The following is a 142,791-nucleotide window of genomic DNA, read 5'->3' as shown; positions in this document are numbered from 1 at the left end:
CCAGGATCCAGGATTTTCTTCAAGTTCTTGGAAATTCTTTGCCGTCCCCGTGGCATCGCAGCTTCCAACCGCAAGCCCGCCCTGGCCTGGCTGGGCCGGGGCCCCGGCCACGAGAGGGTTAAGGCGCCGCCAAGATGGCCGCCTTGTTTTGCACTTCGGAGGGGGTCACGCGGGAGGCTGCCCTTTGCCTCTGGGGAGGCGGTCAAGGTCCTGCCCCTGGCGCTCTGCCCTCGGCGGCTTGACGGCATCTCCTCCCCTGCGCGTCCTGCTCTCCGGGACCTCCGAACCTTTCAGGCCCCAGGCGAGCCAAACTCCCAGCCTTCCAGGCAGCAGACCGGGCCTTGGAGAAGCGAGGCAGGGAGGCCCCCTCGGAGATACCGGGCCGGGGATGTGCGCCGGCGGGGTCCCTTCGGCCTCTAAGAACGTCTGGGGCCCGTGAGCCGAGGCCGCAGCCTGGGCCGCGATCCCTTTCTATTTTCTTGTCTCCTGGCTGAAGCCGCCCCAGCTGTCTCCCGGGTAGGCCTCCGAGGGCTGCTGCCGGCAGCAGCCGGTCAGGGGCGCGATGGACGTGGTCGCACTGCCCTCCAGTGGCCAGTCCGCTGAACAGCACGGTGGGCCGGGGTCGGGGTCCCGGTGATGGCGCAATGTCCGCACACTCGGCCGTCCCTCCTTAGAGAAGGGCTTCCTTCCCCTTGCTGCATTTGAAGATGTGGCCTTGCTCATCCCCAGTGCCTTTTATAGGCGGCTCATGTGGCCCTTTGCCACAGTGGACACTGATCCAACAGCAGGGGATTTGCCTCTGCGCCAGTGGTTCTCAAACTTTTGTGTGCACCGGAATCCTGGTGCCTAGTTGGTTCAGACCCAGATTGCTGGGTCCCAAACCCAAAGTCAGAGAATTTGCATTTCCTCTCTAACAAGTTCCCAGGTGCTGCTGCTGGGACTACGTTTATAGAACCACTGGCTCAGTGGCTCATCCTGTCCTGGGGATTCTGTCATCCACCCACTGGGCACTGAGGACCAGAAGTGACCGCCACCAAGATTCCACCCTCATGGGGCCCACTCTAACAGAGAAGAGAGATTTGTTTAAACAGATAATCTCATAAATAAATATAAGATTCCATTTGAAAAAGTTTTCAAATTCCCATGAAAGAAAAGAATAAGGTGCTCAAAGAACATACATACATGGAAAACCATTTCAGATTTGGGATGCCGTGGCAGGTGTTCCCTCTCCGAGGAAACCCTTAAGTTGAGGCGGGAAGGAGAAGGGAAGAGATCCTGGGGAGGCCGGGAGAGGGACTGAGGCTACAGGTAGAGCAGGTGAGAAGCTGTAGACGGTGGATGGAGATGCAGAGACTGGAGGGACAGAGCTGGACTGGGGGAGCGGGTGGGCAGAGGGTCAGAGTCCCCAGGTCTATGCATCTGGTACCCAAAGACCTGCCTCTTCAGAAGGGGCAACATTCAGAGGAACCTGGCTACTGAGCCCTTAGCCACCCTCCTCAGTGCCCAAGAATGGGGTCCCACCTGCGGGAACCTCAGCCAAGTGCCCATGACCCATGAACTTGTTGCTTCCTGAACCAGATCTGCCCAGGCTCCTTCCCAAGGCCTGAGGGAGTGCCGCATTTGATGGATCCAGGTGAGCAATGGTGAGAAGACCTGGTGTACCATCTACGCACCCGTGCACTGGATGTTTCATCTCCTCCCTACTGCAGGTCCAGGATACAGCCGTTTCTCCAGTGAGCATTTTTAAGTACCTACTGTGTGTCTGCTCTGGAGTCACTACAGTGACGCGTGAGGTGTGCTACAAAGGGTGAGGCCTGCCCCCAGACTGTCCTGCGGGGCAGGTAGGTGGAGGACACCATCCCTGACCCCAGTCTCAGTTCCCAGCCAGCTGCCTGAACCTGCATCCCACCCAAATATCCCCGGGGCAGCTCCTGGCAGGGAAAGGGGGAGGGAGCAAGATGGCAAATGGAAGCCAGGAACTCTATTGTGAGGATGCTTGTTACTTGGTATCAATGCCAGTTTGATGGCAGGGGGGTGAGGTGACCACCAGCCACTCCACTGCCTCTATGCCTCATGCTTCGGTGAGGAGGCATCTGCCCATCAGGGCTGTTGCCTTGCACAGTCACATCCCTCCCCAGTTTTCTCATCTGAAAAATGGGGGTGGGGATGAGTTGTATTAGACGATCTCCAAGGGGTTTTGGTCCAAGCCTAGCCTACCAGCGCACTGCCGGAGGGACGGGTGAAAAAAAGGCTCCTGCTCAGTGACCCCACACACAACTCTACAAAGTCAGGCCTGGAGGCTAATCACCTCCAGGTTGGGGGGAGGGAGAGAAGAGCATCTGGAAAACTATTGGAGCTTCAGAGTCAAACCAATCCAGTTCCAATACTGGCTCTGCTCCTGACTCGCTGTGTGATCTCCAGCAAGTGGCTTAACCTTTCTGAGCCTCAGCTTCCTCGTCTGAGAAAATGAGGATAACATTGTACCTTACCTCATAAGGTTGATCTGAAGGCGAATAGTGACAGCTACCGCTTATCAAGCACTTATTCCACGTGAGGGCCCACGCCAAGGGCTTCTCAGGAATTACATGAGGTCATGCATGAAGCACTGGCCCGCTGCCGGCAAGGAGTGAGGTTCGATGATAGGAGCCTTGGTGTTACCATTTCACAATCGCCCCCAGTACTTTGCACAGGTGGGTACATTCAGTAGACAGGAGGGGACTAGCAAGCCCTTGGCATATAGTAAGCACTCAATAAAAGGTAGCTTTTATTATTAAGACAGAAGGGACCCTTGTGAAGAGTTCTTGCAGCAAAGGGAAATGTAAGAGGCGTGCCGTGAGGATGGTACACCCACTTCTCCCCAGAGGGCCAGCCCCGTGCCTAGTTAGCCAGTGCCTGGGCTGGGACGTCAGCTCTTACTCTTCCCAGAGAGCAGCTAATTAGCCTCCTCTCAGCCAGGAGCTCCCCAGATGAAAGGTGCCTAATACAAATGCAAGGCGTGACCCCCATATTTATAACCAAGGTTCCCTTGGGTGAGGAAGGCCCGGGGGGTGGAGAGACAGGCCAGATCAGGGCCTCACCTTCTTTATGACAGAGGTTCTCAGGAAAGGGAGCTGCGCTGGGGTGGTTGTGAGCCTGAGAAAAAGGCTTCAGGGCAGTGGGTGTGGGACACCCAGGTCCTGGGAGTGGGAGGAGCTGGGTGGCTGAGGGGGCAGAACACTCCAGGCCCTAGGCTGCATCTCAGACCAGGAGCTCCGGAGCCAGGAGGCAGCCTAGGGTAGGGTGGGTCCGAGCCACGGCGCTGATGCCAGGCTGCCTGATGGAGATCCCAGCTCCACAGTGGCCCTTCCATGTCCCAGAGCCTCAGTTTCCTCATCTGCAAAGTGGGGATGGTGATAGCTCTGACCTCACAGCACTTAGTACTGTAGGACCTCATGCATTTGTTCCTTCAACAGACATTTATTAAGCACCTACTCTGCGCCAGGCCCTGGATGCTGGAAATACCATCATGGACAAACCAGATCAAGCATTTCCCCCCTGTGAACTTGCATTCTGAGTGGAAGATAGACAATAAACACGAGCACCAAGATATTCCTAATACTCTGCCTGGCAGTGGTCTGCACTGTGAAGAAGACAGGGGTCGAGCGAGGTACAGGGATATGGCAGGGGTGACATCTCAGACACAGCGGTCACATGCACTTTCCAAGGCAGGTAGAGGCAGGTCTGGGCAGATTAAGAAACAGACCGAGGTTGAAGGCCCAGCCCAAAGCCGCCCAGCAAATCCAAGGCTAGAACCTGGGTCTGCAGCACAGGACCCTTGACCCACAGCTGGTGGAGCAGCCACAGAAGTCCCCTTTACCTCTGGCGAAAGGATACGCCAGCCTAAGCCGCCTGCCCTCATCTCCACCTTGGCCTGTGCGCTGGACCGCAGTCTGGATTGGAGGGAGGAAGGGTTGCGGCTGCCAGGGTAACGCAGCTTCCATTCCTGACATCCGCCAGGGCCTCACATCCACCTCACATCTCTCTCAACCCTTCCAACCGCCTAGCAAGGTCAGCAGCAGCCCCATAATTTTCACTGAGGTGAGATTCACGTAACAGAAAACGAACCGTTTTAAAGTGAACAATTCAGTGGCATTTAGCACATGCACAGTGTGCACTCCCACCTGTACATAGCTGCAAATCATTTTCACCAGCCCAGAAGGAAACTCATATCCATTAAGCAGTTGCTCCCCATCCCCCCTCCCCCAGCCCCTGGAAACCACCAGTCTACTTTCCATCTCTGTGGATTTGCATATTCTGGATGCTCCACGTATCCAGACCTTTGTGCCTGGCTTCTGTCACGTAGCCTGTATTCAAGGTTCACCCACATTATAGCATAGATCAGTATTCTGTTTCTTTTTATGGCTGAATACTGTTCCATTGTATGTAAGCATCTCCATTGTACAGATGAGGAAACAGACTCGGGGCAAACAAGCAACACCCAAAGGTCACAGCCTGTCCGTGGCAGAGCAGGATTGGAATCCAGCCTGAGTCCACACCGTGGAAACCTGGCCACGCGGGCCCGCTCCCCAGAGGGCCCCAGCCTAGCCCTGCATCCCAGGGTTGGGGAGGGCTGCCCCTGCGGGCAGATGCGGGCTCCCCCCACCCCCCCCCCCCCGGTGTGGCCCCGCCTCTTCTCAGCACAGGTTCACAAGTGTGGGCGAGATGGCCTCCCACTCACCCTGCTCCAGGCTGGGCCAGAGCGTGGCTGAAGAGGCCACCTCCTCGAGTGGAATTCCAGGTCCCGGCCAACCGCAGGTCAGGGCACTCCTGGGCCCCAAACCCTCCTTCTCAACTGAGTCATGAGGCTGTGAGGCTCCTCAGCCCTGGGGCAGCCTGGTGGGCCGGCCAGGTCAGGAGCACTGTCCCAGCCAGCTGATGGTCCTGGGCAGCAGTGCTGGCCCGCCCAGCAAGTGGATACCTCAATGCACAAACGTTTATTAAGCACCCATTCTATGCCAGGGGCCCCACCTTTAAGGTGCTCCCTCTCTGAGGAAGGCACCAACCCCAGAACAGAAAATGGGTGCTGGGACCAAGGAATGGGACACAGGGAATCCCTGACCTCGGTCAAGAAGGCTGCACATGCCAGGCCTGCCAGCCTCCCTCCCGCCTCAGGGCAGGTGGAGGGCACAGGGCAGCTCATGCACAGGCCGCTGGGATGCCCGCCTGGGATGCCCACCTGGGCTCTTCAGTGCCTAAGCAGGAAGCAGTATTCACTATCCACGTACCCTATCCTGACCGCGTGCCCACCTAGCGTCCATTCATTCATTCATTCATCTCATTCGGTCGGTCAGCACCCATCACCCTACTCGGCAACAAGGATACAAAGGTTTAAAAAAACACAAATAGTCCCTGTCCTTCAAGAGCTTAAAACTGAGCGGGACTATGCAAAACCAGCAATGACCACGTGGCCCGGGGCAAGGAGACCAGAGCCAGGGCCCCAACCCAGCGGGCAGCTGCAGCTGGAGCGTGGGTCCCACACGTCCCACAGCTGCGCCCATCTCTAGACTATAACCCCTCCCCTGACACACACCCCCATTCAGTAAATCAGGCTGAAAACATGGGCCTGAGGGCTTTGTTCTCCTTAGCCGCTACCCCTACCTGCATCCCCATCCAGGATGCAGGATTTTCCCCAGCACGAAATGTCCCCCCAAAGGTCCCCTGAGGACTGGCAGAGGGGAGGAAAGGACACCCAGAGCCCCAAAAGGGCTCTCATCGCTCCTAGAGGCTGCCGTGGGGGTGCTGGGCTGACCAAAATGGCCAGGCTGGGCCCCCGCCCACAACAGCACCCCAGCCGCAGGGCACTTCCTCGGTGCTGGGCACATGCTCAGCACATCACATGCATCTCTTAAACCAGTAAGATTTTTACCAGTGACTTGCCCAAGGCGCCAGGGCAAGTGGAGAATTTGCCTTCTGGTCTGACCCACTCCGAAGTCCACACCCACAGTTCTACACATTTTCCCCCAGACAAGGCTGGCACCCAACACTCCCCCGGGTACCGTGCAGCCTCCTGGATAGACGGTCTGGGGGAGAGGGAAGAGATCCCCCTTAACCCAGAGTCCCACCCCAACCGTGCTCCTGCCCTCTCCCCTTGCCCGCCCCAGCTGATCCTCTAGCTCGACTAGCTTTTCTGAGGTCAGGAAGCACCTTCCGCCCCCAGGGAGCCCCCAGAGCAGCTGGAGGGAACAGTCCCGCTGGGCCTGTGGAAGGAAGGGAATGGGGTGGGGACTGACAGGTCCTGGCCATGTATAGGCCTCAGGTGGGAGGGGAAATGATCCTTCCAGGGGTCAGATGCTCTAGGCCTGTCCCCACCCTCCACAGCTGTCATGGAGACCTTGGCTGCAAAAGGGGAGGGAGCAGGCTGGTTCTCCCAGGTGTCTTGGCTGAACTGATGCAACCCCAGAGTGCCCTGCGGGCCAGAAGGCAGAGGACGGGGTGTGTGGGAAGGCGGTGATTATCGCCCTCCGTTTCAGGGCTAGGTGTGGGGGCCACCTGCCCAGGGAGCATGGCCCGGCCAAGAGGTAGGGATGAGCCCCTACCTGTCCCAGGTGTATCCTGAGGCAGATGGGGCCGTCACGGGGAACAGGCCAAGTGGTGTCCCCACAGCCAGGACATGGCCACTGAGAGGCCCAGTGACTGCAACTCCATTCCCTGGGCTCTGGTTAAAGCACTTTAATTAATCCTGAAGCCAATCTTTACACCCAGGCTGGGAGGAGGAAGGTGCACAGGGTCCCCATTTTACAGATGAGGAGACTGAGGCTCAGAGATTTGAGAAATGTGCCCATTTCCATGTGGCCTGGAAACGGTACAGTCAGGATTCACGTCCAGTCCCTCTGACCCCAAAGGCTTTGCCCTGGATCACTTAGAGCTTCCCTGCTGGCTGTGCCCAGCACCAGGACTGGCAACTGAGCTGTTCAGACACTCGCTGGATGAGGGGGTGAGCAGACAAGGGAGTGGACAAGTGGACAGAGGTAGGGATGAGTGAGGGGAGAAGTGCACCTACTTCCATGGCCGCCGAGCAGTTGAGCGAGTGGACAGGTGGGCAGGTGCACTAGTACACAAACGGTAGGATGGCTAAAGGGCTCAGGAGGCAAAAGTAATTGCGGCTCCGTCACATGGTCTCTGGAAGACAGGAAGGAACATGGCTTATGAGAAGCTGGGTGGCCCATCCGGGTGCTGGCTGACCATAAAGAATACCCCTTGGGTCTCCCTCCCTAGACAGCAAGTCTCCAGAACAAGGGGCCCCAGGGCCTCTGCCCGCCACATGCACGCACACTCCGTGACCAAGTAACTGGCTGGCCTGGTCAGGCATTGACAGGCCATTGAGAGCTTGATTGCTTTAGAGGACCCTGGGCCAGGTGTCGACCTGCCCACCCCTGCTGGGAGGAAAAGAGGATCAAGAGGTCCATTGGCCCTGCCTGAGGGGCAGGTAGGGGATGGTGGCCAAGAGGGCCTTGCTGCTGCCTCGTGCAGGCAGGTAGGCCTGGCCAGGACAGCGGCCCTGCCCACCGGCCACCCGGCCCTGGGGTGAGTGCCCAGGCCTGTTTGCCTAACCGGGTGGGTGCAAGCTGGTGTGGAAGCGACTCACCAAGGGGTCGCTGCTGTGGCCAGGGAGGGCCAAGGGCCCCTGCTTCTGGGGTAAGGCCCCACTTGGGCTCCGGACTCGGGGGTGGGGGGAGCAGGATGGACCCAGGAGTGGAGACGATGTGGCAGAAGGGGGTGAGGAGGAGGCCGTCGTTTTCATGTGGGGCCGTGAACCCTAGTATCTGAGAGCTGGAGGGAGGGGCGCTTAGGGGTCTGTGAGCCCACCCCCGACACCTTCCATGAGGCCCCAGGGGAAAGCAACCGGACCAAGTCAAGGGCAATTCTGTGACCCGGAGGGCTCTCAGAGGAACTCTCCCCCACCATCCCCCCAGCCAGCTCTCTGCGGGGGGGCTGGCAGGTGGAGGCCCAAGTGTCTCTGGAGAGCAAGCGCAGGTACTGCTCACCTTGGGGACAGAGGAAGCCAGGAGACCCGGGGGGCATGCCTGGCCAGGCACCGCCTTCAGCCCTGAGATGCTATGCCTCCCCCCGCCAGGGGCGGGGGTGGGGGGGATGAGGGGGAAGACTTGAAGTCCAGGGAGGTAATGGGCCTGTGAAGGGGCGGGGCCAGGGTGCACAGAAAACTGCTCTACAGCTTGGCTCCCTCCCCTGCGCCCGCAGCCCTGCGTGAGCCCCCTGCCCCAAGGAAGTCTTTAAGGGGACAGAGACCAGCACTGCCCTCCCTGGCCTTTCCACGTCGGGTCCTCGGGCTTGTTAGCCCCCTCTCCCCACATGGGGACCTTCTGGAAACTACACTGCATTGGAAAATGCCGCAGAAGTCAGTTTGGACGTGGGAGCAGAGTGGGGGGCAGGGAACCGACCGGACTCAGCACCGGCCCTGAAGAGGAGGCGAGCGCCCCCTGGTGGCTTCTTGGGGCGCAGGCACGTAGAGCCACACTCCCCCGACAGGACTCCTAGGAGGGCAGCCTGTACGCAGCCTCCTGGAGGCTCCAGGAGCATCTTATAACTCACCCGCAATCTCCTAAGGCAAAAAAAAAAAAGTGACGTGACTTACATCAAAAGGTCATCGTGAGGACTGCACAACATGTGCAGCCCTCTCAGCATGACATTCTGCAAATAATAATAATGATGACACAGTGACCCTGGGGAGGTAGGTGTTTATCATTTCCAGTTTTCATGAAACGGAGGCTTGCACAAAAGCACTCAGATAGAACCCGGATTTGAACCGAGGTGTGATGCCAAGCTTGAACTGTGGTTTAGGCACTATAACCACTCAGATCTTAACAAGAGAGACTGCTTGCAGCCTAGGGGTAGCTTTTTCTCTCCTGTCTCCTGCTCCCGAGAGACTGCTTGCAGCCTAGGGGTAGCTTTTTCTCTCCTGTCTCCTGCTCCCGAGAGACTGCTTGCAGCCTAGGGGTAGCTTTTTCTCTCCTGTCTCCTGCTCCCGAGAGACTGCGCTGCTGGGGAGAAGACAAAGAAATGGATCTTCCTCTTCGCATGGTCAAAGGGTCGGTGTTAAATCTTCGCTTATCTTGTACTTTGCAAAGGACTTTCCCCTGTGTTATCTCATTTGCGCTTCACACCAGGCCTGTGAGGGACATGCAACATGCAACTCCAAAGTCAGTGGTCCACATAACTTCCAGCCTTGCACCCACATAAGCCCCACCTGGTACCAAATCCAATACCCAAGATTTCTGTAAAAATCCACTCACAGAAAATACTTGCAAAACATAACTGACAAGGGACCAGTATCCAGGATACAGAAAGAACACATATAACTCAGTAGTAAAAAGACAAATAACCCGGGCTTCCCTGGTGGCGCAGTGGTTGAGAATCTGCCTGCCAATGCAGGGGACACGGGTTCGAGCCCTGGTCTGGGAAGATCCCACATGCCGCGGAGCAACTAGGCCCGTGAGCCACAACTACTGAGCCTGCGCGTCTGGAGCCTGTGCTCCGCAACAAGAGAGGCCGCGATAGTGAGAGGCCCGCGCACCGCGATGAAGAGTGGTCCCCACTCGCCGCAACTGGAGAAAGCCCTCGCACAGAAACGAAGACCCAACACACCCAAAAATAAATAAATAAATAAATTTAAAAAAAAAAAAAAAAGACAAATAACCCCATTTAAAGACAGACAAAAGATTTGAACAAACACGTCTCAAAAGAAGACATATGAATGGCCAATAGGCACAGAAAAGAAGATAATCAACATCATTAGTCATCATCATTAGTCATCATTAGGAAGTATAAAATAACACCTTATACACCCACCAGAACGGCGGAAATTGAAAAGCCTGACAAAACCAAATGCTAACTAGAATGTTAACGGGAACACTCATACATTGTTGGTAAATGTATAAAATGGTACAACCACTCCGGAAAAAGGTCTAGTGGTTTCTTATAAAACCAAACATACACCTCTTCCATGACCTAGCAATTCCACTTCTTAGGTACTTACCCAAGAGAAATGATGATATACATTCACAAAAAGGCTTGTACGGGAATGTTTCTAGCAGCCTTATTCATAATAAGCAAAAACCCAGAAACAGGCAAGCGCATATACAGACCGTGGCATACCTACGCAACAGAACACTGCTCAGCAATAAACAGGGACAAATTACTGATACACACAACACAGGGGTGTATCGAAATCATTATACTGAGTGAAAAAAGTATTACACAAGATAACCTATCATCTGATTCTATTTATTTGGAGTTCTAAAACTGGCAAACTAACCTGTGGAGGGAAAATAATCAGCATGGCAGTTGCCTCTAGGGGCTGGGGCAGGGATTGATTGCAAAGAGGCATGGGGGAACTTTCCAGTTGCTGGTAATGCTTTATATCTTGATTGGAGTCTGGTTTCATTATTAGATGCATTCGTCGAAAATTCAAAGGGACAGTTATTATGAACATTTCATGTTATATAAGTTTTACCTCAAAGGAAAAAAAAAAAAAAACTATAAACAAATACTGAATCCTAGTTAACAACTTGCATGTGGAAACATTTAGGGGGAAGTAGGTCCCAACCCGTCTCTCCAGTCCTCTATCAACTTGCCCCACCAAACTGGTTACTCCCATGAGTTGGGGCTGAGAGCTGGGCTTCTCCAAAGCCAACAAGCAAACACATTACCAGGAGGCCTTGATAAGATGCTCCTTCTGAGTGAGTAGGCCTGGGCTGGGGCCCAAGTCTGCATCTCTGACCAGCTCCAGGTGATGCTGCTGCTGGTCCTCGGACCACACTTTGAGTAGCAAGGACTTTGAACGTTACCTTCTGACAAAGATAATTCATCTGTCAGGATCCACAACATGGAGGTCGCCCCAGTGGCCTGGCCCACGTCACAAATCTAAACCTAAATCAGGCCCCACTTACTGAAACACCTCACTGTCAAGGAAACCTAACACACACCAATGGCAATCCTCCAACTGAGCTGGAGCTAGCTTACCTGGCCCTAGAAAAGAGGACCCGCTGGCCTTACAAGGAAACCCCTGACCCCTTAGCCAACCATGCCCTGTTTCCTCCTTGCCGCTTCTAATGCTCTGTGAAACTCTAGCCTCAAATCCCTCAGGAAGGGTGCTCCACCCTTTGTGAGGCCCTGTACTCCCCCAACCCATGGATTGTTTTCCCTTGAATAAAGGACATTAAACTCACTACTAAACTGTTCTATTTTTGTCATCCAACACTTCCTGCCTCTTCTCCTTTGCTCCCACTCTTCTCCCCTCCAGCTTGCATTGCCTTGCCCACCCCATGACTGGTCTTCTCAGTGCCCATCCATATCCTACCCTTCCCCACCCCTCCTCTTCCAGCAGATGACAAATAATAATGATGATGATGACAAATGACAGCAACACCAATCATCTGTGATACTTACTAGGTGCTGGTGCTTACTAAGTGCTACATGCTTTACAAGCATTGTTTTGTGTTTAATCCTTCTAACAGCCCTACAAAGTTGATACTAATATTGTTCCCATTTTACAGACCAGGAAACTGAGGTATAGAGAGGTTATGTATTTGCCCAAGGTCACATAGTCTTGGCCATCTGGATGCTTCCTTTGGTTCCAATTACTGACAGCCCTATGGTAACAGCTGTTGTGTCTGCATGTGCACACACTCACACACTTGTCTTCTCTTTCCACTGACATCACACTGTCTTTGAGAGCAGGGACAGGGTACTTCCCCCTCTCTCTGCTCCCTCCCCAGCCCCTCACCCCCCATCAGAGCCTTTGCCAAATCAGGGCTTCTTGTTCAAAACAGGACATGACACAGTGCCCAAGCACAGCCCAGCCTCATCTGTAGTGGGGGCCATAATGCCCCACTCTTCCTCCTACAGGACTCTGGTGTGGGTGCCCCCCAGCTCAGAGCTCCTGGCTCCCCCACTGACCCCTGGTAGCCAGCTCTCTACACTGCTGAGTGGGCCTCCCAGCCCATCCCCTCTGGTTCGGCTCATCTCTGCTCCCCGATACTTCCAATCTTCTCTCCCACCCCAGGGTGTCCAGAGTCTAAACCCGTCAGCCTGGGCCCCCCTCCCCGTCACATCTGGAGGAGACCCCACCAAAGGCTCCTCTGCTCCCATCCCAAACACTATCCCCTGCACCACAGGCTCTGTGAGAGCAGGGACCAGGCCCATCTAGTCACAGCTGTGTCCCCAGTGGCATTTAGTCACAGTAGGTGGATGGGGGAGGGGGTCTCCCCCGCTCGCCTGAGGTCCGAGCAGAGCTCAGGTGGGAGGTCACTACCTCCCCCCACCCCACCAAGTAATCTTGCACTGCTCGGTGTCTCCACCACCCTCCAGCCTATTCCAGAGGCATTTCCCACGCGGAGCCCTAACCGCTGTCCCGCAGTTTCCAGCCCTCCCCCGCACCACCTCCCTCCTCCCGCATGGCCTTTGCTGGTTTTTCTCCTTCCCCCTAAGATCACTTCGGGAGGAGATTTTACTTTCCCAGACAAGCTCGGCGATGCAATTTCTCCTCCTAAGAGGTTAGGCCAATCGCTCTTCCCAGAAGAAAATCCTCCGAGGTTTTCCTTGCAGTGGGGCAGGAGGTTTGAGAATTAAATGTTCAGGGCAACAGCGGGTTACTCTGTTCAGTCCAGTTCACAGCCTGGTGGCCAGTGGGGAGCACAAGCGCCACCTGCTGGCCCAAAGCAGAATTCACGGCAAGGTCCTGGGGAGAGGCCCGCATAGCTACTCCACCGAGGGGCAGCCCAGACCCGGCTCGGCCCTCCCCGATTGTTCTCATTTTAAAAGCCCCATCATAATAGTGATGTCTAATTTATTGTCCCCCACATATATTAATTGTGTGATTTCCAGGGATGGAGAGATTTGAAAAGTACCAGACACAAACACATCAAGTTGTATACATTAAATATCTACAGTTTTTTGTTTATCAACCAGACCTCAATGAAGCAGTTTTTTTTTTTTAAAGTACCAGACACACTATATACATTAGGCAATGAAAAGATTATGTACTTCTATACACACACGTACAAATATACTGAGACATCTAACTGATGATGATCTCTGCCACTTCTTGTACCAAATTAGACTAGGCAGCTTTTATCTTATTAGATTGTCTTAAACTCATCTTCAAACAAATAGGCTCTCTCAAAAACATTAAGGTGGGAACATAAATTAGAAATAATTTTCAGTCTATCAAATGATAAAAGTACATACATCTCAGTGCATCAGAGCAGCAACCCTATTACTGGTAATGAACCCTATATACACATCCACGATCACGGGTGCAAAGAAGAATGCACGGGGATTTCTTCTGCAGCCTCCTTAACACTGGGAACTACCAGGAGGGCACTGGTTAAATAATAAATGATGGTACACCCATGCGATGGAAAGCTATAGAACCATCAAAAAGAATGAGGGAGACCATACCTGCTGATACAGAACTATCTCCCAGATCGTAATGTTGAATGACAAAGCCCCAGGCTGAATATCCGGACTGTGGTGATGGTTGCATGACAACATGCATAGAAAAATTCTGGAAGAATATATAAGAAACTTAATAGTGGTTGCTTCTTGGGCAGGGGAAATTTTTATTATATACCCTTTGTACAATATATGTATTTTTACTATGAGCATGCATGCTCTTTCAGTAAATTATTTGTTAGTTGCATTCATCATGCCATAGTTACCACAGCAGCATCTGACCCAAGAATTTAAATAGAATAAGAAATTATTTCAATTTTTTAATAACTTAAAGAGGGACTTCCCTGGTGGTCCAGTGGTTAAGACTCCGTGCTTCCAAGGCAGGGGGCTTGGATTCGATCCCTGGTCAGGGAACTAAGATCCCACATGCCGTGTGGTGCGGCGGCCAAAAGATTTTTAAAAAAGAAAAAAGATGAATAACTTAAAGAAAAGAGAGAGATTTTTTCCACCAAAGACAGGTTTTATACACAGGCACTTACTTTCTCATAAATAGAATTTGAAGGAAACTCTTTTTTTCCAGTGTGATAAGACCCAGATTAAGCACGTGTACACACACAAACACAAACTCACATAGTCGGGGGGTGGGGGGGGTTCTGAATATTCTGAATTTTCAGAATAATGTCTGTCTATTATAGAAATTTTTGAATAAAGAAAAATATAAAAAGAAGGAAACTCCAATCACCTATAATCCTACCCAATTACAGCAACTGCTAATGTGTTGGTGTATTTTCAGCCTATTCTTAAGTATACATATTTTCTGTTTTACAGTGTCATAAACATACTACAGATCATTTTGTGTCCCATTTTTTCCATCAATTCCCTTATCATGAAAAATTTCCCATGTCCTTAAAAAATTCTTCAAGAACATGCTTTTTATTTATTTATTTTTTAAAGTTTTGCACTTCTTTTTTGGTTCTTTTTTTTTTTTTGTATGTTTGTTTTGTTTCGGTTTTAATTTATTTATTTTATTTATTTATTTATTTTGGCTGCATTGGGTCTTTGTTGCTGCGCGCAGGCTCTCTCTAGCTGCGGTGAGCGGGGCTACTCTTCATTGCGGTGCGCGGGCTTTTCATTGTGGTAGCTTCTCTTGTTGTGGAGCACAGGCTCTAGGCACGCAGGCTTCAGTAGTTGTGGCATGCGGGCTCAGTAGTTGTGGCTCACGGGCTCTAGAGCTCAGGCTCAGTAGTTGTGGCGCACGGGCTTAGTTGCTCCGCGGCATGTGGGATCTTCCTGGACCAGGGCTTGAACCCATGTCCCCTGCATTGGCAGGCAGATTCTTAACCACTGCACCACCAGGGAAGCCCAGAACATGCTTTTTAGTGAGTGTATGATGTTACATCCTATAGGGATTTTCTAATTTGTTTAACCAGTCTCACTTGTTGGACACTTTGACTGCTTCCAGAGTTTGCTTTATAACTAGTACTGCAGTGACCCTCAGGCTGACATATCTTTGCACCCCTCCTGACAACTTCCCTAGGATTGAATCTTAGAGGTGGAATGTCTAGAATATCATAGGACACGTTCATCTCAGCACTCTGGAAACAGGTTGCCAAAGTCCCCTCCACAAAGGTCATACACTTGGGTGAGTGGGGTGGGAGAGGCTTGGCCCCTGGCTGCTTCTCTGGAGGAAGAGCAGCGGTAGCAACATGGATTGGACGGCTGCTATGTACAGAGCACCGCACCAGGCACTTGATACAGATGATTTCACTCAATTTCACAACAAAAGAGGCGTTATTATTGTCTCTGTTTGACCCACTAGGAAACTGAGACTAAGATTCAGACACTAACCCAAGGTCAGTCTCCCAGTCTGCACCAAAGCCAGGCCCGAACATCAGGTCCATCGAAGTCCAAAACCCATGCTCCTCAATTTTTAAAAAGTTTTGGTAAATTTTCAAAGAAAACCATTTTTCTAGGTATCCATGTACCTGGGGCCACAGTTAGGGTTTCAGAGCAAATTGAGTAGGTCCATGAATTGGTCAATAGGTTTTGAAATGCAGATACAAATTCCACGCAGACAAAAAAACAAACCAAAACAAAACCACCAACCATTTAGCCAAGATACTGGAAATGACAACAACAAAAACTTTTGGGAAACAAATTCTTGATTCATAACCGTCAGCCTTACCTTAAGAGTGTGGCAAAGGGAAGTCAAGTCGTGAGTCGTGGATTGAAAAACCTTGGACAGAACAGAATGACGGTAGAGCCAAATCATGGCCTGTGTCTGGGTGAGCAACAGAGCCTCCCAAGTGCCTCAGTCAAGCCCTGGGGTGCAAGTGGTCAGGGCTGCAGCTCAAGCAGGGCTGAGCGAGCCTGTGGCCTGTTTCACTGGGTCCTAAACCCCTGCATGAAGTAGCCAGGAGAAATCAGACAGGCCTGTCAGCCTCCGAAAGATGGGAGAGCCACGTGGGCCAACATCCACGGCCCAGAGGCAGCGGCAGAGCCTGGACACAACATAAGCCACTGTAGACCCTGATTTCCTGGGCCCCTTGGCACAGGGGCCTCTGGGCCGGACACCTGACCCCGAAGGGATATTAGAACCCAGTCAGCAGGCCATTGCTTCACTGTTTAGAGAAGCCCCACAGAGCCTGGGGATGGCGGGGAAGGCAGTTATCTTTGTCTCTCAGGCCAGCGCGGTCCGGTGGAAATATAACACGAGCCACATACATGGCTTTAAAATTTTCCAGTAATAGCATTAAACAAGTAAAAAGAAACAGGTGGAACTAATTTTAACATATTTTATCAAACCCTGTATATCAAAAGTAGTATCATTCCAGCATGTATTCAATATAAAAATTACTAAGATATTTTAATAACTTTATTCATATACTTTACATTCTTTTTTTTTCATATTAAGTCTTTGAAATGCAGCATGTATATTACATGGACAGCACAACTCAATCTGGACTCGTTACATCATTTCAAGCACTCACTGGACACGCAGGCTGGTGGCTGCAAGACGGACAGCTCAGGCCCCACCCCTGGTCCCCTGTAGTCACCACCCCTGATGTGAACAGTCCCACAGTACCATCCTACCCAGCCTGACATCTCTCCACCCCTGCTCTCCTCACAGTGCTTTGCACCCGGGAGCCCCTTACAGAGCCTTTGTAACAAGGGAAAAGAAGCCACTAGGATTGGCCTGGGATCTAATCGGGCGCTTATGAGACAGGTAATGGTATCAAATCACTCCCTAACTCTAGCTCCTCATGGGGAACATGGGGAGCCCAATGGTTTCCCTGCTTCCTTCATGGGCCTGGGGTGGAGAGGATCCAGTCCCAACCCTTGCCAACCTCATGGCAAGGTCAGGGGTGGGCTCATTTGTCCTCATCCACAGTTCACTACACTTTTACCTCCCATCTTCTGAGAACCCTGTGTGCTCAGCTCTGCCCCAGGAACTGCAGAGTGGACCCGAGAGATAGAAAACAGCTTCCCTGGCCTCAGGAGGGCTGCCCAGCCTCCTGGATGCCAAGATGGACATTCAAGGCAGCCAGAAACCACATGCATGCCCCAGACCCCCAAGCACAAGCCCTGGAAGGGCAGCACACGTGCACAGTTTGGAACGGAGAGTGTAGAGGGTCCGAAATGACCTCTCCAGTGGGGGTACTTAGGCGGGGAGAGGTCATAGCACCCTTCTGTTACTCCAGAGGCAGAAAAACTGCCTCTGTTACTCCAGAGGCAGAAAAACCTCAGATGAGAAGCAAAAAAAGAACTACTACATTTCATCAATACTAAGATGTACATTTTTTTTCATATTTTATTACCTCTGAAATCTGAATGTATCTCACAATTGCTGGCAGGTCAATTTATCTGGCAGGTTTTTTCTTTCTCTCTTTCTTTCTTTCCTTGTTTTCTTTCTTTCTTTGATGCCTCTTAGAAATTTTTTATTGAGGTATAATTGACAAATAAATTTATAAGATATTTAAAGTGTACAATATGCACACATACATCATGAAAGGATTCCCCTCGAAAGATGCTTCTTAAAATTGATGGCATGTTAGACTCAATGAAATACATTATTTATTGAGCCCTGAATATGTTGCAGGCACCATGTTGGTCAATTAGCATTCATTATCATACAACTTATTACAGATGAGGAAAGCGACTCAGAGAAGTTAAGTAAATTTCCCAAGGTCACACAGCTAGTAAGCAGCCGAAGCAGGATTCACACTCAGGTTTGCTGGTCCCCAATGCCCCTGTGTTTCCCACCACATTGTCCTAGCCTCCCTCCTTCTAGATGAAATGAGGGGGACAAGGTCAAATCCAGGTTGTTATCTTTGTCTTGGATGTGTATGTCCTGGATGATTCTCCTGGGTAGGTTACTCCGTCAGCTCTACTTGGATCCTTACTATTCAGCTGCAAGCTCAGAAGCTTAGGAAGCCCTAGTTCATGGCTCACAACTCAACTCACCTGGCTCTGACAGACATCCCTGGCCTGTCTCCACCTCCCGTCCTCCCCAGCTCTAATTTTGGGTTTCCTGTTGCCTTCCCAGGCTCACTGGGTGCTTTCCTGGCCAAGCCTACCCCCTGGTCCTCCGCCCACCCCAGATTCTGGGGAAAGAGGCTAAAGGAGCTCCACAAGGCGGCAGTTTGGGGCAAGACACTATTGCTAGTTGTCTCAGCAGACTGAAACTGACAGGATGACCAGGCCAAGGCTCCCACTTTCAAAACAGCCCATGACAGAAGAGGCCACTGGGAAGGCCTGCCTGGGTTCCAGCCCTGGGGGAGCCAGTAGGATTGGAGGTCAAACCAGGGTGAAGCGAGGGGACAAGTCCCAAAGAGTCTGAGGGACCCCTCTCCTTTCTCCTCCTCTATGCTGCAGCCACCCACCCCCCAAGGACCTGACATCACCCCCCAGGCCCACGCCCCACACCTCAGGGCTCCGGCTTTGCCTGTGTGTTCAGTTTCCCCCTGCCAGGCCCTGAAGTTTATGTGGACCCAAAGTCAATGCTTTGGGTCTCAAATCTTTGCTGGAAGACTGCTGCCTCTAGGCAGCCTTCAGCCCTCCCAGGCCCACTGGACCTTCCTCTCTGCCAGAACACACCTCCCTGAGTAGTTCTCACCTGTACCACCATGTGGCCTTGTTACTCTCCTTGGCTTGTGGACAAAAAAAGCTGCCTGCCATTTCAGTAAACAGGCTGCCCGCCCCCAGGCCACCAGCCACTGCAGCTGCCCCCAACAGCTGCACCCTGACGGGAATTCGGGACGGAGAGAAACAGGATACTGGCCCCAGAGAGCTGAGGTGCGTATCAAAGGAATGATTTCAATCAGTCCAGACTCTTGCATCTTCCCCTACAGAGAAAATCTCTAAAATCATTAACTTGAGATGTCTGCTTTTGTGATTAGCAGTAATCTTTACTACATGTTTGTTTGTCTGTTTTTCAGCAAGAACTGTGTATCCTATCTCCTCCCTTACCTGTTTGGAACAGTTCCTCAGAGCGAGCTATCTGAGAGGCTGTATCCCGGCCTATAGTCCTCAGTAGGGTCCCTGAATAAAACATAACTCTCAACTTTTAGTTGGTGCATTTTCTTTTAGTCAGCAGGGTCAACAAGTATTTGTGCCTACAATAGGTGGACACTCTCCTAAGTGCTGAGGGGACAGGACACCACAGAGGGGACGCGGCGTAGAAGCAGACACGGTGGAGGGCTGCAGGCGGCAGCAGCGCTGCCAGGGAGCGGGCTCACACCGCCCGGAGAGCAGCAGCGGGCACCTCCGCTCTACCCTCCGGTCTCAGTGACGTCAGCTTGGTATTGGAACTCAGCCCTGCTGGGAGGATTTACTCCATGGAAATCAGCAAACCAGGACCTGTTTTCCCCCCTAAACAGCAAGTTATTAAAGATGGATTAGCAGGCCACTGTGGGAGGAGAATGACGAGGGCCATGGGCCTAGGGGGAGCCACTGCTTTGGGTTCCCCCTAAAAACACACCCTGAGACAAGGATCTAGGAAGAAGTGGTTTATTTCGAAAGTCATCTCAGGGGACAGCAGCAGTGAGGCAGGAAAGGGAAGGAACTTATTTAAGGGGGTATTACAAGGCATTTCGCCAACATGGGCAACCGGAGCTCAATCCTGGGGACCACAGACAGTGAGGAGCAGAACTCAGTCACCCACCAAGCCCTGAGGAAGCTGGGGCGTTTATTCACCCCTGTGAGTCTTTAGTCGGCACTGACTCCCTGCTCCTTGGACCCAGCCTACTTCTGCCTTCCGGAGACTATAAATCCCCCAGGGCAGAGACTCTGCTACTCTGTCTACTGAGGTTCTTGAGACTCTTTCGGGAAATCCATGAAATCAAAACTATTTCTATAACAACACTACGATGTTAGTATTTTGCCTTCTCGTTCTCTCATGGGTCTACAGTAGAATTTTCCAGAGGCTGCATGACATGTAATATTGCAGTAGATTGAAAGCAGAAGCAAATGTGAGTGTCCAGCTGTTCTTTTAAGCCAGACATTAAAGAGATTTGTAAAATTGTAGAGAAAATACTGATCTTCTCACTACTAGCTTTTTTTGTTTTGGAAGGTAAAATTATTTTTCTTAAAAAGTATTTCATTATAAATATGACAATATTTACATTCTTTGTTATTTTTAATCAATAAATTTTATTTTAAATTTTTCTTAGTTTTCAGTTATAGTATGGTAAACACTGTTAAAAGCAACAGAACAGGGGCTTCCCTGGTGGTGCAGTGGTTAAGAATCCTCCTGCCAATGCAGGGGACATGGGTTCGAGCCCTGGTCCAGGAAGATTCCACATGCCGCGGAGCAACTAAGCCCGTGCGCCACAACTACTGAGCCTGCGCTCTAGAGCCCGTGAGCCACAACTACTGAAGCCCGTGTGCCACAACTATTGAAGCGCACACGCCTAGAGCCTGTGCTCTGCAACAAGAGAAGCCACCGCAATGAGAAGCCTGCGCCCCGCAACAAAGAGCCTGCGCCCCGCTCACTGCAACTAGAGAAAGCCCGCATGCAGCAGCGAAGACCCAATGCAGCCAAAAATTAAATAAATGAATAAATAAATAAATTTAAAAAAAAAAAAGCAACAGAACAGGCCCAAAATGGAGTCACTTATGCTAAGCCCCATGTCACCAAATTAAGACTTAAATACTTAATTACTCTTCCAGAAATGGACTCTTAAACCAGTCAATCAGGAATCACCTCCTCACCACTAGGGAGGTGATGTGCCTGGTAGACCCCTGCCATCCCCTAGAGGAAAGTAACCTTGCTACAACCAATCCACTTTTTGCTAGTATAACTTCTTTGTCCTGCTCCCTTCTGCCTATAAAATGTTTCATCTTGTACAGCTCCTGCTACATGGTCTGTTGCCCAATTCATGAATAATAAGATCTTTAAAGTTTACTCAGTTGAATTTTGTTTAAACAACATTGATAGATATAACCCATACAAACAAATGCGTTTGCGGGTTCACAATTCTTTAAGAGTGTAAAGAAGCCCTGACACCAAAAAGCTTGAGAACTGAGGAGTTACTGTCTAATGGATAAAGTTCCAGTTGGGGGAAGATGAAAAAGTTCTTGGAGATGGATGATGGTGATGGTTGTGCAATAATGCAAATGTACTTAACGCTACAGCTCTTTACGAATACACTTTAGGGCTTCCCTGGTGGCGCAGTGGTTAAGAATCTGCCTACCAACGCAGGGGACACGGGTTCGAGCCCTGGTCCAGGAAGATCCCACATACCGCGGAGCAACTAAGCCCGTGTGCCACAACTACTGAGCCTGTGCTCTAGAGCCTGCGAGCCACAACTACTGAGCCCACGTGCTGCAGCTACTGAAGCCTGCACGCCTAGAGCCCGTGCTCCACAATGAGAGAAGCCACCACAATGAGAAGCCCGTGCACCGCAACAAAGAGTAGCCCCCGCTCACCACAACTAGAGAAAGCCCGCGCTCACCAATAAAGATCCAACACAGCCAAAAATAAATAAAAATAAAAATAAATAAATTTATAAACTTACACTTTAAAATAATTTAAATGGTAAATTTTGTTATGTGTATTTAACCACAATTAAGAGAAAAAAGGGGGGAAAAATGTCTGAGAATCACTGTGGGCTCAGCTCAAGGAACAAACTGCAGATGTGTTGTGGTGACCATGCAGAGAAGGTTCTTTGGGGAGAATTAGGCCTGAAACTTTAAAAACTAGGAACATGCCAGATGATTGCTTCATGTATCATTATCTCCTCTTTCATCAACCCCATTTTACAGATGAGGAAACTGAGGCTCAGAGAGGGGGAAAGATTTGCCCAAGGTTAGTACACTCAGGATTTGAGCCCCGGCAGGATGGTCTGACCCTACTGGACCCTCAGTCCCCCAGGTCACGGTCCACCCAGACCAGGAGCTCAGCTCCAACTGAGCAAGTCTTTGTCATGACAATATGTAACTTAACCCAAGGCAAACAGTCCCTATTTAAAAGGAAATACCCCGTTCCCACTGCAAAGCTGTTTTACAAGATGCTTTGTCATTTTCCCAGATCTCTGAGCCTTATCGCAAGTGCTTAACAAAGTCTCAGCAGGGGACCAGATTGGTTGCAATACAAAAACCCCATCACCAAGTACTGGGGATGGAAGCCAAGCACACAGGTCAACAGAGACACTATGGGGGCAGCTTCTGTTATTGAGTCCAAGCTCACCCTGCTCGCCGCACGACAGACCAGTGAATCGGGAAATGAGGTGTTGAGGCAAGGAATAGCGACTTTATTCAGAAAGCTGGCAGACCAAGAAGATGGCACACTAGTGTCCCCAAAAAACCATCTTCTTGGGGTCTGGATGCCAGTGTCATAAGACAGAGAGGCGGAGGAGGTGAGGAAGTAAAGTAAAAATGCCATTAGTTTTGCCTGGCTTCGCCAGCATAGGGAGGGGATGTGTTAATTTCTTCTTTTCTGCAGCCATTCATAGGCTGGCAGGGTCAGATTGTCTCTCTGTGAGCTGAACAAAGGCACTTTAGTTTAACATTCAGGCACAGGGGCAGGGTTCCCTGAGGCAGGCCATTATGTATGATTATAATAACATAAGCAACAAAACGCAAAGTTTAAAGTCAAAGAAACATCCAACATGGAGTCAGATTTGCTCTTCCCTGTTACATGTGTACCTGCAGCTGTCAGCCCAGAGGAGCAAGCCAGGCTGCTGGGACTGTTAGCTGTTGATTCTACTTTAGAGGCAGCAGAAACTGAGAAAGGTACACTCTCTACTGTAGCCGTGGTGTCTGGTCCATCTCCATTAGAGGAATGTGACCAGGGCCACGGGCCCAGGGAGACCACAGGGCTATGTGGCCAGGCTGGACTTGGTCTTCATCACTGTGCTTGTAGATACTTTGATGAGATTTGAAAGGAAAGTTCATCACACAGTTAAAATCTGAGGCCCGTTATGAGACCATAGAACCTATGGTAATTGAATTAAAATGCTAATTAATCCTGCAGTGATTTTGTGATGCATTCATTTGTTAAATGTAAACGCTTAAAATGTGGGCAATTTTGTAACCCCAGTTTCTTTCAGTCTCCCTCTCTCCATCTCTCTCTCCACATATGTGTGGGGATGTGTTTGTAAACACACACATAAGTATACATGTGTATACACACACATATATGTATATATGTTACACATTTATATATACATCATAGCCTTCAGAATCTAGCTGACCCAAGGGGGTGGTCAGGGGAAGGGACAGTCCCAGGTGGCCCACCACCCCAGCGCCTTCTCCAGGCGGAATCCCAGCTTGCCAGCCTGGAACCTACAGACAGCAGGCCACACAATCTACAAGAGCCTGCTAGAGGCCAGTGTTTCTGGTTTCCACCTAGGATTAGTCCTCTGGGGCTGCAAAGTGGGGTGTAAGCCCCCACTCTGCAGATGGGACCACCTCCCAGCCCAGCATACAGAAACTACCAGGGCCTTTGAGCCCCTGCCTCTGGTCTAATGGAGAAAATTGCAAATAAATAGTGAAAACAGCGCCACGTACAACATTGTTTCACATAGGTTATCTCACTTCATTCCCCCAGGAACTCCACTGAGGTACTGTTGAAACTGTGCAACCCAGATTGGGACTTGAATGCACGGTCTTTTAACTGAGATCACACACCAGGTCTCAGGACTTAATGAAGCTCAGGTTCTTGATGTCTCGTCCCAGAAAGCATTCTGTGAGGGACAAAGTGATAGGTAAGAAGTGGATTAATTTAGAGAGAAACACACTCCACAGACAGAGTGTAGACCATCTCAGAAGGCCTGAGCTGAGTGGCACCAGGGTATGGGGTTGTCAGTTTTTATAGGGGTGGGTAATTTCATAGGCTAATGAGTGGGAGGAGTATTCCAGCTATTTGGGGGAAGGGGCAGGGATTTCCAGAAATTGGGCCACTGCCCACTTTTTGACCTTTATATAGTTGGCCTTGGAACTGTCATGGCGCCTGTGGGTGTGTCATTTAGCTTGTTGATGTGTTACAATGAAGGTATACTGAGACTCAAGGTCTATTGGTAGTTGACGCATCCTCCATCTTGGACTTACTTGGTTCTAATGGGTTTATGTCATTTTTTTCAAGGTTGTGCTCTGCCCCCTTCCCTCCTGTTTCACTGTTACACCCACTTTAGAGAAGAGATCAGGAAATGGAAAATTGAGAGAAAGTGTCAGAGCTGGGATTTGAGTGCAGGCCGGACTCTAAAACCCTCACCCTTACCTCTGAACCCAGCTGCCGGGTGAAGAACTGGACAAGTGACCCCTATTTAGGTGGCCTGCAATATTTTCTATTTCTTTCTGTGGAAAAGGCAATTGATTTTTTTCAGTTATTATTTTTTTTTTTAAACTGAAATGAATTTTAATACAGAAAATGAAGACAGCGTTTTGCAAATTTATCACTCACAGGGGTATCTCTATTTGAGGAAATCAGCACGTTACACTTTGAGAGATGAAATGTCACAGCTTGTACACCAAAATCAAAACATGAAATTAAATTAAAAAATGAAATGGTTACCAAGGTAATGCAGGTCAGGGGATCAAAGGTGAAGGGTCACACATTATTAAAAAGAAATCCAAAGGACGGCTGCATCATGAGCCCTCACTAGTGTTCCAACGGAGCTTCTCTTTGGGAAAACTTGAACATTTCGGCAGACATTCAAGCAGCTTTTTCGGTAAAAAGAGTTTTACATGACTACTATTGCTGTTCCCATGGTCATTTTCTATAGGTGGCACGGTGTTGAGGACACAGTGGGTACTAGTTCCGCAGAATACACTTTGGGAAGCGCTCTTCCGGCTTGTTTCCGGCAGCCGTTTCCCCTCCACCCGCCACATCCTCCTCCTCTTCGCGACCGGGACCCCGAGCGCACGGGTACCGCCGCAGCTGCCAGCCCGCCGACCCTGTTGCCGCCGCGCACCCGCTCAGTTATTATTTTAAAAGGAACCTTTTCTAATGGAGAAGTTGGAAAAGTATAAATAGTTACAGTCAGCATGATACCAAAACCGAGCAGGACCCTAGGGGCCCCTCCCAGATACAAAAGCCTTTCTGGGCCCCCCTTTCTCATTTGCAGAAAAAGGCTTTGGTTTCCTAGACCTTACCTGAGTTCCAAAGAGCAGAATCAACCAGTACTAATTAGGGAAGTGAGGGCATGGAGAAACCAAGGAAAAGCAGGCAAGAAACAATAGTGCAGAGATAAAATACAGTCCTAGTTCCTCCTCAAGGGATGTACATAACAATCTGATACATATCTTTGAGTTGTTCTGCAGGAACTAAGGCCCCCACCCAGGAGGAGGATGGTAACTACAGGCTGAGACCCCAGACTGGCTGGAACCAGAAGGCTGATGATTGAGATTCCTGGAACACTGCCCTGTTACCTCACCACCAACCAATCAGAAGAAAGTCACACACCTGCAGCCCTCACCCCAAATGTTGCCTTTAAAAACTCTTCCCTGGGGGAGGGGGGGATGAATTGGGAGATTGGGATTGACATATATACACTATTGATACTATGTATAAAATAGATAACTAATGAGAACCTACTGTATAGCACAGGGAACTCTACTCAGTGCTCTGTGGTGACCTAAATGAGAAGGAAATCCAAAAAAAGAGGGGATGTATGTATACGTATAGCTGATTCACTTTGCTGTACAGTATAAACTAACACAATATTATAAAGCAACTATACTCCAATAAAAATTTTAAAAAAAAAACAAAAATCTCCTCCCTGAAAACCCTCAGGGAGTTTAGGTCTTTTGAGCACAAGCCTCCCATTCTCCTTGCTTGGCCCTTGCAATAAACCTTTCTCTGCTCCAAACTCCGATGTTTTGGTTTGTTTGGCCCCAGTGTGTGTGTCGGGCACACAAACTTGAGTTCGACAACAATACCACCACTCAGAAATAAACACTGAACATTTGGGGTATGTTTCCTGTGTACAGTCATTCACTGATGTATAAGCTCAATATTGGGATAGAATGTATTTGCTCCTGTTAAAAAATAGACTGAAGCTATTACAAATTTTATGAGTTTATTTGAGGAAAAATTGATTCAAACTGGGCAGCATCTCATCTAGCAGAGAGAACGGAGCTCCGAGGAGCTGTACAAAGTGAGACTTCTATAGGCAGAAGGGAGCAGGGACAAGGAAGTTAAACCAGACAAAAAATTAGATTGGCTATTGCAAGGCCACTTTCCTTTAGGGGATGGCAGGGGTCTACCAGGCACATCACCTCCCTAGTGCTGATCAGGTGATTCCTGATTGACTGGTTTAAGATTCCATCTCTGGGAGAGGCCAAAACTATAATTAAGTCTCAGTTTGGTGACATGGGGCTTTGAAACAGGAGAGAAGGGGGCAGGGCACAACATTTAAAAGAATGACATAGCCATAGGACATGACAAAAACTGGTTAGAACTAACTAGATCCAAGATGGCGGAAGATTTGACTTCCAGTGAACCTTGAGCCTCATTATACACTCACTGTAATACATTAGCTAAATGACACACCCGCCAGCGCCATGACAGTTCTGAGGCCGACCATCAAAGATCAAAAAGTGGGCAGTGGCCCAATTCCTGGATATCTCTGCCCCCTTCCCCAAAATACTTGGAATAATCCTCCCCCTCATTAGCCTACAAAATTACCCAGCCCATAAAACCTAACCACGCCATATTTCAGGGCCTCTCACCTTCTGAGATGGCCCACACTCTGTCTGTGGAGAGTGTTTCCCTCTAAATAAATGCACTTCTTACCTATCACTTTGTCTCCCACTGAATTCTTTCTGCGACGAGACATCAAGAACCTGAGCTTCATTAAGTCCTGAGACCAGGTGTGTGATCTCAGTTAAAAGACCGTGAGTTCAAGTCCCAATCTGAGTTGCACCGTTTCAGCTTTGCGTCAGTGACTCCACTTTGGGCCTGTTGTCTTGCTTTTAACAAACCCCATGAGGAAACGGAGGTTAAGAGAATTAATTAAGTTGCCCAAAGTCACACAGACAGGAAGGGACAGAGCCTGGGAGTTGAACATAAGCAGCTAGGCTCTGGAGCCTGTGCTTTCAAATGACAGGGTTCAGGACACACTACCCTTAAATACGGCACCTGGCATATTGAACATGCCAAGCTGAAGGATTTGAGAAATTGTACATGCAGGAAGGAACTTCTGACCTTCCCCTGAAGCACGTTTAAAAAAACATGTGAGAGTTGCCCTCCCTATGCCCAGAGGAAAAGAGCATCCTTATCTTTGAAGATGAAGGGACAGAGAGAGGAATCTGAAGGAACAGGCCTGGCTAAGTTTACCCCAGTTTACTACACTTCCCTCATGCTTTCTGTCCTTTCATATTTCTCCACAACTTTCCATTCTTCATCAAACCTAATATAAAAGTGCTCAGGTTTAACCATTTCTTTAGGTCTTCATTTTCCTTACGAAGTCTCTCAGGTCACATAAAATGTATATTAAATAAATGCATATACTTTTCTCTGGTTAGTCTGTCTTTTGTTACATGGCCCCCAGCTCAGAGTCCAGAATTTAGACGGGTAGAAGGAAAGATATCTTTCCTCCCCTACATGACTCTACAATTTCCTTTATATCCTACTTTGGGCTTAAATCTTGGGCATTCTTCCATGCCATCATGCATTCTTCTCCTACATTTGTGTAATACTTTGTATTTCTTAGTGAGCAAGGTTTAACCACACCACCAAAAAAAACAAAAACAAACCAAAAAACAAAAAAAACCTCTCAGCAACAGCCTGACACCTGACTTTAGCCTTTCTCAGATCAGGGTCCTTAGACCTTCCCAAGTTCAGGAATCAAAAATCCTATGAGTATTTTTAAGTTTTGTGTTCATGATAATAAATAATCTTAAGATTTTTTTTACAAGTTTTAAAGGTGAGGTTTTTATATCGATATTTCACAAGTGAAAGACACTTAAAGTTGAATTAGCCCTTAAATTTTCAAGTCAGGGGGTTTCCCTGGTGTCGCAGTGGTTGAGAATCTGCCTGCTAATGCAGGGGACACGGGTTTGAGCCCTGGTCTGGGAAGATCCCACATGCCGCGGAGCAACTGGGCCCGTGAGCCACAACTACTGAGCCTGCGCGTCTGGAGCCTGTGCTCCGCAACAAGAGAGGCCGCGACAGTGAGAGGCCCCCGCACCACAATGAAGAGTGGCCCCCGCTTGCCGCAACTGGAGAAAGCCCTCGCACAGAAATGAAGACCCAACACAGCCAAAAATAAATAAATAAATAAATTTTTTTTAAAAAACAAAAAAAACAACACTTCGTCAAAAAAAAAAAAAAAAAAAAATTTCAAGTCAGAATTTCTCAAACTGGGTTCTGGGAGGTTTTCTTAAAAATCTGTGAGGACGTGTTCCTTTTAAATGAAATTATTGCTCCCAGTGAACTAGCCTGTTTTCCTGAGGATTGCCCAATATGTGCTTTCCCCCAAATGAAAAGTATTTTAATATATGTAATTGTAAAAATAACACTCGCTTCATGTAAAAAAAAACAAAATCAGGTAATACAAATGGTATAAAGAGGAGGTCATGAGGAGGGCACACCCTAAAGAAAGGAGAGCTATGGCGGGTGAGGGGGAGTGAGGGGGGAGCCCGAGGGGTCCTGGGGGTGGCGAGGAAGTCCTCCTGGGTAGGAAAGCGAAGGCGGGGGTGAGGATCCTCTTGCAGGCAAGGCTCCTACTTAGGGACCCAGTGCCTGGGCAGGAAGAGCCGGTGTGGCCACCACCCCCAGCCTCTGGTACACCAGGGCCAGGCGGCCCCAGAATTCTCCCTCGGCTGCCAGTGTTACCGAACCAAAATTGGGTCCCACGTAAATCACATACACATTCTGGCAACTGCCAGAGGCTGTGCATCAGGTGAAGCAGAAGCTGAGACTCTAGTGCCCCTGCCCCCAGCTCTCTCCTTCCACAGGCCTCCCCTCCCGGCTGGCACAGCTCACAGAAACTCCCGGGCCCTCTCTGGCTGGAGGGCCTGGACCCCTGGGGCACAGAGGACGGGTGGGCGCACATTGCCCCCTCGGCCCCTCAGGGCCCAGCCACGGAGGCAGCCCCTTCCCTACTCAGCCCTTCTCCACAGAGCCGGGTCAGAGGACTCACAGGCTCTGTCTTCTGCCCAAAGAACTGAAGGTCAAGGCAGGGACCCCAAGACCCTTGAGGCCTTGAGCCTGCGTGAACATCAGGCCTGTGGCCACAGCCCCAGCGGGCTTTCCCAACTCCCTTGGGTGCCCTTCCTCGGCTGTTAGGCTGGCCGGGGGCCTCAACTAGGGGGAGCACAGCAACAGCAGTGGCAGCGGGGCCCAGATTGAAAAGCTGGCCTCCCTCCTCCCAACCTGCCTCAGAGTTTTCCTGCCGCTCCTGTGCAAGCCCTGGGTTTACCTGGTGGGAGCTCTTCACTGCAGAGGGTGTGTCCTGATTGGATGGCACTTGTGGGCTCCCCTGAAAAGCAGCCCCACAGCGACCGGGACTTGGCTCCCAGAAGGCTTGTTACAGCACCTCATCTTCCCCTGTGAGGCCTTTCCCAGGAACTAGCCGCTTCAGATCCCAGGATTGATGCCACCCTAGTGACACCTGGGGCGGCTGCTCGGCAGGCCCACCAAACCCTCACTCAAGCCTGCTGGCGGCAGGTGGGGCGAGTCAGCTCAACAATATTGAAACCCAGTCTCCCAAACCCGAGTTCCTCTGCTGAGTTTATGATTAATCTCTCTATGCAAAACTTTATTCCCTTTCTTGTCCCAACCCTGTACCCTCAGGATTGAGGAGTATCAAAGAAAAGGGGGACTGAAACTGAGCAGGATCCTGTGAGGCCCTCCCAGGTACAAAAACCTCCATTTCTCATTTGCAGAAAAAGGCTTTAGTCTCCTAGACCGTCCCTGAGTTCCAAAGAGCAGATTCAGCCACTTACTAATTAGGGAAGTGAGGGGATGCAGAAACCAAGGAAAAGCAGGCAAGAACCAATAGTGCAGAGATAAAAGAGTCCTAGTTCCTCCTCAAGGGATGTACATAACAATCTGATATATATCTATGAGTTGTTCTGTGGGAACTAAGGCCCCTACCCATGTGGAGGATGGTACCTACATGCTGAGACCTCGACTGGCTGGAACCAGAAGGCTGATGATTAAGATTCCTGGAACACCGCCCTGTCACCTCACCACCAGCCAATCAGAGGAAAGTCACACACCTGCAGCCCTCGCCCCAAATGTCACCTTTAAAAATGCTTCCCTAAAAAAATAAAAAAAAATAAAAATGCTTCCCTGAAAACCCTCAGAGAGTTTGGGTCTTTCGAGCACAAGCTGCCCATTCACCTTGCTTGGTCCTTGCAATAGACCTTTTTCTGCTCCAAACTCCGGCACTTTGGTTTGTTTGGCCTCACTGTGTATCGGGCACACAAACTTGGGTTCAACAAGGATGCCATCCTGTGCTTTCTCCGTGCCTCCTGCCAGACAACACAAAGGTCCCCAACAATGCCAAGTTGCTTGATTTCCATGGGGGTGCAGGGGAGGGGAAAAAATCTTTTTTTCCTCTACCCTTCTTAGGTTCATTGTACAGGGGCCCTGTATATTATACTAACAAAGGACAGATTAACCAGAGAAAAATAAACAGAAGTTTAACATGTGCACCCCACTTGCACATGGAAGCTCTCAGAGTTGAGTAACTCGAAAGAGTGGTTAGAACTTGGGCTTGCGTAGCATCTTAACAAAAGAACAATACATTTTTAGAGAAGTGACATGCAGCTCGATATCAAAAAAACAAACAACGCAATCCAAAATGGACAGAAGACCTAAACAGACATTTCTCCAAAGAAGATATACAGATTGCCAAGAAACACATGAAAGGATGCTCAACATCACTAATCATTAGAGAAATGCAAATCAAAATCACAATGAGGTATCACCTCACACCAGTCAGAATAGCCATCATCAAAAAATCTACAAACGATAAATGCTGGAGAGGGTGTGGAGAAAAGGGAACCCTCTTGCACTGTTGGTGGGAATGTAAATTGATACAGTCACTATGGAGAACAGTATGGAGGTTCCCTAAAAAATTAAAAATAGACCTACCATATGACCCAGCAATCCCACTACTGGGAATATACCATGAGAAAACCATAATTCAAAAAAAGTCATGTACCACAATGTTCATCGTAGCACTATTTACAATAGCCAGGACATGGAAGCAACCTAAGTGTCCATCGACAGATGAATGGATAAAGAAGATGTGGCACATATGTACAATGGAATATCACTCAGCCATAAAAAGAAGCAAAATTGAGTTATTTGTAGTGAGGTGGATGGACCTAGAGTCTGTCATACAGAGTGAAGTAAGTCAGAAAGAGAAAAACTAATATCATATGCTAACACATATATATGGAATCTAAAAAAAAAAAAAAAAATGGTTCTGATGAACCTAGGGGCAGGACAGGAATAAAGATGCAGACATAGAGAATGGACTTGAGGACATGGGGAGGGGGAAGGGTAAGCTGGGACAAAGTGAGAGAGTTGCACTGACATATATACACTACCGAATGTAAAATAGATAGCTAGTGGGAAGCAGCCGCATAGCACAGGGAGATCAGCTCCGTGCTTTGTGACCACCTAGAGGGGTGGGATAGGGAGGGTGGGAGGGAGACATAAGAGGGAGGGTATATGGGGATATATGTATACGTATAGCTGATTCACTTTGTTATACAGCAGAAACTACACAACATTTTAAAGCAATTATACTCCAATAAAGATGTTAGGGGGCTTCCCTGGTGGCGCAGTGGTTAAGAATCCGCCTGCCAATGCAGGGGACACGGGTTTGAGCCCTGGGCTGGGAAGATCCCACATGCCGCGGAGCAACTAAGCCCGTGCGCCACAACTACTGAGCCTGTGCTCTAGAGCCCATGAGCCACAGCTACTAAAGCCCGCGTGCCTAGAGCCCATGCTCCGCAACAAGAGAAGCCACCGCAATGAGAAGCCCACGCACCGCAACAAAGAGTAGCCCCCGCTCTCCGCAGCTAGGGGAAGCCCGAGCGCAGCAACAAAGACCCGGCGCAGCCAAAAATAAATAAATAAATAAATTTATAAAAAAAAGATGTTAAAAAAATTTTTTTTTAGCGAAGTGATAAGACACAGGAAAAGGACTGAGTTTCTAGGGTGGAAAATTGTGGGAAGGCAAAAATATGGGGAAGCCAATGGTAGCTAGTTTTAGCAAGGTTTGTGTGTAGATTCCTCTGATGCTGTCTCTGGGTTGCTGAGGGTCTAGAGTTGCAGCCAGTGATTAACTTCTGGACTTCCTGGTAGAGAGCAAGATTTACAAATGATACATACATTTACAAATTTATGTCCTGCTTTTAGGCAAATAGGAGAAGGGAAGAGAGCTTTTCTTGTATCTTCTTCTTCTCAATTGCCTGCAGTTCAAGATAATCCTTACGTCGAAGTGGCATATTTTGGAGTGGCATCAGGGGCTACGCACCATGATGGAGTGCCAATGAAAGGAGCCTCAAAATAGAAGAAAGGAGAGGAGGGATTTCTTCTCCCTTGGAGGTTCACACCCTGGCATCCTCATCTGCAAATTGGGGCCATCAACCTCCAAGAGTCACCAAGGACGGGAAATGAGATTGCGTCTGTGAGCACCTACCAAAATGGCATGTAGACATTAGTTTGAATCAGAATATATGACTATTATAAAGTTCTTTCTTATGTCCTGACAAATTATCCCTCCTGTTAATGATGAGATCTTAATCTAATGCTTCCCAAAGTGTGGCCCGTGACCCTGCTTGGACTACTTACTAGATTCTACCCATAATGTCCCAGGGACAGATTCCCAGTTGTCTTTGCTCCTCTTAGACCCACTCAATCACAATCTTAGGGGACAGAGCCCTGGATTCTGCATCTTTGACAAACTCCCTAAACAATTCTTGGGCATAGCAAAGTTTGAGTACCACTAGTAAAGTGAATGAAACATTGCTTCTGGAGATTACAGAGACCTGGGTTCAAATCTCAGCTTGGTCACTAACTTAAGGTTTCTATGCCTTGGTTTCCTGGTTTTTAAAATGGGGTAATAATAGTATGTGTGACGATTAAATGCAGAGAAATCGCTTAAGACTTGGGCCAGCACAAAGTAAGTGTCAACAAGTGTTGTCATTGTTTTTCTCCTGCTAAATGTTGCTTCTGCTGTCCCTCTGTGGCACAGACCATGGCCCCCAACATCCCAGGAACAGCCCAGCTGGGACCCGTTGGGAGCAGTGCAAAAGCAAGCAAGGAGGATGTGAGGGCTCGGGCTCGGGTCTTGCACCCTGCTCCTCTCAAACTGGGAAACGCTGTAAGGACACATCTGGCCACTGGAGGGCAGCATCCACCTAGCTAGTTTTAAGAACAGCTTTCTCAAAAACCAGCCTTCTGGTAGCAGAGTGGGGAAGGTGGAAGCCTTAAATGGGGGCTTACTGGACACCGGATTAGTTGCTTCATTCTAGGATTTCATTTACGTCCACCCTACTCTAGGCAACCCTCAGTGAATAGATGTGTTCTAAAATATAACCTAAAAAGAGAAGTTTTACATAAAGAACCCTATTTTCCCATTGCCTTGAACTATAAAATGAGAATTTTTATCCTAACTCTGGGCTCTCCCACAGGTGCCCAGTGACAGTTTTCTGAGCGCCCACATGCCTGATCACCAGGACTCCCCACACCTCCCCGAGGCATGCAGGAATCTCCCTGTTTCCAATCCTGCCAGCTGCTGGCTGCACACGAAGAAACACGTAGGCAGCCCAGAGAGAGGTGGCAGCCCCCTTCCCACACCTTTGGTGTTCCCTTCTCAACGCAGCAGCAAGGACAGTTTCTGCAGCTGGCAGGTCCAAGTGTTCTAGTACTGTGTGAGGACAAGTCATGGGGCCCCTGGGCGCCCATCTCGAGAGTCTCAGGTGAAGTCACTCTCCCAAGCATGTCCCCAAGAGTGGTCTGTGTCTTAGTTTGGGTTACTTACCCCCAAGGAAAGCTCTAGACGATGGTGTGCTGTGGACTCACTGGACTGAAGCAGGACAGCATGTTTGAGAATGAAGTCCATCCAGAGAAACCAGGTCCTGCTGGAAGCATGTAAGCCCCTGCCTCAGGCATTACCTCTGGACACTTCAGTTATCCAGGCCAGTAAATCACCCTCTGGCCTTACCAGCTTCGGTTGGGTTTTGTGGCTCTTGGTCTAGAAGGGTCCTAACCAAATACACAAGCTAATAGTTACTGAGCATCATGCTCAAATGACGCTGGGTTGAGTACATGCATGAGGTATTACATCTAATCATCTCAGGCTGATTGTGTATGAAACCAAAATACCCTTTTCTCTCTCTCCATCCCCCCTTTCTCCTCCCACCCACCTTGGCTCCAAGCTTGGCTGTTCTGGACAGAGCAGGAAAAGGAAAATGTGTCACGAGGTACCAGGATCCAGTTCATCTCACTAATAGGCTTGAGCTGACATGGGGCTAGGTCTCTCCCCCACTGCAGCATTGCTTCATTTTGTCTGTTAAAGACCAGCTTTCCATGCTTCTCCTGCAATTGGCAGATAATGTGAGCACAAGCGTCTTCTGAGTTTCCAAGCTATTGGTCCAGCCCAAGATCAAATTAGCTCTCTGAAGCTGCTTCTCCACACTGTTCACTCGTATTAAGTTGAGGATCTTCTTGGTCTCCTTTCCAGGGCATCTCCCACATCCTGTTTTTTTTAGATCCACTTTCAGGGTTTTACATGCATCCCCATGAAACGTAACCTTATAAGATTACTCCCATCATTATTGCCTGTTGAGATCTTTTGAGATCCTAATTCTCTCATTTACCTTATAGGCTTCATAGCACCTGTGGGTTTGATGAGTCCAAGTCAGTAGGACTTAAACAAAACAGAACCAACAATCGGTCCTTACGGCCTATAGCAACCTCTCAGAAGTCATCAGATTCATAAGGCAGCACACTCTGGGCACGCTTTTTGTTTACACAGCCACTTAGCACTGCAGTGGGGCTCTCCATAGTCCCCACCAGGAACAGAGGAGACGCTGCTTGTCTGAATTTCAGCAAGGACTGAGACATCTTTATATTGCTCTTTCTGAAGAGCCCAGTACCAACCCCAAAAGAAGACAATGTTAGTCAAGCAGCGCCTGCTCTTCGTGGAACCGGGCTGCCCCCAGGGATGACTGCATCCTTTTACAAGTGTTCTCAAACCCTCTTTCAGATAGCTTGCTTTCAGAAGCCATCTTCCCAGGTATTAAGAGTTTGCAAAATCTCTCTTGCACTTTCTGTTGGAAAAGTAGGATTCAAGGAGATGTCTAAGAAAAAAAAAAGGATAATTAGAAATGGAAGATGCTAGAGAGGGGCCACTAGAGACCATACGTTAAAGTAATCTGTGATAAGAATGGATGTTTTACATTGCCTGAGGATCTCTTAGCTTGCCGAATTACATAGAGTAGGTTTAGGATGAATCTTTCTTTTGTTCTCTCATCAAACATAGAATCCAGAAGGTTGGGGAGTTGCCAGGGAATCTGTTCCGTGGACCATATTTCATTGAATCTAAAATACGGTCAGACTTAGAAGTTGCTACATTATTTTACGAACCACCAAGAAAGAAAATGTGTAACCAACTAAACTGTCATACAGTGCTTTCTGACCATTCTTTTATTTTGTACTTATGTGCATTATGTACTTATTGAAAGAGCTCTTTTAGACTTTAAACGTTTTTATCATCTGTCACTCCTGTGCAGAGATAAAAAAGGAAGTATGAGCAAAACAAATTTGCTAAAACTTCCTCAAACGCAGAGTCCAACTCTTCTGAATTCCTTGTCAGAGTCTTTAAGCGCATTATCCACACGCCATTTCGATCCATAGCATTAATAATGCAGCTTTTCATAAGAGAGAGCGCCACTGTGACCTCCAGATTGTCGTTCTGTATACCCCTTCTGCAGGCTTTGATCCTGGTGCCTGATCTTACTAGAAGGTGTTAATGGAAGTATGAGACAAAACCAGGACTCACTTTCCTACTTCAAAAGGGCAGGTAATGACTCTAGGTCATGACTGCCACCTTGCCGACAGCAATGGTAGGATACCGTTCATTCTAATGTGAGATTGGTCATAAGCTACATCCCAATCTCAGAGATGTGAAAATTGATAATGAACTGAGGTAGCTCTTATAAGGCCGCCTTTTGAGTTATCTGTCGCACCCAGCTCCTGACCGATGGCCCCAGCCTCATCCACTGGTAGGAATCACCGAGTCAGACCAGGCCAGGCTGGGCCAAGTGGGTCCTGCCATCTTGGAATTGCGACTAGCTTCTTGTGTAGAGGAAAACACTGGGGTACGTGGGGTCAGCCTCTCCCACCACAGGGGTCATGACCAGAGAGGGCTGGGCCCGAGAGAGGAGCGAAGCTCCCACACAGAGAGGGGCCGAGATGAGATGGAGAGACGGCAGGCTCCTGGCTTCCCGAGGGCTTTCTGGGGGCTGTGGCCAGTCCCTACCTGAAGCTGGGCTGCCGCCTAGGCCCTGGGTTCTGGACACACCCTGAAGCCTATTTCCCCTTTGTCTCTAAGCCGGCGAGGTGGTCCAATCACTAGCAAAGGGTCCCACTGCAGCACCTTAGCTGTGCTTGCTCAGACAGGGGCTCCCCCACCACTCTTGGGGCTCTGAAAGCCTCCACGGTCACAGAGTGGCTTCTAGAGCTGTAGTTGAGCTGAAGGACCCTATCCCACCATGTCTGAGTGTCCTGTTATCTCTGGGCCCTCCCTGCCTCGACGTAGGCTTCCAGCTCTGATGTCCAGGTTTGCCCGGTGCTGGGTGTGAGAGGGGTGTCTGTCCAGTGCCATCCTCCAGGGCACTGCATGTAGACAAGGTTCTTCAATGGTTTCAGCGGCAGTGCTGCTGTTTAGTTACCTCTCTTCTGTCCCCCTAGGTTTGGCCTGGTCTGGGGGTGAAGGAGCAGCCCATGACCTGGGGGCAGACTTGTCCGTGTGAGGTCATCCATCCCATCAGGGGTTAAGCCCACAGCCTTCAGCCCCTCAGCCAGTGCCACTAACCAGGTGAGCTAATCAGCCTACCCACCTCCTGCTGGGCCTAGTCATTCTGGCCCTTTTGGGGTTTCGGAGCTTTGAAGCTTCCATCTCCCTCCTCTGCAGACTGGCGATTTTAGGGCTAGGAGTTCTGGTCCAGTAGCTGTGACAGCCTCCCAGGGCTGACGTTGCAAGTTCAGGCCTTTGAAGTGGGGGTGGTTTCTCCAAAGCCTCAAGCCGGTAACGTGGGTCACTGGCGTCAGGGAGGCAGCCAGGCTTCCCAGAGGCCTGGATAATGGAGCAAGTATTAGTGTCCTATTGTTGCTGTAACAAATTACCACAAATGTAGTGACTTAAAATATGAATTTATTATTTTACAGTTCAGAAACCCAAAATGGGTCAGCAGGAGGCTGACCCCTGGAGACTCTAGGGGAGAGTCCTTCTCCTTCCCTCTGGAGGCTCTAGGGGAGAGTCCACCTCCTTGACTCCTACCAGCTTCTAGAGGACAGTGCATTCCTTGGCTTGTGGCCTCATGTCATTCCAACCTCCACCTCCATCATCACATCTTCTCTCTGACACTGCTGCCTGGCTCCCTCTTAGTAAGAGCCCACCCAGATAATCCAGAATAACCTCCCCATTAAGTACCTTAACTCAATTACCCTCTGCGAAGTCCCATTTGCCATGTAAAGTAACACGGTCACAGGTTCCAGGGATTAGGACATGGACATCTTGTGGGGACCGTTATTCAGCCCACCACAGAGTTCAAAGACTAGAAGAGGACTCCTCTTAATGGTATTTTCCTAGATGTACATTATATGTTATCACCTGAACCTTTGACCCCAAAAGCCAGCAATGAGTAGGAAAGGGACTTGAAATCGCCTATTTAGAAATAAGTAAACAGATGAAGTAAATCAAACTCTTAGTACTAATACTTTGGTGGTGTTCAGCAGTTTTGTAAGCATCATGACAACCAGTGGGTTAATTTAAGGTGACTGAACACGTCAGAGAACCTGGCATATATTAGCTTTGTGGTTTTTCATCTGAAATGTACAACTGAAATGAGACGTGATTTTAATTCTGGACGTGCAAGAGAATTGTTAGTAAACAGCTTTGAACTGCTCCAGAGAACGTGATTTACTACATTTATAATATTTCAATTGCTTTGTGCTGAGTGAAACTTTGCCACTTGGATTTGAATCTTCCTGGGTTGGGAGTCTGATGTCCCGGAAAGAATTATTAAAACTTATAAATACATTTAAAATATTTAAAGGAATTTAATAAAATTTGCAAGTGGGGTTGTTTGGGGGTATTAAATCTGTTAAATGTATGAATGATTAGGACAAGGAAGAGTGTTTTTATTTTTACGGAAAAATTACATTATCAATAAAACAAGATGTCCATGATGACCTTAAAAGCTTAAGAAATCAATTCTTAAGATTTTACCTCTTTAACAGATTGAAAATTAATTTAATTATAGTCATTTGCACACATACAAGCACCCTTGAACACTGAGAAACTCAAACACTTGAAGGCTGTGGAATAACTCTGTAAACACACTTCGTTCAAATGACTCACACATTCTTTTAAAAATTGATCATATCTCTGGAAATTGAGGCTTTTTTTAAAAAATATTTTGGCCACACCGCATGGCATGTCGGATTGAACCCACATCCCCTGCAGTGGGAGCATGGAGTCTTAGCCACTGGACCACCAGGAAGTCCCTGGAAATTGAAGCTTATTAAAGCACTTATACCCTGAGTTTAGGAAACTTTCTGGTTGGAACAGTTTCCCTCTCCTCAACTCCTATACCACCAGACCCTTGGGTAGACTTGCATGTAAATAGCTAAAACAATGTATCTTGCTTATCTGCCTCTCTCAAAAGACCTTGGGGGCAGGCTCTGGCCTTTTCCCACAGTTTTCCCCACAGAGCTGCAGTCAGAGCAGACCCACCTTGAGCATTTACTGGCTTTTTACCAGCCAGTGGTAAAACCTATAGGAATGTTTCCCAAAGCAAAAGCCAACCTCTCTCCCCATGTCTTTTCTCCTGAGCAGCCTTGCCTCTTTCCCAGGGCAGGGGTGTTCCAGAAACTCATAGAACTAATTCCTAAACAAGAGGGACTCACACTGAAGAACTTGTTATCTTTGGCCCCAGTTCAATAAGTTCTGATTTAGGCTTAGTCCTCTTATATGAGGGGACGCATCATGTTGAGGGTTCTCTTTTTAAGAGATCCTTCAAGCGAATCCCTTGAAACTTAAAATAAGATTGACCACAGCTAACATTTACATGCACTAATATTTTAGAAGCTCTGTGTACTATAGCATCAACTTTCCAACAGCACTATTATTCCCTGTTAGGATATGGGAACTGTAGTGCACAGTTACCCGTTTTGTAAATGGCAGTCATGAATTTGCACACTGGCAGTCAGACTCCACAGACGCAACCCCCTGTAACCACGACACCAAACTGTTTTACTCCTAGACACAGCCAGAACTGGAACACAGACCTTTAGCTTCCGTTGCTAAGTTACATTTCTGTAAATCACTGCACTGTTACTATTACTGATATCATTATTGGCAGTCTTCATTGCCTGATAACCTCGAGGAGGAAACACACGTTAAGGGGAAAAAACAGGAGAAGCTAGAGCAGTGCACACAGATGTCCCGGGGACCTTGTTATAAGACAGATTCTGATTCAGGAAGGTCTGGGGTGGGGCCTGAGAGCCTGCATCTCCAACAAGCTCCAGGTGATGCTGGACAGCGGCCACCTGTGGGACAGTCTGAATAGCAAGGGACGAGATGCCTCTGAGAATGTGTCCCCTGTGGCAAAAATAAAAGGAATGGGGGCATGTAGATGTCACAGAGCTGTTTGATGCTGTGGGAAACAAACGAAGGTGGAGTTTACTTTCAACTCATAGGAGCCTCATGAGGAAACTACCTTCTCCTTTTAAAAACGAAACTGGTGTAAGAAGATGGAACGCGCCAAGGTCAAGAGCATATTAGGGGTGGTCCAGGTGCCCCCACACCATCGACCCCACACACACTTCTGGAAAACAGTAAGCAAGGAGCAAGCAAAGAACTGACATGGAGTGTTGTTGCTTTAATACGGTGTGTGCCAAGCTGTATCAAAGTGGTCCACACTTGCCAATTTTCTCCTAACCATTTTTTTTTTAAGTGTTGCTTTTTGTAAAAAAGTAATTAATTAATTAATTTTATTTTTGGCCGTGAGGGTCTAGGGTCTTCGTTGCTGTGCGTGGGCTTTCTCTAGTTGCGGCGAGCGGGGGCTACTCTTCGCTGCGGTGCACGGGCTTCTCATTGCAGTGGCTTCTCTTGTTGCAGAGCACGGGCTCTAGGCGCGCGGGCTTCAGTAGTTGTGGCACATGGGCTCAGCAGTTGTGGCTCACGGGCTCTAGAGCGCAGGCTCAGTAGTTGTGGCGCACGGGCTTAGTTGCTCCGCAGCCTGTGGGATCTTGCCCGACCAGGGAACGAACCGTGTCCCCTGCATTGGCAGGTGGATTCTTAACCACTGCCCCATCAGGGAAGCCCCTGTCCTGACCATTTTTAATGAGCAATATTGTTTTAAAAAAAGTGTGTGCTGATAAATAGGCTAATTACACCTCTGGACTTAAAAATGAGAAGACAAGCCACATAAATTCTCTTCCTTAAAAAAAGAGCCATTTCAAAAGATTTTCTTTAATATCATAAAATATTTTCATGGACAGGTGAGCTAGCAAACACACATGCACCAATGTGCCTTTGACAAGATTATCCCCTACCCTCACCCCCCCACTCCACATCAAGGTGGACATGAGATTGGAGAAATGAATACAGCAGATGGTACAGATAGAAAAAAAAAAAATCGATAAAAAGGATGGATATAACATTGTGCTTGGTTATTTTCCTATGTCACAACAAAACAAAACATTTCGGTGCAAATAGTTAATTCTTCCTCTTTTCCATTTAAGTCTGGTGGAGAAAAAAATACTTTTTCTATAATAAAATATGTGGTTTTTTTGGTTTTTTACTTTTTCTAACGTAACTTTTTTTCTTTTTTGCAGAAAATAATTTTGTAAACTGTCACTTCGCGGGCTGGGAGGCTCGATGCCACTTGGGTCCAGCTCGCCCCTTTGGAGGCAGAGCGTGAACCAAACCCGGGCGGGAGAGGGGGGACAGCTGAGGCGCAGGGCTGGGCGCGCATGGCGGACGGGGGTGAGGGCGTGGGCCGGGGGGAGCGGGCTAGAGGTCACTCTCGCCGTACAGCGCCGTGGAGAAGGACATGTAGTCCAGAGCACCGGGCACGGCGTCAGGGCCGGTGTAAGGGGCCATTCGCGCGATGCAGTACTCGGCCTGGTCAGGCGGCAGCTCACGGCGCAGCTCGTCCACAGTGATGTAGTTCTGCGGAGAGAGCGCGGTCAGGACGGCGGGTCAGGGTGGCCGCAAAGGCCGGAGGCCGCAAAGGCCGGAGGCCGTAAACCTCACTCGTGACATTAGGTACCTTGTTCCGTCCCCGTTCTGGCCCTGTCCTCATACTTCTGGATATAGAAATACGTGTGTGTGTGTTGTGTACATACACACACGCACATGTATATTACACATATATATGTACGTATATATGTATGTGTATGTATATAAATATATACGATATATATATACACATATATAACCATATACATGTGTGTATATAAATACGTATGCTATATATACATATACACATATATAACCATATATATGTGTGTAAATATATGATATATATACATATACACATGCACATGTATATTGCACATACATATGTACATATATATGTATGTGTATGTATATAAATATATATGATATATATACATATACACATATATAACCATATACGTGTGTGTGTGTGTGTGTGTGTGTGTGTGTGTATTTAAATCCCCTTACAAGTTTTCCACTTCTATAACTACTTGAGGCGGTTTCCAAGCTAACTGGAAGTGCTACCTGCACCTGTAATCTTTCCACGTATTGCTCTAGCCCGCCCCGACCGCAGGCTGGAGCAGGAACAGCAACACCATATCTGGTGGGACAGAGTAGGGCCCCTCACGCCCACTCAGCTGGGCTCCGAGGACATCACCCAATTCCTGCAACTTACATGAGCATCAAGTTCTGGGCATCATCGCCACAGACAGCTATCTGAACCGTGTTTGCAAACTTGGGACCTGACCCCACCTGGCCTGGTTCCCAGTCTGGGCCTCTGCTTTCTCCCCGCCTTGGGCTTGCCCATGAAAGTCTACTTGGAAGCTACTTCTTTTGGGAGCTTGAGGCTCCACAGGAGCTCAGGGGCTCTGACCCACAAGGCGGGCCCCCGTCCTATGCCCTACTTCTGCCAGAGTCCCCCAGGAGCCAGTCTGAAGGAGGGAGGGGCTGGCCCTCAGGTCACTTCAAAAGTCAGAAGACCAGGTCCCTTTCTGGGCCCCGGAGACCTCCTCTACAAAATGAGTCACTTCAAGGAGGTGGTTTCTCAGGGTCCTTCCAGCTCCAAAGTGCTATGACTCTAACATGCTGCCCTCGAACTTAAATCAGACCTTTAGGAACCACTTTGTGGGTTGAGACTTTATTTCCACATAGATTGAGACATTGCAGAAACTATACTCCCTATTGGCTAAGGAAGATTGGCATAGGGATTATCCTGTGAATTTTTCAGAAAGGGAATCTGGCCTCTAGATGCCTCTGCCCCCAAATTCCTCTGGATGCCCCCACGTTTCCACTGTCAGGCAGGGCACTGCAGGGAACTTGGGAGATTTGGAAAATTGAAGCTGACTGCTGCTCAGGGTAGAAAAATGAGACACACGCTTCCTTCCTGCTCCCCACCTATACGCCACACCTTGTGCCCAGAATGATATAGGGGCGAAGTCCAAGCTCTCAGATGGACCTTCCATCACCCACTCACACACTCCACCTGACTGGATTGCCCTCCACCACCCATCATTTCATCACCAGTATCTCATCACAAGTATGACATGCAGTGTCCCTGGCAGGGGACCCCCTTAAGCTAACGCTGTGTCCCAATGCCTTAGCTGATCCCAGGACATTACAGAAATGGGTAGAGGTGACAGCAAGGAGGCCCGGGGCGGGCGGTGGGGGGAGAGGAGCAGTGGAGGTGCTCACGACCACCCCTCCAGATCAGTCCGCCCCAGCATGGTGCCCACACCACAGCAGACCCACCTTATCCCCGGCCAGGATCTTGAAGGAAGCCATGACTTGGTCTGCTGTGTCTGTGTCAGCCGTCTCACGGGACATAAAGTCGATGAAGGCCTGGAACGTCACTACCCCTAGGCGGTTGGGGTCCACAATGCTCATGATGCGGGCAAATTCTGCCTCTCCCTGGAGGGAAGAGCCAATCCCAGGCCTGTCATCCTCTCAGCCACGATCTCCTCTCTCTATGGACCTGAAGCCCCTGTGGGCCCGGAGTAGCCTGAGGCTATTAGAGAGGGCAAAGCGGACCCCTGACCTAACCTGGGTTGTCTTGAGGGCATGATAGGAACATAATACCCAACAGTGAAGACCCAGTTCACGCTTCCCAGCCTCTATGGATGCCTTGATTCCTCTTGGAGCAAAAATGATAATGCTGATAATAATTAATGACAGCAATGGCTGACACTCACATAGCGTATACTATATACCAGGCACTATTCTAAGTGCTGTGTATAATTCATTTAACCCTCCTCACAACCATATGAGGTAGGTATTTATTTTATTATTTCCATCAGGTTTCAGATGAGAAACCTAAGGGCCAGACAGGCTTAGTGACTTGCCCAAGGTCACACAGCCAGTAGGTAGAAGAGCTGAGACTTGAACTTGGGTGGTCTGCCTCCACCGCACTGTACTTTCTATGTGTCAGACATGGGCACGGCACTCACGTGAGTTCCTTCATTTAACCATTACAACAGTAGGGCAGGGTTCCCCTCACCTTATCCAGGCCCCCAAGCTGGTGATGGCAGAGCTGGGATTTATTCCCGGGTTCCCTGTTTCTAAAGCCCGTGCCCCTGCCCCTCTGCTGGGCAGCCCATGGGCTCTGCACTCTGCACCACAGCCCAGGCGTCGCCGGGCTGCCTGGCTGAGGCCCCTGTCCTGCTCAGAAGGCTGGCACGAGGGCTGGCAGCTGAGAAGGTTGGGGATGGGCTTGAGGAAACGGCAAAGGGGCAGCAGGCCTGGCTGGAGCCATCACACGGGCAGAGGTGGAAATCTCCACGCCTCATGCAAGACGAAGCAGGACCAAGCCCCACCCAGAGTGCCCACCACCAGTCCTTCCTGGCAGCCCTGGGGTCAGCCCCACCATCCACAGTGGGAGAGAAAAGGCCCACCTCCACTGTAAATATCAAAAGATAAACCAGCGGAGAGAGGCGAAAAGGCCAGGTCTCTGGGACACACACAGGCCCTGCGGCTGGGCTCAGCCTTCAGGGCGCCATCTTCCCCATGGACCAGAATCTTGAGGCCCCTCTGGGGAGGGCACCCTGAGCCCGAGGGCCTCCCGTGGCCCGCCACGGCCAGGACTCGGCCTCTCGAGTCAGCTGGCTGCCCCTGGCCGGAGAGCGGGGTTTACATTACCATGTTGTAACCCATGGAGATAAGGCAGGCGCGGAAATCATCCGTGTCCATCATGCCTGTCTTCTTCTGTGGGGCCAGTGGCACCGAGACACAAGGAGGAAGGGCCGGCCGAGGGCCAGGAAGACATGGCACAGGTGGCCAGAGGGGAGGTCGAGGTGTACGGTTTGGGGGTCAGGAAGGGGAGAGGAAGGTAGGAGGAGCAGATGCAAATACACATCCGGGGAAAAAGTCCACAGGAAGGAGGAAGACAGAGCAGGGAGATGCAAAAATCCGTCCACAGGATGGAGAGCGGCGGGGAGAGAGGAAGGTGGGCACCGAGCAGGTTCCCACGAAAGACAACAGAGGGCAGAGGTCGGAGTAGTGGGAGGAGGAGCCCGACACGGGCCGGGGGGCGGACAGCAGGAGAAGACGAGCCCCGCGGCCCACAGGAAAGGGGAAACAGGGAGATCCAGACAGAGAGAGAAAAGAAAAAGGAGAAACGCGTTATTTCTCGCCCCGGACGCCACCCCTGAGCGTGCTGCATGCAGGAGGCGAGTACCTGGGGGTCGTTGCCAATATCATAACCCAAGCTGATGAGGCAGGCTTTGAACTCCTCGGGACCCAGCGTGCCGGAGTGATCCTGGGGCCGCCGTGCGCCAGCCAGCGAGCCATGCGGTGCCAGGGAGGTGGAGGCCGTGAGGGGAGGGGTGGGCCATGCCCCGGTGGAGGGTAGCGAGTGTGGGGAGACACAGGGACAAAGGCATGCGGATGGGGAGGGCGGAGGGCGGAGGGTGGAGGGTCGGGGGAGGAGGGGAAATAAAAGTGCACACGGTTAGACACACAGACGAGGCCCAGGGGCCCTCTCCCTGGCACACTCAGCCCTGCTCCGGAAGGCAGGCCACAGGGGAGCACGGTGAGCCACAGGGGTAAGCAGCTGCCTCACAAGTGCCCAGCCCACCTCCGGCCCTGCTGCCCAGACCGGGGTTTCCAGGAGGGTTCCACCCACCCAGGTGCCTGGAGGGCAGTGAAGCAGGCAGGGGGGGTGGGCAGCACCTAAGCCCATGCTCCCACCCCCTGTGGCCACCGCAAAGCCCCAGGGCACTGGGAGGGGCAGCCCACGCAGAACTGTCCTGTCCCAGAGCTAGGAGGAGAACCCAGGACTGACAACTCTGACACCCCTGCAGAGTGTCCCAAAGGCTACACCGGGGCGGAGGGAAGGAGGGAGCCCCTGCTCTGTCCTGAGGCAGAGGCAAGGGATGGTCCCCACAGCCAGGGGACAGCAGGCTTTCCCTTGAGGCTATGGCAGCCTGGCTCCCGGGGGTTGACTCCTGGTCGCAGGAGACCAAGGGTCAGGGGTCAAAGGCCCTCTCCTTAACTCACAATGCAAGCACTCTCTCCAGGAAAGCGGGGAAGCTCATGGGACACCAGGACAGCTTCTAAGGCTGGCTCGGTGCGGTGCAGAGTCAGGGCAGGCTGACAGCAGTTCCTCCCGGCCACCACCCCCTTCACTTGCCCAGGAAGCGGGCCCACGTGCTGGGCAGTGCCCTCCAGGGCCCTGGGGCAGGGGCTGGGGCTGCCCTAAGCGAGTGCAGGGGGCGGGGCTCACCCGGTCAAAGTGGTTGAAGGAAGCCCGGAACTCGTTCATCTGCTCCTGGCTGATGCCCTTGGCATCCCTGGTCAGGATCTGGTTCTCCACCTCGTTGATGGTCCTGGCGATGGTGGTGAGGAGTTGCTCCCAGCCCACGCGGATGTGCTGGGGGTGGGCAGGGCCTGTCAGCAAAGGGGTCCCAGGCCTGGGCCACCCCTGCTACTCCTTCCCCTGACCATCAAAATGGCCAAAGCAATCGAACCAGGCCTTCTGTCCAGATTTACAGTGTCACCAGAGGCAGGGGGACCAGGACAAGGACAACCCACCAGGACAGAGGACCCTGATGATGAAGGGGGAAGCACAGGAGGGTGGTGGCCTCTGCCCGGGATGGCAGAGACCAGAATGACCAGTGTGGTCAGGTCAGGAAGGAGGGCAAAGTTGGCAGCAGGAAAAACTAAAGGACAAAAAAGTGGGTAATTCCCTGAATATCCAACTCCATAACCTCACACACACGCCTTCACGGTCAAAACAAGTAGGTCATTTAGAAAGCAGATGCCAAGCCAGCGTTTGGAGACCACCAGCCTCAGAATCACCAGGCTGCTTGTTAAAAATTTAGATTCCTGAGCCCCATCTCAGACCTAGTGAATCAAATTCTGGAGACGGGGCCTGGAAATGTGCATTCTCAACAAGCTCCTCGGGAAATTCAGAAGGCACTGAGGACTAACGACCCAGAGCTCCAGGAGTGAGGAGAAGCGAGTATCCCCTCACTTAAAAGCCAGTTTATCCTACTATGACCAGTTTTCTTGGATGATGGGTAACCCCCCACCACTACCCCAGCCCAGGATGGTGAAGCAGAAGGGGATCTGGGGCTCCCTCTCTGGAGAAGCAAGGCTGGTGCCACCCACCTCCATGGTGTAGTTGGTGTGCTTGTTGTCGAAGATGAGTGCCTCCTGGATGAGCTGGTGGTCGCCCTCCAGCTGGTCGATCTTGGGCTTGTAGTTGACGATGCTCTTCTCGTATTGCCGCAGGTGGCTGAGCTGGTCCTCCAGGGTCCCGTGCATCTCAATGGAGATCCTCCCAATCTCCTGCTCACCCGGGAAGGAGGCCCTTGTCAGACCACCCCACTCTGGGCCCCTGGGGTGGAGATTGGGGCCCCCAGGTCATTGACCAACCCCTCAGATGATTCTTGGCATGGAAACAGCATCATAAAGGAGTATGACCAGCATTGTTATCACCGGCTGAATACCTCCTGTCTCTCGGGCACCTCTCAGCCTCAGGAAGGGGATGCAAGGTCAGTTGCTAACCTAAATGTTCACTCCTCTGCTCCTTAAACTCCCTTCCCAAGCCTATTCCCAGCTACCATCCATCTCAGGCACTCTCCCACTGAGCTGGGTTCCTCACAGGCTCAGCGCACTTCACCTACCTTCTCAGTGGCCATGCTCCTGCTGTTCTGTTCCTAGGATGCCCGCCTTGCCCACCTCAATCCCACCTGTCTCCGTGGTCCAGGACTAATCCCCGTTTCTGTCAGTCTTTCATCCATGTAAACACACCTTGCTTGTAAAAGCACCTTCTGTGCACTCAGTTCAACTCAGCAAATATATCCCGAGCACCTACTATGCACAATGTGCTAAGCAGGTGGGGGTGGGATGCAGGGAAGACACAAACATGAACTCGATGTGGTCTCCGCCCTCAAGGAGCTCAGAGGGACACCATGCTCTAACCCACACAGTGTCCCTTCCTTATCTACATCACACCCATACCTGTCCCAACAATTCAGCAAGAAATTCCACGCTTGCCCAAGGCTCAGTTCTCTCTCTGGGGAGATCACCCTGTCTGACCAAGATCACGACTCAGGAGGAAGGGAGACCTGGTCAGCCACATAAGCCAAAGGGCAAGCCGAGTCAGTCACCTAGGCACTGCTCCTTCTGTGGGACCTTGTGACTCTTTAGTGGTGTCCCTGTGTGGGTCTTTGCTCTCAAACCAGACACCGGAATCACCCCACAGGCCTTCCCCGCATAGACTCCGCCCCCACCCACAGGGCAGCAGACCAGACTCCACAGTCCCCGCAGGTCCCGTCCCAGAGGAGACAGGGCAAGCCTGACTGGCTGGGATGGTGCTGGGAAGGGTGGAAACCCTCTCCCTGCTTCCCACGATGGGCCCCACCTCCATCTTGGTCTGGATCCAGGGCCCGATGACGTTGGCCTGGGCCGCAAACTGCTTGCGTAGCCTCTCGTTGTGCTGCTGGCGGGCGTGCTCCTCCGTCAGGGCCTGGTCCCTCCGAGGCACCAGCTGCCGTACCTGGGGCAGGAACAATCATGGGACATTGGGATGGGCCAGCCATCTGCCCCCATTTCGGCAGAGGAAATGGAAGAGCCGTGAAGGGAAGGGGCCAGTCAGTAATAGAGTGAACACATTGACCTGTTCTAGAAATTCAGCCATTCATTCACTTGACAGATAATGAGTACTTACTATGTGACAATGAAATCAATGAAAAATCAGTGAAAATCAACAACACACACAGACAAAAATCCCCGCCCCTCTGAAACTTACAGTGGCTCCGCCAACGCCCCACCCAGCCCTTGGACTCACATGGTCCCATTTGCCGTTGATCTCCTGAGGCGTGATGGTTGTGTAGGGGTTGGTGCCCGCCATGTTGACGTGGTAGGTCTGGACAATCTTGGACACCTCATTGTGGATGCCTAGGATGGCCAGGCGCTCCTTGTCAGCATCGGGGAGGGTGGCCTTGAACTGCTCATGGGCTGTGGTCAGTCCCTGGACATAGACAGGCATGCAGGAGAAGCCCAGTGACTGGGAGGGAAGTCCGTCCCAGTCACTGGTACCTCCCGTGGGCAAGAGGAGCCAAGGGAGACCTGCAGGCCCCAGGGTAGAGGTGGGTGGAGGGGCCACCGGAGGCCGGCCCCACACGAGCTGGGAGGCCCAGAGGTTATCAACCCAGGGCTCTCGCGGCTGAGAACCAGGATGGCCGGGCTGGCCACGGGAAGGTGCCGACAGCTTCACGCTCAGGACTGGTGAAGTCAGCAGCAACCCCCCGGGGGGCGCTCACCACCCCACAGTCAGGTCGGGGACAAGGGGTGCTCCAGGTCTGCTCCTCAGGTCACCTCCCCCAACACACGTTCCTCAGCACTTTGCAAAACCTTTTTCATCTGACACTCTGCAGCTGTACAAAAGAACAGCTTATTGCTATGAAATGGGCTCCTAGATAATTGTTAGGTTAAAAATATAAGGCTCGGGATACAGTTTATAATGAACTTTTTGCATAAAAAAAGGGGTGTGGAGAAGAACATGTTAATAAATAAATGTGCTTGCCTACGCAGAGACCATGTGGTCACACTGCTCACCTCTGGGGAGGGGCACTCAGGGCTGGGGGACAAGGAAGGGAACTCATTGCTTAGCCTTTTTAGCTTTTAGCTTTTATACCATGTGCATATATTACTGAGTCAAAATAAATAAAATGCAAAGCTTTCAAATCTATAACATCCTGGGGATGCTACCCTCAGTCCTCTCCTTACAGGGGCAGTCCTGCAGTAGTGTGAGCCGTGGGCAGCTGGGGAGCCGGCCTCCGGGGGCAAGGGGGGGGGGGGGGGCGGCAGCACACCTGGATCTCCTCGATAGTGTGCACGATGAAGGTGTCCTGCAGGTCCTCCATGGCCCCCTCCATCCAGTTGTTGAAGGGTGCGGCCCTCTTGGCATATTCCAAGTACAGCTGGTCAATGGTCTCCAGCAGTTTCTCTGTCCGCTGGGAGTGCCAGTGGCATGGGGGTGGGGAGGTGTTTAGCAAAGTCGTGTCCAGAATCACCGCGTCCCCCCACCCCTATTCCCAACAGCCTTCGAGATCCTCCCAGCCAGCCCAAAGGGGTTCAGGTCTGGAAGCACAAGACTAACTCAGACAGAAAAAACAGGCTCTCTCTGAGGTGCTGGTTCTTAATATGGGGTGTATGGACCACCCCCCAACTGAGTCACCCAGCCTGGCCCCCAGAGAGTATGGTTTGGAGAACAAGAAAGTTCTCAAACAGCTGGGGTGGGGCTGAGTACACTAAACCGGGAGGATGGGATATGATTAGGACATCTTCATCAGGGCAAAGGCCAAGTCCAGGGTCAGTGTGAGCCTTCCATAGGCAGGCCAGGCCTGGGGAAGGCCCGGGGAACCCAGTGGAGCCTCTTAGCCCAAAGCAAAGAGAGTCACGAAGCTGGAAGGAGCACACAGAGTTGCTGGAGGCAGGCCTCCATCTCCCTCGGGGGCCCTCACCTCCAGAGCTTCCCTCCGCTTCTGGGTTAGGGCCCCCAGATTGTCCCACTGGTCACAGATCTTTTGGCACCGGGCGTTGACACTGGGTGAGTCGTAATAGTCCAGCTCACTGGGAGGGAGGAGACAGGAAGAGTCAGATGACCCAGGTGACTTCCGTGGCCTGCTCTCCTCTCCCTGGGGCTGGGGCGCTGGTGGCGCCGGAAGGCCAGGTGTGCTGGCTTCATGAAGACCTTCCAGGACTCCCCTCCCACTCTCAACTCCTCGGCTTTCAGGAGACCGCTGGCAGGAGACCAGCGAAGGCCAGTTCTCCTCTGCAAGGGCCCCCACCCCAGCCCTGCCTGTAGGCCATGCCAGTCTTGACCCCAGTGCCCAATGACAGGAAGCCACTAAGACCAGCTGAGAGCTCAGAGCCAAGACTTGGTCATCCTCTGGTCCCACACCAGTTACAGGTGAGGACCGAAGGCCTGGGACAGAACGATCACAGGCTATTCCCCACCTGGGGGGAACGTCCTTAGCCTTCCGCACTGATGAGTCTTCAGGCCACACTCCCACCTCCCACAGCGCCCCCCGCGCCCGCTGGGCCGGGCCTACTTGAGCTCCTGCGCAATGGCGGCGATCTGCTCCACGCGGTCCTGGTGGGCGGCCAGGTCGCTCTCGAAGGCCTCGTGCTTCTTGAGCAGGGCCTTGATCTCCGAGAGGGTGGCCGTCTCGTAATCCTTCTGTCGCAGCATGGCCTCTTTGCCTGGGGTCAGAGACAGGGCACAAGGCTGGGCGGGAGCCGGGAGGCCCCACCTTCTTGACCCCAACTACCCACCCCTCAGGGCCCGGGAGGTCCGCTACTGGTACATCCCGAGGAGACGTGCCCTATACGATGATCAATTATCTGCAGTTCGAGAAAGCAGATGTGCAACCGGAACACCCATCCACGATGGGGCAGGGGCGGGAAAGTCACTACTTTCCACGGAGCATGTCAGGGCCATCGGGCATGGTGATGTACAAAGGCTATGCCAGACTAGGAGGGGAAGTTAGGGCATAACATGAACTTTATAAACAGCAGCAAACAATGATCTATGCCTGTGGTATAACCGGGGAAAAACAAGCCAAGTCCCTCAGGGATACCCCCCCATCTTTAGAGTTTCTCCAGTTATAGTTGCTGGTCCCCAGCAGCCCGGCAGGGACCCCTCCCCTCAATTACGCTCAGTGTGGGTACCATGTCCAGTGCACTCTGCACATAAGCCATCAGTGGCCAGAATCTTCTCCAATCATCAGGTGCACAGCCCTCCCTTTTTAGGGGCAAGGCAGACTTGGATTTCTTGGATTTTAGTCTCCCAGGAGGAAAAGGGGATGAGAAATGACCTCCCAGACTGTTGTTAGACGATGGTTATCAGCTGCCCTGGGAAGCAGCGGCTGCAGGACAGGGGCTGACCTGGCCTTGCCTGCACTCCCACCTCCTGTGTTTGCACCCATCAGGGATGCTCAGCCCCTCTCAGTAAATGAAGGCTGGGCTGTAAGGTGACGGCTTCTTTCCTTCTCTCTACTCTTTTTTCTTTGTCAGAATAATCATATGACAAGTTTAGGGAAAAAATATCACAGATGAGCCTACTTATCTACTCCTTTTCAGTCTTGCCTTATATGGATGTTGTGTTAAAACCATCGGGTGTATATAAATAATGTTTCCTGCTTTTAAAATACTCAGCAGCACATCATCAGTTTCTACTCTGGCTCCAGCGGCTTTTACATGAGCCACTCTGATGGCTGCATGACATTCTGTTGCATGGCTGAACCGTCACTGGCGTAACCACTCGTTGCCGTACCATGGGGCATTCAGGCCCCTCAGCTTGCACTATTGTAGATGGTCTCATCGCAAACATCCCAGACACGTGACTTCAGCCATGCTTAGGGTTAATTTTTTAGACAGTCTCAAGAAATGGAATTCCCAGGTAAGCGGGCAATAACACTGTCAAGCGTGAGTACGTGTAGCCAGACTGCTGTGCCCAGCAGCTGTGCCGGCATCTACTACAGGCATGCCAGCACCTCTCATGCCCTTGCTGGTGGCTGGCAAGCTGGCGGGGCCAATCCTTGCTCTGTACCTTTTGGCAAGCTGTTCCTTGGCTCCGGAGAGGACACGATAGAAGCATGTGGGTGAATAGGTGCAATTTCCACCATCCCCCTTCTACTCCGCACAACCACGCTTGGATAAATAGCTCCGTACATGCACAGTGGAACGTGGGGCAGCAACCTCATATCACTGTATACAAAGCTCAGCAAACCCCCTCTGCTGAGTCAAGCACACTCCTATCCCCCACCAAGCCTCGCTACCCCCAAGTGGCCGTCCCTACTCGTCTCCAGCCTAATGTCCGAGGATCACAACAGAGCTGAGTGGGAGTGTCTTAGGGCACTGAGCTCCACTGGCCAGTTGGTCTGCCCCGGGGGCTCCAGCTGAAAAGGCTGCATGGCCCTAGGAGATCGGCAGCATGGCCCCCTCTCCAGCCCCAACCCAGGTTCTGAGGAAAAGACCATTCCAGGTATGATCTTCTCTCTTTGGAGTTAACCTTAGCTGCCAACAAGCAGACACCGGACATGGCCCCAAGAACCTCCAGGTCAGAGTGATTGATAGAGACACACAGGTGCTAAGGCCAGGGCTCCAGGTTATTACAATGGGAGGCCAGAAACAGGAAAAGGGCAGGCACTGGAGGGAAGATATCAAGGGCTACCATTTACTGAGTGTGTTACATGTGCCAGGCACCCAACTAAGCATAAAATGCACTTATGATATGTAAGCATATAACAACCCCATGAGGAGGGATGCTGAGTTGAATAGTGTCCCCCCAAAACTCATGTGCAACCCAGAACCTCAGAATCTGACCTTATTTGGAAATAGGGTCTTTGCAGATGTAATTAGTTAAGATGAGGTCATACTGGATTAGGGTGGGCCCTAAACCCAATGACTGGTGTCTTTAGTAGAAAACTGAGAGGCAGATTGAGTCACAGAGACCCAGAGAGAAGCAGCCACGTGATGATGGAGGCAGAGACTGGAGTGGTGCTGCTACAAGCCGAGGAACACCGAGGACTGCCAGCAACCACCAGACGTGGGGAAGAAGCATCGGACAACCTCCCCCTCAGAGCCTCCAGCAGGAGCCAACCCTGATGACAATTCAATTTAGGACTTCTAGTCTCCTGAACTGTGAGAGAATGCATTTCTGTCCTGTTAAACCACCCAGTTTATGGTAATTTGCAGCCCTAGGAAACTAATCCGGGAGGGTACATCATCACCTGCATGTAATAGACAAGGAAACAAGACCACTGGTCCAAGTTACACTGCTTCAAGGTGGCAGCGTCGGGGTTTGAACCCCAACCTAATTCGGGGAAGAAGAAATCATTATAGTGACAAGAATAATTAACACATATATAGCATTGTACTATGCCAGGAACTCTTTTCCGTGCATCTAATGTATTAAGTCGTTTAACCCTCATAAACCTATGAGGTTGGTACTATTATTGTCCCCACTTTACAGACGAGAAAACTGAGGCAACCAAAAGGCTGATGAACTTGCCTAATGTCAAGGAACTAGTAAGAGACAAAACAAAACAAATAAAAAACAAGAAAAAAAGGAGTTGTGGCTGGTGGTTCAGCATGAAAGCCAGACCCTTGGAATAGGGGGCAGGGGCTAGGCTGGCCTTACCGTCCGTCCAGGCCTCGTGGATGGAGGCCTTCTGCCGGAACTTCTCTGCCAGGTGGTCGAGCCGCTCCAGCCTCCGGATCTCATTCAGCAGCCACTCCTCATAGCCCTTCTCTGCCTGCTCCAGGCAACCCCAGGCGTTGTTGATGTCCTGTTAAGGATGGGCGGCACAGGGTCAGCCCTCCTGGCCCCCGAGACCCCAGAGCTACTCCATGCCTTCCAGGAGGAGCCTCCCCCCCATCTCAGCCATCCCCGTCCAGCCCGCACGGTGTTTCCCAGGGCTCCCGGGCACCAGGCCTCCTGGACAGAGAGTTGGGGCCACCCGGCTACGGGGCGTTGGGTGTGCAGCTCAGTGGGGAGAAAGCCCAAGGCCCTCTGTGCTCCAGGACTGGCTTCTGACAGGATTCTGAGCAATCACAGAGGTCACAGGGCCAGCCAGCGAGACAGAGCAACAGACTGAACGAGGCAGGCAGGTGTGGGAGCCTCCCAGCCTTCCCACATTTCTGGGTCCACTCATGGGCCCCAGCCTCCGGGCCCTGGGCAATAGCCTGGAGCCTGTAGGGACCCTGGCCTGGGTAAGCTAGCCAAGAGTTGCCCAGAGATAGTGACAGGTGCTGAGCACAAACCCACAGGCCTTCAGACAGGGAGCCACTGACAGGGCCATCCCCTACAGTTAGCACAAGGGCATCCCTGGGCAGTGATGGCTGACCCAGCTCGAGTGCCACCCAGGTCCCTGCCATGTGCCGGGGGCTGCACTGCGTCCCCCCAGAGGAGGGGCTTTACAGCACAGAGCACCCCCCAGCTAGCAGCAGCTCCGGCCGTCTAAAAACTGCTGATTCATCCTGGAACCTGTAAAAGGACTGCAATTTTCCAAACTGCATGTACAACGTCACAGCCTTTTTCCTGTCCCCCAGAGTCCCCCCCAGGATCCTGCTTCCTTTTCCAATGCTGTTTGCATGCTTCTCCCCTTCCCTTCCATTCCTGCCTTATGTGCTCATGTCTCCTCATCAACTCTCCATTGCAAAGGGTAAAAAGCTCTATCCTGTTGAATTTTAAATTTTCTTTTACATGTTTCTCTGGCTCATAAAATTTCTCAAGTTCTGAGGAGAGGGTAAAGAGGGAGGAATAACAAAAAGTGACATAAATGAAGAAAATTTTATGACATGGAAACCTGGTCACAATATATTGTTGTTTTTTTAAGCAGCTTATTAATTAAAACATGCTTTAGGATTCCCTTAAAAATTATATTTACAGAGACTAAAAGAATCTCTTCCCCCCCAACATCTTTTAAGTTGATCCTGGGTAGTAAGATTATGAATAATTTCTATTTTCTGAATTTTGTTTATTTTTACCTTTGAAATATCCTACCAAAAAAATCTATTACTTAAGGTAATAAAAAAAATTTTTAAGTAAGATTCCATGAAAGTGAAAATTATCCTTATTGCTATTATACCCTGTTTGGTTCAACATGTCAAGAGGGATTTTGTTTGCAAAGATGATTTTTTTGAGGGGTAGGGAGGAAGGTGCTGGGGGCAGATCCAAGTGGATGTTCAGGGGTCTGGAAGGGCAAGTCTGACCCGGAATGGTGAGGAGAGAAGGGGCTCTGTTCCTGGGGAGTGAGGGAACCCCACATGGCTGAGTGTGGGCTGGAGCCTGGGCGGTCACCTGGAAGGGAGAACTGGTCTCTGGAGCAGGGTGGGCAGGTAGATAGCACACGCCCCCACCCTGCCCCACTCACGATGCCGCCTTTGATGGTGACCGGGCACAGCTCAGGGTGGGGGCGGTCCGGGTGCTCACCGAGACCATCCTGCCCTCAGAGGGCATGAAGGCGGGCCGGTTGCTGAGGCGCAGCTTGGTCTGCAGCGTGTTGAAGTTGATCTCCAGCTGGCACTTCTCCTGCACCTTGGGCGGCTTGTGCAGGCGCCGGTAGTCGCGGAAGTCCTCCAGCTTCTGCTGCATGGCGTGCATGGTGTTCTCGGGCGCCCGGTTCTCCAGCCACGGGATGGTGCGGCGGATCCACTCCAGCAGCTGGAGGGAGCGGGGGAAGATGCTGGGATGGGGGCAAGGACTGGCCTCCCTCTCCTCCTGATGCTGGGGGGGCATCTCTCCTGACAGCACACTCTTTCCCAACTACCACCCCAGGCCACTCGGCCAGGTTCCAGGGTGTTCCCTCTGAGAATCAAAGGCCTCATGAAGCCTGGCCGCTAGGGTACGTCAACTCACAGCCAGCATCACTCAACCTCCCTGCTCTGCCAAGGGAAGACCTGGGGGCAAGATGGCTCAGCTAAGAGCAGGAGACCCAAGTTCTATTTCTAGGTCTACTACCTGGCTGGGCCTCAGTTTCCTCATCTTACCATGGAGGTGTGAACACTCATTCCCTGAGGCCCCTGCCACCTGACCTTCTAGGATTCTAGAATGTGGGTCCCTGACTCAAAAAGGAAGAGGCTGGCCTCTCGGGCACAGGCAGGGATTGTTTTCCTCGATGAGGTGATGGAGGAGGAGGAGGAGGAGGAGTGGAAGTGATGAGAGGAAAGACGTGATCCCCTGCCAGGTACCAGGCACGTGGCCTGAACTAACTCATCTGAATGATGACGAGAGCTACGTGGTCATGGGGTTAAGTACTGTGATCCTGCCTCAGGTGGCGGAGGAGGTAACCAAGGCACTGTGAGGCTCTGTGACTTGCCAAGGTGACCGAGGTGGAATGGTAGCACAGAGGTTAAACCCAGGCACCCGGGCACCAGAACTTGGGTTGTCACTATGCTGGACGGCAGATCTGATCTACCAAGAGGCTGGGCTGGGCTGTTCAGAGGGCTGAATTCTTCTAAGGAAGAAGCAAGTGGGGCTGTAACCCCAATGCAGCCAGTGGCAGAGCAGCAAATCCAGTCCTGTCCCCTCCTGTCCCCTGGGTGGGCCCGGCTGCTAAGCTAGCCTGAGCCAGCACTGATTTACTCCCCGTTCACGTCCTCTCAGAACCGCATACTCCTTTTCTAGTCCAAGCGAAACCCCCAGAACAACAGTACACTCACTGATCTCGAAGGGCCTCCAAGGTCCCTTAGCACAGCTTTCACTTGTTAAGTGAAAAAAAAACAAGACCCAGAGAGGTGAAGGGATTTCCCAGGCTTACTCTCGGTGATAGAAAAAGCCTGGAACTCGGCTCTCCAAAGCCCAGATTGGCCCCTGACCCACCCTCTGTGGGAGCAGAGCCGAAGCTGCCCTAGGAGGACTGCTAGGGATGAGGGATGACACCCAGCCTGGGACTGTGCCTGGGCACAGATTTGGAGGTACGGGTTCTGGGGCTCCCTTGTCTCTCAGGGTAGGGCGGCAGGGCCTTGCCGGGGCCAGGCCAGGAGCACCCAGAGGTACCCACATCGCTGGCCAGCTTCTCGTAGTCTTCCATGAGCTGCTCATTCTCCTGGTTGACGGCCAGCACCTTGCAGATGCGATTGGCGGCTGTCTCGGCCTGGCAACAAGACAGAGAGGGTCACGGTCAGCCTCACAACGGCGGGAGCACCTGGCACACGCCTGCGGTGACAAGGTCTCCTCCCACCCCTGCAGGTCACACGGTTGGAAGGCACCTCCCAAGACTCTGAATTCACAGGCGCCTCACCATCCTCTTTGCCAGCCCGGGCCGAGTCCCACAGATCAAGCGAGCCCAGACGGAGATCTTAGTGGCTGAACTGGGGGCCCCTGAAGAAGAGCCTAAGTTTGAGATCCAACATGTATGTTGGGAAGAAACTAATCCAATGACTGGTATAATCGAAATACTCAGCTCAGGTGGAGGGGTGAGAAAATCCATGCCCATCCTGGGGCATGGAGACCCTGGGATTCCCAAGGCTCAGGCTTTCAGACTGGCTTTGCCAGGATCTTGGAGATGCAGGAATTCAAATCTGGGAGTTCTAGAATACGGTGCTGATAAGGAGCGGGGCCTCTCAGGACCCCTGCAGAATCTCTCTAGGCTCCTGGCCCGAAGCCCAGAGAACTTTAGAGAAGCTGCAGGAATTAAGGATCAACCCAGCACAGGCAGGATGTCCAGAAAGCCGGCACGGGCACCTCTGGGAAAGCTAAGCGCACATTCCACACCGAGTGCTGGGCCAGCAGACACCCGATGTGGGCCTTGGTGGCTAGAGGAACGAAATAGGACTGAACGGCAATCGGATGCAAAGGCCCAGAAACCCCAGGGGACACTGCTTCTCCCGCTTAGAGGGCATGGTGCACCTGACACCAGCAGGGGCCAGGCGCTCCTAAACCCACTTTGCTCAGGTGATCTTTAAATGCAGTTCTTGTGCACATCCTAACCCAACTGCAAGGGGAGGGGAACTCGAAGCCGTTTTGGGGTCCTGTGATAGGAAGGTGGCCTAAGGGTGGCAGCAGATAATGCCAATGAGCAAACAGATACGCATCCTGGGGCCCTGGAGAAGGGTGACCCTGCAGATGGCAAAGGTTTAAGGGGGAGAAGTATGGGACCTTGCACCCGGTTGATGAACAAGACAACACGGATTTCAACTGCAGCAAGATAAACTGAGGCTAGGCATCAGGAAGAAGTTCCTGAGAATGACGGTGCTTTGACTTGGGAAGGAACAACTGAGAAGATGTAAATGCTTTTTCATTGCAGAACTCTGCAAATAGAACACACGCCCACCAAATCATGTGATGCGTGGGTGACTGCCAGGAGGTGTGTGTGCGAGGGGGCAGGATGAGATCACCATAAAGGTTCTTTCAAGCTCCAAGTGAAGACACTGCACCCTCCAGGGCGAGGTGTTAGGGCGGGTGGCCCTCCAGCAGGAGAGCTGTGGGCGTGGCCAGAGGGGGAGCTGAGAGTCCCAGGTCTCAAGAAACTGAGACAAGCAGTCACATCCTTAGGTCCTCACCCGCTGCGCCCCAACCTAACTGTCCTGGAGATGCCAAGGCCACTTCTCACAGGACCATCAGGAACTCCTGACGGATCGTCCTTCCTCTAAGGAACCCACAAGCAACCATGGGGGATCCCAAGAGGCCACAAGGAGGGAAATTCCTTCCTGGAGCCCGTCCCAGAAGATGCGGGGCCCCGGAACGAGCAGGGTCATGGGAACTGGGCTGATGTCCCCATGAAGCTGCCCCAGGAATCTGCCTGGAGTCACCGGGGCCACTTCCCTTGAAGGCTGGGGAGGGGACCCGGGGGAGGCCAGTGCTCTCCCGTGTGCTGACATGTATGTAAGAATGTGGGGTGGCTGCAAAGCCCCCAGCCCAACGTGCTGATCAAGCACATAGGAATCACAGGTAGCCCCTAATCATCGGCAAGAAGCAGCTGCCACTGTGATGGCGAACGGATCAAGCCCACCTTCACCGTGTTATCTTCCTGATTCATCTTGAGATCCTGGGCTCAGAGGCCATAAGCTTTGATTTGTGTGTCAATTCGTGAACTTGGTGGACTGAGTGAGGCCTGCGCTCATGGGATTCTGGAAGACACGTCCTGCGGGCCTTAAGGGCCTCGGCCGTCCCTCAAGAGGCTCCAGGGTCAAAGGGGGCTCCTTTTGGATGAAGTCTAGGGGAGTTCCCGGGTGGGCCTCCTGGGGACTTTTTATAAAGATCATCAAATGGGCTGAGAAAATAGTTTATAGAAACAGGCCAAAGGATGACTTCCAAGTGCCAAAGGAAAAGATTACTGGAAATTTGTGTTGACCCTTCCATGGTTTGTTTTTTTGTTTTTTATGACCCACTTTAAGGTGTATTGTTATACAATGTAATACAAAACAATGTGCTCAGTTTTATATTAGTTATTTGTTTCTAAGTTATGGATTATTAGCCCCAGAGCACTTAGCTATCCCCAAATGAAACCCTCAGCTATTCCAGGCCAAACTGCCACTCTACTAATCAGCATCAAATTAGCTGGTACAGGTACAGTGTGGAGAGGAAGCAGCCTCAATGCCGGTGACATCGAACAGCCAAATGAGGCCAAATGACGCGCCGTGGCGCTGCCACCCACCACCTACAGAGTCATGCGAGTGCCACGAAGATCTCATCTGTGACATTTTTAGTCAAAAATCTCCCAAATCTAGCTAGACTTGCCCATTTCCTTCCTCCCACAGCTTCCCACTGCCTAGTCTTTCTCCACGTCCCAAGTCAGCTCCCTGCCCTGGTGTCCCTGCCAGCGAGGCCCCCAGACAGAAGGGAGCCAACCCCACGGCGCTCAGCCCTGACCCCAGCTACCGACTCTGGCTTTGCCCCCACTGCTCACTCCAGGCAGTGGGATGAACGTGCTCTCCTCTGGAGGCTGCACTGTCACACCATGAAGCGTCGCACAAGCTGTGACCACCTTCCTCAACCTTCCCTGAGCCTTTCAGTTGCAGATCCCCACCACTCAACCCTTAAGACCCTCAAGCTCCAGTGTGTCCTGCTCAAGAAAGCCTCCGTGTCCCGCAGCCCTGCAGCGCCCCTCCCCCGCTCAGGTCTGCAGCAGAGCAGAGATCAGACCACAGCATCATGAGCTTCTTTTATTAAGAGTTTTCCCGGATGGACCATGAATCCCTTGAGGGCAGGAACGGGGTTTCTTTCCCTTAGAAGATTCACAACCAGTTGGCGACAAATGGAAGGCTGCAAACAGCATCATCTACTCCTAAAAGCATCCAGAACCCCCTACAGCAAGTCCAGTTCGTGCCCTAAAAGGCTGTTTCTCAGAAACAGTTCCCAATAGGCCGTGAATGTTAAAGCAACAAACTACACAAACAAACTCTGGTTGCTCACAAGCCATTCTAAATCCCTCCAGCGGAAGAGGAGGGGAGAGGAAAGCTGAGAAAGAATGAGAACCAAAACCAACACGTCAAACAGAAGTTGGTCCTCATCTGACTAGGAACGTCAATCACACACACTTGCATCCATCCAAGTACAGTATCCACACAGGCACACAAACACGTGTACACCTGCATGCACGCATGTATTAGACTCGGCTGTCTTTCTAGTTCCACCGCCCAAGGCTTGATAAGAGAAGGACAGTGAAGAGGATGCGGGGCACTGGGCGTGAGTTTCAGGAGACTTTTCCCCATTGGCTCCAGACAGGGAGACAGTCAAGACAAGAAGAGTCTATGAGTCTGAAAGATTCCTCCTTCTTCCACGGGAGAGGGGCAAGATTCCCCTCCCACCGGCCTGCTGAGCTATAAGCAGTTGCCTGACTCCTTCGAAGTGGGATGGGAGGGGCAACTCTGGGTGAGGCCCCTGACCCAGGACGTGAGAGGAACACGCCCCCCCATCCCCACCCCCCACCCCATCCCCCCAACTGGTGATCTTGTCCTCATGTATGGACAAAAGGAGCATGAAATGATTGCAACAGGGATGAGTGAGAGGGAAGAGGGCATGGGGGGAGGTGGTATGAGATTCGGGAGGGAGAAAAGCAGACTGCTTCACACACACACACGCACACGCACACACGCGCGCGCGCACACGCACGCACACACACACGCACACACACGCTCCCTTCCGAGCATCAACAGCCAGGACACAGGGAAGGCTTCAGAGGCAGGGAAGGCCAGTGTCAACGGGCATGAAGCCCAGGAGAGAACCCTGCAGGAGCAGGGGAGGAGGAGGAAGGAGAGCTGGAAAGAGGGGAGAGACCACGGCAGAGAGCTCAGCCTAGAGAGCTTGCCTGGGTGCAGGCAAGACTCTGTGTGGTTCTCAGGGCTGGAGGCCCAGTGAGGCAAGTAGACAGGTGGTGCGCACATCCTGCCTAAAAGGTGGGGCGTAAGAGGGGCCAGAAGAAGCTGACAAGAAAGAGCAGCGGCAGAGGTGGGACAAAGAGAAAGAAGAAGCAAGAGGCAGGCCAGAGAAGAGGCTGAAAAGGGCTGGGCCTCCTGGGGATGCTGGGACACCCAGGATGGGGAGCCTCCAGGCGGGGCTGCTTCCTGTCAGGCAGTACCCTTGAGGCCTGGAAGGAAAGTGAGGAAGGTCTTGGGTGCCCATCCAGGCAGGGAATGGGGCTGCTGCTAGCCCACATAATGCTTTTATATATATATATATATATATTTTTTTTTAAAGGCACCTCTTCCCCAAGGCACTTCTATTGCAAAACTGTCATACTTATTCTGTTAGAAGACATTTTTACTGCCATTTGCAAGATTATTTTTGTAAAAAATATTCAACTCTTCATGGTCTATGGTGCACACAGGGCACCCTTGGGTAGTACGCAACCTGCACCACTGTCCCTGGCAGGCCTGGTTGGGAAGGATCAGGCAGGACTCTGAGCCTCTGAACTGGACACCAGGGGGAAGGCAGAAGACTTCGCCCTGCCCTGGTTGCTGGGTAATTTGAGAGGGTAGTCTTGCTTAAGTAGATGGAGGGAGAGAGAGAGAAGTGAGGAGGTCCTGGATATTTAAGAGAATAGGCAGGAAGCAGAGCCAGGAACTGTGCTGCTTGGGATAAGGGCTCTCAACTCAGTCCAGGGAAGGTCCTGAGACCGCAAGCTTGTTTCCCGTTTGTGGCACCTATTATGCCCAGCGTGTAGGGGCAGAGATGCAGGCCATCCAGAGGCTGGCATTCTCAGGCATCTTTAAGTGTCCTGGCCAAAGCTCAGAGAGCATCTTGCCCTCCTACAAGAGGCTGGGGTTGCGGTAGGGGGAGGGGGGCTTTTCTAATCCCGCCTTTCATTCCAGGGGCTGCAGTTCCAAGGGGCTGGGGCTGGAGTATCCAGGGCGGATGGAAGAGATGGGCAAAAGGGCGCTGGGAGAGAGGGCGAGGCCGAGGGAGAGCTCACCTTCTGCGCACCGAGAAGGCGTGGCAGTGACATGAAACATTAGGTCACATGGCCTTCCCATCCGGCCTTAGCGTGCCTACACATCTGCACAGAGAAGGAGAAGAGGTTGAGAGAAGAAAGTAGGCAGCAGCGGCACAGAACAAACCCAAACAGCCATGGTGGACAGAGCACACAAGACAGACAGACAGACAATGAGGGAATGGGCAGAAAGAGAAAATGAGATGATGGGAGGAGAAAGGGGCTGGGGTGGGAGAGAGATAGGGAAGAGGTGGGGAAAAAGGGGGGGAGAGAGGGGGTGGGGCTGGGGAAGGCTGGGCAGAGGGTCGGGGAGGCGGGAGCGTCGCCCCATCATGCATTTCAAAACAGGCCACTCAGACTCCATGCAGAGGGTGGGAAATTTGCCTGAGTATGTGGCAGCTCCAAGGCCCAGAGCTGAGAGGGCCAAGCCTGTGGTCTGTCGTCATAGCGACCTGGATGTTGTGCTTCTGGGGTCCTGCCTGTGAGGGGACCTGGGGGAGGGGCGCCTGCCACCCGAGCTAAGCCTGCTAATGAAAATATTCAAATCTTCGGTGTCTGCAGTGTGAATGATGCCTTCGTGGAGTGCAGAACCTATACAACCGGACTTTAACCTCAGGCCTCCCTGGGCAAACCTGGGTCAGGACACTTGAAGTGTTCACCGCGGCCCACCCTTTCCCTTCGTCTCCCCAAGGGGTTGTGCGGAATGACCCCGCATGGGGGCCTCAGGCAAGATATAGAAGGCGCCAAGGCCCAACAGGGCTGTGGACAGATTTGCTAAACCACGCCTGTGAGCGGGAGAAAGGCGGGGGCTTCGTGACACCTCTGTAGAACAGGTCAGTGAAGACAGGAGGCACCTCCCCAGATCTGCCTCCGTAAGGCACGCCTGATGCTCTGTTAAAGCCGTAGCTTCAACAGAGGTGGGCACAGAGGGGCTGCTGCCCACAGCGCTTCCAGGCCTCCAGAACCACCCCTGGCTGATTTCACCCATGCCGCCCTTCCTGCTGAAGCCTGCCATCTGGGTCCCAGAAGGTGACCGCTTTCCCAGTGTTCTCCAAGGCAGTAGAGGAAGATGAGAGAAAGCAGAGGGGCGGGTGGGAGAGGAGTTGAGCAAGAACGACATGCCACGTTGGCACCGGGGGCTGACGCTACCAAAGAGACAGACCATTGGACCCTGTCGCCAAGGAGAGGCGGGGAGAGGAGGGGCGGGAGGGCATGGCTTGGGGTCTGGCATGAGGTGTGCTGGGCAAGGAAGGAGCAGGGGGCCCCGGGTACCTTCTGGGCTCCAGAGAAGGCGTGGTAGAAGCTGGACACGTAAGTCATGATGGCTTTCTCATCCGGGCGGGCGGTTCCGACGATGTCTGTCAAGAAAAATCTGGAGTTAAAGCCAGCTGGTGAACACATGATACGCTTCCTGATGTGATGGGGAAAGCAGCTCTCAGAACCACCAAGTCTTCTTGCCAAGACGCTGAGCCTGCATCTAACCAGCCATCTGGCATCAACTTCCACTTATGGGAACGCGAGAGGTAGAGGAAGGAGTGAAATGGTACCCGAGGAAGGAAACAGACAAACCAGAGTAAGGGGTACTCGGGACAGCTGGCCTGGGTTCTACAACAAGTTCAATGTCAGGAACGAAAGGGGTCGGAGGGAAGAGAGAAGTGCGACAGATTAGAAAAGACACAAGAAATAGAACAACGAAATGCCACGTGCAGACTCTGTTTGGATCGGGATCAAAACAAAGCAACTAAAAAGAAATAATGGGGAAATTTGATTCTGAACTGGGCAGCAGATGTATCAAGGAATTACTGTCAATTTGCTTGGCGTGAAAATTATTTTATGATTGCATAAGAAAATATTGCTATTTTTAAGGTATGTATTCTGAAGTACGTAGTAGTGAGATGCTGTGATGTCTGGGACTTGCTTTAAAATATTTCAACAAAGAAAACAAAAGCGAAAAAAAAAAAGAAAGTGTGACAAAATCTCAATAACTGTTCTATCTGGATGGTGGGTATATGGAAGTTCATTATATTATTCTCCCTGCTTTTGCGTGTTTGAAAATGGCCTTACAACTTGACAGACATTGTCACAAACTATCATATCTTCCATCTGTTCTCCTAAGGGCCCATTCATCTTTCCAAAAAGTCATTTGTATTTCCACAAGTGCCCTCTCTCCCACTCCCTTTCCCCTGTGAAGTCAGGTATGTATATAGACCCCAAACTCAAATCACCCCTTTGAGTTACTCATCACTGCAAGCTCCCATGTGCGTCCATGATGCATATGATAATAAACTTTTTTTTCCCCCTACAACAACAAAGGACCACTGCGCTCCACCCCGGCACCCACTACCCCGACTCCAAGACCAAGACGAGGATCATGCTCAGGCAGCCCTTTTCGACACCAGCTACCACTTCTCCCTCCAAACCTCAGGGAATCTGTCCGTGGAATCCCTGAGAGACAAGTGACCCCCTGGCTCCCCAAATGAAGACCAAGCCTTCTCCCTTCTGGCCTCAGGTGCGGGGCCCGCCCTTCCTGGCCGCTGGACGCAGCCGGGAGAAGAGCCGAAGGCCCAGAAGGAAAGCGCCTTTCACCTTCTGCATCCAACATCTTGGGGATGTCCAGGTACTTCTCCGCCACATCGAAGGCCGTGTTCAGGTTTGTAAGTGGGTCGTCCTAGGGGGAGAAGAAGAAGAAGGCGGGTGAGAGGCACAAGAAGTCTCTGGCTACCCCCATCTCGATGATCACCAAGACTGGGGGCGGGGGGACTGCCACATGCCGCGGAGCAACGAAGCCCGTGCGCCACAACTACTGAGCCTGCGCTCTAGAGCCCGCGAGCCACAACTGCTGAGCCTGAGTGCTGCAACTACTGAAGCCCGCGCGCCTACAGCCCGTGCTCCAGAGCAAGAGAAGCCACCACAGTGAGATGCCCAAGCACCGCAACAAAGAGTAGCCCCCACTCGCCGCAACTAGAGAAAGCCTGTGCTCAGCAACGAAGATCCAATGCAGCCAAAAATAAATACAATTAAAAAAGAAAGAAAGAAAGAAATGCAAGCTGAGACCAGGCACTGGCCTGGGAGCCATCGGTCTTGGCTTCTGGTTTCAGCTCCGCCACCAGCCAGCTGGACTGGTAAGTAACCTAACCTCAGTCTCCCCGCCTATTACTCAAGAGTTGGCCTAGGAGCTCTCAAGCCCCTTTGGCGCTCATATTCCATGAAATGTGGGGCTCCTTCAAACAGCTACAGTCTTCTGACTATATTCTGGCTCTGCTATCTTCTCAAGAAAACTTATTGGGGCTTGGTGAGGAGGTGGAGTAATCGGAACCCTTGTGCACTGTTGGTGGGATTGTAAAATGGTGCAGCTGCTGTGGAAAACAGTACAGAGGTTCCTCAAAAAGTTAAACAAAGAACTACTATATGACTCAGCAATTCCACTTCTGGGTCTACACCCCAAAGAATTGAAAGCAGGGACTCAAATAATTTGTACACCCACATTCATAGCAGCATTATACACAATAGCCAAAAGGTGGAAATAACTCAAACGCCCACTGACAGATAAATAGATATGGAATATTATTCTGCCGTAAAAAGAAAAGAGATCCTGAGACGGGCATACTACAGCACAGACAACCTTGAAAACATTATGCTAAGTGAAATAAGCCAGACTCAAAGGGACAAATATTATATGATGCCACTTATATAGGTACCTACAAGAGTGGTCAAATTCATAGATACAGAAAGTAGAGTGCCAGGGACTGGCGGAAGGGGGTTGTGGAGAATGATGGTTTAATGGGTTCAGAATTTTAGTTTTGCAAGATGAAGAGTTCTGGAGTTGGGTGGTGGTGATGGGTGCACAACAGTGTGAATGTACTTAATGCCACTGAACTGTACACTTAAAAATGGTTAAAGTGGTACTTTAAAAGTTATGTATATTCTACCAAATTAAAAAAATATTTTAATGTGGAAAAAAACCTATAACTTAGTTGGGGGAGTTCCTTGCTGGACCTCCCACTCGATTCTTGGTTCCCAGACTAACCTAAAGCAAACTGGCTTTGTCAGCCTACCACTCAGCTTCCGCATTTGCTAAGGTGAGAATCACAGGGTACAAAAGGATAAATCCATTCATCTGGGACGCTTTCAGGAAGAAACTGCTCAAAATAGAGAAGGTGGAGTCCTTCTGGGAAAGTCTCTGACAGCTTCCAGAATAATAAAAAACACTGTCAAGCAGCAACGGTCATTTCCGTCCAGGCCCTTGGCCATCCTCAGGCCCCGGGTGCACACCCACCTGCCGCCCTCGATTCCCAGGGACCGCCAGGCCCCCCACGCCCACCTAGAGCGGGTGCCGGAAGGAAGTGCTTCCCGGTCAGAGCCCTTGGCTCTCCCCTGTTCCCAAGCACCAGAGGCTCTGGTAACCTCTGTGCTTTCTGGAAAGAATCCACGGTTCGGTGGGAACAGGTCTGTGCTAGGATTTGGGCTGGATTGTACTGTTGCTACTGACTTAAAGAGAAGGGGAGACAGACACAGAGAAACAGGGAGAAATGAAAAGACACAGAGAGGGACAGAGGGTGGGGAAAGGCTGGCCAGGAATGAGACAAAGGCCCCTGGACTCTCCCCTCCTGAACGGCTGAGGCTCCTGGAGTCGGGCGGCGGGGCGGGGGCCGAGACTGAAAAGACACAGTCAGCACGGACCCCACTTTATACGGGGGGTGGGGAACAGCTGTGCACTGACTGGCTGCTGCCCACCCCGGCCCCCCAAGCAGGGACACAGGCACACGCACACCTGTCACCACAGGGCATCGGCTGACCGCTAGGGTGGTACATGATGATGATACCTTTAAAAAAAGTCTCCGCCTCTAGGATTCCCCCACCTTGGCCCCTGTTTGATTTGGCCACACAGCTTTCAGGCGGGTCAGGGGGGTTCTCAAATCGATTTGTTTTCTCTTTGCAAAGTGGCTGAGTTAGAGGGCTGGGACCCGCCCCCCCATCCCCCAAGAGGTTAGCTGGACCCTCGTCCACATACACCTGGACACCGCCACGCACAGGGCCAGGCAGCGGGCTCTCTCCTTCGGCAGGTGGGCTCTTCCAGGTGGGCAGAGGCCCAGCCTCAAGTTTCAGGCCCAGCTTGGGGTTTCTGGAGGGGATAGGAAGCTACTCCTTTCCTCCCTCACAAATCCTTTTTGGCGGTTCACCCCACCACCCACACCCCAAAACGGAGGTTCTGATGCCACAGAGCTGCTGCTGCACCAGCAACATCAAGTCTTGCTTGGCCACTGGGGGCAGAGGCAAGGTGGGGGACTTCACTGAACACTGGGCTCTCCAAGTATCAAGGTCAAGGAGACAAATACCAGAACGGTCATTCCTAGAAGCCCTTTGCCAAGAGATTCAAGCACCAACAGGTGACATTCCAACCCGAGCTCCAGACCATATACCGGGGGCATGGGGAGGGCTCCAAGGGTGGCCTCTCCTAGGATGTCTGCACCACAGGGCCTCTCGGTGCTGGGATGGGCTGAGAGGGGGGATGCTGAGTACAGTCCGAGTGTCCCGGACAGACCTCTCCCAGGTCAGGCCAGCATCTTGAACCAGCCCGGACACTAAGAACCACCACGAGGCTAGACACACAGCTCCCACCTCCCGGTCTGCTCCTCAACATCTTGTTGCTCAAGAAAACCCCCTAGCAACTTCACACCAAAAGCATAAATGAATCAAGCAGCAATAAAATCCCCAGCCAAACTCCAGCAATGAGGGAAAGCAAATCCATGGCGGGAACCTGCCCAGGACTGTAGAGCAAGTCTCGGACAAGGCTGGGATAGATGTCTCTAAAAATATGCAATATCTTAAATTACGAAAGTAATATATGCACCTTGCACAACCCAGAAAAACAGAAGGGGAAAAGGCCACTTAGTATCCCATCGTCCTAACAAAATTGCTTTGGTGGTTTTGATATTTTTCCTGGCAGGTTGGACATGTCAGCAAGTATGTGCTATGCACATACATACTCAAGCAGCCCTGACAGAGGAGGTGTTTTTCTCTTACTTCTAGAAGGGTTGTCTCCTCAGCTAGTCTAAGGAGACTGACACCCCTTCACACTGGGCCATGGGCTCTCAGAACTGGGGGCCCAGTCCTGCCCATCCCCCACCCAACCAAGGGGGACCAGTCGGTAGGAGCTGCAGGGGGAGGGAGCAGGAGGGCCAGGTGAGCAAACGAACCTTCCGCAGCTTCCCGTAGTCAATCAGCTCAGGCCGGTGTCGGTGGATCAAGGCACAGAAGCCAAGGCCGTCCTTCCAGCTGCCCGGGGGAGAGAAGGGGGGCAAGCTGGTGAGTTGGGCCAAGCAGTAGGGGCAAAGCACTAAGCACGGGTCTCCTTTTTCCAGAGATGAGTACATAACCCTTCGGAGCAGGAGCTGGGAGAAGATACTATGGGAAGGAACTTTCTTCCTGCCACGATCCCAGGCACTGGGGTACGACACTGTGGGGCTTGGTAAGTTGAGATACACCTGCCACATCCAACCCTACCCCCACCCAAGGTCCAGGGCCCTCGTCTGCTCTGTTCCAGAGGCCCAGGCTAGAACTTCCCAGACACTCTCCTTGGGGGGCTCCAAGGGCATCAACCAAAGGTGTATCAGGCAGTAGCTAGGAGGGAGAGGGCTCCTCTCCAGGAGGAAGGGGGCATCAAACGGTGACCCTCCCTTCCCAGAAAAGCGACTTCTTCCCCAAGTGTCTTTGTTCTGTTCTAGAGCTAAGACTGACCCAGCCAAGTGTGCCCTGGGGTGCTTGGGGGAAGCAGCCCAGGTTCCGCAAGGGTCCCTCAGACCCCAGCCACTCACCTTATGTGGAAGTTCTGGATGTTGACGTTTTTGTAAGGGGCTGTCTTTCTCTGACACCACAAGAGCAGCCCTTCCTTCGCTGAAGTCTCTGTGGGGAAGGGGATGACGGGCAGAGAGGTCAGTAGCTGGCTTGGTGGAGGGAGGGGCGTGGGCTCATGGAGGTCCCACCGTGACCACAGGGTCCATGCTCTTTCACACAGGGGGTCCACACAAAGACCCCTAGATTTCAACCCTGCTGCTACCAGGCCACCAAATCTATTTCCTTGACAAAGTTTGAGAACTTATTTGAGAAACATAGAGGTAAGCTAGGAAGCGTTTCATAACTGGCCACCTTACACATTTAAATACTGAGAAAATGGCTTTTCAAACTTTCAGAATATCTCCCCTTCACTCCCTTTTATGCAAAGAAATGGCAACAATACAAAATAAGCTGGCAACTTATGTCAGGTGGCCACTTTGGGGAGGAAGGTTTGATTGGTTTGTGAAATCTGAGATCCAGGAATCTTCAGATAGGGGCCCCATGTGCCCTGTGGAGGACACACAGCCATGTGGGAAGAAAGCATTAGGACTTCCGGTTGCATTTAGTGTTCATCTTTAAAAAAAAATGGTTTCCTTATATTTAATGCATGGATCGACACTGTTGCTGTGTGTAAAGCAGACATGTGTCAGTAAGATAGGGCAGGTATCTGAGAGGACCCCAGAAGCTCCCAGCCCAGGAGGGCTGCAAACCGCACCGCCCCCATGTGTTCGTGGCTGTGAATTGCAGGTTATAGTACTCAGTAAAGTGGGTTTGTGGATGATCTCATTTACTTTCGATTCACAAAATGGACTTTAAAATGATGTTAAACAATTGCTGCAAAGATAATACAATAATTCAAGCACAAGAAAATGATTAAAAAATCAGCAAAGCTAACGCTTCTGCTTTTATTTCAAGCTCTTTGTCAGTCACATTACAAGATGAAAAAACGATTTAATCAGAGCTGACAAGATGTCTACCCAAAAGAATAAACTCATCAAGAAAGCTATTTGAAAACCAGATTTATATGTATTATCACTAACAAGCACCAAGCCCTAAGTGACTACTGTGGGTATCTTTTTAACCACTTCAGCCCTAAATACCAGGTATCTATAAACCAAACTTAGAACTTCACATTGCTGTATCACCAAGTGTCAAACGAAGATTTCCATAACAAAGCAATTTAATCCACATTGTTCGCATTAAAAATTATTTTGAACAAAAATCTTTTCAAGATTTGATTTCTAGGCCATTCAAATGAATAAAAAATATTTTAAAAATAACTCCACCTCATCTTTTAAAAATTTGGTTTGGTGTGTTTTATAATATGCATAGAAATACATGCATATAATTTAGTGCAAAATAAATACACACGTATCGGACATAAAGCTCAAAAACTGCTGGAGTGTGAAATCAAAAGTTTAGAGAGATCACTGCCCCAGACCATGGTGGCCCCTTGCAGATCTACAAGGTGGCCACCAGAGGGTGCTATGGGAGCAAAGTGGAGGAGCTGGTGTCGGCTCACCCTCCTGTCACTCCCTCCTGACTGCTATTCCCCTACCCTTTCAGATTTAACAACCCAAGAGCCAGGTGGGGTGTTTCCAATACACTTCCCCACAGCAACCTTGGGCTTTCTCAAAGCGAGGGGTCTCCCTGGGGACAACACATCTAAGGGGACCAGCACTCCAAACAGTTCTTACTTCCCTGTAGACTAGGAGAGAGCACAGATGCCAGCGATGGGTAAGCGGCCCAGGATGTGGCCCGTGATCAAGGCCCTGTTGCCCCGGGGATCAGGGAGGAAGACGTGATGGTGAAGGCACGGGAGAGGTGGAAGCCTGGGGATGGCATGGAACAGAGCAGAAGACCTACCTTCCACGGAGATGTCCTGGATGGCAAAGCGGAGGATGATGGTCCAGATCATGCCCAGGGTCATTTTCACATTCCCATCCACGATTTCTACAGGAACAGCAGTAGGACACATTAAGAAGGGTCTCAGCAGGGACAGAGTTCACACTCCCTGAGTGCCCATGTCACTCCGTGCGCCACTTAGGAAGTCAATGACCACACACTCCACTTCTAGAGGGAAGTCTAAAAATTAGTGCAATTACATGTCACAGGTGTCAGGAAGGAAGTCTACTTGGGGGTGTCTTGGGGGCACCAGGAGAGTGGTCAATTCGACTGGGTACAACAGGAAAGGCAACAGAGAAGAGGGTGTCTTAAACCCTGAGTGGTGTCCACCAGCCAAACAGAGAAGAGGGAGAGAATTTCTATACCATCACAAATGTCCTGGCACCTCTGTGAGCTGAGGACCTCTGGGCGAGCACAGCTCTCAAAACAGCCATCCACAGCTGGAAAGCCAGTGCAGGCAACAGAAATTAACCAACCCGACAAACGTTTATAAACTGCCGCTGGAAGGATCCACTAACACAAATCAAGTTCATGATGCCACTAGCTGGGTATTTTTTAATAAAAAACAAACAACAGCTTCAAGATCACAATTAAGAGGTACCCCACTATGGGATTCCCTTGTGGCACAGTGGTTAAGAATCCACCTGCCAATGCAAGGGACACAGGTTCGAGCCCTGGTCCGGGAAGATCCCACATGCCGCAGAGCAGCTAAGCCTGTGCACCACAACTACTGAGTCTGCGCTCTAGAGCCCGCGAGCCACAACTACTGAAACCCGCGCGCCTAGAGCCCGTGCTCCGCAACAAGAGAAGCCACCGCAATGAGAAGCCCACGCACCGCAACGAAGAGTAGCCCCCACTCGCTGCAACTAGAGAAAGCCCGCTCACAGCAACGAAGACCCAACGCAGCTAAAAATAAATAAAAATTTTTTTAAAAAATGAATAAAATCTATCTTAAAAAAAAAAGAGATACCCCCACTAAATTCAGTCTAAGCAGCACTTTCTAGACTTTTTAAAAAATGTTATAAATTCTATGAAGTAATTTTTTTTTTTTCTGTACCAGACTCAAAGGCAGGGAATACAAAGATAAATAAGCCCTGCCTTTAAGGAGCCTAAGACATGGAGTCATTTATAGTCTTGGGGGTGGAGAAGGGTAACAATCAAATGCAGACTCCTTACCCTCACCTGCTTCCAGGCCAGGAGATGGTAACCTGGCCCCATGGTGAGGTACTCTCAGTTAAGACTCAAGCATCCAAAGAATATCTCATTTTTTCCTACCTGCAACACTGGTTTTAGGGGAGACCCAACAAAACCATAAGAAGGGGCAACTTCCAGGGACTCCTAATCCCCTAAGCCCACATCCACTTGGGTTTGCTTCCCACAAAACAAACCCCTTAAACAAGAGTGGATTCCACTAAGGAAATTAAGATCTCATCCCCTTCCTCAAAAGGGAGGGCAAAATTGCATGCAAGGTAAAGGCACTGAGCAGTGATGCCTGGCCACAGCTGCTTCTGGTGGGGACAGTGGGTAACTCTGCTGAGGCTGCATCAGGGTGCTGAGTAAAGGAAGCACAGTGTCCACTCTGGACATGGGACAGGATGTGACTCTTCCTGTAAAGAAGGGGGTTTGAATGCCCCTCCCAGAACCCTAGGCATCCGCAGGACAATGATCCAAGTTGGAGAACCTGGGTTAGAGAGACAGAGAGATGTAGCAGCTCCTCCTTAATAGCTAAAACAGCTGGCTGCACTTTGCAGAGCAGGCTTGCGGGGAGCGGGAGTAGAGTCAGTTAATCAGTCAAGAATCAGTTCCTTGTAAAGCAACGATACTCCAGTGAAAATTAATTAAAAAAAAAAAAAAAGAACCAGTTCCTAAAAGTTTGATATTTTTTAAATGCCCTTTCATTTGTGACCCCCAATGGTTTTGCATCTGTAACGTTCAAAGTGTTTATATAAATTGATAAGAGAAAAGTCTAAATTCATAATACGTAAGTAGGCAAAAGACATGAATACACTTCACAAAACACAAAATACAAATGACCAATTTGTAAGAATGTCAATCTCACTTGGAATGAAAGATATAAGATACCATTTCCCAGCTATTAAATTAGCAAAGTTGAAAAACAAGCAAACACACACCAGGATGGTAATAAGGCTACCATACTGTGGCTAGACGTTTTTAAAAAAACAAAAAACACCTTTCTGGGAAATAATTTGGCAATAGGGAGCAAGCATCTTGAAGCTGCTCAATTTTTTGAGAGAAAAATTCTCTCTCTAGCCCCAGCCAGTGGAGTGAAATACAGAGTAAGGTTGCTGTGTGAAGGTGCTTGCTGCCAGGGTATTTATCATGACCCCACACTGGAAACCCTGTGAAGGTGCAAAGTACAAGGCATGACTGAGCAAATCCCCAGACTTGTCACCCCTCTGCTCAAAACCTCCACTCGGAGCCAAAGGCAGTGGCTGGTGGGGCCTCTGGGACCCCTCCTCCCGCTACCCCTCCAGTCACACAGCCTCCCTGCAGCTCTCCCCCCGTCCTGGGATACCCCTCACCTCCCTCCTGTCTCCACTCACCCTTCACCTTCTCACTGAGCCCTTCCTGGACCTCCCATTTTACTTTTCTACAACTGACATATATATTTTCTTTCTCCCTCTTCTAGAACGTAAGCTCCCTGAGGGTAAAGATTTTTTGTTTTGCATCACTGCTTAAGAGCCCAGCATTGCCCCTGACACAGAAAAGGCCCTCCATCAACATTTGTTGAATGAATGAACAAATGAATGAATGAATGAATAGGACACTGGAGGACACTAAACAGGCGGGCGAGCGGGCAGAGAACATAAGAGCACTCAGGCTCCTCCAGGACCGGACCCAGGTTTGGAACAGATCACAGCTGTGCTCACCAAATAGACAATTAGAACATAATTAAACATTATGTTCACAAGTTTTTAATGACTTGGGGCCAGTGTCCCCTCGCCAGCTGCCCCATTTGTGAAGATCAAAATATCCCAGCCTCCTGCTGGCCTTGAGCTCAGTGTCCTCCCAGCACCAAGGAAGACAAGGCAGCTTCTTCTCTGGGTCTTGCCTACTTACGTCTCTCCTCCTTCCACAGAAACACCCAAGCCCTGGGGGTGTTGCTTACTGAATTCTAACTCCTACCAAAGAAGCAGTTTCACTCCAGAAAACAGAGGGGCCAAGGACAGGCAAAGAGAGTGGTGTGTGTACAGTTAACAGCCCATGGACCACCCATCCCCAGTGCCCACCTGATTCCCCACACACCCTCAGAGTGTAACCCTCTCCAGAGGGCTCTCCTGCCCTGGTCCCAAGAACGGTAGATCCTTTCCCCAGGCATCTCTGTGTTTGGAGTAAGGCTGCCCATCTCATAGGCATCTATATGGCCTGAAATGCTGGGTCCAAAAGAAGGGTTCCAAGGCCACAACCGGGCCCCTGGGGGAAAAACCATGATGCTAGATTAACAATGTCTGGGACTTCCCTGGTGGTCCAGTGGGTAAGACTTCGCCTTCCAATGCAGAGAGTGTGGGTTCGAGCCCTGGTTGGGGAGCTAAGATCCCATACGGCTTGTGGCCAAAAAACCAAAACATAAAACAGAAGCAATATTGTAACAAATTCAACAAGGACTTTAAAAATGGCCCGCATCAAAAAAATCTTTAAAAAACCAAACCAAACCAAAAAAACAGTGTCGCTGTGGGTGTGGGAAGAAGCCATTCCTAGACCACAGCTACCTGTGAAGCTGTTCACATCCTGCTTTTACTCAGAACCTGCCTCTCCCCTGGCTCCAGTCCAGGGAGGCAGTCACCTGAGCAGTATTCAGATGGTGGAATGAATGATGCCAAAGGAACTCCACGTGATAGAAACTAGAACCCTGGGGGTCACCATCTCCCAAGACCATTGGGTTTAGCTACTGTACCCGCCGCCCCCTCCATCCTAAGGACAGATGCTAAATCATCGAGCCCACCCCCAGGCTCTAGCACCCAAAGCCATCAAGCTTTCCCTGCCTCAAGATTTTAAAAGGAAAAATCCTTCTCAGGTGCTCTCATCTGGTCAAATCCCAACCACTCACCCATGTCAAGTCCCAACCCCGTGAAGTCTAGACAGTCTAGAATCAAGTATCACACAAGAAATCCTAAGGATCTATTCTAACCCCTGCCACGGTGTGGATGCTTCTTGCCTCTGGCCTCCATCTGAACATCTTTGGGGGCAGGGAACCCGTGCCTTTCCCAGAGCACCCTTTTCCTGCATCCCCTAAGGTTCTGTATGTTATCCACAGTCAGCCTGCCTACAGGGTCTTCCTTCCAGGCCTGGTTCTGCACGTCAGGGTCAGCCAGAGTCGACACCTTGCCCTACGTGATAACCCTTCAAAGGTCTGGGGCCTTTCACCTGGGCTGGGCCTGGTCCCCAGGGCACCCCAGCCAGGACAATTGGCAACATCTCCCCCACACCAACCCCAAGAGGGCTCCTTCCAGGTGATCCATTCCACTGCCTTTTATAGTCTACAGCAGTAAACTTCACTTCATTAAAATAAACAAAACCCATTCAGGGCCTCATCGTTTCCTGGCTCAGCAGAGCGGCCGACCTGGCATGATCTCGGTGCTCAGCTTTTTTTGTTTTCTTTTTTTAAATTTATTGATGTATAGTTGATTTATAATGTTGTATCAGTTCCAGGTATACCCCAAAGTGATTCAGTTATACATATACATATATTCATTCTCTTTCAGATTCTTTTCCTATATAGGTTATTATTTCAGCTTGAAATGGGAGTAAGGATCTCAAAGAGGGAAGCCTTGGCCTAAAGGCAGCAAGAAGGTAGGGAATGTCTCACTTTAAGGAGGCTTTAGAAATCTTTTGAGAAGCGAGGCCTGTGCCAAAGGAGCTAGAAAACTCCGGCCAGCTAGGTTAGGTGACTCCCCAGAGATTAGAGGGGCGTCGTGAGCGTTTACACCCATGTCAGTCTTTGCTCCTTACCCCTCTGTTGAGACAACACAGCCAGCTTGACCTGCCACTTCAGAGCTGAGGAAAATCAGACATGCAATTTCTGTCCTGGGCCCCTGCAGAGGAGGCAGCAAAGCCTTGGGGTGATGGGAGAGCTTTAGACCTCAGCTCCAGAGCCCAAACCCCCGGGGTTTACTGGGCTCTGCCATATGGAAGCAGTCTGGCCCAGAGCCTGTACTACACACTTCCATTCCATCAACTTCTTCGAGCCTCAGTTTCCTTGACTGTAAAATGTGGCTGGTGACATGACAAGCCTGTTAAAGTATCCTGTCTAGTCAGCCACAGATCTGGAACTCAGCAAGTGCTATTCTCGCCCATCTTCTCCTTTCTTCCTCCCTTTTGGTATTCAGAGTCTTTACAAAAATATTTTTGTAGGTAGTTGCTAAATTTTCCTCACTAAAAATCTGGATTTCTGGCTTCTTTTGAAAAATTGGAAGATCTAGCAATGCTTGATGAGTATTCCCACACAGCAACAACTGGTTAGATCTACATGGCAGCTGCCCTGCTTAGAAGAACATGTTCTCCCCTCTTCTCCCCACTCATCCCTACCGTTCACCACAGCCCACGTCATACATCCTCTGCTTCCGTGTCCCAGCGAGCATCTGAGCTTGCACCAGACGACCTGAGTGGCAAGTTCTTTGGCTTCCCATACCTGCTTGGTTGAAACTTTTTCTGCCAAGTCTTGATTCCTCCCTAAGAGAACAAACTATTCTTTTCTTCTTAACAGGCAGCGATTATTTTCCCACTCACAAAGTGAAGTATCCTGCTACGCACAAGCCCTTCGAACATTTACTGAGCACTGACTGTGCATCATGCTGCTAGGAGCTGGGGCCACAAGGATGTAGAAGACGTGATCTCTGCCTCACAGCTGAGGGGATGGGATGCATAAGGCACCACCCGTGATGGCCTCAAGTACTAGCCTGAGTCCCCGGTAAGGAAGGGGTCAGCAAGCTTTTCCTGTCAAGGGCTTGATAGGAAATATTTTCGGCTTTGCAGGCCATATGGTTTCTGCCACAACTATTCAATTCCGCCTGTAGCAGGAAAGCAACCAATAATATGTAAACAAATGGGTATGGCCGTGGTCCAATATTTACAAAAACCCGGGTCAGCCAGGTTGGACTCCATGGAATGTAGTCTGCCAACCGCTGTGCTCAAGTTTCTCAGTTTGATGTTGATACATCAAATCCCTCAATTTCTAGAAAAAAAGAGGAGGACTTTAAAGTCATCAACCAGAGAAGAGATCAGCTCCTATGGATTTACTGAAGCAAGACCCTCCAACCTCTGCAAGGAAAGGCCACCCTCTGGGGTATTTCTCTGGAGTCACGCAGACCTGAATTTGAGTTCTGGCTTTACCACTTGCTGATGATGGGACTTGGGACAAGTTAATCTCGTCAGGCATGTATTTTCCTATTGTAAAATGGGGATAATAATTAGAGCCACCTCATAGGGCTGGTGAGGATGAAATGAGATCACTGGTGCAAAGGGCTTCAGCACAGTACCTGCTGCAGAGCAAGTGATCAGTAATCACAGCCAGGGTTATATCTACAATGAAGGAATGAATGAATGGAGACGGCGTCTTACTCACCTTTTGATCTCTGGCACCACACAGCAGATGCCCAACCCATTGCAGAATCCATGGGACACAGTCCTGACAGGGCCTAGTTATGGTATTTTATTCTAATCACCTCACGACCCTCCCTAAATCCTTCAGAACCATTACAGTGCACACAAGAAATTGTGCGAACTCCTTTTAACCATTAAGAACATGCTAATAATGGTTTAGACTGAGCTTTAAACAATTTTTTTTAATTGAAGTAAAGTTGATTTACAATCTTGTGTTAGTTTTCAGGTGTATAAACAATTTTTTTTGTAAGTAAAGGGAAAAGAGTCAACAAGCTGCTCTGCAGGGAAATGATATTAAAGATGTTCCTAAAGGTGTGTAGACAGCCATCCTGCAGGGGGCTGCCTCCACCCAGCCAGGGTCTGCACACTCTCCCCAGACCACAGAACTCTCTGCTTGGGACAGCGCAGTGCAGCCAGGCCTGTGGAAGAGGGAGGTGGCATTCCACACAGGTGTATCCCACAGCGCTAGGATTCAGCGGAGGGGTTGCCAAGGTGCAGAGACTGGATGGAAAGTGCTGTTTTTACATGAAGGATCCACGGGTCGACCAGGTGGAGGTGCTGGGAGCCCCACTTCCACATGCCCCCAGGGATGTCTAGGAGTGGGTGGGACATAGGAGTGGGTCTAGGAGTCAGGCTGGAAAAGGCCAAAAGAACCAGGAAGTTGGCGGGGGGTGGGGAGAATCCAGCTCCGGGGGGGCAGCCAGGGGCAGGCCTTACTCACCTTCAGCTCCTATGGACACCAGCTTGACCCCCTTGCTGGCTATGAAGTCCAGGGCCTTGTTGACATTGGAGATCTTGTGCACCCTCATTTTGCCTCTCTCCGGCTTGGCCAAGCGTTCACCTGAACACAGACCGAGAGGGAGGAACAGGAAGTGAGATGCTGTTCTCCTACTTCTCAGGTCTAAACTGCTTGCAGCCACTCAGCAAGTCTGTATTAAGCCCCTAACATATGCCAAGGACTTGGCTGTGTGCTGGGAATATGGGGGTGAACAGAACAGTTTGCTGCCTTCATGTGCTTATGGTCCAGGAGGAGAGACAGATCTTCATCAGAGAAACACACAAATGAACAAATAGCCAGAAGGGTAAATGCTTAAAATAAGTGCTTTAAAAGAGACAGCAGAGGAGGGCAGGTAGGAGGGTGAAAGAGTTGTGAGGTGGTCAGGGGAGGCCTCTGAGTGGGAGGCAGCCAGGCCCAGACTGCAGGGAATGGTGACCAAGGCAGAAGGAACAGCATATGCAAAGGCCCCGAACTCCTAGCCTAGACTGTTTTGGCCTGGGAGAGTGTTTGGGTCGCTCTAGAGTATTCTGGAAGAGTTCCCTGTGCGCTGCCACGGAGTCCCTCTCTCATTTGAGAACCGCTGCTCTTGTCCAGTTACTGCCTCCCAGGGGTACCCTCGGCTCAGCTCTGAGTCAACCCCCCACCCTCACTCAGCAGCCACTCCCCCACCCCACCCCACACCTCCAGCTTCCACAGGGGAGCTTCTGCTGCTCAGGCTTTTCGGTCAGAAGCTGCCGGGAAACAGGCGTTGAGGAACGGGTTCTCCAAACACCCTGTTAAGAGCACAGACCACAGGTGTCCAGGGACCTCCTGAAACCATCTGAAAAATGTATATGTACAACATGTGTGCCCATATCTGGGGAACGGGCGCACAGCGCTCAGAGTCTCTAAGAGGTCAGGGACCCTAAAAGGCTGAGAACCACCATCCTAGGACCTGAAATTCAGGACCCTTGCACCTGCCACGGTCTCCAGACCAGCCCAGCGGTGCCCTCCCCGCCCCCTTCCGAGCACATCGACAGTCTGGCTGAGAGATCTCGAGGGGCAGGGTGGTCCTGATGCTGGGCCATGCCCACCCTGTCAGAGCGGCACTTCTCCAGGGGGCCTCCCAACTCCCCAGGGGGCTCCCCAGCTTCTAGAGAACAGAATTCCTGCCACAGATGTCATTTGGCCTGGCAGCTCCCAGGGAAGCACAGCTGGGTTTTTATTATTAAATCAAGACTTTCCGCTCACGGCTTTCCCAAGGCTGTGGCCACTGCCCCCCTCTCTGGCAAGGCACCCTACCGCCCTCCTGAGCAGATGAGATGCCGCAGGGCTCCCTTCCGATAGGATGGATGGAGGCAGCACCTCGTGCCCCCGGAAGGCTGCTCCCGCTAGAGCCCCGGCCCTTAGGTCCTGCTAAGCCTGAGCTCGCCAGCCAGCCCGCCAGCCACGTACACTGGCTGGAACGGGGCTTCTCCAAGACAGTGGAGGCAGCAAGGATAGCGGTTCTGGGACTTCGATCAGCACAAAACCACCAGGAGGACCTGCTAACTGCAGACGTCCAGTCCCCTTCCCCTGCTTCCTGAGTTTCTGATTTAGGAGGTCTGGGGTGTGGGCTGGGAATCTGCATGTGGCCAAGCAGTCCTGCTGATTCTGCTGGGTGGTCCAGGGACCACACTCAGAGGACCTCTGCAGGGAGCACCCCCTTTCTTCTCCTGTTATCCTACCCACCTCCAGAAACGCTCAAGGAGGAAAAGGCAACATCTCGGTGACTCAATCTCTCCCCGCCCCACAGATGTGCACAGGCCGGCCCGTTCAGTGAGAGCACCTGGTGGGTATGCAGAAAAGCCCAGCGGGGCAGTCACTCTAATATTTGTTGAGCATCACCTACGTGCCAAGTACAGGTCTAAGCACTTGGGATACAGATGAGACTGTCCCCGCCCCCAGAGGCTCAGTGCGCAGTGGGGAGAAAACACATGAGGCAAAAATGATCCTGCTGCGTGGCAAATGACACACTAGAGGAATCAACGGCCTGTTCTAGGAGCCCAGAGGAGGGCAGCCACTCAAAGCAGGAGCGGGGTGGGGCGGTGGGGGGGGGCGGTGGTAGTCAGGGAAGCCTTCCTGGAGGAAATGCCTAAGCAGAGTTTTGAAGAATGAAAAAGAACAATGCCAGGTTTGTTTAAACTAAGAAATGTTGGAGGAGGAGGTCGGGAAAGACACTCTAAAAAGCAGAGGAAAACATATGGCAGTTCCTAAAAAAAAAATTAAATATAGAATTACTCTAGGACCCAGCAATTCCACTTCTGGGTACATACGCAAGAGAACTGAAAGCACAGACTTGAACAGATATCTGTACACCCATGTTCTTAGCGGCATTATTCACAATAGCCAAAAGGTGGAAACGACTGAAGTGTGAATTGAAGATGACTGAATAAACAAAATGTGGGATATACATACACGAGGGAATATTATTTGGCCTTAAAAAGGAAGGAAATTCTCATACATGCTACTTCATGGAGGAACTACGAGGACATTACGCTAAATGAAATAAGCCAGTCACAAAAGGACAAATACTGTATGAGTCCACTAGTACGAGGAACCTAGAACAGAATCCGTGAATCAAGTTCACAGAGACAGAAAGCAGAATGGTGGTGGGCAGGGGCTGGGGGGGAGAAGGGAATGGGGAGTTGGCATTGAATGGTGTGGAGCCTCAGTGTGGAATGCTGAAAAAGTCTGGAGATGGATGGTGGTGATGGTTGCACAACAATGTGAATGTACTTAGTGCCTCTGTGTACATTTAAAAACGATCAAAATGGTAAATTTTATGTTAACGTATATCTTACCACACACACACACACCCCACCCCCCCTCACAGATTTCACCTGCAGTGAAAATATTTTCAAGTACTGGGGAGTTGGGGAAGGCAGTCGGAGCTTGTGCAAAAGCACAGAAAACAGAGAGCGTGCCATCTGGGGAGGACTGCGTGTGCCCCCACGTGGCAGAGGGTCTGAAGTCTGACACCTTTTTGGGAATAGTTAGTTGAAAACAAAGCAGGTGCCAGCTCATGAAGGATCCTGCTAGCTATGCTAAGGAATGTGGGCTGCAGGCGCAAAGCCCCAGAGGGGCACTGAAAAGCTTCAAGCAGGGAACAGCGCGACCATATTTGGGCTGTTGGATGGACCCTGGCTGCGTGTGGGTAACGGAGGGCAGTGGGAAGGGAGAAGCTGGGAGGAGGGGTCAAAGGCCTCTGGACATTATCTAGGTGACAGCTGACGCAGGCGCACTGACACCGTGAGGTAGCAGAGGTAAAAGAAGGATAATAGAAGGAAATAGAATGAATGAAACTTGAATGCCAAAGAGCAAAGGCACTGAACCCTGCGGCACATGTGGGGGAAGATGCCCAGTGCGATTCAGTATTTAAAAGGAGGTTCCAGGGAGAAGGCTGGACGGAGACTAGTCTAGGACTGGCGGCAAGGTGGAAGGTAAAGTGAAGAAAGCAGCTGAGATCCTCCAGTGCATAAGCCAAGGCTAGAATCTCGGGACCTCCGACCTTTAAGGGATGGTGGAGGAAAGGTATCCATAAGAAAGAGGAGGTATGCATTGGAGAGGAGCAGTCCCTCCAGGTATCTGGACACCCAAACTCCAAGCTGGGGGCTGGAAAAGGGGCTGGGATCACCTGGATATAGGTAGCTAGGTAGCAGTGGAGCCAGCGTTTGGAGATGGTCAGCCATGGTTGCTTTCTTGAACCACAGAATCCTAGCATTTGGAGGAGAAGAGACCTCAGAGACCATCCTTCAAACTCCTCTTTATGCAAATGAGGATGCTGAGGCAGAAAGGCAGTGATTTGTCCGCGGGCACACAGATGGTGGGCAGCAGAGCCAGGACCAAACCCAGTCTCCCTGTCTGAATTCACACGTCACCCGCAACTTTTTTCAAGACACCCAAAGCTAGCCATAACCAAGGACAGAGCAGACGCAGAGGTGTCAGGGCAGCATTCCCAAAGTGGCAGAACCCAGTGGGCAGTGCCTGATCCTGGGCCATGGCGGCCCCACCCATCTGGCATCACCTCTGCTCTGGCTCTCCCAAGGCCAGTGGTCCAGCTCACCTGAGATGACCTCCAGCAGCAGCATCAGCTTCAGGCCATCCCGGAAGTCCTCCTCGATGTTCTCGATCTGCGTCCCTGCCTTCCGGAGGTGGGAGTTGCACCACGCCGTAAACGTCTGCGCAAAGGAAAGAAGAGCAAGTGGTCAGTCTCTCCCACAAGCCACGTGGTCTCTGAGGCCCTTAGGACCCGTCTGTCTCACGCCCTTTTTCCAGTTGTTCTGTATAAGGTGTTGGGAGGGCTGGTGTTGTCATCCTTGTTGGTCAAGACATCTAACCATAAAGGGCGAGAAACCCACACAGCAGAGCCCATAAAACTTCTCAGCGTGATTGTTCTGCAGTCTCCTTCAGCTCATCACAGGGCAACAGCTGAGGGGTCGCCCTGCAGGGCCAGTGGCATGGGTGGGCACCAGTGGGATGGACAAAGCAGCACCTTCCTTTAACAGCTCCCCTCCCAACCTTCTTCCCACGATAGACAAGAGGGCTGTGCGTGTGCTGTCCCAAAGCTTTGGTAAGCCTGGCACACAGCTTGGGGGTGGGCAGGGGACATACACTGATTCCTCATCTCCACCCACACTGAGAAGTGGCACGATTCCATTCTTAGCAGTTCACCTCTTAGATTATAAGGCTTAGCTTCGATCTTCACAGTTACAAGGTCGAGTACCCCAGGGGTAAAGTATTAAGCCTCATTAACAACTTAGGGTAAATAAGTTTATTAAATCCTTGTCCCCTTGGCAGCTAGCTAAAGGAAGATTAATCAGTTTTGTTGGGGACAGAGTTCAGAGGGGCAGTGTCAGAATAAAGAGAGAGAGGTAAGTACCCCCATGGTGTATGTGTGTGTATTTGGGGTGGGAGGTGGAGGCACCTTAAGGTGCAAAAGTACGAGCAAGAATTTCGAAAAGGGACTGTCAGGAGACTAAATGAAAGACCATCAGCACTGTAATTTTCTGATCTGTGGGGAGAGAGCAGCAACCTTGAAGCTTCTGTATTAAGCCGACCATCAGGCAGGCCAAGCTATCCTGCGCCAACAGCACCCTCTGGTGGCTCACACGAGGAACAGGGTGACTCAACAAACATGAGAAAGAGAAAGCGTGCACTTGCATTTCGCTCGCCCATCCAGAACTTGGGCAAGTGTCTCTCCCCAGCTGTCACAAACAGAGAGAAGAGCTCTCTTACTTTAGATCCAATCTATTCCTTGGCAACTCAAGACTCCTCTGCACCAAATGGTACTCTCAACTACATGGGGGCTCAAGAGCCAACCTTCCATCCCCCACAGCAGGGCCAGCCAGCTCTCTCCCCATCTGTCCTGCAAAGTGGCAATGGTGACAGTGTTAAATTTCTCATAACAGCAGCAACCGCCCTGGAAATACTCCTCCTCTTCGGAAAGGTCACCAGACTCATGACCCCCACCACCACGTCCTCTTGCCCTGGGGAACTCCAAAGTGAAGTGGCAATAAATGGGCAGGAGAAGGGGGCAGTGCCACAGCAGTGAGTACTGGGGAGAAGAAATGGCTGCGTAGGCTTATAACCAAGAGTTGACGAGCCTGTGAGCAAGAAGGGGAGACAGCAGCCCACACGAGGTGGGGACAGGGGGCCGCACTATGACACCCCTCCAACACTGGGCCTCATTCTTAAATCATATCTCACTAGAAACTCAGCAACACAGGGTACTTCCCTCTCCCTGCAAACACAGCTCCGCTCTGTAGGCCAGCCCACACCCATGATAGACAAGAGGGCTGTGCGTGTGCTGTCCCAAAGCTTTGGTAAGCCTGGCACACAGCTTGGGGGGTGGGCAGGGGACATACACTGATTCCTCAGCCTGGAGTGTCCTCTATGTCATGCTTGGCTAACTCACACTCTTCTTCTAAGACTGGGCTAAGATATCACCTCCTCCAGAAAGCCTTCCTGATAGCCACCCGCCCCATCGGGCTGATGTGTGAGCCCACGGCACCCTGCAACCCCTCTTATCATTGCCCGTATCCCACTGCATGGTGGCCACTGGTCAGCTTCACACCTGGACTCACCCTAAAGTCTCGGGGCACAGAGTCATAGACGCAGCAGTGAACAAAATAACAAAATTCCTTGCCCTGTGCAACAGACATTCTAGTGGATGTAAAAGCGAGACAACCGGGCGAAGGAGCAAGTGAGGAACCGATGCAAAGTGGGAGGGTCCTGGAAGATCCAACCACACCTGGATGGTATCAGTGCAGGGGGGTGATGGGCCAAACAGCACTCTCAGAGACCCTCTGGAAGAGGAAGACAGCTCAGAGGAAAGGGGACGCAACAGGGCAAGAAAGAGTATCTACGAGGTCCCCTTCCTCTCATGTTGGCATTGCAAACCTAGCAGGGGATGAGAGGCTACTTAGTTTTTATTTTCACTGTGCTGTCAATTTTTTGATATAAAAAATATTACAGAATTTTTAAATCTTTAAAATAAATATGAATTTGTTTGTAGTTCCTTATTCTCTCCCAGCTGTCATGTGCCTGTATATGCACTTCTGCCCGGGTGTCATCACACTGTACGTTGACGGGGGCGGGCGGTCATTTACCACCATCTTGCATTTCCACAGCACCTTACTCTCATCTCCCTCCCAGGCCCACACTCAGCTTCTGCCTGGGGTTTTCTGCTGACTTGGCAGGAAGTGGGTCAGCCCAGCAGCTCAAAGGGATAGTTTTCAGGTCCAGTGGGGCCGGGGTCTTGGTGGGAATCCCCAGCCCCCCGCAGCTGGAGGGGCTGTGAAATCTCACTGTTTACCACCCAGTCGTGGAGAGGGGATGGGGTGAAAGGAAGGAGGAAGAGGCCACGTGGGTAAAAAGGTACCACTTTTGCAAGAGGAAAAGTGCTGTTGAAAGCAGCCAGCCCCATTTCCTGGAGAAGCCAGTCCCAGAGCCCTGGAGGCTGACACGCACCTGTGTTTGCTCAGACTCCCCACACAAAGCCCTGCCTCTGAGGCCTCAGGGGCTGCACTCGGTTAAAACCCCAAGCCCCCTTCCCGGCCCCTACAGGAGGCTGCTATGAAGGAGCCTCTGAGCACCTCCCCAGCAAGCAGCTTGAAGCTCAGGCCGTGGAGGAAAGGGTAACTCAGTGATTAAGAACGTGCACTTGGGGGGCACCAGATCCGGTTCAGCGCTCAGACCCACTCTTTACCAGTCTGCAGGTGAGACCTGCCGACTCACCTCCCTAAACCTCGGGTCCCTTAGCAGCAAAATGGGGATAGTAACAGCACGCTATAAAAGTCAGGCGGATTAACTAGAAAATACTTATAAAGTGCCTACCACGTAACACAAGCTCAGTAAATGGTAGGAGGGAGGAGAAAAGCTAGCTCCCCTGGAAGCTCCAGGGGAAGGGGCTCAGAGGACTCGGCCCCCCGTGCTCCCAGCCCACACCCTTCTCCCGGCCTCCAGCCACTAAACTCCGTCCTGGGTTCCACCCCGGCAAGTGTTACGCTGTGTCCCCAAGATGACACCTTGTGTCTGGGGGCTCTTTTTCTTTGAACAGGTGCTGCTGTGTTGTGGGGGGAGGGCTAAGGTTGCGGTATGGGGGCAGAAAGCCTGTGACTTTGACCGTGGCCTTGTGGATCCCCAGCAGAGGAGGCTGACGGGGCCTGAGAGGGGAGACAGCAGGGTCAGGAGCGAGGTCCTGCACGTACACCGCACAGCCACGCTCTCTCCTCCGGCACAGGCAGGCCCTAGACTTGAAGCCTGAGCTCCCACATTATGACAGAGGGGGACACCTGCCCCTTAGCAGGAGGAAAAGCGAACAGAGACAAGGGATGCCCATGGCGAGAGACCCTGGCCCCATGGCCTCCAGCCCAGATGCCCAGCATGGTGGGCAGTGCTACCCCAGCAGGATTACGGTCCAGCCTCATTCAAATAAAGGGCAGGTGGCATCTTGTTGCCTCACTCCCAACCAGGCCCTGCCCTATCTGACCTTCCACTTGCTCCAAGAGTCCCATCAGGGGATCCTTGCTGTGGCTCACTGCCTGACCAAGGAGATAGGAGGAACTGATGGGCCTTCCGTGGACCCACTCTGTTGCAGAATGAGCTCGGGTATGCAGACAGGTCTCAGGAAAAAGGGCCTGGGCACCATGCTGGAAGTGCTCCCAGAGCTACAGTGAGGGCTACTTAGCTCTCTTCTCAGCAGCCTCTCTCCGCACCTCACCTACCTCCAGCCCCACTGCACAGCCTCGGAGGGCCCTGGACAGAGAGGGAGGGGCTGGCAGAGAACCCAGACTCCTGCTCAACTTCTCACTGACCTTGAAGCATCTACCCATGTTTAATCTGGCATAAAGGTGATTTTAAGGAGACACAGAGTTTAACTATCCAGTACTGTAGTCCAAGGTTGCAAATGGGCCTGGCCAGGCTCCAACCCAACAGGGAGTAAGAGAGAGTACAGGACACTTGAGCTGGGCCAAGGTCCATGGAGTTGATGGAGAGAGAAGCATCTTTGTCTACCTTCTCTGTGGGTCTCACAGTCCTGCTTTCACACAAAATCCTCTAAGGGCTTTGCATTATATCTTTAACAAGTATCCTATCCATATATTTCCTTTCCTTTTTTTCTTTTTTTGGCTGCCCCAAGTGGCTTACAAGATCTTAGTTCCCCAACCAGGGATCAAACCCAGGCCTCAGGCAGTGAAAGCGCCAAATCCTAACCACTGGACCGCCAGGGAATTCCCTATATTTCCTTTAAAATGTGTTGAGAAGGCAAGTGGCTTTTGAGAACATGCTCTGCCTACTCCCCAGCTCGTATGCACTAGAATGCGACTTTAGCCACACAGGCCTCTTTGAACCTCAGCTTTCACGCTGTAAACTAGAGACAACAGCATCTGCCAGGCAGGACTGCAATGAAGATTAAATAATAATACAGTGTATTTTGCCACAACCAAAAAAACTAGGAAAAATGATAATGTTAACATATTATTAATTTATATTAATAACGATAATATAATATTAATGTGTGTTTGAAATACATTAAGTGTGTAAGAAGTAGTCACTACCGTCATCATTATTATCTAAATTTTAGATTCTAAAAGGTGTCTGAATAATCACACTCAGCTGGGATCTGGGGTACAGAGGATTACCCCATAAGCATGAGTCAGGGGCTGAGCTTTTGAAGTCAAGTGGCATTCAGAGTCTTGACCTTGGTGGGAGGAGGGAGTGGTAAAACACAAGACGCTGAGCACAGGAAGATCACAGGACTTGCTTAAGATCACTCCACAGAGGGAATTCCCTGGCAGTCCAGTGGTTAGGACTCCGTGCTTTCACTGCTAAGGGCACGAGCTCAGTCCCTGGTTGGGGAACTAAGATCCCGCAAGCCGCGAGGTGTGGCCAAAATCTTTTAATTTTTTTAATTTAAAAATAAAAATCACTCCACAGAGCAAGAATCCAAGAGCCTGGAAGGATTCAATCACTCTGAAGACAAGGCAAACCCCAGTCCATCAGCTTCTAGCCAGGTGGCAACCTTGGGCAAGTGAGTCAACATGGCTCTGCCTCAAGGCACTAGTCTGTAAAATGGGGTAATAACCGCATGGGGTTGGTGGAGAATTCAAAAAGATAATCCACTTAACACACGGAAAACAAGGTCTGGAACACAGTGACTGCTCCATAATTACCTATCATTACTGGTACCACAATAATTAGAGATAACTATTACAAGTTCATGCTGTCCAACACATGTCATCAAAGAATGTTAGAGCTGGGAGAGATGCTTGGCACACCTGAGTCAAAACCCTCACTTTACAACTGAGGACACATGGACCAGAGAGGGTGAGTGACTTTTCCCAGGCCACACAGCTGGATATGTTCACAACCTGGCCTCCTGACTCCCAGTCCCGTATACTATTCTGCTCCACCAGGATGACGTGGATTTCAGGTGCAGGTGTGGGTGGGGTGCTGGAAGGGAACAGCAGAACCAAGGGCAGACAGGTGGGCTGAATCTTGTGGCATGTCACTGAAAAACAGGTCACTGTGAAGTGAAAACACCACCCAGAGGGAACCTGGGTGACTCCGGTCAGCACTGGCACAGAGAGTCTTGAGTTGATGGACCATCAACTGGCATGGGAAGGGCATGCGATGGGCAACCTCTCTGGAGGCAGCGTGATGGAGAGAGGCAAAGGGAGCATAGTCCCGAGGCAGGTAGCTGGCTGTCCAGAGGTGGGAGATCGTTCTGGATGGTGAGCAGATCAGAAACATGTCTTTGAGGAGAATTCTGGGAACTGGGGCTCTTTGACCAGGAAGAGAGAAAAGTGGACTCAGGGACTCATCCTAAATATTTGAAAGACTTGTTGGGTGCAGCCCCGGGCAGAACAAGGCAGGCAGTAATGGTGAGGAACGTGGATTCTAGAGCAAGACTCACCTGGATCTAATCCCATCTCTGGCCCTGAGTAAACTTGGGCAAGTGACATCATTTCTCCAACCCTCAATCTCCACATTTGTAAAATGGGTATAATAATAGAACCTGCCTCGAAGGGTGGTGTGGATCAGTGCAGCAACACATGGCAAGTGCTAAGCACAATCACCCACACATAAGGCTCGATAAATGGTAGCTACTATTATTAGGATCAAGGATAGGAAGCTGCAGGGAAGACTAGAGTTCAATGTAATAAAGAACAGACCAAACGCTGGATATACAGTGCATTACCCACCAAAGGCATGTGTTTGGTGAGGGTGCTGGGAGAGGATTCAAGCTCCCCATGGGGGCTGAGCTAAGTAGGTCCCTTATAATGCTGATTCTTCGAGAGCCCAAGGTAGCCCTTGAAAAGCTGGGTTAGAGATGTGTTTGAAGAGCTCAGTTAGACCAAGAGTCACACACTGAAATGTCTGAGCAGGGTTTCTCAACCTCAATAGCATTGATATTTTGGGTTAGTTACTTCTTTGTTAAGGGTTTGGGGCCTGTCTTATGCATCATAGGATGTTTAGCAGCATTCCTGGACCCTACCCACTAGATGCAGGTAACATCCTCCACCTCAAGTTGAGACAACCAAAAATCACCCCTGGTTGAGAATCTAGTCTGGAGAAGATAAGCACATATGCCATTAATAATAATAATAATGATAATGGCAGTATCTAACATCTGTTGAGTACTTGCTCTTGCTAGACCCTCTTCTGAGTGCTTTACCCCCTTTCACTCAACCTTCAAAACAACATTACAAGGCAGGTGCTATTATTTTCCCCATTTTACAGATGAAAAAACTAAGGCACAAAGAGGTTTAATAAAAGGCCAAAGGGGAAAGTGTAAGGAAAGTGGGACTGGCGAGCGCCCTTGCCTCCATGTGCGCTCATGGATTTCTCTTGAAACAGTGGCCCTCTCGGGCTATCCTTTGGGTTTCCACTCAGGAGAGCAACATGGGCGCAGAGAACTGGTCCCGAGCATACACGGTGATAATGGCAGTTAGAACACAATCTCGGTATCAGGGCAGGTGTGGTGAGGGGACGGGAGGCGTCTCTCCTCGGCTCATATGGGAACGTGCGTCCTCAGGTGCCAGACCTCCAATGAAGAGGAGCCAGAAATCTGGACTTTTATGTGAGTCTTCTCATTTTTAAACGCTGGTCCAACTTAAAAATAAAACATCCCACAGCCCCTCAAAAGGTAGGGGCAGGTTAAATCTGAATTAAGACTGACAGGGTCTCTGGTTCCACAGTGGGAAAACGTGAAAACTTTCTAAGTCTCCTAACAAAAGAGTTACCATACAGGAACGAATGGCGTGTTAACGCAAGCAGACAGCTGTGCCCAGCACGGTTAACATTCCTCGCAGACCACCACCGGCGTCGGCCATCCGGGAATCTGCAAGCAAAAACTGAGAGAACTTTCCGTGAGGGACCACAGGAGCTCTCCTTGTTTGGGTTGATCAAGGACCCACACCTGTCACCAGGGACGACAATCAGATGTGCGTCCCCCCCATACACACACACGCGTGCACACACACCACCATGTTTTGTGAATTCAAACGAATGTACCACTTTTCATTTATTACATCTGCGAAAATAAGTTTCTGCTGATTCCCGTTAAAGGGTGGGTACAGTGGCCCAGCCGCAACACGTCACAGCAGGTAGGCTGATTCGGTACAACTCCGGTGGAAGGCAACTCGCTGAGGGGAGCTAAAACGGGCATAACCTTTAGCCCACTGCTGGGACACTATCCTGGGTAAATATCGCTCAAGAAAGAGAAGGGTCATGGGCACAGAGACATCCTCGCCAGCATTACTTGAGAGGAAACAATTAGAAACAGCCCCAAATTCTATTAATAAAGTATTAGTTAAATAAATTATGGTTCATCCACTTAATGGAACACTAGACGGCCAAAATGATGGGTTCTGAAACTATATATTATTATGGGAAAAGGCTGATATGTAATTACCAAGAAAGCAGGATACGAAACTGTATGTACCACAGGCTTAAAACCACGTGAGCGATCACAGGAACGAGAGAAAACGATGGAGACAAAACCCACCCCGACACAAGCAGTGCTTGTGCTCCTGTAACTGAATGGCGATGACTTTCTTTCCTTGCCCAGCCGTCTGCAAATGTGGTCGGCAATCCCCACCTCCTCCCTGCCCTTCTCCCTGCTAGCACTCCTCTGTGATGTGTACTCTCCTCAGCGCACAAGCCAGGCCATCCACACCTGGCTGACCTCTCCACTGGTCCTGAGTAAACAAGATAACCCACCTGCAGCCAAAAGGAGGCCGGCTCAGCAGGTGGAAGGACACCAGTGCCACCCCACTGGCCACCAGGCCCCAGGCTCGCGTACCGACCACACCTCTCCCAGGCACATCCTCCTGCTCCCCTGGGATCCTGACACTCGACACCAGCCCCGGTTCACTCCAGGGGAGTTACTGTTCAGAGCACAGGGGTCAGGAAACCTGGGCTCTGCCCTGGCTCAGCCAGGCATGCGTGTGACCTCATATGTATCACCTCAACCCCTTCCAGCTACGTAACCTCAAATGAGTCCCAGACCCTGCAGGTCAGAGCCCAGCAACTTGTCCCATCATAACGTGCAAAAGTAAAAGACACAACCAAGTAAAACACCCAGGGACAATCTTCAGCTCCCATGTAGGGCTGATTGCGATCGATGGGCTCTGCTCCTTGTCAGAGGCCAATAAATCCCACAGGGGCGGTTTCACCTCAATGGCTCAACGCATGATCAGGGTTTCGGTCTCAAGACTGCCTACCCCTCACAAAAAGACACCTGTTATTAGTTTACTGGATAGTCCATAGAAGCTTTATGCCAGAATATCCCTGGAGGGACACACAGGACTTGGCACAGTGGCTGCCTCCAGGGAGGGGAGCTCGGAGGCTCCTGACAGGGGAGGGTGGGGCGTTTTCTTGTCACAGAATACGCTTTTGTTTCCTTTGAATTTTATACCATGTGCAGTCATTATCTGTTAAAACAAACAAACAAAAAGCCATGCAAATCTAAGAAAAGTCCGTGTGGACGTGTATACGTTTATCTGCTGAGTCAGACCTCTGGATGGGATAGAGGGAACTTCCCATTTCTCTGGGATTACTTGGGAAGGGGGGGGGGTGGTCAGGGCTCATGAATTCTCGGGGGGAAAAAACAAATGTTTCCAAATTTTCAAAGAATAGGAAGAGATGAAAAAGGAAAAATTCTTCCATCTATTTAAAAGAATTAGTAATAGAATAAAATATTATATAGAGAAAGGGTTGTGAAAAACTTTGAAGTGCCTTATCAGTGTAAACTATTATAAGGAAAGTCATAATTAGGGACCAGGACGTGAAGATAAAGCAGCAATTACACCCACACGTCCGCCCCAACAGACAGCAAACTGTTAACTGCGGGGGTAGATGAAGGGCAGTACCCCCTGGCCCAGTGGCCCAGAAAAACCCACGCAAGTTTCTAAGCCTCTTGCAGGTGGTACAGGGCTTCCTGTACAAGCTGGCTTCTCATGGGATGATTTTCCCCTCCCTGGAGCACAGCAACCGGGACCCTGGTCCTGGTCTAGGCTCATCAACTGAGAAATCAGTTCAGCGGCCCTGCGATCTCCACACCCTTCTGGGCAGGCACCCTGCCATGGCTGTCAGTCACAGCCCACCCTCCTCTGCCACTCTTGGCCACCATGCGCAAGCGTCAGGCCAGGGCCCCTTGAGAGCTCAGGGCCGAGGTCTCTGCAGCATTTGCCGGCCCGGGGGAGGTCACTGTGGACCAGCCAGGGAGCACTCTCTCTCCCTCAGGCCACCGTGGAGTCCCTCTGACCCCCGCACGTGGCCAGCCTGGCCAGGGCGTGGGCACTGGGTGGCTTGTCTAAGCAAAGGCCTGCCAGCAGTGATCTCAGATGCCCAGTGTTCCGGTAACGTAAATAGAAGTATCTGGTTAACTTATCAAGGGCTGGCTGCCAGCCTTTCAAAGCAAGCAGTCAGCTGGTTCACTCACAGATGAAAAGCAGAGTCCTCAAGAACATCTCCACCCAGATCTGTTTACTTTCCACCCCTGGGAGTGGTGCTGAACCACCAGGCGGTTTCCTCTGCTCTGAAAGGGCACCTCTCTAACCGCTTGCCCCCAAAGCCATGCAAATGTTGGGGCCCTGGAAACTCAGAGGCAGGTGGCTGGAAGCTCCCAAAGGAGCTGGACTCTGTAACTGGAAAGAGCTGGGCCCCCGCCTACACCTCTCATTAGCTCTGTCTCTTTGTACAAGATTCTCATTCTCAGCCTCAGGATGCCCATCTGTAAAATGGGGATAACAAGACCTATGACGGCACAGCATTAAAGAGGACCAAATTAGACCTCATGTACTTAGAGACTGTCTGGTGCTCTGTTCACAACAGATGCTTAAAAAACGTTAATCCAGCTGGCCTTCGTCACTCAGTGGCTGTGTGGTGGCTTTAATGAACCTGTCTAAGCCTCAATTACTTCATCTGACAAATGGGGATACATAATATCACGAGTTTGTGGGGTTGTTGTCAGAATGAGGGCAATGGAAGCAAAATAGCCGGTCGTCAGAAAAGGGCAGGAGCCTCATAAATGTCCTCTGTCCTACTGCTCTCACTTCCCATTCCCTTTCTAGTCAATCAAAGTTAATCATTCACAGAGCTCTACAGGTTGGGAAGAAAGAGGTCTGTTATTTCTCTCCTACTGACTGATGAGGAAACCCTGAGACCAGCCCCCGGCCAGGGTGAGGAGAACAGGAGAGGGAGGAACAGGGGCCTGTGTTTCCGGTTCATGTCCACCTGCAGCCCGTTTCAGGAGACACAGCACCAGACTCCCGGAGGGTCGCCAAGGCCACCAGGCCAAAGCACAGGTGGCCAAACGGCTCATTCTAGGAGGTGATTTGACCTAATGACCACACCCTGGTGGGAGAGAGGAGAGCTGCCAGCCCCTCCACGAGGCCCAGGCACCCCTTCTCACCAAGGCCCTTGGAAAGCAGCCCGGTGCCTTCCCACAGGTGCAGGCAGAACCTGGGGCTCCTGAGAGAATTCAGGGCCGTTTTAAAAGTCAGGTGGCGCGAGATTCCAGTGAAGAAACAAGGCCTGTCCTCTCAGCTCCTGGCCAAGGAGCATCAGCTGCCCCCACCAGTCTGCCACCATCCACAGCCTGGCCTCTCCTGGGGACCAAAGAGCCACAGCAATGGTCCAGCCATCGGCAGGCTCTGTCACTATGGCCTTTGGGATCCTGGACTCGCTGAGCCTCAGTCTCCACATCAGTAAGACAAAGACAAAAAAGAGCGTCTACCCTGTGCGGCTATCCTGAGGGAGGGCTGTGTGAGCTAAAACAGAAGGCTTAGCCCAGTGCCAGATGCAGACTAAGTGCTCACTGGATGTTAAAAAACCAAAAATGTATCTACAGGGGCAGAAATAGAGTAGTGGTAGCTTAGGGCTGGGGGGGGTGGTGATAGCTAAGGGGGATGGGGTTTCTTTTAGAAGTGATGAAAATGATCTAAAATTGACTGCAGTAATGGTTGTACATATCTGTGACTATGCTAAAAACTTCACATTGTGTATTTTAAATGGGTGAATTGTACAGTATGTGAATTATATCTCAATAAAGCTATTATTAAAAAAAAAAAACTAAAATAGTCCAGAACCCCACTAAGTCTTTTATCAAGGGGTTTTTGTTGTGTTTTGTTTACCCATTTGGCCCACTGGCGAGAAACCAGGCTCAAAGGCAGGCCCCAGACACTCGCTCTCTCCAGGTACTGAGGTAACTGAGACCAAGATTCTAAGGTGGGAGGTCTGGTCTCACCTTCGGGCATATGTAGCACTTGGGCCAGGCCTGAACTGTGTGGGCTTTAGGTGCCACTGGCCTTGTCGATGCCTCCCCAGGGAGTGGTTACTCTGAAGAGCAGGTCACGCCCCAGGACATCTGCTTAACCATCAAAGGCCTGTTGGCTCCTCCTGGGCACACTTGACACTACTTACGGAGGCCAGTGTGAGAACAGCCTGCTCCCCACTGCCGACCCCAAGGTTGGGCCTGCCTATGACACCTCCCACACGTCTGGAGTCCGATTCTGGCCCTTGTGGGTCTGACAGCACACAGGTCTTGTGGGCTGCAGCTCACAGGAATGGCCCACACATTCCTTCCCCAAAGAAGGAAAAGTCATTCACATGTGAGGTCATCTGGTTTTTCTGGCACAATGCTGAGAGCCATGGGCCACTCAATTCCACAGAGAACTTCCCCGCATGACAAGAATCTGGCCCAGCCTGGTATTCATAAAATATGGGGAGCTGTGGTCTGGCTGCCTCGAGCATCTAACCTGACTCCTCTGTATGGTTGAGCTGTGACCCTCAACTTCACAGCCCGAAGCCTCGACGGTCTCATCTGTGAAATGGGAATAATCAATCTGCCCCCTCCTGGGGTTGTGGTAAGAATCAAATAGCACAATACCTGACTTATGGTGAGGGCTCAAAAAGTAAAATCAAGTACAGCTAGCTCCCCTCCTCTCGCCAGGGTCATTTCTACTGAGTGTGATTTGCTGACTGGGAACAAGGGTCCTGCCTAGGCTCCAAGCCCCCCATGTGGCCTCTCCAGAGGCCAAACCATTATTACAAATTTGCAGGAAGGAAAGAGATACTGCTTGGATAAAGAAAATTTCCAGGCCTCTTCTCTGTGTCCCTGAATAACCTGCTGGACTGGAGCTTCTGTTCTGGCCTGTCCCACAGTCCACCGCTGGGACCCCCACCCTCTCGAGGCATCTCCTCTGGCACAGTGCTGGGAACTCTGACCCCTGTGGTGGCCACTGTCGCCAGGCTTGCAGCTGGAGGCAGCGGAGGCATCAGCTCTATCAAATGCTTTCAGGGACTTGGGAGGGGTTCCTGGAGGCCCCAGACCCAGTAGGGACAGACACTGTACCTCTTAGAGTGGGCATGAAACCCATGAAGAGAAGCCAAGGCCCAAAGTCTGTGCTTGCACTGACTGGCCCAATGACACAAGCGCAGGGCAGAAAAAATAAAGGAGAAAGAGGAGAGCAGAATAGCTCCACGTGGTGGTTTTCAGATTTGAAGGTGCATCAAAATCACCTGGAGGGCTCGTTAAAACAGATTTATGAATCCCCGATTTCTGATTCCATAGTTCTGGACAGGCAGAGAAACTGCATTTCCCACAAGAATCCAGGTGGTGCTGATGCTGCTGGCCCAGAGATCCCACTGAGGACCAGGGGCTTGACGGTTACGAGGACGGGTTTAGGCACAAGGTGACCTGGATGTGATCTGGGTCTGCCACTTAGTAACACTGGGACCTGAGCAAGTTCTTGACCTTTCAGAGCCTAAGTCTTCTCATCTGTAAAAGGGGTTAATACCTTTCTCACTGGGGTATTAAGGGGTTTCAGTGAGCTAACATTTGCAAAAAGCCAAGCACATGATAAGTTGTTAATAATATCTAGAGTTCGTTAGTAAAATACAAGAAGGAAACGAAAAAGGAGGCTCACAGAAAGGAGTGAGATAGAACTACTCGGGGCCCATGGAATTGCCCATGTGCACTAAATGGTCACCTGGCACCATCCTGGGGTTATAGAGGTCGCCTTCATGCCCAGTGTGTGCTTGAGTCTGGGCCAGCACGCACCAGCCGGCACTGTGCCCCAGCTCTCCCTGGCCCTAGGCTCCTTGACCCAATCAAGGACATAAGCTCAGTAAGACGACCTCAGCCCAGACCCCACGCCAATGCTATGATGCCACCCGCCTCCCTCCCGAGGGACCGCCGCATGACCTCACACCGGAATGCAGGTAGACACGCAGCCTCCCAAGGGAAAGGTCAAAGCTCCAGGGAACCCAGAGCCTTCAGGATGCCAGAGACGCTGGAAGCAGAAAGCAGGCGGCAGGGGGCACCTCAGAATCCAGCAGCTGTGTAAACTGTGTAAGCTGTGTAAGCTGTGTGGCCACAAGGAATCCCACGAGTGATGTGCACTCTGGGTGGGGGTGGGGAGGTTGGGGCATTAACAGGCTCCCTATAAACCGCCACTCCCTGGGGAGTGGGGGGCTTTCTGCAGAGAACCTCCGTGACTCTCAGCTATGACAGCAATCACCCCATGCCTAAGAGGAAGTTTCTGGTTCCAGGAACTCTGAATGCAGGAGGGGAACAGAGAGGCTTGGCGCTTTAAGAGTTCCTCCTCAGTTGCATATAAAACAATAATTTGTCCTTTACGCCTAAGAGACTGGTAAACAATTAGAGAGGGGTTACCCCAAATGTCGCTGTGGTGGAGGAATCCAGGAGCCCTCGTGCCTGGCTAGAAGGGTGGGCTGTGCAGCCATGCTGGAGAGCAAGCCAGCACTACATCATGAAATTCAACGCGTACCTGCCCAACAAGCCACCCGGGAAATCTCAAAGAAACCCTCACATGGTGAACCCGGGGGTCCGTGGGAGAATGTTCATCGTTACGTTATCTGTGTTGGCAGGGAAGGGGTTGGGGACCCCCTACGTGCCCATCGTGGGGTGAAACGTGATGGACGCACAGTGGCCTCGCGTGGGTGGACCCACAAGTGGGCCGTGAGCTGAGGGGCCTCATTAAGCCAATTCTCTCCACCTGAGGTCCAGGAAAATAAAGTTTCTTCTCCCAAAATACAGACACAGATCAGCACATTATGAAGCAGCACAGAAACCCCAAAACCCTTTTCTGAAGAAATGACAGGCAACCTGTGGGCCATGAAAAACCCCACCCAGGCCCAGGCGGACATGGCCCGACACCACCCCTGCCGTCCCAGCCTCCACTAAGACCCATCAGTGACCTGGGGCGTCGGCAGCCCAGCGCAGCGTGCCTGTCGGCCAGGTCGCTGGCCAACACCTCAGCACGGCCAGCCCGGCTCACGGGACAGGGCGGCAGGGGGGTCAGGAGCAGGGAGCAGAGGCTAAAGAATAGAAACGTGTCTGTGGAAACGTCCACATTTCCAGAAGGTGGGAAGAAGTGCAGCTGTAGGCAGATCTGGCCAACTGACTGCTGGGATGGGGTGGGACACGGGCTTCTGTCTGTGGGTGAGTGTGCTCACAGCCTCCAGGGAGCTCGGAGATCCACACCCGCTCTGTCTCCCAGCACCGGGCTTAAGCTCAGAAAGTGTGCAGTGAGGGGGAGAGGGGGCCGCAGAGAACACGGGCTGCCCAAGGGCACCGCAGCCTCCCCCTAACCTTGTTCCAGAGGAAAGTACCGTGTTAAGCCCTCAACTCCAAGATGGAGACACAGAAGGCAAAGTGGACCTCTGGGAGCCCCAAGGGGAGGGGAAGAGAGAGGGAATAAGATCTTGGAGTTGCTCAAAGACGTGGGCTGTTATTACCACTGGGTGAGGCATGCACCATCGCAGCAAATCCACTCAACAATCCTGCAGTAGGGGAGGAAAGTGAGGGTTAGAGATGTAAAGCAACCTTCCAAGCCACACAGCTAGTGAGAGGCAGAGCTGAGATCTGAACTGGGGTCCACAGGATGCCAATGTGTGGGCCCTTTCCACTGTGCTGGGGGCTGCGGCTCTTCCAGGTAAGCCTTCCACCTTTGCTCAGGCTGGAGAATAATGAGGAATCGGCCAGCACCAGTCCCAGGTTTGCCGAGAACCACACGGGGACGTGTGCAGCTAGCTGTCCCCAGGCAGTCCCTGGGCCTGGACCGGGGAGGGCAGCCCAGGACACTGGGTGAGAATCACGCCAGCACTCATATCGAGCCATGCGAGAAGGTCCTGGACCTTGTGGCTCCCTAGAGATACAGAATGGGCCAGGCAACTCTTTCTCCTAAGTCTCAGTTTTGGGGAGGTGGAAAGAGGGTTTGAACTCTTGTCTCTTTTGGCTTTCCAAACACAAAGCCCATTGAGAGAGGTCATGAATAATTATAGGGGCAGCCAAGTCAGGGGGTGTGTATGCCAGGGTGTGGGCAACTGGCTTGTTTGGGCTTGGACTGGCTTGATGTCAGCAGCTTCCCTCAAGGCGGGCCACTGCCCATGCTCCTGACCCACACAGGCTCCAGGCTCCCCCTGCCAGTGAGCAGGAGAAGGTAAATTCATTCATTTGTTCATTCACTCACTCATTCAGTAAATTCTTACTGAGCACTGACTGTGTCAGGAACGGGTCACATTTTGGGCAAGTAAAGACACAGTCCCTTATTTATTCATTTTTTTAAAATTTATTTTATTTATTCTTTTTTTTTGGCTGTGTTGGGTCTTCGTTGCTGCATGCGGGCTTTCTCTAGTTGAGGCAAGCGGGGGCTACTCTTCATTGTGGTGCGCGGGCTTCTCACTGCGGTGGCTTCTCTTGTTGTGGGGCACGGGTTCCAGGCACGCAGGCTTCAGTAGTTGTAGCACATGGGCTCAGCAGTTGTGGCTCACGGGCTGTAGAGCACAGGCTCAGTAGTTGTGGCGCACGGGCTTAGCTGCTCCGCGGCATGTGGGATCTTCCCGGACCAGGGCTCGAACCCGTGTCCCCTGCATTGGCAGGTGGATTCTTAACCACTGCGCCACCAGGGAAGCCCAAGACATAGTCCCTTAAATCAAGGAGCTTTTGGTCTAACAAGGATGACAAATGTTAATCAAAGACTCATATATCAGTGAGTATATATTTGCAAGCTGAGCTTCAATGCATACAGGAAAAGTTCTGGAAGGCATGAGGCTAAAACGGGTCCCTAACCTGGTCCAGGGTGTGTGTGTGTGTCTGACCACTACTTTGAGGAAGTCAGTGAATTTTTAAAGCTGAGGAATTTTAATTAGATGAAGAGATTGTAAATGTGAAAGGGGGACCACAAAGTTCATCATCCAAACCGGGGCACTTGAAAATAAAGGGAGGCGCTATTAATAAATACATCAGAACAACAGGTGCAAACCGAGATGGACAGTACCCAATGCACGTGTGTGGGGTCCGGGATGGTCAGGAGGGTGGGGCTGCCCAAGCAGAGGAAAGAAAATATCAGAGGCCCCAGGGGTCAGTGACGAAGGCCTGCTCAAGCCACTGGAAAATGGCCACTGGGGCTGATGCAGGAGGAGAAGAGTGGGGTGCCAGAGGTCAGCATTACCGCAGGGGCATGGGGTCCCATAGGATGTTAGGACGGTGTCTCCTGAGAACGGGAGAGGTTTTATTTGATTTCAGCTGAGGGTTGAGGGGTGGGGGTAGGGTGGGTGCAGGAATCAGGTGCTAGTTTACACATAATTACACCTGCATCTTGGAAAGAGACTCCTAATTGCACCGTGACAAGCAGATCAGAGATGGGCCAAAATGGCAGCGGAGACCAGTCAGAGGGCCATGCAAAGGTCCAGGCAAGAGACAAAGGTGGCTTAGACCAGGGAGGTGGTGGCGGGGACAGAGAAGTGGGTGGATACAAGAGATACTCAGGGAGGGAGGGAGGGATCAGAGGTCACACCCAGGTTTTGGACCCGAGCCAACTGAAGAAGGAGGTATGGGTGAAGGTGCCATCCACTGAAACGCGGCTCCCTGCCTGCCAGACACCTACAGCACTCACCACAGTTACAGAAGAAGGCCCACAGTCCTCAGCCTGACAATCTAATTTGAAGGTCAGCGCAGAAGGACTTCAGAAGCCAGGGATGCCCTCCCCAGCTCACTCTCCCAAGTGCTCTGTCAGTATTAACACAATTAATCCCCCCAGCCACCTATGATGTAGGTGCTGTCATTAATCCCATTCTACAGAGGAGAAAAGTGAGACATAGAGACGCTCACAAGGTCACATCAAACAGTAGCCAGAGGAGCCAGAGATCCGGGCGCAGAGCCCATGCTCCTAACCCCAGGCTCGGTCAGCCTGGCTCTCCTCCCTCTTGCCCCTCCCAAGGGCCCAGCAGCAAGTCACGTCACGTGCACCAGGCCGGGGCAGGGCTCCTCCTCTCACACTGTGCACCAGCCCACCTCACCCCAGCCCAGTCGGATCACCCTCCGGGGGTGGGCCCAGGCAGAAGCAGCTCCCGAAGCCCCCAGGTAGAAGCGACGCTGCTGTGCAGTCACGGCAGCCCACCTCAGCCTGGAACGTCCTAACGGAGCAATTCCAGTGCCTCCCACCCACCCTCCCCAAGCCTCTCCACCAATACTGGGAGAAAATCAGCCTGAAAGCATCATTAAGAGCCACTTAAGGGGAAACTGGAAAGGGGGGTGGTATACAGAGGACCTAAACTAGTTTTCCTTTAATGGACCAGGCCAACCTTGGGAATAAGGAAGCAGGGAGGCAGTGGGCCCCTGTACCTGGCAGGGCCAGCTGACCTTGGCCACGCCCGTTCCTCTCTCCCCACACACGCTGCCTTCCACCATCTGAGCAGGGGAGCCAGCCCTGCGTGTGCTTCTAGAAGGCTTCCCAGACCTAATCATAAAAGGCGGGGAAGGGAGGGAGAAGCAGACCTACCTGCACAAAGGACTTCCAGGACTCCGCCAACAGCCCCGGGAAGGTGTTCCGGCACCTGGCCCAGGCCACCCCCTAATCTCCTTATACCTGCTGACTCCCAGTGGCTCTGGGACAAAGCCCATGCTCATCATGCTCACCTGGGCCCTGATTTTCAGAAGGCACACCTGGGGAAGTATCTTGGTGGGGGAAGGGCTCCAGCCCAACACCCTACACTCCTGTCCCTGTGGCTGGTCTCTAGGCCTCCCTCAAGGGGCATCAGAAGGGCACCACTGGTGCTCCTCTACCACCACTGCAGCCTTGTTACTCACCTCCTTCCGGTCACCCCGTTTCTCTCCATCCCCCACCTTTTCCATGCTTTACTAGAATGTCTGCAGGCACCATGGACACACAGCACTGGGAGATCTGAGCTCTAATTCTGTTTCCACCATGAGGGAACCAGTGGCTCAGACCACCACCACCTCGGGTCTGTCCCTTAAACTTCACCATCTCACCTATAAAGTCTCCCATTTACCTGCCTCAGACCTGCCTCAGTGGCCTCTTGTGAAGATCAAATGATACAGCCACCGGGAGGGCAATCTGAGGGATGCGAGTTCTCCCAAGTTGGCCTACTGATAAAGCATGATGAAAATACAGACCCCAACCCGACAATTGCCATTCTGGTTCAGAAGTTCTAGGGTGGGGGCCGAGAATCGGTATTTAACAAGTCACAAGTACTCAGATGAATCCTCGAATCAGGCGAGTTTGGGCAACTCTGGGCTGTGGAAACAAACAGGAAGTCTTTACCACGTTGCCTTCTGGGTAGAGAAGGGAAAGAAGAGTTTGTGAAAGGGCTCCTTGGCTTTGGGCTCGCTTCCAAGATAACAAGCCCTGCCCCCGCTCAGGGAGCCCACCAGGTGCAGGACACCATCATCTCGTTAGTCCTGGCAGTGATCCCGCAAGACAGATTGCCTTCTTTTTATAGATGAGGAAACTGAGGCTCAGAAGGAGGACCTGTTCAAGGACACAGCTAGTAAGATGGCAGAGCTTCCCCCCACCCCAGAACTGGCAGCTCCAAGGCCGGGCTTTTCCCAACACCCCGAAGCCTCTGCAGGATGGACTCTCCTGCAGGGAGGGGCAGAAAGGAGCCAGCAGCTCCAAGCGGGATTCGCAATCCTGTTCCCTCCCCAGAGCCTAGACAGGAGCCACGCATGGGTGGTCCCAGCCATCCTATCCTGCAGGAGAAAGGAGAGCTCTACTGCATGGCGATGGAGGCTGCAATTTCCTGTCCTCAAATATGAGGGAGACAGGGGTCCTGGAGCCTGCAATCTACAAAGGTAGGTAGGACCCCCCTAAGAAACAGTCATACAGCAACCACGGCAGGGGCAGTTCTGAGCCAGACCTCCTGGTGCTGGGGAGCGGGGCTCCAAGGAGGTCTGGCAGGGAAGGGTGCTGAGATCAGAAGACATGTCACATCTGGAATGAAGCCCAAGGTACCCCGGACCCCTTCTTCCCCCCAACACACAATCCCTGCTCAGCGAGCAGCAGCCGGCCCCACGGAGGGTTCCGAGCAACTGCGGACTCCCTGGAGAGGAAGTAGTTTCCTCCTGCAGAGGAAAATGCCACCACCCAGCCAGACAGCATCACACGGCGCCTTCCTTCTCTCACCCAGCCTCTCCAGGGACCAGACAACTGAGAAGCAGAGGGAAAGCGCCATGGCCATCCTAAAACCTCGCCTTCCTGCAGAGTCCTCACCCAGGCCTGGCAGCTGATGACGTCTCTCCCACTTAGAGGGCACAACAGTGACACAGCTGACATTTAGTGACACTTACCAAGCACTTTGTACTGATTATCACATTTACTCTTCACAAGAGGTAGATTTTTTTTTTTTTTAATTTATTTATTTTGGCTGTGTTGGGTCTTCGTTGCTGCATGCGGGCTTTCTCTAGTTGCAGCGAGCAGGGGCTACTCTTCGTTGAGGTGCACAGCCTTCTCATTGCGGTGGCTTCTCATTGCGTAGCACGGGCTCTAGGCGCGCAGGCTTCAGTAGTTGCAGCATGCGGGCTTCGGTAGTTGTGGTTCGCGGGCTCTAGAGCGCAGGCTCAGTAGTTGTGGAGCACAGGCTTAGTTGCTCCACGGCATGTGGGATCTTCCCGGATCAGGGCTCGAACCCGTGTCCCCTGCATTGGCAGGTGGATTCTTAACCACTGTGCCATCAGGGAAGTCCTAAGAGGTAGATTTTGATCCCCATCCCCATAGAGATGGAAAAACTGAGGCTCCGGAAGGTTAAGTAACTCAGCTGGCAAAGAGCAGGCCTCAAACCCCAAACCAGGAGTTCCCTAACCAAATTCCAAATTCTTTCCACTTTCTCTTTCTCTCACTGAGCATCCACTAAGTATAGTGCACTAGACCAGTGACTACTAGAACAAGAGAGGGCCCAGCTCTCAGGAAGCCATGGCCAAGCTGACAGATAACTACACACCCCACCAGTGAAACACAGACTGAGCACCCAGGGGAACGATGCACAGATCCCTGCAGGGGGCAGGTATGCGGCACGTGGTGGAGGTCCATTCCAGACAGCAGGCAGCAACCAGTTTGCTCTGCGGTGTGAGCATATTTGGGGGCCTGACTTGAGATAGTGGTCGACTGTGGGTAGAGCAGGCAGCAGGAGAGGAGAGCCTGCTCTGTTAGCAAGAAATAGACCTTTTCTCCAAAGGCAGCTAGGAAGTGTTGCATTAGTCTCTGGAACTCCCCGGCCAGCAATCGTTCACACACTAACCCTCTGGGAGAGAAATGGCCTGGGGCAGGAAGAACTGGGGGAAAAAAAAAAAAAGCGAATGGGGAGAATGGAGCCAGTTGGCTCTGGGGTCCCCGTTCCACCCCAGGGCACCCATGAGACTACAGCCCCCTTCCCCACATCTGCAGCAGAACGGATAGGAACCTGGCCCAAAAAGGCCCTTCTTCACCAGGAGATGCCAGAGCTTCACACTAGCTCAGCAGCTCCAAACCTCCCTAGTGCTGCAGCCAGCCCCGGACATGGTACACAAAGGAGACCCAGCTGGCCAGCCCGCCCACCTCTGCCGACAGCTACCATGGCAGACCAGCGGGCCAGGGACCTAGCCCTGGGGGAAAAGGAAGGAGGGCGGGGTCGGGGGGGAGGGGGCGGGTGCCCAGGGCGCTGTGCTGACCTATCAACCCTGCCATGGGGGCTCAAAGAGCCTGAGAGTTGCAAACAGTAATTACATAAAATTTAGCAATTCCATTTCTGGGTATATACAGAAAAGAAATGAAAGCAAGGACTTGAACAGGTATTTGCAAACCCATGTTCACAGCAGCATGATTCACAATAGCCAAAAGGTGGAAGCAACCCAAATGTTCATCAACAGATGCACGGGTAAACAAAATATGGCACGTACATGCAACAGAATATTAGTCAGCCTTAAAGAGGAAGGAAATGCGGACACACACCACAGCGGGGATGAACATTACAAACATTATGCTGAGTGAAATAAGCCAGACATGAAAGGACAAATGCTCTCTGATTCCACTTTAATGAGGTCCCTAAAGCAGTCAAGTTCACAGAGAAGAAAGTAGAATGGTGGTGGCCAGGGGCTGGGGGAGGAACAATGGGGAGAGCTATTGTTTGACGGTACAGTTTCAGTTTTGCAAAATGAAAAAGTTCTGGAGATGGATGGTGGTGATGGTTACACAACAACGTGAATGTAACTATTGCCACTGAACTGTCCACTTAAAGGTGGTCAGAATGGTAAATTTTATGCTATGTATATTTTACCACAATTAAATAAATAATATATAAATTAAATACAAAATCTTATGTGTGGCATAGAAGAATAACCATGTCACCTGTGGGGAATTGTTTTTTTGTTTTGTTTTGTTTTTTTACCATGAGCATGTCTTACTTTCATAATAAAACCAAAAAAGAGATTGAGACTTATAAGGCAAAAACATTTCAGATCACGACGCATGAGGAGGTTTAACAACTCCCAGTTCTTAGAATGGGACAATGCTGTCACCGGACTCCTCCCCTTGCTGCCACCACCAGCCTGCCCTGCAGTGGACCACAAGAAACGCCCTCCCAAAGGCAGTAAGGCAGACTTGGGGTGGGGGACAGCGGTACTGTCGCCCGGCCCTCCTCCACCCTTCATGAAACCGGCAGGAGGGAAGTGCCCCCGACCCAGGGCCAGAGGCGGTGGGAGGGTTGGGGGCCCCTCCCTGGGCTCTGACTCCAGGGTGACTCCAGCTCTGGTTTCCCCGCGAGGAAATGAGCCCGCCCGCCCTTTTTCCCCTCCTAGGACAGCACAAGGGAATGACGTGGCCCATCCCTGCATGCCCCGGCCTCTCCCCAGTCGGCTCTGGTGAAACCACCCTCCCCAGTGGGGAGGAAGGTAGAGCGAAGAGGGAAGCAGACGAAATGGCTCGTCTGCCCGACTGAGGAAGACACGGGATGGGGAGGCCAGCGGACGCTCAACTCCCTCCACAAACACACCAGGCTCGGGCTCCAGTCCTGTGTTCCCACTGACCAGCTGTGTGGCCTTGCCTCAGCTTCCTTACCTGTAACTTGCAGGGGATGGACCCTTTGCTATCGAAGGCTCCTTTCGGCTCTGAAACTCTAGACTTCCCTGAAAGCTGGGTGATGTGCTGGGGCTGGAGAAGACAAGACCCAGCCTTGGAACAGGACAGCTTCAGAACAGATGCGCAGAAGGAAGCACAATGATTCTAACTGGAACACCAGCGCCTCCACCCTCAGGCCAAGCCGCCCACTCATCCATTCATTTAATTTTTTCTGAGCTCTTCTTCCCCTGAGCCGGGGACCATGCCAGGGCTGGAAAACGGCGGTGAGTCAGCCAGCCTTCGAGGCGCTCACAGCCTTGTGAATGTTGCCACCAAATTTCAAGACTGGCCATCACAAGCTCTGTCCCCAAAGCCGGCCCTTTGAGGAAGCAGAGCCTGGAAGAGTAACAGCAGGCAGAAGGGGAAGCCATACGGGGCCCTGAAAAGAGCACTGAACCAAACTGGGAGTCAGCAAATTCTGGTTCGAATCCCGAGTCTACCGCCGACTCTCTGACCTTGGACAAGCTTCTTCAGCCCTCTGGGCCTCAAGTTCCTCATCTGTCAAGAAGGGACTGGATCTGGTCTCTGCAGGACCTTCCAGCTCTGACAACCTGGGCCTCCTGGACGCAAGCCCTCAATCCCGGAATCACGGCCGGGAGGCCTGCGGGAGCCAGCAGCACTGCTGACCCATCGGGGACCCTCAGACGCCAGACAAGCCAAGCTGACAGCTGGCCAACTCCGCGAACTCTGCAGCTCCGCCTGCAAAGCCCAGCTGCTGGAAGCAAATGCCTGCTTTAACCTCAGGGATAAAATGGATGTCGAAGTTTTCTCAAAGTTGGAACCATTTACCTTGGGATGGGGTCGGAGGACCAGAAGGAAGCTCTGTGCATTCCCTGTGCCCCACTGCCTAGTACGGGAAAGTGGAGCCCCTCTCGCCCCATCTCTGCCGGATTTGAACCATAAACACAGCCCTTTTCTGAAGGGAAGGACTTAACACAAACCAGATGCAGTAAGGGACTTTCCCCCACCCCCTCCTGGCCCTAAAATTAAACATTCAGTGTCCCTTCTGCCAAAATTCACTTGAAGGCCAAGCCTTAAGGAGCCAGCACCTCCGGTTCTCACCCTCACACGCTCTCAATCACGCCCCCTCTTAAACAAAATGTCAAGGTCTCCAAATGGAAAATGGGGATGGGCGGCCTCCCAGCAGTGCCCGGCACCCCTGCAGGCCAGGGAAAGATTTAAAAGGAGAGATCACTGGGGAAGGAACACTGATCCCCACTGCCAACCCAAAAGGGACCAAAGGGCAGCCTCCCAGGAGTGGACCCTGAGCAGGGGATTTGCCCCTGGGGAGGGCACGGGTGGGGCTCGCAGACGGGGCACAGCAAACCCGCGGGGAGCGGGCCTGTGCAGCAGCCCTGTCCCAGGCGACTCTGCAGAGTTCTGGAAGAGTTCGTTTCCTGGACTTCAGTTCCCAAGTCTCTAGAAATGGGGTGAATCACAGGCATTTATTTAAATAACTCTGATCTCAGTCAAAGCGGTGAGGACCTGGATAGAGCCCATCTTAGGAGAACTGGACTCTTCTTGCTGGGCTTTGCAGGCTTCCCGGCTGCCAGGCTGGTTGCTCCCTGGTCCTGAAAGCTCTCCTGGTCCCACAGATCCTTCCAACTCCGGCTGAAGGCCCAGACCATCCACCCACATGCCCCCTCCCCTCCCCACGGCCCCTGGCCGTGCTAGGGCCAAGCCTCAACACCCAGCACTAATCAGCTTGCCCAGCACATTTTGTCTCCCCAGGGAGAAGAAACCTCCCCCTGAGCTCTCAGGCTCAGGGGACCATGTCTTACCCCCTCTGTGTGCTCCGTGGGGCTCAGCAGTGCACAGCACACACCAAAGTGCTCAGAACGGACAATTAAATCTCACTGAGCTGCCATTCCTCAAGAAAAAGGACAGGTGATAGCAGAAAAACATTTGAAGCAGGATGTTGCCTCAGATAGCAATTCTCTGACTTGCTATAAAATCTGAGTACTATTTTTTTTTTAAGTATTTAATCCTACAACTTCAACACAGCCATTTTCACTTTTGTACGTTATCTTCCTGTTTACATGGGTTTTACAGTTGCAACCGATTATAATGTACATGCTACATAAAGTTCTCCTACTTTCAACAGTCTGTTGAACATTTCATTCCTGTGTAATCTTCCTAAATGTCATTTAAAGGCTGTAAATATGTTCCACCACTGTCACGTGTCAGGACGGTTTGTTAAATTCCTCCCCTGACGTTAGTGAGACACAGAAGCCTTCCTTTTGCTCCTATGGAGAGCACAGAGAATATTCTGAAGCATTTCTTTGTTTCAGTTGGACAGTTTCCTCAGGACACTATCCTGGGGGTGGAATTACCCAGCCCAAGGGTAAGAACATTTCCATAGTTTTTGCTACATAAACGAGCCAGATACTAACCCAGGCTGCACCAATCCTCAAGGCCTTCAGAAAAGAGCGCAAGCATTTATTTGACCCGAAACTTGCCCTGATCGGATTTTATTTTTACCTTTTTAAAGTTAAGTTGTACTGACTGGAAGAGTTCATCTTCTCTGGGCCTCCAGGTTCAGCGCTCTGGAGATCCTTTTTCTAAAATCTTACCTCCTCTATAGCCATCCTTCTTGTAACCCTAGTCTACTCTGACATCAGCAGACCTGTTGTGGCTCCCTTGACGCCTTCCCTACCAGACTCAATGCCCCCCCATTTCTGAGGCCCCTGATCCCCTTCTACGCCATGACCTCCACAGCGCCACATCTCCCCTGCAGAACTCCCACTAGGCAGAGAGGCTGCCAGAGGGTTTCTTGACCTAGAACCCCCGAGAGGACCCCTAGTGGTGTGGAGTCATTAGGGAATTGCCTGTTGAGCTCAGTCCTACATGCCTTCTAGCTTCCTGCTGCTGGGACCCCTGTCTCAAGGGGGCAGTTTGAGTCCGTGCCAGCAAAACACACTGCTGCTGGCAGACCCGCAGGCTGAAACAATCCAGGGCCGTAACAGTGAGGAGGCGTTCACACAGTCTAGGGCCAACCCAAACTCCTCTTGTCACGCTGTCTGGATGAAAGCTAGAACCCAGACAACAGCCCACAGTCAGAATTTGGCTCAACTGAGTGTAGAGGACCAGAGGTCACTAAGGTGGGACAGGGAGAGGAGCCAGGCAAGGCAGGATACACAACACTGAAAAGCCCTCCCTCCACAGGAAACCAAACAACAGAGCTGGCAGGTCACTGCAGGACACAGATGTTTGTGCTCAGTGGCAAGGCGGGCCCTGAGCAGGCCCGGAGGGACCAGAGGGCAGGATGGGCCGCCTGTCTGATACAGACACCCCTCCGCATGCCCGGGATGAGAAAAGTGGCTTCCACCATTATCACTGCAATACTGCTTTAACACAGCCTTGCAGGTAGTCGACTGGCCCACCTGCTCCAAAGCCAAAAACAATCACAGTCAGAGAAGCAAGAGGAGATTTTCTTTCCTTTCTTTCCTTTCCTCTATTAATATTCCCCCTCTGGGTCTGGGGTCCAAAAGAGATGCTTGGCTCACATTTTGGAGAGCTAGTGAATTTGTGGTCTAAGTCTACAAGGAGACGAAGCATCACCAGGATGTCCCAGAGGAGGAGTGAATGAGAATGAAGGAGTTGAGTTTGTTTAGCTGAACTCCTGCCATTCAGACTGAAGCAACAATATTCCCAGGTAATCCTTCACAGAGGTCCCTAGTGTTACCTAAAAATTAAGGCGGGAGCTTGCTAGAAATGCAGATTCCTGGGTTCTGAGCCTAGTGTACTTGGTTCAGCAGGTCTAGGCAACGCCCAGGAAGCTACAATTTTTACATGAACTCTAGGTGGTCTGTGGACCACCCTTTAAGGAATACAGCCTTGGAGTGAAACTCTCCACTTGGGTGGCAGAGGGTGGATGTGCCCTCAGGAACCAGAATACCTACAGGGAAGCCGTGGTCACCTGGAGTCGGTGGTCATTTAATAAGGTGTAAGGAGGAGGCCTTAATTGCTACTTGCCTCCACTCCTCACAGCAAAGAAACCTCTCCTTCACAGAGCAAAGCACAAGTCACGGCCTCCTCAGGAGTCCCTCTCTCCCTCCAATTACCATGAATTGTAACTGGACCAGCCTTGACAGTTCAGGTGGTTTCCTGGGTGGGGAGAGGCAAAGAGAGTAGAGTGTCTAACAAACCAGACAGAACAAATCAATCCCAGCCTTTCCACATGGCTGCAAGCTGGAGAGCCTTACAAGGCTCCAACAGGGAGCTCTTTACCCAAACAACTAGAACAGTAGCTGAGACATTCTGATGGCTTCACCCTTCAGGGCCCCCAAGGAAATGTCCCAACACGAAAATTCTCTGTGGTGAATCCCATGGTTCCAAAGTTCTGATCATCCACAGCCCCCGGACCTTGGAAAACTGTCCCCAACTGTGTCAGATGGGCTGGCCATAGGACAGACAGCACTAGGAACATCAAGCGTCCTCTAGGTACACCTGCTAGAGGCCTGAGAGTCCCACACGTGGGTAACTCTAACATGCCATCATTTAAGCATCACTTCTTCCTCCCCCAAGAGACATCTATGAGCCTCCAGCTATGGTCCCTGCCCAAATCCCACCCAACTCAAGGGGAGGGCCAGAGTTGTAGGGAACAGGAAGCTTCTGTGCACCACCTCCTCCATACTGAAAATAACACAATCATCCAGGTGTGTCCTACTGTATGCACTGTACCAGGCACCCCCAGTATAATCACCCATTTTGGCATTTGAAGCCACCTAAGAAATCGTTAGTCAGCTCTTAGAGTTCTTAGGGACTGACGCATCCATCACTACTTGAAGTCAAGTCATCTCATGAACAGACCTTCTTCGTCCTCTCACTCCAGCATCTGGGGAATGCAGAGCAGATGCGTAACTGTTCAGGTGACAGAAGTATCACTGTGGGTTGGAGGTGTCAGCAAGCCTCAGCCCAGCACCAGCACCCTAACCAAGAGTTCAGCAAGGGCCCGTCCAGATCAGGAAGTGGTCTCCCCTGCCTGGAGGCTTCCTCCTGAAGACAAGCGGTAGAGGAGAGGGTCACCTGGACCACAGGCTGCTCGGTTCAGAGAAGTGAGAACCAGCACAGAGACGGCAGGCGTAGGTTCTCACTTACGACTCGTCCTACTTCCCTTCAATTTCACCAAAGACCCTGGCTCTTCTGACGAGCCTCACAGACAGACAGGAACTTGGGGAATGCAGTCAGGAGCCAGGGCTGGGCAGAATCTTCTCAGACACAGATTCTACTTTTTTTTTTTTTTTAATTTATTTATTTTTGCCTGCGCTGGGTCTTCGTTGCTGCACGCGGCTTTCTCTAGTTGTGGTGAGCGGGGGCTACTCTTGTTGTGGAGCATGGGTTTTAGGCGTGCTGGCTTCAGTAGTTGTGGCTCGCGGGCTCAGTAGTTGTGGCTCGCGGACTCTAGAGCCCAGGCTCAGTAGTTGTGGCACAGGGGCTCAGCTGCTCCGCGGCATGTGGGGTCTTCCCGGACCAGGGCCAGAAGCCGTGTCCCCTGCATTGGCAGGCAGATTCTTAACCACTACGCCACCAGGGAAGCCCTCAGATTCTACTTCTTGACCGCCTGTCCCACTGGCACTCATCAGCTGTACCCCACCCCCAGCCCTTAGATCTCACCTGGTATGTGGTAGCTACTGAGGAATCTGCTAAGTTGCCACTAGGTGATAATATTTCACATTTTCCATCCAAATATCTAAATCCTGACAGTTTCCAAGCCATCTTCTTATGTATCTAGCACTAGATGAAAATGTTATGAAGGTCTTTAGAACCTTAGAAATGTAAGTCCACAGCCAGACAGGCCAATGGCTGAAAAGATATTTTGGGTCAGAGGAAAATCAGGCACCCCCCTGCCAGGTAGGGGCGCCTAGGGACAGCCATTAAAGGAGGGACTGTCCCAGCTCAAACTCCTGCCTGACAAGAGGCAAAAGGTTCACCACAGCAGACCATCAAAAGACACACCTCCATGCTCTCAGGTGGTAGAATTTCAGGCAATCCTTATTTTCTTCTTTGTATTTTGCTGTATTTTCCAAATCCGCCACAATAAAAATTACTTTCCTTTTTAATTAGTTTTAAAAAATAGGTTGAGTGTGCAATCTATAAAAATTTTAAATCGCTATGTTGTACACCTGAAACTAATATAATATTGTAAATCAACTATACTTCAATAAAAAATAGGTTGTGTATTGCTGGTGGCACACTAAGCTAGTCTGCCTTTTATTTTATTTTTTTTAATTTTTATTAGTCTGCCTTGTAAAGGCAACTGATTAATATGTAAAAGGACGTATAGAAACGATCATCTCCTTTGACTGATTAACTCAGCTCCTAGATATTATCCTAAAATGCAGGAAAATGTCCACATGAAAGGAATATTTATAGAGGAATTATCTATGAGCACTCAAAACTGGAAACCATGGGGCTTCCCTGGTGGTGCAGTGATTAAGAATCCTCCTGCCAATGCAGGGGACATGGGTTTGAGCCCTGGTCCGGGAAGATCCCACATGCCATGGAGCAACTAAGCCCATGCACCACAACTACTGAGCCTGCACTCTAGAGCCCGCAAGCCACAACTACTGAAGCCCACGCGCCTAGAGCCCGTGCTGTGCAACATGAGAAGCCACTGCAATGAGAAGCCCATGCACAGCAATGAAGACCCAACACAGCCAAAAATAAATAAATTAATTAATTTTAAAAAAAACCTGGAAACCATGAAAATGTCCAATAATGGGAGAATTAAAAGGAGACGTATGGCTGAGGAGTGGGGCAGCCAGTAGAGGTCCACGCCCAGGCCCAGGCCCAGGCCCAGGCCCAGCCCCGACTGGACGGCCTCCTCCCTCCTCTGTGGCAAAGAGCCTGGGGCCAGGAGCACCTTGTTGAGATGCACAGCAGACCCCCAAGTGCTTCCAAAGACAGCTCTGGCCTTGACAGCTTTCCTGTGAAGAGGTGATATAGGCCAAACTCTCATTTTCTTAACGAAATAGCAGCTTTGGCCCTCATGTGCCCAGCACTGAAAGCAAAAGTTCTCATCTCAGTAAAGGCCTCAGAAAACCTCTGCACACAGGAGTCCACACAGACCGCCCTCCGGCTCCTGTCAGACAACTGCATGTAAGTCTCCAGGAAACGCTGACAAGCATCTCCAAGGACTGGGGCCTCGCTCAGGCTGCACCTCCAGAAACAGTAGAACAAGATTTCATTCTTCAGCTCCCCAAAGAAATGCCTTCACACCAGTGTGATTTAACACCATGCCTTTGGCTCTACTGGGGTTGATTTAAGAACCAGTATACAAAAAAGGTCTCTATGTTCCATGAAACTAACACTGATGGCACCATCCACCACACTGCTCTCCTAAAATGGAAGAGCCCTGGGTGTTCAGTGCTTACACAGAAAGGCAAAGTGTCTCTTTCCAATGAACTGGTACACTTCCCTTTACTAGGAAATAACAGATGTGAATTCTAATTTCTTCTTTTGTTTTGGCTGCCGGGAAGCTCAAAACTAGGGTCAGAGCTGACTTACAAAAACAAACCTTTTGGGCTTCCCTGGTGGCGCAGTGATTGAGAATCTGCCTGCCAATGCAGGGGACACGGGTTCGAGCCCTGGTCTGGGAAGATCCCACATGCCGCGGAGCAACTAGGCCCGTGAGCCACAACTACTGAGCCTGCGCGCCTGGAGCTTGTGCTCCGCAACAAGAGAGGCCACGACAGTGAGAGGCCCGCGCACCGCGATGAAGAGTGGCCCCCGCTCGCCGCAACTAGAGAAAGCCCTCGCACAGAAACGAAGACCCAACACAGCGAAAAATAAATAATAAATAAAAATTAAAAAAAATAAAATAAAAAAAAACAAACCTTTTTTTTTTTTTTTTTTTTTAGTATTTATTTATTTAGCCGCATTGGGTCTTAGTTGCCACACCCAGGCTCTTCGTTGCAGCGCGCAGGCTCTAGAGCGCACAGGCTTGGTTGCCCCATGGCATGTGGGATCTTAGTTCCCCGACCAGGGATCAAACCTGCGTTCCCTGCATTGGAAGGCGGATTCTTAACCACTGGACCACCGGGGAAGTCCCAAGACAAACCTCTTTTAACACTATTTTCTCAATTACCTCACCCTACCACCATCACCCTGACAAAGCTCTGGGTCTTCTAATTTTAATTTAAAACACTGTTTTCCATGAGCCTTTTAACGTATCTCCTCAAACGTTTTCTGGAGAGAGGCAGAAACTAGGAAAGCAGAGTTCCCCTGGCCTTTCCAGTGTCATCCCCAGTCTGCCACACCAGGAGGGAGAGAACAGGTTAGGGCCCTCATCTGGATCCTTAGAGACTGGAATCCAGTGGATGATGGTCTACATTTCATAGGGTCTTGAGGAAGATGCTTGGTGCCCTGAAATCACAGTTGTTTGAGATTCTGGCCATCCCCTGGCAGTCAGTGGACATGCTCTGCGCACTCCCTCACAAGAACAACAAATCGCACACATGGTGGGTGGAGAGGAAGGAGATGAGCCACAACCCCGGACCTCCAAATACCTAGGACTTGATTGGCAAACCAGTGACCCCTCAGCCTTCCAGTGTCAGATCAAATGCCACTCCCTCCCGGAAGTTTTCCTCATCCACCCTCAGAAACCAGCCCACACCTGACCAATACACATTCATGAACAGTCTGAACTTCTTCAAAAGCCTCGGCACACTTGAAATCACAGCATCCGTCCAGCCTACGGGACTGCAGGCCCCAGGCCCAGCACAGGTGTAGTTGTTGCCCCATCGATGTGAGCTGAGTGGCCTGCAGAGAGCATAGTTCAGCCCTGCTGAGCGCCATGGTTTGGCCAACTGGACTAGAGGCTTCCTCCTGCCTCTACCGGAGTCAGGCTCCCCAGGGCCACCAGAATGGTGGGTGGCTTCCTCTACTGCCCCCGTCTCGTCTCTAATGACAACAGCCCACATCAGGCAGAGAAGTATCAGTGGTCCGAGGAGGGGCAGAGGCAGGGTCTGCCACTCAACTTCCTGCCCAGCCCTGGATAGCAAGCAGGACTTCGGAGCAGGCTGACTCATCACCTTGCAGGTGAGGTGAGCTCATTCCCTTCCAGGGCATCCTTGGAACTGGAAACCCACAGCAGAGATGGTTCCCATGGCAACAGGCCAGCACCTCCTCCATGGCTGCCTTCCTTGGAGCACCATTCGCCTGTGCCCACGGGTCACTTAACCCACTCTCCCCCAGCTTTTAGTCTTAGAACCCAGAGTGAGGAGGGGCCTTGAAGGCACAGTGCCCCCTCTCCCTCCACGTCCCTCCCATCTCATTTGTTTTTGGGTTAGTTGAATACCTCAACTACAAGGTTTTTTTAATTTTGTTTTGTCTTTTTGTTTTTTGGCTGCGCCGCACGGCTTGCAGGATCTTAGCTCCCCGACCAGGGACTGAACCCAGGCCCTTGGCAGTGAAAGCGCAGAGTCCTAATCACTGGACCACCAGGGAGTTCCCCCATTGCTGTTTCAATATCTCAGGTCTACCTAATCACATTCAAGACCAGGAAACTCCCAACCTAACAGTTCATTCCTTCTTTGGAAAGTCTGACTATTAGAAATTCTGAGCTAGACTTCATTTCCACTCAACCTCCCCCAAGGCCTGCTTCTCCGAGCCCTTGGGGCCACCGAACACAGCAAGTCCAACACGGCCACTCTTCCAGCCTGGAGCTTCTCCCAACAGCCAGGTTCCTTCAAATACTCCTCTGCCGCAGTTCCCACCCTTCCCCAGACTCCACAGGGGATTATGTTGGTCTCTAATCCTCTCAGTGTGCAGTGTGCAGTTCAGACAGGCCCAGAGCCTGCTACTGCCCCACAGTCCAACTCCCCCCTGGACTCACTGTCACCCACCCTCGGGCCTCTTCCTCTCCGCCCCTCCCCGCCCCTCCTTCACACTCATCCCCGGCCCCTCCCTTCCCAGAACTTGACACTCACCGTCTCAAGCCTTTGGCCACACACAGCCTGGCCCGCCTGGCCCACTCTTCGCCACCACCCCCCTTGCCTGACTCACTCTGACATACTCTAGATTTAAATTTTAGCTCACATTATCACCTCCTCCAGGAGGTCTTACACCAGTCTCCTCCAAGGTGGCCTGAGGCCTTCCTTGGGCTCCCTTCACTATATGGGCTGTGACATCTTTGAACATGACAGGGAAATGCTAGTTCATGGGTCTCTCCCCCACTGGCCTCTTCAGAGGCAGACATCCTGCATCATCTGGCCCTAATCTGAAAAGAGTGAGTGCTTAATACTTCTTAAATCTGGGTGGCAACCGCCTGGGTATTTGTTTTACTATTCTGTACTTTTTAAACATTCGAATGTTTAAAAGAGATCCACAATAAATGTGAACTGAGTGGATGAACTATCGTTGGCTGCAGTGCCTTTAGCCCCAGCGTACATGTTTGAGCATCTCATGGATCTGCTGAACTCATCCTTCAGAAACTTTCCTCCCACCCTGGGGCTGGAGCCCAATGCCACCTGGTCCAGTTATCAAGTGCAGTCAGGTCAAACCTTCAAATAAGCACCTGCAGCGTGCCTGGCACAGTGGCGTCACGAGGGCACCATTTCATCTCCATTTGTCCTTTTCCACTTGAGAAGGTCTTAGCAGTTCATCCTAGCATGCTAATCTCTCTGTAAAGTATCCCAGATGGCTACATACGACAGACAGGTTCCGCTGCTAATTGTTGAAGCTGGGTAATGGGTACATGGGGATTCATTATACTACTCTCTACTCCTGTGCTTGAATTTTCCATAATAAGGTTTTTTTTTAATTCATTCATTCATGCAACTAACATTCCTTAAGTGCCTACCACATGCCAGGCATCATGGATAAAGAGAAATAAGAAACAACCCCTGCCCCCCCACTTGTATGAATTGATAACTTTATTAAATTCTAAATTATTTGTTATCTTATCCCTCCCTGGGAGTTAAACACCTAATGTCACTTATGACAGGAAGCCGGGGAGAACTCCCAAAGGAACAAATAGCTAATGAGGGGTTTCTGGGCTCTGTGTCTCCTGGGCTTTTCTTCCCAGGCTTGCCGACTCCATCTGCACTTGAAGTCTCCCCATACACAGCGCTCCCCCCATTCAGTAAGTGGCTGCAGGAGCCCCAGGGTGGGCCTCAGGGCTGCTGCCCATCTCACACCCCCATAGGAGCCCATGCCAAGATCCCTGCAACTTAAAGGCAACTTCCTCTCAAAGGGCAGGATCCAAATGCCCTACATTCTATCATTGCAACTTTTCCTAGAGCCTACTCAGTATCTGGTGCTAGGCCAGCTTTGGGGATAGAAATAGAAGCCACAAGGAGGTCCCTGACCTCCAGGGAATCATGCATGGTCTTACTGACTGGAAATCCTTGGATTCAAATCCTAGTTCTGCCACTGGCTAGCTGTAGGGCCTTGGGTGAATAACTAAACCTCTCAGGGCCTCAGTTTTCCAATCTGTAAAATGGAGATACTAATGCCCACCTCACGGGGTTGTTGTGAGGAATATATATGGGTTAGTATATGGAAAGTCCTTGTCCCAGTGCTTACATGTAAAAAGTTAAGGACAATGCCAGGCACACAGCATTAGAAGAGTCAGTGCATATAGCTCTTACAGTATTATTATTATTTATTATTATTATTCACCAGGCTCCCACAGCCTCTATTAACAGGTCCCGATGACAATGGGCACTGAAACTCTCTGAAAAGAAGGAATCACAGAACAAGGCCAGACACAAAGGACAGGCTCTGACTGGCTTCTGGCTGCCCTTGAATCATGTATTCTCTTGAATGAGCTTTTCTGAGCAATGCCCCAGCCACAGCTTAGTGAGTAAGAGGTGCCCACAAGCCTGTAAATGCTTTCCATCTGCCCTCTTGTCTCAGAGGAGGCCAGCAAGCCGCCTTCATCAGGGAGATACCCCAGCCCACCTGGACCCAGGATGCTATAGCCGGGCTGGGAAGTGTTTCGTTGTTGTTGTTGTTGTTGTTTGCGGGGGATTCTGTTCAGCTGTCACTTTCTGCTCACACTGGGCTATAGCGGATGCGGGCACTTGGGCCCACAGACCTGGGCATTAACCTCAATCTGCCGTATACTAGCCTCAGCGCATTCTCTGGCTTCGCGGGGTTTTGATTCCCTCACCTGCAAATAGGGCTGATACCGCCTACCTTGTGGTGGGGAGGAAATATGATCGAGGATGTGAAACAGCCAGCACAGGAGCTGCAACAAAGATGGGGAAACACAAGCGTGGCTATTTCAGAGGGTGGGGGCCTGGAGCACCTTTACGGACACAGGAGCAGCCCAACCCTGACACAGCCAAGAAGGTGCCCCGCTCTGGGGCAGCCAGTGAAGGCAACCAGCACCCTGCGCCCCCCAGGAAGGCAAAGAAAGCCGCCCCTCCCCAGGGGTGAGGCCTGGCCAAGCCTCACCTCCCAAGGCCATCCTCGGGGTGGCCAGTGTCTAGGGTGCCACTGCGGGGCATGAGGGAAAGAGAACAGACAAGGAGAAGAAAGGAGGAGGGCAAAGAGAAGTATGGAGGGGACATAAAAAGCCCCCATCTGGCCCTGAGCCCCCCCAGCCACCTCCACTGCTTGACACAGTGCTGGGACCTGCAGCGTCGGGGACCAGAGAGACGCCACTTCCTGGTTCCTCAGGAATGCGCAGGAATGTCTGTGTCAGGAGAGAGGTATTTGGGGCCCAGGGAGGGTGGAGACCCAGCTCCTTCTCTGGCGAGGGGCTTCCCTTCACCAGTCAGGGCTGACTTGCCGTCAGGCAGCTTGTCCTGGCAGAGAGGAGACAGCCAGGGTGCTGGGTAGGAGTGCAGGCTCTGGCCCGGCAGCCCTGGGTTCACAGGCCAGAGCCCAGGAGTTGGTGGCTTGGGGCGAATTATTTAATCTCGATGATGGTCAAGGGCTTCTGTAAAGTGAAGATGAAAATGTATGAGGACCTAGATTTTATGGGGTGGTTATGATGATTCATTGATATAATACGTGTAACGGGCTTAGCACAGGGCTGGGCGTGCGGTACTAAGTGTTAATATCAGGACCAGGACCACTAGTGCCACCAGCACCACCAGCACCTGTCCCTCTGACTCCTTTCTTGCTCCCCTCCTCAACGGCAAAATCAGAAGCCAGTGCCAGGAACGTCTGAGTGTAAGGGCAGCCATGCACAGGGCCCATCTGTCTGTCCATCACCCCCTCCAGCCTGGCAGAGCACAGCTGCCAGCATGTGTGAAATTCACCTGAACTTGACCACCCACACACCAGCCAGAAACCCGTCAGCTCCATCTGCCTTCAGAGCACAGAGGCTCACCCACCTATCTGTCAGCAGGTGTTCCGGAGCCCACCGGCAAGGATGACTTCAGAAGATGATCTATATGTACCCAGAATAAATTCTTTACTAAAACCAGTCCCACAAGGAATGAACTCCTGGCACTGCGTCTTGGACAAGTCAGATCACCACTATGGACCTCAGTCTCTTCATCTAATGGGGGGAAGGCCAGGTAACAGTATAGGTCCCTTCTGGTCAGGCATTCCATGAATTGATTTCTTCAAACTGCTACAAGGGAAAGGATAGAGCTGGGTTCTGGGAGTAAACAAAGTGAAAAACAAGGCCGCCCATTGACACCAGTCCCTTGGGCAGATACCCTTGCTCCGGCAGGAGTTTCTCCTACCCACTGAACCCACAGGCAGGCCGCCTCCCTCGCACCAGGCTGTGGGTCAGCCAAGCCTACACAAAGGACTGATTATGAACCATCCACCCTGCAGTGGGCAGAGATGCTCTCCCCGCCCCTCCAGAGCCACCCCCAGTATCCCCACCCCCAGACCATACCTGGAGCATCCAGTCTACAGGGCAAAGCTAAGGGGCCCATCACCAACCCAAACAGGGCTCCCCACTCTCCCCTCCCCAGGCACCTGGCTTTCCACTCGGCCACACCCCAAGCAGGCATTTCCAGAGTAAGAGAGTCCATGCAGGGCCCAAGACACAGAGCACTGTGGGTCCATAAGGGAAGCTCATTCACCAGGCCCCGCCCATGCCCTCCCTAGAGGGTGGGAACAAACTGCTGAAAGCTGAGGACATATAAGACTCCGAAAGGTAAGAGACTGTGTATTAGCAGGTTATCTTCAGGGCCAGACTGGGAAGCCCAGGGATCAACCTCAAGGTCACCTCAAGAAGTGCTAGACTCTGCTGAGTAACCCCCCCAAAGAGGACGAGAACACAGAATACTGGCACTGACTCAGACCCTGGAGATCATCTCCATGTGATAATCCAAGCAAGACATTTACAGCAGAGCACCACCGTCATCCTATAACCCAGCCCCCTCATTTTGTAGGTAACGATCGGGTGTGACCTGTCCAGCATCACACAGTAGCCACAGGAAGCTCTAAGAGGAGACCTCAGGTCTCCTGAGGCCCCGGTACATCATGTACAACCGTTCTCCCTGTTCCGGGGAAAGAGGACAGGGTCCTCCCAAGCAGCTCTCTGGCCTAACAGTGCAAAAATGGGACAGTCTCTCCATACCTATCCCTCTCCTAAATGCCACCCCCCAAGGTCCCAACCGAAAGGGAGGAGAAGGCAGGTGGACCAAGGTCCTGCTGAACCCCATATCCTGGTGAGCTGGAGAGCCCAGCGTTCTGTCTGCTTCCACACCCCCAGGAGGTCGAGCCCAAAGACAGCCGGCTGCTGATGTCCAATAATTGAGAGAACCCTTGGCTCTGGGCCTGGACGGAGAAGGAAAACTGAGGCCCAGATTTTACTTCCTTTGAGGTCCACAAACCCACGCAACAGGACCAGAAACTCCCTAAGAATTTCTGAAGCAGAGGCCTCAGCCAAATGCAACAGGGCAGGGAGTGGAGGGATGTGTCAGCAAGGCCAGCTCCTCGGGAGAGGAATCCGAAGGGGGCCGCTGGCCAAAAGAGGAAGAAAGGCAGCTGGACTACCTAACAGGGAGCTGGAGCCCTGCGCTGGTTCCCGCCTCCCCGCAATAGGACACCCGGGGAGGGGGTGCTGAGCAGAGCAGCAGCGTGGCAGGCTCAGACCCCATCCTGAGCAAAAGGCCGCTTCCCCAGCTCGGCCTCCTCTTGACCCCAGGGCACACTTCTGAGTCCTGGGAGCCAGCCCTGCTCTGGGCCCTGGATTCAGCCCCGTCACTGGAATGACCCTTGGTGACTTGGGAGGTCATCACACCCAGCACCTCGGCATCTGCAGACGTCTCCTGCTGGACTGTGGCTACCACACCCCCCTTGAAATGCACCCACTGTCACCGGCCATCCAATATTTGGTGAGTACCTACTATGTGCCGGCAGGAGGCTCCAGAGGAGTCACCCTTTCTTGGGGTGCAGAAGCACATCTCCCTCCCCAAGCCTGGGCCTCCCAAAGACAGAAAGAACATGGTTTTTCTTTTGGGGGAAGGGAGAGGAGGCGCTAGGTAGACATTACCAGCAAAGTCACAGTCTGGTTCAAGACCTCTACAGTAGATTGCAAAAATAGCCCCAATTCTTCACCCCTGCCTACATCTACCCTCTCTGCGAGTAACTTTAGAGTGTCACCTCACTTGTTAAAAATGCAAATTCTCGGGCTTCCCTGGTGGCGCAGTGGTTGAGAGTCTGCCTGCCAATGCAGGGGACACGGGTTCGAGCCCTGGTCTGGGAAGATCCCACATGCCGCGGAGCAGCTGGGCCCGTGAGCCACAATTACTGAGCCTGCGTGTCTGGAGCCTGTGCTCCGCAACAAGAGAGGCCGCGATAGTGACAGGCCCGTGCACCGCGATGAAGAGTGGCCCCCGCTTGCCGCAACTAGAGAAAGCCCTCGCACAGAAACGAAGACCCAACACAGCCAAAAATAAATAAATAAACAAATAAATTTATATAAAAAAAGCAAATCCTCAGGCCCCACCCCAGACCCACTGAATGACCAACACTGAGGATGGGGCCCTGCGACCTGTGTTTTAACAAGCCCTCCAGGTGATTCTGATGCACATTCAAGTTTGAGAACCACTGATCTACTCCACAAACCACCCCTATCCTTCTAGGCTTCAAGGCTCTGGGATGAGGTGGCATGAGTGTCTGGATCCCAGTGGCACAGCCTTCAGGAGCCCCAAGTAATGGACCCCTTACTAGGAGGCCCCAGGAGACCCCACAAACCCACCTTCACTCGTCCAAGGAGTCCCAAGTCAGTCACAGATGAGTGACATCCCCTGAGAACCCTCCAAATGTCCTCAGAGCCAAAAGTTCCACAACAGTGCCCTAAGCAAGTGCGGTGAGGGCTGCCAGCACAGCTGTCCTTTCCAGCTCTCTCCAGCCCATCCTCTACCTAGGCGCCAAGTGAGCAAGGCAAGGGCTGAGTGGCTGAGAGCCACGGGATTAGGAAGAAAGGGCCGGAGCCAGGAAACCAAGCGGGGACAGAGAGACATAACTGGAATCCCACTGGCTGCCCCTGGGATCCAGGCAGGACGGGCTCAGCCATGGCTTCCCACCTCCCGCCTCTTCCAAAACTCTATGTGCAGAGAACAACTAACTTCCAAATGTTGCAAGAAGCCACTGTGAGACATACAACACACATTCATCTAGAAGCATTCCCAAATTCACAGTAGTTTTCTGTCGTTGCATATTTGCTTCATCGAGGAACAATAAAAGCGGAAGGGCTCTCTCCTGGGAGGAGAAAAAAATGGCAATGTGGTGTGAGTCCCTAAGAACCTGACTCTCGAGCCCCAGAAAGAGGGCAGCAGACAAGGGTACAAGTGCCCCAGGGGACGAGAACCAGGTGTCAAAAGCACACGTGGGAGGAAAGAAAATAAGAAACAGACTGACTGCTCCTGCCCTCCCTCACCAAATACCAGTGAGTCTTTGAACTCCTATGGGGCAGGGAGCTGCAGGTGAACACAAAGAGCCACCCGCAGAGGCAAGAAGCCCAGCTTCTGGTCCCACCTGCCACCTGTAAGCGGCTGCGTGACCCGGGCAAATCCCCCAAGTCCTCCAGCCCCTCCAGACGTCAGCCGTCTCATCCACGCAAGAGGGGTCGGAGCTCCTGCCACGTGGGGTGCGGGACAAGTGAGAGCAGAAAGGGAGGTGTGCATGGCGACACGTTGTGTGTGACACCATCTGTCACACAGACAACTACACAGGCAAGAACTGTACAAACAGATGTTTAGGAATGAAAACACCAAACTGGATAGCGGTCAGTTTCACTGAGGGACAGGAATGGGACTGGGGAGAAGAACACCGTGACCTCAAATCTGGAATGTTCATCGTCTTTGTGAACTGGCCTCAGAGCAGAAAATGTGGAAATAAGGGCTGTAACCACCTGAGCCTTTGCAGTCCTTTCTAAATTTCCTTACCCCCAGCCAAATCATCTCACACAGGAGTTGTGAGGATTAAATGAATTAATATCTGTGAAACACTCAGAAACGTGCCTGGCCCATAGCACAGCACCAGCTTGCCTCATGCTTGGGGGAGGGGGTAGGTGGTCCGCTGTATATAATTCCAGACATACTCCCTGGGCCACAAGGTGGGCCTAAGCTGGCCTTGTCCTGAACCAGCAGCTTCCATGGAAAGGGACTGGGGGCAGGTCCCCTAGCCGGGCACCCCTGGGCCCCAATGTGGCCTCACTGCCTGCACCAAGCAGCCCATTAAGGGGGTTCCAGACAGGCCCAGAGAAGTGAAACCCCAATGTGGAATTCCTTAATTTTTAAAAAGCTGATTATATACAATGAAACTCAATTTACCACTGCATAACTTACCAAAAAAAAATAAATATACATAGGTGGCTTTCTTTGGGGCTAGAGTTTGGGGCGTCCTCAGGACTTCATGCATGCAAAGACACCTCCAAACAGCCCCGGCCAGCACAGCATCCAGGATGAAGGGCAGGAAACCAGGGGTCTGGCCCCCACTTCCCCTGCTCCGGGAAAGCAGGATTCCTAAGCCACCTCCTCCATCTCCCAGCTCCCGGGGCCAAGTCTGGAAAAGCACTTTGGGTTCCTGGAAAGAAAGGCCTTTCCGAAGTATCGGGAACTCTACTGGAAAGTGCCATTATATATTATCTGGAGGATGTCTGTGGTGTTTGAAAGGGGGCCACTCCCCTGCCAAAGTCAAGGCAGTGGCCAAAAACAACAGCGGGGCTTCTCAGAGCCAGACACACACATACGTGAACACATACACACACACACACGTGTGCCTGCATTCACACTGACATACACATCCTCGCTCACTCACTCACAGAACTAGAGGTCAAAACAGACACGGGACCTCAAAGCCACTGGCCCTGTCCCCACCAGACCCTCCCACGGGGGGAGGTAGTGATCCCATTTCCTGGTCTTGGGACTGAGAAGAATTAAAAGCCCCACTTCTCTCTCCATCCTCAAACCACAGGCTGTGACATGTGCACATTTCCACATGGGACATGAGGAGAAAGAGTCTGACAGTAACAAGTCCCTTCCCACCCACATGCAGGACCTGCCACCCCTCTTCCAAGATGGAAAGCCAAGTTCCATTAGGAGACCTGCCTGAGGGGGGCCACCCACCTCACCGCTCCCTCCCCTCGTGTCATTTCCCCTACAGATGATTTGAAAACAGAGCCAAGCACCGCTCTGTTCTGCTGTTCTACTCCCGTCGGTTATAATCAGCTTTGCCGATGGCTTTTAAAAAATAAAATTTCAGGCCCATAAAAAACGCTCCCCTGTAAGCCCTGGCCTCAAATCACAGGCCTGCGACCACGCTCCGCTCCACAGTACCAACCACCACGGAACAATAAACACAAGGTAGAGAGGAGGCTCCCTACCCCACCCCCATCACTTTTCTGCCCTCAGCTGAACCATTCAGGGCCTTTGATTTAGACCCTTAGCTGCAAGGTTCAGAGGGAAGAGGGGGCAGGAAGGGCACTGTCCTCCCCTCAGTGCTGTCCTCTGGCCTGGCCCGTGGCGCTGAAAGCCAAAACTGCTTACCCCAGCCTAAGCCCCCAGACTTTCCCTCATCAGCTTTCTTGACAGCCTCAAAGCTCAAACCAGAACCTCCGCCTTTGTGTTTCACACGCACAGGCTTCTAAAATCAAAATAAACACTGAGCCTCAGCTACCTGGTTCAAAGGGTGCTAGGTTCCCCTGGCGACCAAACAAAGGGGCCGGCAGGAGCAGGTGAAGCTGAAGGAACCCAAACAGCAGAGAAGGAGGGGACGTGGCTGAATTTCATAGCGGGGGAGCCCGTCCCCCAAAGCTGGGGTCAGCTCCAGGAGAGGCCACCGGGGACCTGAGTCTATTCCTGACAGTTACTCCTACTGAAAAGTGGGGAGAAATACAACTAGAATCCTCCACTACCTTTCCAACCGAGAAAAGGAACTTCGGAAAGGCCCACACCCACCCCTTCAGCCTCACAGACCCTCTAGTCAAAGACCTGGATTCAGAACCAACTCTACCCCATTCAGGTTGCGAGAGGTAAAATCACTCCCCCTTTCCGAGCCTCACTTGCTCTGTCTATAAAATGGGGATAAGGCCTCACAAGTCTATTCATCATGATGAATGGAGAGAAAAACCATATGTGAAAGCGTAAATGTTAAAAATCATGAACCATATGATGAGTACTTGGTTATATTTCATCTTGACTTGTTCCTTATTTCATTTATATAAACCATGTATCAATTAAAACGTAACCTCTAAAATAACAAAGGATGCATCTGTACTTATGGTTAAGGGTGGAGTTCCAAGGTCAATCTGCCTGGGTTCATTCATAACCTGGCTTATTACCTGGTCAATCTTGGGCAAATTATTTAACCTCTCTGAGCCTCAATCTCCCTATCTGTAGTAACAAGGGAAATAAAAGTACCTTTCTCAAAGGGGTTTTTGACAGACTGAGATAATCCAAACCATGCAACCTTCAATCCATGTGAACTATCAGTCTTTTTACTTATTTGGGGAACCAAGACTTTCTTAATAAATACTACTGGCTGGTTGTTGGATATAAAACAGACAACTCTCCTTTCCAGGCTTCCTTCTCTCATCTTCTCTTCCCTTCCCTGAAGGTGGATAGTGTTTACATTACCTCCCAGATCCTGGGCATGTGAAATGCTTTAAACTGAAATGAAAGGTTTGTTTTAAGCACCAAGGGTACCAGCACCTTCATTCCCAGCCCCTTCTCACTGTGAGCCTTCCGGTGTGAGCCTGTTATTTTATATCTCTAAGCTCAGGATCTTCATCTATCAAGTGTGATCATCCCACATGCCTTACAAGGCTGTTGTGAATGTTAAATGAGACCGCAGAGAACACATCCACCACAGAGGCCATGTGCAAGAGGGGTTTCTCTACGTCCCCCTCCCCCTGACACTGTGGGTGACAGGCCTAGAGAGGACCCCACAACCTCTCAATGAAGAGTGGATCCCAGCCCAGAAGTAGCCCGCTCTAGCCAAGGACCAAGCAGGCAGTTTCCAGGGTAACAGCATCCTCTGCAACTACTCCCGATTTCTATCCGCGGCTGCCTTTTATTCGCCTCCCGCCTCTGTAGTGGGCTAAGTCACCTGTTCCCATTATTGCTAGGCAACCTCTGAGAATGGGCAGCTGCCTCCTGGGGTAGGACCCTGGCCCTGCCCTCCCCTCTTCATGCCTCAGGCCCTGGGGAAAGCTGCCCCACTTGGACCCACCCTGTTGACCCTGGGGATGGCAGAAGGTGAGAAGCAATCCCAGGCCAACAAGGCAGGTCCCATGGGACTTGGCCTTGGAGAAATGAGGACAGCCACCTGTCCTCCCCCAAGCCCAGCCTTCTGTCTGCCTGTTCTTATCTGTGATCTATTCTTAAGCAGTTTCCAAGAAAAAGGCCACATGATGTTTTATGAAAGCCATCCTTCTTGATTATTTTCCTCTTCTCTTCTCCCACTCACTCACCATGAACCTGGATCCCTGACCTTAGAATAAACAGTGAGCAAGACAGAAAAGGTGGGCTCCCAAGTGAGAGGAAGAGGGGTAAGGATGGAGAGAGCTCACCTCTAGGAGGTGGGATGACAGGCAACTGTCATTCTCTTCTTATATTAGCATTTTCTGAGGGTTTTTAAAAATTGAGATATAATTCTTATACCATCAAAGTCACCCATTTAAGGCCTACAGTTCAGCGGTTTTTAGTATATTCACAAGGCTGTGCAACCAGCACTGCTATCTAATTCCAGAACGTTTTCATCACTGGGTTTCATTTTGTATATGTTAGGCTTTGGTTAAATTGTTCCTAGATTCGCAAGCATTTGCTTTATAAGCAGGAGAGCACAGTTTGAGGAGGCAAACTCGGGAACCACACTGCCCGGCTACGGACCCCTGCTCCACCTCTCGCTGGCTGTATGATCTTGGAAAAGTCATGCGGCTGCTCCAAGCCAGTTCTGTCATCTGTAAAACAGGGTAACAGTATCCCCCTCGCAGGATTAGATGTGTTAACGCACGTAGAGTCCTTAGCACAGGGCCGGATACTTAGCACATGCTCCGAAAGGATGAGCCACTGTGATCACTATGAGAAAAAGAATTTCTTCAACTTTAAAAACAAAAAAAAAATCCAGTCCTGTTCCTGGCTCTGCTCTCGGGCTGCCGGGACGGCCACTTTCTGCTCATTTGTCTGGGAGGGGCTGGGGCTGGACGAAGGCCTTGCACCATTTGGGGCGGCTGAACAGGGCATGAGGCGGGGGCAGGTGGGGGTCGTGAGTGTTGCCCGCGTGGCTTTGAGGCCAAAGCGTCACTACCTGGGACTCACTGCCCTGCACAGACGTGATGGGGGGTGAAGGAAGAACAGGAAAGATAAGCAGTGGAGTGCCTGACCAGCCCTCTCCACGCCATCACCCTCTACCCGCTGAGACGGGAGGATTCTCGGACCTGATGCTCGGCCTGAGAACCAGCGAGCAATCTCGGCCGTGTGTTAAGAGGAAGGTGGCCTCCCAGGGTGGCTCTGAGGGTCTCCTGCCCCCGCCACTCCCCAGGTGCCTGGCGTCGGCCACGTTTGGGCAATTAGAACTTAGCAGGACACTGCCTTGGCCGATGGAGACAGCACCCGGGGCTGAATCCCGAGTCCCAGCAGGGTGACCCCGTCTGACCAGGACTAAGGAACCAGGCTAGGGGGGTTCCTCTGCCTGCCGCCTCTTAGCCGAGACTCCTCTGGGGAGCTACAGACTGGACTGGGCTTCCAGCACCCCAGGTGAGTAACTCAGCCCAGCTCCTGGGGCCTTTCCTGCAGCGATGTGGGCCCACTGACCACACGCCGGGGGGATAAAAACAGCGCCCTGGGAAGGCTCCCTGACACCACAGCCCTGGGCCTCACGCACACCAGGTCCCAGGAGAACCTTGGGCGGGTCGCACATGGGGGCAGCTCGGGTGGCGTTGGTCCCAACTAACACCACACCTGTGCAGAGGTGTGGGGCTCCAAAGCCCAACCTGTGAGCCGTACAAACAGCCTGGCCTCTCAGGAAGGCGACAGGTCAGCTCTGGGAGGGGCAGAGAGAACGGGGGTGGGGGGGGTGGGGGAGGGGGTAGGAGAACAATGAGGGAAAACCACACAGGGTGTTCCCGGCCTGCAGGAGGCCCCACAGGACTACTCACTGCTGCCTGGGCTCCTTTCAGTCGTCTCCCTCTCCCCCACTGTCCTACCCTTCTGTACACACACACACGCACACACACACACACACACACACACACAGCCCTAACTGCCAGGGGAAGGGGAGGCTTCCCAGCAAGGCCTTCCCTGTCACCCCAGGCAGCAGCGGTGGCTCCTGCTCTACAGTGGCCAATGCCACGCCCCCGGCCGCGACTGGTGTGGCCTGGTGGGATTTTCTGTCTTTCTGGTTCCCTCTGCACCTAAACTGTCATTTCCACAACCCCACATGGGTGGAGCGTCTGATACCTAACAGGGGTTCGATCAGCGCTCACTGATAGACTCCACAAGGAGAAATGGTCCAGGTTCTTACACTGTGAAGGGACTAAAAGGTAAGAGGCAGAGACATGGCTCTTCCCTAGAGACACACAGTAGCAGGTCTGTGGCTGGGTCCTGTCTCAGGCCGCCCTACCCTGGCAGGGCAGGAGGCACCAGGTCTCATGTGACAAGTCCTCCAGCCAGGTTTGTGGTTTGTGGCCACTGGCCAGGCGCCCAGCCCCAGGCCTTCCTCGAGAAGCTGGAAAAAGGAGGCCCAAATCCCAACCACAAATCCCAAACGACAGGACGCCCACTTGGTTTGACCTCCTCACACAGAACCGTCCCACAAGGAAGGTCCCAGCGGTGAGGGCCTCTCCCAACCCCGTCCCACTGAGCACAGCCTTGGCAGCCTTCCTCAAGAAGTCAGACTTCAGGAAATGAGTTTCCTCCTTTTCCCTTTGAAAAGGCTGGATCCTACAAGCCCATCTCGAGTGACCAGCGGGCCCTCAACGTCTCATCATTCCTCAGAACTGGAAAGTCTGGTTCGTCCTGTGCTCCGGGCACTCTCACATCTACCTGTCCAGGGCAGGGAAGGTGGCAGCCTCCACCCACAGCCCTGATGCTCCAGGCCTCGTCCATCTCTTCTCTCTCTCTTTCAGGCTCTGTCAATCACTTCACCAACCAGTGGGGCACCTGTGCTCAGCGCACCCATGTGGGACAGGTTTCAGAGAGGAAGCAGCTGTAACCGGTCCTGGAGCAAAGCAGGGCTGGGTAAGCAGCTGCGGGTGTGGGCCGGACCCAAAGAATGGCCTCAGCTAATTATCAGAGGGGGCTGAAGACATTCTAGAATTGTCTCTTTTAGAGGAAATTCATTCTCTGAGGTCATTTTACCTGTATTACAACCAGCTGACAAAGTTTTTAAGCACTTCAGCATTCATCTCTTCATCCTGGATACCTAGGGAAGTAGTGAAAGGGTAGGCAAGGGATTCTGTACCATTCTATAGGTAAAGGTACTGAGCAACCGGAGAGGTCAGGTGACACTGAATGAGCCAAAGCTGACTTTGGGGTCAAAGGTCAAGGACAACACAACTCCCACACACTTCTAGTCAGTATCTCCTTCTGAAATGGGTTTATATACTACATCTTATCTCAGAGCATCATGGGTAAAGGCAATAGCAAATCTGGTCCCTCAAAATAGTTAACATTTATTGAGCACTCACTATATGCTAGGTGCTATGCTAAATTCCCTACATACATTACTTGGTTTAAACCTCTACGCAGCTATTTCAAGTGGGAACAATTATTATCCCCATTTCCCTCTTGGCATCAAGAGGCACAGAGCAGGTAAGTGATTCACCCAGGATCACACCACTAGTCAGTGGAGGGGCCAAGACTTGGAACCCAGTGTGCCCAGAGCATGTCCACCTGCAGAGGTTGGAGCCGGGGTCCAGCCCCAGGATGGGGTGTTTTATCTGGAATGTAAAGCATTTCATCCCAACCTCCACCCCACTGGCCTGGAGTTGGGAGCCATGCATGATGCCATTTATCCAATTATTCACATCATTTCTGGACCATGTACAACAGGCCTGACTCTCTGCCAGGCAGAGCACAGGACAGGCTGGGTCCCTGCTCCCATGGACACTGGCACGGAGTGAAGCAGGAAGGAGTGAAGAACACTGGGGGTATGAGGACGGAGACGATGGCCAATTCTCTCCTCTCTTAGGCTTTATCTCCACCAGGCATCACTCTGGCTTTAGAAGTCCTAACCTCCTGCCTTCAGGGTAAACAGATGTCCCACTCCTCCCCAGGTAAACCCACCCACAGCAGGCCCTCCCCTCTTTGCAGTCCTCCATCTTGATCGGTGGCCTTGGTAGCTCCTGTGATGATGGTCTCACAGCCCAGAAGCAAGTGTAAACAAAGTGGCCTCTCTTCCTGCCATATCCCCTGACAACCTGGCTTGACGTGGGTACAGAATCAGCATCTGGGCCTATTTACAACCACCTTCTTTCACCTGCCAGGGCCGCCTCTCTGTTTGAACTTCCATCAGCTCAACAAATATTAATTAAGGTCCTACATGTTAAAAAAAAAAAAAAAACAGGGGCTGGCACCTGTGGGAATACACATTAAACCAGAGCCTCCAGGATTTAAGAGGGAAGAGTGAGAATAAAATTGAACAGCAGGGGGACTTCCCTGGTGACGCAGTGGTTAAGAATCCGCCTGCCAATGCAGGGGACGCGGGTTTGATCCCTGATCTGGGAAGATCCCACATGCCATGGACCAGCTAAGCCCATGAGCCACAACTACTGAAGCCGTTGCACCTAGAGCCCGCGAGCCACAACTACTGAAGCCCACGCGCCTAGAGCCCGTGCTCCGCAACAAGAGAAGCCACTGCAATGAGAAGCCCGCGCACCGCAACGAAGAGTAGCCCCAGCTCGCCGCAACTAGAGAAAGCCCGCACGCAGCAACAAACCCAACGCAGCCAAAAATAAAAGTAAATTAATTAATTAAAAAAAAAAATTGAACAGCAGAAGCTGCCATTTTACATATTCTCTGCTGTCAGCCCAGCAGGGGGGTATTAGCTCCTTTTTATAAATAAGAAATTGGAGGCTGAGAGAGGTTAAGTAACTTGCCCAGGGCCACAAGCCTAAAAGTGTAAAGCCAGGATGCTACTCAAAATCTATGCTCTCTCCAGCCCACCTGACCCCAGGCATGCGTGCGCGTGCGCACACGAGGACGTGGGTGAGATCCACATGAGGGAATAAAGTGGGGACTATGGTCATCCCCCCAAAATGAGCATTCAGACCTGGGGTCCCTAGAAAAGGTGACTTTGGCGCTCAGCCACCAAGATCAGAAAGACTGTGAAAGCCGGTAAACTTCCCCAATCCACTGCATTTTGTGTCTGGAGGCAGGGAGTCCAGCATGATGAACTCTGCACTGAAACATTCTTTGAAGGGACAAGCCGTGGCCAACCTGAGGCAGGTTCTTGAGTCATGCCTGCTGCCTGCACGAACTTCTACCTGCATCTGCATCAGCCTTACCGTTTGCCCAAGAAGTCATTTAATCTGATGCCTGTTAAGAGCCCCGAGGGGTGGGCAGGGCAGGGCAGGCACACAGCCAGAGGAGGAAACAGAATGGAAGGGCTACAAGGACAGGGACCTCACCTGTCTAGTTCATTGCTCTACCCTCCGCACCTGGAACTGGGCCTGGCCCAGAGTAGGTGCTCCAAAAGTATGTGCTGAAGTTTCTAATAACAGCTCAGAGAAGTGAAATGACTTGCCCGAAGTCTCACACATAGCACTGATTGTACCAGGGCTAAAAACAGGGTCTTCAGCCTCCCACCCAGTGGCCTTTGTATCCCATGGCACTGTGTCTTCCTCCTCCCCGCCCTCACCCCCAGACTCACTCTCCGGCCTGCATCTGGAATGGTCGGCCTCTGTCCACTCGTTAACTCTGGTCCCACTCAACCCTCACCTCCCATGGTCAGCAGGGAGGGTGTCAAAAGCACCAAGTTACTTTAAGTCTGATCCTCCACTTGTTGTACCACTTTATATCCCCACCAGCCCTCTGAGAACTAGGGGAAATGTGCAGAAACTGAGAGGTAACAGAATTAATGGCAGGAAAAAAAACAAACCTTGGACCAGATTTTCCCAATCAGGCCCAGAGCTTGTGCCGTGTACCCCTCTCCATCAACCCCACCAAAGCAGGTGCTGGCTCCTCTTAGTCTGAGATCTTTGCAGGGTTGGGCGCCAGACCCAGCTTTCCGGCCTCTCTCACCAACAAGGAACAAGTGAGGGGAAGCTGCCTGCCCGGAACACGGCTGCATTGCAGCCCCACCGTGCACCCGTCAGGACGCTGGGCTGGTTACTTCCCCCTCTGCCCCTTATTTCTTCATCCTCACGTGTGCCCAGCTCACAGAGCTGTTGGGAGTAACAACTGAAACAATATATATGATTAGAAGAGTGCCCGGCACACATCAGCCAATGCCAGCTCTTGGAACTGTTGAGTTTGTCCCTAGATAACCAACTTTCCCAGGTGACCCTGTTCCCCACCTGGCTGCCCAAAAGCCTGGTGCACACCCACTACCACCCAGGTCAGAGTTTTTGAGTGTGAGTGCGGGGGTGTGTGTGTGGAGAGAAAGAGACTATATAATTTTTCTCCCCAACTGCTTTTAATATATTCACTCATTCATTTGATAATAATGAGTACTGTGTGCAGGTCCAGTGCCCGGTGCTTAGTCCCACAGTCCTTAAAAGGACCTAATTCCTAATTCTTGGGCAGTCCTGTCACTCCTGCCCCACCAGGCACATAGTAGGTGCTAGGCAAACAGGAATTTTTCCTCTTCTACTGCCCATGGAAGATCCCAAGATATCCACCACACCCTAATCCCTAATTCCACCCCTCACGTCCAATTTAAAATCTATTCTCAAGAAAGCTGCACCTTGGGGGGAAAAAAAAAGAGCCCCACCCTTTCCCACATAGGAATCTCCAAATCACTCCCTTCTCAATTCCACCAACAGCCCAACTGACCCAGGAGATAAATCGGGTGAAGGAGGACTCACCTCTCCCCCAGCTCTCCCAGAGGGGCCGACAGGAAGAGGGGGAGGGGTGTTTAAGCAACTGCCACATGGCAAAGAAGTCAGCTGAAGCCCGGGAACCCTCGGATGCGGCTAGAGGGCTGGGTCCAGGAGAAGCCAAGACCCTGGAGCTCAGGTCGCCCGGCTTTGGGAAGCCCTTTGTGCGCGTGTTTTAAATTACCTCTTCTTGTCTGATGAAGTGAGTAAAAGGGCGCCGTTTCAGGGCTTAGGATTCCTGAGTGAGCTAATACAGGATGCCTTTGGCTGAAAAAAAACTTCAGTCGGCTCCCTAAACTCCCCCCCCCTTTTAAGTTTAAAAAAGGGAATGAATGTTACCATTTTTGGACATGAGCTTTCTCCCTCAAGCCCAGCCCTAACCGCACTATCCAGAGGGACGGCCATCCTGTCCCCCCCCATTCCCAGATCAGCAGAGGGGTGGAGGTGGGGGGTTGGGGGGTAAGGAGGGACCGGATGGGCGCGGGGGAGGGGGAGGGGGTTGTTCAGGGTACGTGGCCGCCTGGGGCAAGAGCTCACCGCGCAGGCAGGAAGCAGGGGCAGGGTTGGGGCAGGGTTGGGGCGCCCTCCCCCCTCAACAAGAGTGGGTTGTGAACTCTTCCTGCCACCGGCCACTGTGCCCGGGTCCCATCGCCAGCTCCGAGCCCAGCGCCGGTGGCGGAGCGCGCCCTCGCACGCGGCGCCTGGGACGCGCCTCGCTGGCTAAGCATGGAGCCCCAGTGACTGACCCCAAATATCCCCGGAGACAATGCCTTGCCCTAAAGCCCCTCGCCTCAGATCAAGTTGCCCAAATTCGCGATCTCCCGGGAATCAGCGGGGGTCAGAGAGGCAGGACGCAGACGCAAGCCCATCTCGGTTCGCAGCTACCAACCACTGAGTTAAGCAATAAAACGGTTTGCCGTCCTGACCCCGCCCCCTCAGGGCCCGCTGGGGAGCTAGCGTTTGCGCCCGGGTCCTCTCGGCCCCAACCCCACTCCGGCAGGTCCACCTCCAGGCAGACCCAGAGGAGGCTGCCAATCCCGCCGGCGCCCGCTTCCCCCTCGGCCTGCGGGCAGGGGCTGGGAGGACCCGTGCAGCATGTCCCCGCCAGGTACCAAGGCGACCCAGGAAGCGCGCTGCCACCGCACGCCATACGGAAAGGCGGTCAAGGGGCGGGGAAGGGAAGGGAAAATCGATCCGCAGCTAACAGCCACCGAGCCGGGGACTCAGCCCCAGCCTCCCGAGCACCGCCCCCGCGCCTTGCCCTCCCGTGGCTGGTGCGATTGTATAGCCGGGTGGCCTGGATAGCCCGCCCCAAGGCGACCTGCCCGCCGGCGGCCCCACCTCCCCGCGCTTGGCCTCGGCGTTCGCGGGCTCTGGGACCAGGGCGCTCCCCCTTCCGCCCCGCGCCTGTAACCCAACACCCCTCCTCGCTGCGGCCGCGCATCCCCCGCCCCCGCTCGTGCGCGCCTGGAACCGGTTCGCAGCCGGGAGCCCAGAGCCCCGCGGGCGGAGTGGCCCGGGGCCGGGGGCTGCGGTGGGCTGGGGCGGTTGCTGACCTTTCTCTGCTGCTTCTCCCAGGCTGGGTCAAGGAGCAGGTCTCGATCCCAGTCCTCCTCGGGCTGCATGTAGTCATTGGTTTGCTGGGAATCATAATGGTCCATGATGGTGAGCGCGTGCTAGGGGCTGGATTTCTTCCTCCACCTTCTCTCCCGGTGGCGGCTGCTGCGGCTTGCTGCCCCGGCGTGGGGAGGGAGTCGGGGATGGGCTGAGCTGGGCTGGGCTGAGCTGGGCTGGGCTGGCGGGGCCGGGCTAGTTCCCCTGCGCCCGGTTCCGCCGCGGCGCTGCTCGCGAAGGCGGCTGCTAGGGGCGGCGGCGGCGGCGGCGGGTCGAGCTCGCTGACTGCCTGCCTCAGGCGGCCGCTCAGACCTAATCTCCACGCACACTGAGCGAGGTGGACACACTGGCGCTGCGGGAGCAGAGGCGGGCGGGGGCGAGTGGAAGGGGCAGAGCCCTCCCGAGGTTCTCCATTGGCCAGGCCGAGTTGCCCAAACTTCCCCCCATCGCCTCTCATTGGGAATTCCTGGCATCCGTCAGCCGGGCCGCGGCGCATATAGGTGGACTGGGCGGCCCCCTCCGGGCGCGCACGCCCCCGCCCACTCCCCGGGTTCCCACTCCCCCGCGGCTCATGTGACACCAGCTTGAGCTGAACGGGACCGAAGCTGGGGGACGCCTCCCCGAGCTCGGGGACCGAGCGGGCGCGCGCTCGGGAGCCCCAGGAGCCGCCGGGGGATTGGACACGCTCCCCGCCGACACGAAGGCCCCGAACTCCGGCGCGCCGGCGTCCTGCGCTCCCGCGCGCGTTCCAAACCCCAGAGTGCCAGAAGCTGGAGGACAGACGCTTGGAAACCCGAAAAGCATTCCATTTTCTCTTTCCCAGGGTCCGGAGAGGTCGGCACCCAAGGAAGGGGGGCGGGAAGTGCCGGAATGGAAAGGAATTTCCTGGGAATTTCCTGATTCTGCCGCCCCGCCCCGCCCTGCGCGACCCCGCAGACCCCTGACCTCCCGGAGCCAGGTTTCTTGCCAGCCAACTGTGCTCAGAGGCCACACAGCTTTCCCGCCTCGCCGCGGGGTCCTTTGCCGCCCGCCCTTGGGCTCAGGGGCTATGTCGCTCAGCTTCCCCGGATCCCCTGCGAGTCCCCGCGGGCTGGCAGGGCTCGAGCTACCCTCATATACACCTGGGCAGCATCCCGATAATTCCGAGTGATCTACCTACGCCACGTCCCTCCAACACACACCCCTGACCGATGGAGAAACTGAGGTTCAAAGAGCTGAGCTTAAAAAGGGTTTATCAGGTTCTCAGGACTCCACAGGCCAACCCTGTAATCTTATGCCTGACAAACAAAGCCATATTGTTATTGGAGAAGGAGGGAGGGCAAGATTGACGAAACACCTTTAACTTCTTGGTGCCTGCCTGGGCTTCCTTCCTCAGGCCTAGTAAGAGGGAGGTCCACCCAGTGGGCTCCAGCAGTGACAGGCACCAAGAAGAGGCAGGCCTCACACCCTGGTGGGCTCCTCTGAGGGGTCCTGGACTGAAGAACAGTAGCAAGAAGGCCTCCAATAGCTTATGCACAGAGTAGTGCTTAATCTATATTTGTTCCCCTGAGGGATGACTGGGTCTACTGCAGAAACGTAAGCGTGTCAGTCCAGAGGTGAGTGAAGAAGTTAGAAAGGGCCGTGAATTAGGATACCTGAAAGGCCACAGATGGAAAAGGTGAAGAAACTGCCTGTGACTCCCCGGAGAGCCAGCTGATGCTGTTGTAAGCAGATATGGGTGCTGCAGATATGGGTGCTGCAGATATGGGTGGTGCTGTCGCTCCCTGCATCATTAGTCAATCTCGCACGTTTATGCAAGTGTCACTGGTCAGCACTGTGCCTGCCACAAGTCCCTGGCTGAGGAAGCACTGCTTCAGAACCACGGAGACAGCAGATTTGTGTTCTATTTTATATCCACTTCTAAACTATGGCTCTACACCTGACATAGAGGGTAATGATGGCGCTGTATCCATTCATTCACTCAAATATTTGCTGAGTACCATCGGTGTGTCAGGGGATGTGCTGGATATTATGTATCTAGAGATGAAAAAGATATACTCCCTGCCCCCATGCAGCCCTGCAGAGACAGACACAGAAACAAAAATATGCTGCAAGGAGATAGATAGTTCCCCGACCAGATACAGAGTGGGGTACAGAGGACAAGCTCTGAGCCCAGCATAGGAAAGGAGGCTCCAGGTATCACTTTTTGGAGGAGGTGAAATTCAAGTGAGCCTTAAAGAACAAGAGTCAGCCAGACAAAGAAGAGAGTGGGAGGTTATTCCAGGCAGAAGGAACAGTGTGAGCTAATACATGGGGGCAGGAAACCATGGTATAAAAGGCATGCCTAGCATTTCAGCATGGCTAGACTAGAAACTCAAGGCAAGGATGGGCAAGAGGTGGGGCTGGAGAGGTGGGCAGCAGCCAGACCATGAAGGCCTCCTGTGCCTTGTGAAGTGTGGCCCTGAGGGGAACAAGGCTGGCTGGAAGCTGTGACAACCAGTTGCAAAGGAATTGCAGTAATCCAGATAGGAATGGTGTCTTAGCCCATTTGGGCTGCTGTAACAGAATACTGTAGATCACATGGCTTAAACAAGAACATTTATCTCTCCCAGTTTTGGAGGCTGGAAAGTCCATGATCAGATTTGGTGTCTGGGGAGAGCATGCTTCCTGGTTTAAAACCAGCCATGTTCTCACTGTGCCTCACATGGTGGAAGGGGCAGGGAGCTCCCTATGGTCTCTTTTATAAGGGCACTAATCCCACTCACGTGGGCTCTGCCCTCGTGACCAAATCATCCTCCTCATACCATCATATTAGGGGTTAGGATTTCAACATATGAACTTGGTTGGGAGGGACATAAACACTGAGTATTTAGTAAATGGAGAAGAGTGGATAGACAAGAAATACTTGATAAAACTGAGAGGCCTAGGAGTTTGGATGTGAGCAGGAGAGAGAGAAGCAGGAGAGACAGGAGTCTTTGCTGTTCTCAACAAATGTTTTTGTTTGTTTGGTTGGTTTTTTGTTTGTTTTTGTTATGTTTTGTTTGGCCACGCGGCTTGCAGGATCTTAGTTCCCCGACCAGGGATTGAACCTGCACCCTCAGCGGTGAAAACGCAGAGTCCTAACCCCTGGACTGCCAGGGAATTCCCTCAACAAATGTTTGATATGGGACAGACCATGCACTTTACCTATATTATTTAAGCTCCACCTTTGATGTGAGAATGTCTCCGTCTTACAGAGAAAACCAACTAATGCTCAGAGAGGTAGCTAACTAGTCCAAAGTTATATGTGACTCCTAAAACCATGCCTTTAACCCAGTGGTTCCCAACCCTGGGATAGTTACACACACACACACACACACACACACACACAGACACACACACACGATATTTGGCAATGTCTGGAGACATTTTTGGTTGTCACAATTGGTGGGTTACTATTAGCATCCCGTGGATAAAGGCCAGGGATACTGCTGAACATCCCACAGTGGACAGGACAGTCTCCCTACAACAAAGAATGATCCAGCCCAAAATATCAGCCATACCTAGGTTAAGAACCAGTGTTTTAGCCATAGATTTCTAGTTTAAAGAATCTGGTGAGTGGTGGAAGTACAATCAATTGAGATAAAGAATTTTAGGTTTGGGAGCAGAATCATGGATTGAGTTTGAACCCACTGAACTGGAAGTGCTCTGAGAATGTCCAGAGTCAGCTGTCCAGCAAGCAGGTGATGGCACAGCCCTGACCTGAGGGGAAACAGTGTCTGAAAGTCATCTGACTACAGATGGTATGGACACCATGAGAGCTCTTCTTCTGCTGAGAAGAGCGCCCAGCAGAACCCAGAGGATCAGGACTTAGAAAGGAAGTGTAAAAAACAAGGACCCCTGGAAAGAGAGGAAATGGTCGGCAGGAGCGCAGGGAGCCTGGACAGCATGGTGTCATAAAAATCCAGAGTGAATCTTCAAAGTGAGGGGCCTCAGCAACATCAGATATGGCAGAAAAGCCGGGAAAGTAAGGCCTGAAAAGTTGTTTTTAGACTCATACAGTATGCACACTTTGGTTTCTGGATTTTTCACTCAGTTTAATGTCTGTGGGATTTGTTTATGTTGTGGTTTGTATCAGTAGTTGATTTTTTTCTTTGTTTTTCGTTTTCTATTTTTTCCTCCTGTGTAGTATTCCATTGTATAAGTATATGCTAAGTAATTTATCTACTCTCCTGTCAATGCATTTGCATTGTTTCCAATTTGAAACTATGAATAAAGCTGCTATGAACAGTTTTATATTTTTATGTGTGTTTTTGATGAACATATGCATTAATTTCTCTTGGGTATATATATACCTAGGAAGGGAATTGTTGCATCATAGAGTAGATACATGTTTCATTTTAGTGGATATTGCCAGTTTTTCAAACTGGCTGTACCAATTTACTCTCCAAGCAGCAGGATGTGAGAATTTCAGTTGCTCCACATTCTCCCACCGCTTGGTGTTATCAAAAAAAAAAAAAAATTTTTTTTTAAATTTTAGCCATGAAGATGGGTGAGTAGTGGTCTCTTCTTATGGGTTTAATCTGTTCATATGCTTATTGACCATTTGAATCAATAACTGTCATTCCCACTGCCATTGATAATAGCAATTGATTTTTTTAGCTGCTTGAGATAGATGATGACATGCATATTTTATTAATTTCCCCGAATTTAATTCACTCATTCATTCATTCAACAAATATTTATCAAGCAACTGCTCTGTGCACAGCACTGGGCTGGAGAGTAAAGATACAAGAGCAAACAAGAAAGATGTGGTCCTGTCTCTCTTAAAATAGGTAATAGATACTCAGTAAATATTCCATAAATGCTTGTCTGGGGAGGCTGTTTGGCCCCTGATGGGAGCTGTTTTGGTTTCCATTGGAGCAGGTCCATTATGACTTTTCAATAAAAGAAGGTTAAGAAAAACAGCTCCAAAAAAAAAAAAAAAAAATTCCCCAGGGTCACATGGGCAGCCCAAGTGAAGTAAGGTAAGATCATAAAGGAAAATGAGAGGGTTCATCTGGGGAACCACCCTGACTCCTTTCTTCCCAGAGGCTCAGCCTTTCTTGCCCCTTTTCCATCCATCCTTTGGATTTCTCTGGATGCGATGACAAAGGAACCAAGCTTGTGGGCAGAGGTCTTGCCATTCTACAGGCCAATGGGTGTGAACCGAGACTGAAGGTGTCTGCTCAAGTCAGTGGCCGGGAAGCGAATACTCAGGTCCTTTCCACCAGCTGGGGCTTTCTCTGGAGCTGCTCAAGGAATGGAACTCCCGGCTCAAAAGCAGCAGGCTCTGGGACGCTAGCCCAGTCCATTACCAGCACTCCAGGCAGCCCCAATCCAGCTGGTGATGAATCACCCAGAAAGCCAGAAGTGCTTTGCTGCTGAAAGAACCTACCTCTGGAATAGATGACCCAACTTCCCTTAGAAAGAGGGAGGAATTATGATGTCTGTGAGTTCTGGGAGTACTTACCAAGCACCTGCTTTGTGCCAGGCAGAATACTAGGAGACTCAGAGAAGAGCCCTGGTCCCCCCAAACCTCCAGGTCTAGCTGGGACCAAACCATGGGCTTCCTCCCCTAGAATTCATCCATCCAATAGATAGTTACCGACGGCACAGTCTGAGGGTAAAAACGAACTGGATTGACATATGCAGGGACATAAACAATGCAGAGTGCCACAGCCACTCCAATGCTCCTCAGGCCCTTCTTCTTAACCCGCCATGAGTAATTGACCACACGAGGCCCTGTGGGGAAACAGAGACATGTAGGATCTGCAAGATTCTGGAAACTAAAAGCCCAGAGATCTGGGGGTTTCCTTCATTGTGTCCTGAACCTCTGACCTTACAGCCTAAGGCTCCTTATGGGCTCTTCCTAAGAGCTAAGGGCATGGTTGTATTTGTAGAAGGCTAGAAGAAGAGGGGAAATCACTATGGTTTCTTGGGTTTCCAGCTCAGAAGGTCAGAGGCCTCAGTTTTTTCCAGTCCCAATAGCAATCTAATTCATTAACTCGCTTTCCCCTGAGCTCCCACAGGACACCATTTGTAACTGAGATAGCATTTTTTGCTTTATTGTAGTCCTTTGCCCACATTTCATCTCCTACTGTTCTATGCAGTCTTACCCCTCTACTGGCCCCCACATAGCCTACTACAGGACCTAGCACACAAAAGGTGCTCCAGTTCAATCTTTGCTGAAAGAAAAATGGCCTGAGTCAAATGCCATCTCTGTGCCTCCTTTTCCCCCATCAACCTGTGGGAGGCTCTGGGAAGCCAGTCCTCTGCCATAGTCCATGTAAGCATTTCACCAGTCCCCTGACCTCCCAAGAAACCAGTGCTGGAGAAAGTGACTAGGCCATCGTCCTCCTGCACCCCAGCCGGCAGCTCTCAGACCTCAGGCCTAAGTCCTCAAGACACCGGTACCAGTTCCTGCCCCTCCCACCTCAGGCCCATCAAGGGAGGAAAGAAGACAATCAACAGCGTCCCTCCTGCAGAATCTTTACTAAAAGACTGGCCTGGAGCAGGCAGAAAACTTTCTTTGGTTCTCATGCTCTGCCCAGCTCTCAGGTCTTAGACCTCAGGTGATAGAACACCTGGCCTGTCTGGTGCCCTCTTTTCCATCTTTTCTGCATATATTTCTCCCCCAAAGTCCAGGGGTCAATCCAAGCAGAAGCCTCAGAAATCTCCCCCTCAGATAGCCACCCTGAGGTCAGCTCTGTGAGCAGGAGATAGTCGTGCCTGGTGACTGCCCGACCTGAGCCCCCCAAGGAGCGGGGGGAGCTCTCCCCCAGCTGCCTCTAGTTCCCAGCAAACACTGGAGCAAAACACCCAAATCACAGCTGGGAAATTCCTGGTGAGTAGTACACCCCAACCTCCACCCCCTTGGGAGGTGGCAAGGGAGTGAGTTCCATGGGAGTCTGATCAACCCCAGCTTCCCCTCCTTAGCAACTGGGTCCCACTGGTCTTCCACAGAAGCTCAACCCTAGAGACCTTCTCAGGTCACTCCATGGAAATAAAGGGATAGCTTTTTGGGAGCAGGTGTCCTTAACTGGGCGCAGGAGGGGGTGAGGGTGTCAGAAGACATGAGCTCCTCAGTTTATTCACCTGCAAATTGAGAGAGCTGGACTCACCGGATGGTCTTTAAGCTCTGAGCTCTGTTCTAAGAATATCTTCCTTAGGCTCCTCCTTCAGATCTCCAATGACAAGAGGGTCTGAGTCTTTGGAAACAGTGTTTCTCAATCTGGAGTACTCAATTCCTTTATAAAGGATACAAATTTTCACAAAGTTACTTAATTTTTGTTTTAATGTTCCTTAAATGTGCACAAACATAAAACTAGGCACAAGCTCTTTTCTTTTTGGCCACACCACACGGCCTGCAGAACTTCCCCAACCAGGGATGGAACTCGTGCCCCTGCAGTGGAAGCGCAGAGTCTTAACCACTGGA

General features: G+C 51.5%; 1 protein-coding gene, 1 long non-coding RNA gene and 1 pseudogene across 4 annotated transcripts in view; all 3 read right to left on the bottom strand.

Moving 5' to 3' along the window:
* Positions 1-696, bottom strand: part of LOC137764680 (uncharacterized) — a 2,178-nt gene extending 1,482 nt beyond the window's left edge. The window contains exon 1 of the long non-coding RNA XR_011074041.1: positions 1-696. This exon is cut by the window's left edge and continues 693 nt beyond it. This is a non-coding gene — a long non-coding RNA (uncharacterized lncRNA).
* A 23,844-nt stretch (positions 697-24,540) lies between these two features.
* LOC137777573 (calmodulin-binding transcription activator 1 pseudogene) lies at positions 24,541-24,783 on the bottom strand (annotated as a pseudogene).
* Positions 24,784-40,585: 15,802 nt separating this feature from the next.
* On the bottom strand, positions 40,586-135,709 carry ACTN1 (actinin alpha 1). 3 transcript variants are annotated; one of them, XM_068543691.1, is made up of 22 exons: positions 135,299-135,709; positions 82,981-83,095; positions 78,840-78,959; positions 71,459-71,545; positions 69,574-69,661; positions 68,956-69,034; positions 65,345-65,426; positions 64,031-64,116; positions 57,389-57,481; positions 55,819-56,049; positions 54,025-54,172; positions 50,933-51,083; positions 50,342-50,450; positions 49,691-49,831; positions 48,664-48,846; positions 48,238-48,372; positions 46,980-47,159; positions 46,093-46,239; positions 45,046-45,126; positions 44,508-44,573; positions 43,125-43,283; positions 40,586-41,327 (listed from the first exon to the last, which is right to left on the bottom strand). In XM_068543691.1, the coding sequence occupies exons 1-22, from the start codon at positions 135,401-135,403 to the stop codon at positions 41,169-41,171; spliced, it is 2,745 nt and encodes a 914-aa protein (XP_068399792.1). In that variant the 5' UTR covers positions 135,404-135,709; the 3' UTR covers positions 40,586-41,168. The 3 variants fall into 3 exon arrangements, with proteins under 3 accessions (XP_068399792.1, XP_068399798.1, XP_068399803.1); XM_068543697.1 differs by lacking the exon at positions 44,508-44,573; XM_068543702.1 differs by lacking the exon at positions 45,046-45,126.
* Between the last annotated feature and the right edge of the window lie 7,082 nt (positions 135,710-142,791).

The sequence above is a fragment of the Eschrichtius robustus genome, chromosome 1 (genome assembly GCF_028021215.1).
Source record: "Eschrichtius robustus isolate mEscRob2 chromosome 1, mEscRob2.pri, whole genome shotgun sequence".
NCBI classification, from domain to species: Eukaryota; Metazoa; Chordata; class Mammalia; order Artiodactyla; family Eschrichtiidae; genus Eschrichtius; species Eschrichtius robustus.
Note: the sequence above shows the minus strand (reverse complement) of the source record. Positions and strands in the feature narration are given on the sequence as shown.

Excerpts from the sequence above, each read along its gene's own strand:
- ACTN1 (XM_068543691.1), bottom strand. The coding sequence starts at position 135,403 with ATGGACCATTATGATTCCCAGCAAACCAATGACTACATGCAGCCCGAG. Across the intron at positions 69,662-71,458 it reads CCAGGACATCTCCGTGGAAG|AGACTTCAGCGAAGGAAGGG; the intron begins GTAGGTCTTCTG and ends CCTTCCCCACAG. Across the intron at positions 65,427-68,955 it reads ACTACGGGAAGCTGCGGAAG|GACGACCCACTTACAAACCT; the intron begins GTTCGTTTGCTC and ends TTCTCCCCCTAG.